The following is a 121,896-nucleotide window of genomic DNA, read 5'->3' on the forward strand; positions in this document are numbered from 1 at the left end:
CACAGATCTCGCAGATACTTCATGGATTAAGGCTCAGCTTTTGTCAGCAAATGTTAAACTTTCATTCTAAAAAAACAAAAGTTTTTATCACCTGATGGTGGAGGGAAGCTAGAAAACTCAGTTCATTGACAGGAGCCTACCTGAATTATTTTGCTCACATCTTACAGTTTTTAAGCTCATTTCTGTTCTTGTGTGTGTGGGAAGGGCGTAGGTCTTGAGGTTTTGAGTATTTGGAGCTGCCAGCATTACTTTCTATATACCACAGCAAGATTGTAGTCCCAGGTTTTAAAGCATATGATAGCTTTTAACTCTCATTGAAATCAAAGAGAGCACAAGCACCTAAATACCTTTTAAAGTTTGATCTTCAGCATCATACTAGCTTGTATCTTCACAGCCCAGGTTATTATTTCTTTGGAAGCAGTGTAGGGGTCAGATTCTTTTGGAAGGAAGAAAAGTTTCTAAAATCCCTGGAAGAACTTAGAATTATCTATGTTGTCAATTCTGCCGACTTCCCTGAAGTGGAAATAAGTTAGTGAGAAGGCATAAGCTGAAGCTTTTTATTTTTGAATTGCAGTCACAGTCACAGCAATTTACTGGATCCAGCTTGCTATTTTTGCCTGTGATGTTTGGAGAACTAAACTCTTTTTAAGATTTAATTTCCAGAGTACTCTTTGTAGTATCTGCAATCATTCTAGCTCTGGAAATGCTAGGAAATATTAGAAAGTCAAAGTTAGGCATTCTTTCTGGTACCAATCAAATAGAAACCTTGTGTCAGGGTTTGTCATGTGCCTGCCAACTTGGTATTTTTTATTCTTGTGATGGTAACTTGGAACAGTTAGTATTGCGGTTGAAATTTTTCAGTCCTCATTTCCTACTGATGCTGTCTTCTTAAAAACAAAAATATCCATAAGAACTTCAGAGTGACTTACGAGGTGAAATCAAAGGTCCAGTTAGCCCACTAACAGGCAAACAGGGATACTTCACTCAACCTCCTGAGCCAGAGGTGGTCTTTTTTTAATGTCTCTGTAATGGTCCTTAGCAATGTCTTTATTTAAAATTCAAGTAATCATTTGCCTACTTGGACTTGAAATAATTTTGGAGGCATATTTATATTGAAGGCCGGGGGCCCATTGGATAACCCAGAATATATTTCTTTGTGTGAATCACCACAGGCATCATATCTAGCTGTGCTCAGAAACATGAACCCATATCAGCTGCCTTCATTATAGTATTACACTTGAGGGGAGAAAGTGAGATGAAGAAATTAAACCCCACAGCCAATTAATGAAACAAAAGGAGTGGACTGTGGATTTACAGCTAGATTTTCCAAAGCGCTCAACACCCGAAGCTCTCACTGGAAGATCATAGTTGGATTTTCTAAGCACCTCAGTGCCCAATATGTGAAGCCCTTTTGAAAGTCTGCCTTAGACCCTTAGTGAGGGATTTCTGAATGGTTGGCCTTTAGGTTTGCAGCCTGAGGAGCCCTGGCAGACATTCTGGAGTCATTTCTAGTGCTCTTGGGCTCTTCAAATGAGCCCCAAGCTGTTGTGATGACACGGGTGGAGTGGTGGCTGGCAGAGTGGGAGCGAAGAAAGTTGAGGCGGTTTGAGGGCAGGTGAAGTAAGTCTGTGTGTGATTGACCCATGCAAGACACAGAGCTGCAAACTGGGTGAGCAGGTTATTGCTGCTGCTGTTTTCCCAGCCCACATGCTTTTCCCAACCAAGGACACACCATTTCTGCCTGAAGACTCATGCTTTTCCTCACAGTGGGGCTTTTCTGCTTCTTTGTGGCTAGAATCTTAGAAGAGCTGACTGATAAATTATAGTGTGCTATCCTTAAAGCACTCTCTTGCCCAACTATTTTTCTGCCTCCTATGCTTCTATGCACCATTAATGGCTTTGCTGAGGCATTTGTGTGCCAGCAGGACTATTTGGAAAGCAAGGGGGCATCTTGGAGCAGTTTGAGGTGATAGAACTGGGCCTGAGATAAAGTGAATGTAAACACTCAAACAACCCATAGGCCAGCACAAGGCCAGACCGCAAATGAAAGCGTGGTAAATGTAGAAGAAACCCTTGCTAAATCATCACTTGACCTACAAATCCCTGGAGCAGTGCTTCTATCCAGCCACCCAGGTGAGGTGCACCTCCTCCTGCCTCTTCCCATGGCCATGATCAGATGGATGGAGGAGTGGGAGAGGGTTTTGCTCGGTCACCCGAGGGTATCAGCGGGCGATGCTGAGTGGGGTTGGTGCATTGTAATTTACTGCTGCCGTAGATCAGCAGCAAATTACTATCCCTTGGAGCAAAGGGGAGGCAGAGATTTGATTCTCTTCCGATGCTGATGCTGAGGAGGCAGAGTTATCCACAGTGCTTGGGGCAAAGATACAATCTGGCTCTCCATTGTTAGCGTTGTAGTTTTTGCATGGGATCATTAACACATGCACAAATGTAAACAAATGCATCCACAATTTGTAGGGACTTAGATTCAAAGTTCAGATAAATAAAATTTGATCTCTAAGGAGAAAGAAGGCTCTTTGTCTATAAGCACAATTTTATTTTCAAATAGCTACAAATATGAAATTATTCAACTCATTAATTGACTGTGCAGCTTTATGAGAATGAGCATATGGCTACAAAAATCTTTTTCTCCCTTCTTCTGCTGCACTGCCCCCCAACCCCCTCCACCCCCCCAGTGATAATCAGTCTGTGTTTAGACCTGGAAATTCAATGCACCATAAAAACTATTAGAATTTCCTGGCGTTGTGAAGCATAAAATTCTTTGTAGTATCAAGCTCATTATTCCCTTATGTCAGTTTAATAAAGATTAGAAATACTTTTGGTCTGGTTCAAAAATTTGAAGGGAGAAATTTATAAATGAAAACCAGAAAAGTTTTTTGTTTGCTACAAATGCTTACAACAGGACCAACCGATTGAAGTGTTTGTGACAGAAAATTGGGACAACATTTCAGAGGTATTTTTGTGAAGTGTGCCTGTTTTTCAACCAGTTCTTTACACATTAACAGAAAGCAAAGTATAACTGTGTGCTCTGTAATGACATACACAACACATGGAATTCCAAACAAGTATACGCAAACACATGATTAGCAAAGCAGATTGTTACCAAAATTAATCCCAAAGCAGCTTTTTAACTAAATCACAGGAAACAAAAGCACATTTCCTGAAACTTTCTTTATCGACTATGTAATTGCACAGGTTGTAATGTTGTCTTAGGGCTGAGCTGCTTCTTGTTTGCAGGCAGATAGAGGGGACACCTTTTTACGCGCTAGCATCTCGGTTTGGGAAGCCTTGCCTGCGAGTGGCTGCTGTGAGCGCAGGGTTTCTTACTTCAAGCCAGAGGGGAGCAAGGAGCGAGGGATGTGCAGAGCCCCCTCGTGTGTGAGTTCCAGCAGCTGAGCCTGCGTGCGGGGAGAAATAATGTGCTGGCAGTATGCATAGTGCAGAAGGGAGCCTGTTCAAGGCAATGTTGGAAAAACTCAGCTGCATTTTTCTGCGGGCAGAAACTCACAGGGGACTAGGGGGTGGTAGAGGCCATCCTCAGGCATCCCCCTACAAAGCTGCCTTGGTCCCAAAGCACAGATGAGCTTCTGTAGCTTTTCAAGGGGAGAGAAGGGCTGAAGTCTTTGTGCTTGTCTGCTGATGCTCTGTACCAGCTTTCAGCTGGTGCTCTCTAGCCTCCCCCTCTCCTGCAAATACCTCCTCACTCACCCCCCAGGGAGGCACTTGAATACAGGTCTTTATACAAGCAAATACTCCTTTGAGGTGTGTGGGTATTAAAGCAGGTTTGGCCCTCAGTCCCCTCTCATCAAGACAGGGGATGAGAGAAAAGTTGAATGTTCAGCCTAGTTGCACCTTTTCTTTCTAATTTCTGACCTTCAAGCAAGAGCTAAGCTATCCATGGCAGATACAATGAGTTTTCCTATGTTGCAGTAACTGGTATGTGGAGAAGCGCCGTATTTCAGGGGAAGGGGTTTCAGTGTAAGGTCTGTCTTACCAGGGAGCTGAAGTGCATATTTTGGTTCACCCAAAATAGTGCTAAGAAAAAGCAAAAAATGTAGCATGTTCAATTAAAGGGAGCAATAACATTGCTGCTTGTTTTCTCCTCTAGAAGCAGGGTGAAAATGATCTGTCTTCAGTTGATGAACTCTTAAGTGGTCAAAAGGTCAGTAATGAATGTCACCAAAATGTTTCTGGTTAGACTCCCCCTACTTGTGTAATGACTTTTATGTAAGTAAGCCAGGGAGGTGAAAAGATTAGGAATTAACCCTGATTGCCCTGGACTGTCATTGTTATATCAGATTCTTCTAAATCCAAAAGTTCTGTGCCACTATATAGTCAGTGGATGCTCTTAGAAGGACAGAAGGGTAGGTGCTGTCACGGTTAGATTACTAAGTCTCTGAAGACTCACACAGCACCCTTACGCCTCTTCACTGATAGTGAGAACCCAGAAAAGCAGGGAAAAGGAACATGCCCTCAGTGTTCAAAATCCACGCTCTCTAAGAGAGACATATATATGACTTAAAGCTGCATGGACATTTTGCCTAATGAAGGAACCCCATATCTTCTGAAGACTCATAAAAAATGATAAATACCAATATTTCTGTCATTAAATGATATCGTAACTGAAGCTAAATCGCCACCTGCAATGAATAAATTAAATATTGACTATTTCATTGACTGTTAGATTTAATTTGAAGCAATCATGCAGGAGCTATAATGGCACAGAAGATGAGTGACTATTTAATCTTGGCTGTCATCCCTGTTAAGTGCTGAATAATGAGAAAAATATGCACTTGACACAGTAAGGAAGTTGACTTCATCTTGGGTTTCTGTGTCAGGACTTCCACTTCATAAATTTGTAACAAAGCTGTTAGGAACAGCTGTTGTTGCAGCACTTGCCTCCCTTCTAACATGGCAGGATTTGGTAACCTCAGCGCTCTGTCTACAAGAGATCCAACTTGACTCTGTTTCCAGCAGAAATGTTTGTGTGAGCTAGGGGAGGGGATGGGTGCTTTTTCTAGAGCCTGTGCTCTGCCACAGAGGACAGCTGTGCCGAGGGGCCAGATACAGCTCTCATTAACCACATTGCCTTCTGCTAGCTTATTTTAGAAGGTAATATGGCCTGCTATATTTTGCCTGGGATAGCGTTATGCAATTCAGACACACATATAGTGTCTTCTCCTCTTTTTCTTTTTCACTTACTACTTTGCCAACTCTATTAAATTCTACACCTCCTTAGCAGAAAGCTTTGTTGTCTCTTGGGGACTACGCTCTCATTTAAAAATAAAAAAGCCTGGTTCCCATGGTGTGCAGAGCACTCTCATCTCCCATTGAAATCAGCAGCATTTCAGGTGCAGAGCACTATTTAGCATCCAAAGAAGTCATGTACAGCACCAGTGCTAGTGGCATTTTCCAGTTTTTGCTCTCCTGGAATTGTTGGGTTTCTAAGGGACAGCAAAGGGTGTTCTTTACGAAGAATGGGAGGTTGATCTTATCCCATGCTTAAAGCCCAGAGATCAGGTAGAATTTAAATCTTTCTTTTCAATTGAATTTATTTTTTAAAATCTTCTCATCCTTCTAATTTGAATGGATATTTCTGGAGTGTAGAACAGACAAAGGTTCTTGTTTGCACACTGCTGACATTTTTCTCCCTTGCATGCACATTTCTTCATGAAATAGAGGGTCTCTCAGCAATGCATTCAAACTAGTAGCCCTCTGCAGGTGAATGCCACCATTACTATGTATAATGAAGAAGTCTGCTCTAAGATGATTAAATTTAAAAAGCAGCTGTCATGTACAGGCAAGCATAGAAAAAACTATTAAAATGTTTCTGTTTGCCTTTAATGCCTTCTGGGGTTTCAACTTCGCTACAGTATTGCTTATTTAATTGTTTTCTCCTGCAAGTTAGGTCTTCAGCTCTAGGTGGTCAACTCCTGACCTCTTTTTCTGTGCATCTGTAGCATCCCAGTCTTCAGCTACACAGAAAAGATTGGGATGAATTTAATACAGTAAATGAGGTCCCTTTGCTAAACAACCTATGATCTGAATTTGAATGTAATTACAGGCAGTCTGTGTTTCCATATACCATCTAGAGGCTTTTAAAGCTAAGCCACTAGGTCTGTAGTTTTTTTGCAGTGTGCTCACAATCTATGAGAAATTACAGTAAAAATAAAGGGCAGCTGGCTCTTGAGAGGACAGTGACACAGATATTCCTTGCAATTGGCATTGCATTAAACTTGGCAGCTGCTGCTAGACCTAGTTCCTAGGTTTAGTTCTGGTTTTTTATTTGAAGAGGAGTAGCAGCAGGCCCAGACTTTCCATCTCCTATTCCTAGATCCAAAAACGTGAGCTGATGTGAAAAATTACCTGCTTTGCTGTTTTGAGGGGAGGATCAGCTGTGGGATGAGAGAAGGGGAAACAAATCCTGTGTTGGGTTTTGTGGTATGACTGTGGCTGTTCTCACCTGCCATCCAGGGCTTTGCAGGAGGCACTGATGTTCCTTCAGCGTGGCAGACCTGATTTGCACAGTTTGTAGATGGCACCTGCGTGAAACACCTGGTATCCACCTCACATGTCTGGACTTGCTGGGACAACCAAAGGTGGCTGCTGCAATCAAAGCAGCTGCCTTGACCTTGTGCTTGGGTGGTCTCCTGCACATGGTATGTCCCACACAGGGAGTCCTGCTTTGCAGATGACCCGAAGCTGGTTCACACAAGGCCCTGTCCAGGAAGGTCTGGTAGCATGCAGGCACATTGATCCAGAGGCTGTGTCTGGGTCTGAGCTTCCAAATTTGCTGTCCCCAGTGGCAGTGAGTCTGGTCTTTGGGGTGGCTTCGTAAAGCTCTTTGTAAGACTGTTACCCCACTGTTCCAGGGACAGTCCATGTAACCACCCATCCCGGGCAATGACTTCAGCAGAACTATGCTTGGTTTAGACAGTGTAAACAAACTCAAATTCAGGCCCAGTATCTGCTGGGACAGCCCTCTGCATCTTCTTCTGATTGAAATTTATGCTTTAGGTGGCGGAAAATTTAAAGGCATGCTACTACTTAAAACTATGAACTACTTAACATTATCTCCTTGTGTCAGTTAAACGGCTGTGTTCACCACAGAGGTACCATGCTGGAAAGTTTTACATGTTTTATCAAGTGCACAGAAGAGTCCACAGTGTGAACCCCATCCTATTCTGCTGGCAAGGGTGCTAAATGAAGTTTGTACTTCTGCAAGATACTTGCTTTGCCTGGGTTCACTTGCACAGGTGGGTTATGAAATAAGGAATGTGGCTCTGAGATCTTTAAATAACTATCATCCATGTAGTGTTCTTTCTGTGAAGATGATCCTGGCAAATGTTTTATAAGCCTTGAGAGGAAAAAAAAGGATAAAAAAGCCACTAGATAATTTGCTAGTTAAATGAATTTTGTTTGCAAAGGTAAATATTAGAGATGATGGCTATAATTTAAATGGAACTTAGTGATGACTGCAGGAATAAAATAGAAAGACAGCAGTCTTGGAAATGTAGCAGATAAATAGTGATTTAATGTGTCCAGGGCAAGATGAATCAGACTTTTTTTTTCCCCTCCACCCAGTATTCAGCAGTTCTAAGTGAATCTTCTGCATGTTGGGCGTTTTTTGAGTTTGACCACAATGGCATATCTTAGATTTCTTTTTAAGATGATAATCAAGCTAATATAGAGAAAATGGTAACTTGAAAACTGAGTGGCTGCAAAGCTAGTATGCCAGCCATACCTGTGATAATCTAGAATATGCCTTCCTTTCCTAGAGCAGGTAATATCTAGTAAACAATTGAATGCAGTTTGAAAATCAGCCGTTCTGTGACTTAAAGATGCCTGGAAATTAACAGATTACATTAATGCAGTTATTGGCTGACAAGAAAAAAAGTGTGACCCTATCAACTGTTTGTTTCCAGTGTAAGTAAAAACTGTGCAGGCCTTGATTTGGGGCAGCAAATTGAACAACTGCAGACTTCTGCAAGTTGGTACTAGAAGTTTATTTATATTGGTCCATTCTTGATCTTGGATAAAAAATTCCCCCACTTTACTAATAGCAAGGTTGGACCTTCTGCTTGCTGCAGTTTATATGTATGCTGGTGGTTACAGGTTAGCTAAAATGTGCACTTTGGAGACCATTTCACCTGAAGTTCATTTAGTACCTAGTGACTTATGATAGGCAAGTAACAGACAGAAAAAATGTACGTAGTACATGACTAGTATATCTTTACTCTTTCCCTTCTTTCTCTTACATACTTCACAGTTTAATCCTGATTTTTATTATTATACAACTGAGATCCTAACCCTCTGTTTGTGGCATAATATCAGCACTGTAAGTAATTGTGTTATCACAGTGTTCTGCTGTACTGATGAGTCTCTCAACAGTCAGTGGCTTTGTCTGATAAACATACATAGGTTTTTTTAAAGTTTCATTTGATTGTGGTCCCTCAGTTGAGGCAACTTAATGATATTTGTGTCATATGTCTTTAATACAGGTCTCAAATCCACCACTCAGTTCCAATTTAAGACACGAGCTGAGGACTGAAAGTAGACTGATATAGTAGATTGGATTGGGTGCTGGCCTTCTGCACAGGGTGAATTTCACTTTCTTTATTTAGCTGAAATCGCTTTGAACTCCTTGAGAATTTGTTTGAGTGTAAATTGAGAAGGAGACTGTACGAAGGACTGTGGGGAATCAGTTCAGTTGAAAAATTTACTCAGTAACTGAGTAAAGATTTCAGAATTTTGTCTTTTGTCTTGCCCAGAAAAGAGCTTCTGTATGGGAAAAGTATCAACAAACAAAATTACTCATCAGTGAGACAGGTCGTCTCTGGATTACATTGCTCTAAATTGTTCAGCAATTCCCAGAGGGAAGACCTACTCCATTTGAGAAACATTCCCTCCAGAAAACATTCAGGGTTTTTAATTGCATTAAATGAAATACACTGTGGCTGGATTATATTTCAAGACAGCTGATTAATTAATAAATTAGATCGGCTAAAAAGAAATGGAAGTGAATATGAAAAAAAAGTAAAGCATTAAAAATATGAACTTACCATACAACTAGAACACAATGAAATACATTTACTGTCTTAATTTGCATAAAGTGAGAATGGTGAGTTTTGTCATTAGCCTGAAATATATGGATTGCTAAAAGTGATAACAAACAGTTCAGTAGTCAGGTGCAGCTAGTTTTAAATGACCACAGCTGAGAAATTGGAGAATGTCTGGCAGTATGTGAGAACCCCTATTCAGAATGTGCCAATGGCCAGTGTCCTGGTTTGGGCTGGAATAGAGTTAATGTTCCTTTTTGGTAACTAGACTAGTGGTGTGTTTTAGATTCAGCATTGGGTTTGGTATGGGAAGAATACTGATAGCACACTGATGTTTTCAGCTGCTACTGAGATTTCAAGGACACTCCAACTCCCCATGTCCTGCCTGTGCGCAAGGGCACAGGGAGCAGGGAGGGAGCACGGCCAGAGCACCAGACCCAAACTGGTCAATGAAATATTCCATACCATGGAACGTCATGCTCACTGTATAGAGGAGGGGTGGTCGGGAAGGGTCTCTCTCTCTCTCTCTCGCTTCCGAGATTGCGACTGGGGGATCTTGGTATTTCGGGATCGCTGGCCGGGAACGGGCTGGGTATGGGTCAGCGGGCGGTGAGCAATTGCATTGTGCATTGCCCGTTTATATTTTCTATTGCTGTCATTGTTTTCATTTTATTACCATAATTAAACTGTTTCTATCTCAACCTGTGAGTCTCCCTTTACCCCTCCAATTCCCAGGGTGGGTGAGTGGCTGCGGGGTGGTTGGCTGCTGACCAGGCTCAAACCACGACAGCCAGCTTGGATAAAACTCCAGATCGTGCTCTTCAGTGAGCAAAGACTTCTTTCTCTTTCAGCTATGATTATAGGATAAGTCATTTACATCTCTGAGCACTGTCTTTGAGACTTAATGTCTTTCAAAAAATCATGTTGCTTCTCAGTGTTCCCCATACCTTATTGAACCACCTAGTATGATGAGCCCTGATCATTTTGGGGCTTCAGCAGATACTGCTGTTTCAAGACTTCTAGTTGTTTTCAAGCTGAAAACTCATTTTGAGAGTATGGTTTCCAGAGCAGCTGTGGATTGCTGGCACAACCAGTGGACCATGAATTTGGGCCAATGGTTTGGGAATTAGAGCTAGAACCCAATCAAAAGTTATTGAGCAGGTATAGGAGTTCTTCAGTGGGACTTGATGCCTGTTCAGAAGATAGAAGCTAAGGCTAAACAATCCCTGCTATCCCTGAAATCTTTGAACCACAGGCCCTTTTATGTCTTGTGAATTCTTAGAACTGAGTTTGCAGGAGAGAAGAGATTTTATCTTTCAAATAGTACGATGGACAGCTGCATGTTTGGGGGGAGCTCTGGTATGGTACAAGTGGCAACCAAGAACAGACAGTGAAGGACCAAATACACAAACAATCTGTAAGAAGAGAAGCTAGAAACTATAGCCATTTTTTTTTGAAAACGCTGAGTACACATAGCCAACAAATGGAAGACTTCATATTGGTAGCTTTGCTTGAAACAGCTCTTTTAGAAATCCTCCTTTATTGCTGTTAGAGAATGAAGAAAAAACAATTTGTCTTCAGGGTAAAGGTAGAACCAGATCTCAGTCCTTTCCAAACATTTTAAAGCCAGTGTATAAGATGACACTCCTTAAGAACGATGCTTTGTGTAAAATGCTGAAAATACCAAGGATTATCAAATTCCACAGAAAGCATCCTATCGAGGAAAAACACTGATATATTCCCAGGAGACCTATTTAAAGAGATTAATATTCCAACTCCTTTCAGACGCTCCCAGCAGGAAGTAATAACTTTAGACTTAAGCAGGTTTTAAGATTTTAACTGTGGCAGTTGAAGCTGTTTTAAGGAAACATGCTTATCTGTAAATAGATAAAAGTAAGGACAGAGTGGCTTTGGAGTCTCAGAGCTCTGCAGTAAGACATTAAATAAACCAAGATCCTAATTTAAAATGGTGAACCACATCCTGAGCTGGTGTAAATTATGTAATTCCTTTTGAGTGAGTGGAATTATGCTGATTAACATCATCTGAAGTCTTGTCTTCCTGTTTCTCAGAGTGAATAGATTTTTTTAAAGTCTGTAACAGTTCTTTGCGTTTTGATAATTGGCCAGATATGAATCTTAGACAATAAATGTGTGTTTATTCAAAATCGTGAGTAAAGCTACTAGTGTCAAGAAAGAAAACATGAAACAGGTTCATCAGAGAAAGAAAGGAAAAATAGATAATTACAATATTTGATCTCAGTTGTTGTCAGTCTTATTTTCTTGATAGTAGATGGTTGGAAACATAGACTCTGAAATGGTTATTTTAGAATAATCCTCATTTTAATATCCTCACATGGGGTATTTTGTTTAGCATGGTTGAATGTTGCAATCTTTTTTTGTGCTGTGTTTGGTCTTGTTTTGTTTGTTTGTTTGTTTTTAATAGTTTCTGCACATTAAATTTTTTACTGCAACATTTTAATTTTATAAGATGGTCCAAACCCAGAAAATCTTAATAGGTAATAGAAATGTTGAAAACTTTCTGAACAGTTTCCAGGATAGAAAGAATACCTGTTCTGTTGGATGCCTGGGTTAGAAATAATATCAGTTTCACCAGAGTAACCCCTAAAGATGCTCCACATGAGATCTCAAATCCACAAGCTATAGAAAGGCAGTTGGTAGTAGGACAGGTTGCCATGATGTTACTGCTTTGGAGCGGGCTCTCACCACACCAGAGCTGGAAGTAGTGCCCTCTATGGAATGGTTAGGACTGTGTAAACTCACCTCAGCCTCCTGGATATAAAGTCCAAAAGTTTTACTCCAACTAATGATGAAAATTGGGTTTGATATAAACGTGAACTGTGCATTGAAGCAATCAGGGGGAACACTTGCATACCTTGTATTCAAAATCTCTGCTGAGGGAACGGTAATCCTGGGTGAGGACAGGTGAGGGCAATAAAATGTTTGACTGCTAAAGCTGGAATTGCTAGACTGGAAGAATTCCTGACCTCACGATTTAGATGAAGCCAACAAAAGATAGGGGAAAGAGGGTTGCATCATCCTCATTTTACACATGGGATGGTGATGCAGAGGGGGGTATACCTTAGGTTTCAGAAAAGTGGTAGCACGTAATCCAGATTTCCAGTTATAGCTCTGCCCACCAGACTTTTAATTACAATAGAGTTTTGGCCTAAATTTGAATCATTATTCTCTGATTGTATTAGCTAGGCAGCCATCAAGTTGCTATTCTATCTCTGTAATAGTGAGAATGAAATGACAGTCAGAGATCTCAAACCCGATGATTTTTGAAGCGTAGAAGGTGTTCCCATATGTGTGAGCTAGGAGTGAGCAGATAACACAACTGAATCTTAAGACTCAGATCAAAATCTCAAACACGGTTCCTATCATGAAATGCTGTTTTTCTCTGGTTTGGGAGGTAGTTACTGGAATGTTGAAATGTCAGGAGCATAAAACTCCAAATTCATGTGTACTGAACAGTACTCATGATAAATGATGCCTCGGGGTAGAAATGCAAATAAAGAGATACTTGAAGTACAGTTGCTTGTGGATTAGATATTCAGGACCTGCTTCTCAGCTCTGTTATGCTGGAGTAAGCTGATATGACACACAATTAAAATCAATAGAATTGCGCAGGCATAGAACTGGTGTGTATGGGGTGGAGAATCAGTGCCTTGCTCTCTTAGGAGGGCTGCCAGTTGCTAAGATAAGTCCATGTGCCATAAAATGCTGATGATTTAAAATCAGGTACCCACCGAAGAACCTGCACAGCCTCTTTTGTTCCCATTGACTTCAACAGGGAATGAGAGTGCTCAGGATACTACAAGAAGGTTGATCTGTGCCTATCTGCAGGCCTTACTTATGCCTGGTTTATGCTTGAGGGCCTGATCCTGCTGTCCCTATCTGCATTCCCAGAGGCATCAGCGCAATAACTATCGTGTGAAAGGGCTGCAGGATCAGCCCCCATCTCCTTCATTCTCTGGTTGCTAATTTTTAAAATATGCTGGAGGAAAAATAATGTTACTAATTAATTATGCTTTTTTTCCTTCCAGCTCTTTAAATGTAAGGTCAGATTTCTAATGATGAAAATTTCCATTGAGAATTACTCATGAAAAACCCAACCAAACATCTTTCCTCCACTACAAGAAATCCCTCTTAGAAGAAACATTAGAAACAATTAAAACATTTAAAAAGTTAATAAAGAGCACTCTGAAGTGCGAAAAGAAAAGCCATGCTCTTCTACTGAAGTGTTCAGAAAGAATTGTTCTTATAGTATCTTCCAGGGACTGTTTTAATATTAATGTAATTAGGAGCAGAATTTTGCACCAGTTCATTCTGGGAAGGTTGTTCACTCAGATTTGTGTCTTTTACTTCCCTTCATGCATTTTATCCTTCTTCCACGCAGAGGATGGATTTTCAAGCTGGGCAGCTCTAGAAGGAATGAAGCAAAGGGGAAAGGGAAGTGTAAGGGAAGAAAGCCAGACTGCAGGTTGCATTGCTGCTGCAGTGGACCCTCCAGTGGCAGGTGTAATTTGCTGCCTGGCCATTTCTTCACCAGAACAATGCCAGTCTGCATTGTCAAGGGGATGCCGTCTTGTGCCCCTCATCTTCCTCATGGCTGCAAATGCATATGTGTACGTGTATATGTATATAAGTGTGTATGGGGTTTTCTCCCTCATTCTACTCTCTCCTAAAAGGTAATTGGAGGAAGAATCAGAGAAAGGAACAGCTGGCAGGTTATACAAATGGTTTTAGGGAGGGGTCACCCGGGGGATGTATACAGCCTTACTCACAAAATGGCAGCCTGCGAAGAGATTTACCAAACACATTCTGGCAGATGGACTTCTGCTCCCAATTACCAAAGACAGATGCAACTCTAAACAACAAATCCACAAGTACTTGTTGTTAAGGAACTGCACTTCAGTCATAATCAAATAAAAAAGTCCTTTAAATACCTGCATGCTCCTTGCCCTCATGCAGATGGAACTCTGAATTTCATCTGTTGCATGGAACTTCTTAAAAGACAGGTGTATTTAATGGTGCAAAATGTCACCCCCTCCTCCAGCAGCAAGTTTTAACTGTTTGTTTTTTTTTTTTTTTTTAAATTCATTTGGAACATGGCTTTCCATCTGATTCAGAAGAAGTTATTCTGGAGTACTACAGACTGAAATTCTTGCCGAACTTTAATTGTGAAACATCTTAGAAGCAGTCAAGGACTGTCTGTAGTGTATTTCCACACCCCTGGGTCTAAGTGTGGTGTCAAGGGAGTGATTTATGGCTCAAATAGGTAAAGCTTTTGGCTCTAGGCAAGTTGAATGTTCATTGCATGTGCAGGCATACCAAACTTCTTTGTGTATCCATCAGCTCTTTCTTATAATTGAACTCAGCAAGAGCAGTCCTACCTGTTTGCAGCTAATCACATCTTAATGCTTACAGTTAAGCTCTGCAGCAGTCAGCACCTTATAATATGAAAACATATTTCTTTCACTTATTGCTAATGCTGGCACCTGTGTTTCAGTCTGCTGTATGGTTAGGATCCATTTGTTATTGTTTTCTTTTTTTTTTTTTTTTTAATCAGAGTTGACATTTTTCCACTCATTCAGTAGCTATCGGGAGATTTGTAATCACAGCCAAGAGAACCAGTGGCTGTGCCAGACTACCTGGGAAGCTCAAAGCTGAGTTGGTTTCAGGAATTTCTCATTTATTGCCTCAAGGAAAGTGTTCATTTTTCAAGGGACAATATCTCTTTAATCCTGTGTTTGGAAAGCCTTGGATTAAGGCTGAAATTTGGAGAAAGGATATTTTTGATTTGAAGCAAATGACATATTCTGTGTACTAAATGCTGTGAAAAGAAATGGAAACAGTGTAATTCCCAAATATGCCCAAGTCATCATGGCAATCAACTAGAAGTTTCTGTGACTTTGGTGTTTCAGGTGTGGATTGCAGACTGGTCTGCTAGGGAGCAAGAATGAAGCAGAATAAACCAACAACAGTATCTCTTTCTGATGAGGACACTGCATTTTTGGGTAGGATTCTTTTGAATACATTCAGCTGCCCATCCTGGGACAAAGTGTTCACAGAGAAGCGACAGTTGCTCTAAGCTCCCCTTAAAAGTTCTACCTTTGTCTTTCACATAATTTTGCTGCTTCTTTGTTCTTGGTGATACCATATTTGTATCTCTCTGACACATCCCCAAGTTTTTCAGATTGTTCCAGTTGCTTTGAAGGCTGACTGGACCAAGGCTCACTTTTGCATGCTGGTAGGGACCCTACGTGTCCTCCGTGACTAGCCCCTCAAGAGCTGGGAATTAATTCTTGTCCTCAGTCAAGTGAGAAAACAATAGTTGTGAAAATAGCAGTGATATTCAGTTGTTAAATACATGTCTCTGAATGTTCTGCCTATCTGGAAACAGTCTCGGCCACCACATGAGAATGTGATGACAGAAATTAAATGTGAGCCTCCTTGGTTTGACAACACACAGCGTGTGTGTCACGTGCTGCTGAATTCCACAGGCCAAATGCAATTTTTTGTTCATAGATCAAAATCTAGGTGGTCACCAATTTTTCTCTACTAGGACAAAGAGAGGGAAGCCAGAAGAGTAGTCATGGTACTTACCATTAATATTGCGTTTCCCTTCATCTTCAAAGTGTTTTGTAAACATTCAGTCATCAATCAGATTCTGAACAGATCCTTGAAAGGCAGTGAGACAGCCAAATACAGTAAGCATTTGAGACACATGGCAGCAACAAAGTCTGCAGCTACTAGGACTAGAGCTGGGAGGTGTGTGGGAGGGAGGGGAATGGCCCTGGGACCTATCTTGCACTGGATGGAATTTTGTGAAAGATACGGTGTGTGGGAGGGGGCTGGAGGGGGACTGGTGGAAAGGAGAGTGGGAATGTCATGTCTGATGTGAGCAGTTATCTCTAGGACCCTCCTGGACCTTGTCAAGAAATCCTTGCATTTCCTAAATGCAGTGATCAAAAAAAGTACTTTCAAGAGATGCAAGCATCCGGAGGAAGGAACAAGACCTGCTTGTATCTATGAACCTAAAAGGCGTAAGATATTGCATGTGCTACCATACAACGCACAGAGGTCTTGCCTGCCTCTCTCCGCAGGACACATAGCCATAGTCTAATCTCTCCATTAAAAGACCCATCTGTCCAGACCATTCAAGTGACATTTACACTTCAATGGCCTGTGATCATCACTGTTCAGTGGCTTCCTGTATATTACAGAGAAAGAGGTACAAAATTAGGTTTTTTGCACTCACTTCCAATCGCCTAGTGTGAAATGATTTTAAGGCCTGTGGAATGTGAGGCAGCATTTCACAGAAATGTATTCTTTCTCTTAGATGACATCATGATTACATCCCTGCTACCAAAAGATAATAGAAGGGATTTCTAATCTGGCCATTTTCTGATATCCTCCAGATCAAAAGGCATTTGACCTCTCTTCAAACTCAGGTCACTGTTACTACGGGGACTGCCCTAGTGTCAGGAAACTTAAGTTCCATGTTTTGCCTTGGAGTTAGCACTGGAAGCGTTTGAATATTGTTCAGTTTACTTACATCTTCAACTGCTACTCAGATGCCTTTAGCTGGTTGTAGACAGTTAGGATGGAAGAGGAATCATAACAATCTTTTATCACTACAGCATTAACTAATCTGTAGGTTTTATATTTAAAACAAAGGACTAATTTCTTAGCATGTTTGTTGAAATAAATAAGCATTAAATTCTTCAGGCATTAGTTTATCCAAAACCTAAACTTAAGGAAAAAAAAAAAAAAAGCTACAAATGGAAAGTGAAGATTTTTTTTTTCATCTGTGTTGCAATATAAGTAAAAATTAGCAACAGTCACAATAGCCCCAAGATGTTTAAATATATTTTCATTTTAACCTTTTCCCACTATGGCTGTAATGTAACAACATGTGACTTTTAATTACTAATGGCATATCAACTGCCTTGCAGAAAAGTATCGTGTAAATACAACATTGTTTGTTAGCTTTATTCTGGCGTGTGTGCTGTTGAGTAACAAATTCAGTTAAAACTTTATTCTGATTCCTTCTTTAGTTCCTGTGAGCAATAATACTGACAATTAATGTTACATTTTGCAGTTTGCACTTGTCTCTGTAGCCTGGCCTACACACAAATAGTACTGGTTGAAATAAATTGGTTTCTAAATCAATTTAATAAAATCGTTGCAACCCCCTTGTGCGGACATTCTTAAAACTGAATTAAGCTAACATGATATTAGCCATTCTTAAACCAATTTATGTGTCCTCGCTTGGGAGCTGCTCCAATTTAACTAAATTGATTTAGAAACCGATTTAGTTAAATCGGTGTAATTTCTGTGTGTGTAGACCAGACCTTAGATTCATCATAAATTACTGAAAGTATCAGTTTATCTAATCAGAATGAATTATAAAATGTTCATGGTTGTGAGAATAAACCAGAATCAGAGGCAAGAATTGTAGGTGAGAAATTTCTATGACATGCTTGGTCAAAAGACAGTTAACAGGGCACTGGCAGTTGTAAATTGATGTATCAGTGGAGTTGCACTGATTTATTCAAGTTGAGGACCTAGCAAGGTGCCTTGGGAAGCACCCAGTATCCTTAGATAGTGATGATGTGATTCTGTTCTCTGATACTATGTCTGACTTTGTATGAATTACATCTTGTATCCTTACTTTGTCATGGCTACAGATGTGTCTGTCCTGTCTGAGAATGCAAAGAACAAGTACAAAAGACCTGTGTTTCTTGTGCTTGATTTTTGAGGTGCTCATGCCAAAATATCCTGAAGGGGAAGTGAGTCCTTAGGTCTTCAGAAATTCAGTGTTCAAATCAAATGTCATTATACGAGCAGTCTGGCAGCAATGTTTTACATCAGCAACCAAGGAAGAGCAGGGTCAGACATCTATTGTTGGGTAGCCATCACTCAAAAGTAGAAATTATACAATGAAAGCCTCCTTTCCAAACCTTAATATGATAGAAAGATGAGTACCTTGCCAGACACTTCATGTCATTCTCTCTGTTGTTTCTAGATTAAGAGGTGTATTGATCCATGTTTTCTTTGATCAGAAAAAATGTGAATCTGTGTGCCAGTAGTCTGAAATAGAATCCAGTAATCCTTTCCTCATGAAAATGATACAATTAATGCAATAGAAGTAGTCACTTATTTCTGTCACTTAGGAAAACAATTTACAAATAACTCTGATGTTTACTGATTTCATCAGGGAGCATGTATTTAGTTTTATCACAAATGGTCCTGGCTGCAGTAGCATGATCAACATCTATGAGTGTGGTCATCCAGACCAAGGGAATTTCTCAATGGCAGTCAGGAATTTTTCATTTGAAAACAAGCAGAGTGATTTGAAATAGTGTTTTTGTTAGATCCGTATTTGCTAAAGCCCTTGTCCTTTGAGAACGTGTACAAAATCCTACCTGTCACTGATACTATAGCTGAGCTCTACCCCACTTTCATTATGTCAGTCCCTTGGTTTGTTGTGATACTTGAACAAGGCTTACCATGCACAAAACCCCACAGTTTTTGCCATGCAGCCTTGAGGCTGGTGCAATATGGTCCTGATGGGCTTGCCTAGAGGTGAGAATCTTTACTAATTGAGCTATGTCTTGCTCTCCTATTGCCACTCATTGGAGACCACAAGAGTCAAGTCAAATCAAGGGCATGACTCCTAATCTCCTACAGCCTTCTTGACAATGCAGCCAACAGTGAAGTACAGCTCCTTTTTACATCAGAAACAAAGAACAAAAGAGGTATGGAGACTTTCCTGCAACATTATGCTCTTTGGCAGGAGAACCTACAGATACGTAGATCCTGTTATGAGTTTGTCCTCAAAAGCAGCTTGTCATCACAATTTTGTTTCCCATGAAGGTAAAGTATTTCTTTAATGAAAAGGGTGGACAATTAATAAGTTTATTATCTTTCAGATCTTGTAGAGGTTTACTTTTGTCTCTTAATTGGAACAGGGTTATTTTTTTCTTTTTTCTCTAGCAGGAAGAAAGTCTTTCTTTAGCATAAAATGTATTTAGTGTCAAGGCTTAATAGAATGAGTAAATCATCATCTAATACAATAATATCTTAGGCTAGTTAGAAAAATTGTCAGAACATGAAGTAAGCACTGGTATAGCAAAATCCCAGCAGAGCACATCTAACATGAAAAGCTGACTAATAAAATTCCTAGTTTGGCTAATAATTTTTCAAAGCATTAATACTGCAGCTAGTGCGTGGAGTCTTCCACCTTTAGCGCCATGAATTATTGGAACTCTGAAAACACATTGTAAATAAGTTATAAATGTGAGTGTGCTCACAAGGATCTTTATGCTTCCTTTCATTACAATGAAAAATTTCACATAATTAAGAACCTGACTTCTACTTCCAAGGAGGAATAATGGCTAAAGGTGGATATGAAAAACGATGCTGAGTGTGTAAACATGGAAACATACTTTGAGATAAATCTTACTTCCAAATCTACCCGTCAGCTACCATCTGAATTCATATTGCAGAAAGGGTATATAGAATGCTGCGTCCGTCTCCCTGAAAAGCAGGGAATATAATGTACAAGCAAACCCAAACCTCATTAGCTATTATAATTTCTTCTGAAGGTATGTAGTTCACAGTGTCTTAGTAAAGTGCATTAGCTGTCAGGCTTTTTAAATGCCTCATAATAAAAGTGCCAGCTGCTGACAAGCTAGCCTTCTCTCCTCCCCCTCCCACTGCACGCTGGTTTTTATGGTTGCTAACGCAGTTTTTATTAGATATCCTGATTTAACTAGCAGAAATTAAAGTGTGTGTTTTGAAAATCTGACTATGAGAGACAAAGAAGGCTGTGTGCACTGCTATATCTTTCATTAGGAATGTGAAGAAGTGAGTGTAGCCATGGAGGCTCTTAAAGGCGTTCAAGGCAGTGTAGCTACACTTTTTACACAGCAGGAGCAAGTAGGAAAAACATTTTTAAAATTATGTAAGATGTTTTACTTTTTTAAAATGGCTGTGTGAGTATTATTCCAGCTGTAATTCTGAACATCTAAAGTAAAAGATCCTCCACTGGAATTGCTTTGCTTATAGCTATTAAAGGCAATAGATTTACATGACCTTATATCAGCTAGAAGAAAACACTCTCCTTTTACAAGCTCGTTTGTGTTTCCAGTGATGTTAATAGGAGCTGGGTTGTTATGCATGTGAATGAGAACGGGACTGTTGTAATTCACACAGTTGTATCTCCAGCTAGAGTCCAAAGTCAGCACTGATTTAACATAACAGTAGAAAAATATTAGTCTTCACATTTTAACGCAGAGACAGTGCATATACTTAAAGATCCTTTCTGGACAATGTGTAAATAACTGTAAAATGGCTAGAAAAGGCATTTGAGTGAATTTAAGTCAATTTCTTCTGATCCTTTGCTTTAGTTAAGATGCACTGGTACATAGACAGAATTTACCCTACCTAAGATTTAAGGAGTTTTGTAATTCCCAAATCAGAGTGAACAAGTGAAACAGTGTCCTGAGTTCAGTAATGTTTTTTGCTGGATATGGGTTTTCCAGATCCATTTTCTGTAGTGTATTTCTTATAAATTAACTTCTTAGCAGAGTCTTGGCTCAGCTCCTGCCCCTGTCACCAGCTCTTTCTACTAGATTGGAAGAAACACATATGGCTACACAGTGCCAAGTGTCCTTAGTTCTGCTCGATCTCGGTAGCTCTTCAGTACATATTTAGGAGTGACTAGGAGATACACCTCACCCTATAGATTGTCTCTGTTGATAATCCTAAACCTAGTTCTCTGTCTCCTCTACAGAAGTAATAATCATAGTAATATCTGGGTATTTTGTAAAGGATGAGGTGTGATGCAATTCATCGGTGTTTGAGAAATTCTTTGGGATCCCAGGAAGGAATTGGCTTCATTAAGACTCAGTCTATTACTCGTGCTTTAATGTGACCGGTGCTTCCGCCTACCCCTGGAAAAGGTTGTAACTAGATCAGTGGTTTTCAGCATGACCTCAGGGGTCTGGGAGAGGCAACAAAAGGCTCAGAAGGTCTGAGGAAGCCAATCATATTATTGCTATGCTTAAATTTATTGTGCTGATATTAACACACGCATGGGAAAATTTTAGGAGTCCACAAATAAAAAAAGCTCTGTTGCTTTGCATTAAGGTTTTAAGACCACGTAGTGGTATTATAGCAATTGTTAGTTAGACCAGACACTTGGTAAAGATGCTTCTTTTATACAAAGAGCTCCTTAACTCCCCTCTGTCCATGCTCAGAGGTCTTAAAACCCTTAAAAAGGAGTGTTACTTTGCACTTCAAGCGTCTTAACAGAGTAAAGTCCATGAGAATTCAGTCCAAAGCTGAATTTTTTCACACGCATGAGTTTTGGGAGCTGCCTGGGAGCCAGGTGGCTCAGTCTTTGGGGCGATTTCTTTAGGATGAGAGAGAGGAATTCTCTGAGCCAATCGAAGAGGCACCTGGGTAAGCAATAGACTTTGCAACAGACTTTACTACACAGAGCCCTGCTGCTTTACTGCCATCCTTACTGCCTCCAGTCATGTCCCACTGGGTTTCTGTGTGCCTGGGCCCTTAGCACAAGCAGAACAAAGAGTGAGATGAAGTGGGAAAGGAAGGGAGGAAGAAGGATATATCAGGGGAAGACAGTGCAGTGTAAATGTTGAACATGCGACTCCAAAATAACAATTGATGGGCAACAAACAAAAATCCACCTAGCATAATAGGCAATCAAAGTGCTGGTGAAAATCAAGCTCATTTGGAAGATGATTTGTTAGTGTTATTTGTGAAGAATGATTCAAAACTGCTGTGTACTTTTTTCTTTGTCCTGCTTTTGTTTACATGAGCTGGAATATGTTATACGTCTGTGATAATGTTAGATCTCACAGGCAGAGGAAAGAAATGAGATATGGGACAGGAGGGACACCAGTAGATTTTATTATTATTATTGGTTAGAAAATAAGAAAGATGGAATTTGAACATATTCACTATTTTATATCAAGATTTTTGAAGTGTAAATTTTCTCCCTCTGTTATTCCCTTACAGATGGGAATAGTAAAGTGGTTTAAACCTTGAAAGCATGTGTAAGTAATCTTAAAGTAAAAATGACTACAGGATGTTGCTCTTAGAAAATAAAACCAGTAAAATTGGGAAATCCAAGGTCAACTCAAAGAATACCTGAAGCTTTGTTTAGTTAGAGATGCACAATTAAAGCAAGGCAAAACAACCTTACCTTATCCCTCCCATGCTATTATTCAGTAATTATATATTACAGGATGTGTAAGAACAAAATAAATTACACTGACATTTTCCCCAGTTTTTCCTCCTCTTCTGTTATCACCAGAGTTTTACAGGCTTCTGGACTGAGCTTTCTATCTTGAGTTGTCAATTACAAGATGAGTGGTTCATAAAACCAGCCACTTGCTACCATCCATGGTTAGTCTAAGGATGAGGCCCCAGGCTGGATGTATGTAAAGCTGCTCCAGTGATTGAATGTGCAGTTCCAGCATTAGCAATCGTTTCAGCAGGGACTGAGGTGGGGTCAGGAAAGTGGAATAGATATGTTTTGATCCAGTGTTTCCTGTCCCCAGAGGTGACTGGTTCACCTTGAGTGCTACAGGTGGCGGGTGGAAGTGGCAGCATTGTTCCCACCAGCTGACTGCAATGCAGTCACCACATGAACTGATCATTCCCTCCCTGTTGAAGGAGGCCTGTTATCAAAGGCATCAGGCATTTCTCTCTTGTTGATGATAGAGGATTGGGCCAGTTCCTTTCCACAAAATCTCTTCTTTTCCTCTTTGAAGGACGATCTTATTGTTACATGTCCTCTCAAAGCTGACTTTGATCAGTGCTGTGTACAGTCAGGTTCATGGATGTACGCTGAGAAGCTGTTATGCCTGCCACTCAGTGCAGCGTTCTGACCTTAATAATTTTGGCACTCCAAATCCACAACCCAGCATCGACAAATTAAACTTTTTTTCTCTTGGCAGGCTGTACTTTACTCATGTGAACTATAATTTTCTGCTGCTCCTCTTCCCCACTGTAGAGGTTTTTAGCTTTATAGATTTTAAAACTAGTCATGGTGTGGCTTATTTCAAAGGGATATTGAGATGTAATGAAAGGAGCTTGCCAAGGTAAAAAGGAGCAAAATGACCTGGCCCGTTTGGTTTAGGAGGAACATTAACAATTCACTCAGATAAATTCAGCTGTAGATTAACTTTGTAATAACATTAATATTCCCCCTGCAGTTATACTCTATTGATTTGTACCAGAATTATATTGCCTTTCCCTTACTGCATTTTCGGAGTTAGATTTCTACCATAAGGCTTTATTGTCACAAATTCCAAAATTACTTTATTCTTTCTGTTCCACGTCACTTCACTGTCTGTTGGGTTTTGGAGTACCTAAAAGGTGGTATGTGTGTCTCCTGCATGGTACACAGACCGCTTCGATGGCTGGCAAAGAGCTCAAGGACAGGGAGTTTGAAGCCCTGAGTCAAGGGCCATAGCTGTCCATACTGCTGCTTGTCTGAGGCCCTCTGGCCCTGGTCCATGCGATACCACTTACTGCCAGAGATGTTATTTGCTGCAGGAGGATCTGGCTGGTTATGCCTACATCAGTTATCTTTGCTCCTTGACTTCTTTCTTCCTGGCATACATTGTATTATTTTTGTTGCACTCTAGTGCCTATGTTTATTCCAAATTTGTCAGTGATCTCCACCTTTATTTCCTCCTCCGCTTGCTTCAGCTCAGGTTCTTTGTGGTGTGATCAAGAAATCTCAGTATTTCCTGATGTCTGCCTGTGTTAAGCCAACATTCGCTTTCAGTTGTCCCCCATTACTAGAAAGACCCAAATTTAAAATTAAAATGTACTATCATCCTACTCAGACCTACTGTTATCCTCCTTTTCATTATTCTAGTTTATTAACATTTGAAGGCCTGAGAAGAATGCAGCGAGACAATAGAGGACCTTGTAATGTGATGACTCGGATGCAGACACAGCAGGCAGAGCTTCAGAAGATTAGAAATGGTAATACTTGTAATTAGAAATTCTGCAGTCAAGTAATGTTAGTTAGGAACTTGCAAGCAGAATTTAAGTACTCAGATTAATCTATATGGTGTGAAAATAATTATGTCAAGCCAAGTGTTTCACCATCAGGCTATGTCTGGGATCAGTCCCTTGGATCGATCTTCATTTTGAATTCTAGCAGTGAGGACACAGAGTGCAAGGCATTAGTGAGTAGGGTGCAGGGTGTGCCACTAAATATAGTGTGTAACTGCCCTTCCGCAATTGTAAGGGAAAGGGAACCCCTGTTGTAAAAGCTCCAGCACTGAAAAGCACTGGGCTGAGCAGAGGACAGTTTTCAGTAGGTACGGATGAATAACCATTTTTTTTCCATCTGATTGGTAAATGCCATTGTCATTAGACAAGTATGTCTTAACTTTCTTCAGTGCTGAACGCATATATTTCCTATCCATGTCTCCAGGAGAGCTGTGAGCATTAAACACCTTTTTACGATTTTCCTCTTTGGGAATTTGTCATTGTATAAAACAGTAAACATCAATTTTGTAAGGATCACAAAAGCATTCACCTTTTAACTAGCACTGGAAATGTACAGGTTTTGGCAAAATAATGAATGCGTACAATTTTTTTCCCCTGGTTCAGTTCTCTCTTTGCTCTTGGATGCTACTTAACATGTCAGGGATCCCCATGCCTGGGTACAACTTGTTTTCTGATAGTTTTTTTTTCTTCATCTGTACCTGCAGTTTCTCTGGTTTTGTCAGCATGACTTTGCTCCTCAATATGTTCATGCTACATGTGTTTCTCAGGCTAGTTTTCTGAGCTCCAGCTTTTACACCAGCTTTCTTTTTTTTCTGGGAAGACCTTAGACAACCCCCAAACCAATCCCTTCAGTCAATCCCCTGCAGATTCTGTACAGCCAAGATGATTTTCTCAGTCCTTGGCCACTCCATCACCTTAAGTGAAACCACTTGAGGTGGAGCCATCAAGATGTATCAGCCATTTCTTGTCTGTAGGCTGGAAGATGCATGAAAAAGTGCTGTCAGCACAGGGCAGACTCTGTTTACACGGAGGTGCTCCGTGACACAGTAATCTCGTGACATACACCAGAGTAATACATAGGCAGTCTCCTGCATCGTCATGTACAGCAAATGCTTCTGTATATTTTAGCATTTAGAAATCAAGGGCTTCTTAAGTTACAAAAATTACAAAAAGGCTGCTGCACGAGATCATTTTTAAAACCTGTCTTTTCTAGAACATGGGAAATTAGGAATATCAGCTCAGAATCTGAGCTGAAAAAGGCGGTGGACTTATTTTAATGAGCATTAAAAAGCATCAGTCATTTAAATGTGACTGTAGAATCAATCTTTCAGTGGCTAGGTTAAACAAATATCTGTGAGGGAATGTCTAGATATACTTGAGTGCATTTGAGCCTGCCCCAGAGCTGGAGTGCAGAGATGACTGCCTAAGGTCCCTGGGACCCAACTTTTTCTGTTTCTATTTCTTTATTTGCATAAAAAATGTATCTTGATCTGAAAACTGTACTGGAATATATCCAGAATTCTTTACTAGGTTATATCCTTATTTTCCTTCCACTGTAGATCATTATTTTTTTAATAGTGTAATTGACATAATTAGAAATATTGATTCCATTTCAAATGGAGCAATTTAACTGTAAATGTGCCAAGAGGCCAAAAAATAATCAATCTACTGTTGCTTTACTTGCATGAATGAATTTTGATCCAGAGTCAGCAGGGTTTTTTATTCATTCTTTGGTTTGGATCAGTTGCCACTGATATAGTATTGTCCCCAGCTCACGTATTTGTTGAATTGCTTGCTGTCAAAGAGATGCTAAAAGGTATAAAATGAACGTGTTAAAATAAACTCAGGTAGTATCATTAGAGGGACACTGCACACTTAAAATGTGAAACAATTTTCAGTTTTAGTGCATGCTTCTCCAGCGGGAGGTCATATGGTAAAATTTAAAATAGTGTGAGTATAATCTGGGTCCTGGAGAGTAGCGCAGAATGACATTCTGCATGAGAAGAGAAAATTAGAAGTTACATTACCTTTTGTCTAAATAAGGCGGAAAAGTGAAGTATTTATATTGCATTATTTGCAAAAAAACACTGTGTTTGACTAGATGCCCATGTTTCTGAAACAAGGACTTTGAATAAATGAGAATAATGCACAAAGAAAACCTTGTTGGTGTCCAGAGTGGAAGGAACAGATTTGAGTTGACAGTTTAAAAAAATAAAAATTATCTACAAGAAACCTTTTAATCAACATATCGATTACTGAATTCTCTTTTTGTACCTCTAGCACAGCAGTGTGATTTTTTTTCTCATAAAGCTTTCGGAAAGTTCCTGGATGGCATTTCTATGTAGTACTTGAAAAAAATGGAAGAAACAGCCAGTGCTACTCTAGGTCTCCCTGGAGAAAATGCCCAATCAATTCATTCTGGTGGGGGGAAAACAGTGGAGGTTCTTTCAGTAGAACTAAAACTGTAAAAGTAATCTTTAACTATATTTAGTGTAGTAAGATTTTTTTTTTTCTTGGTACATTTCAACTAAAAGTCTGAAGCTGATTTTCAACTTACTACACATTACCAGCAAAATGTGTTGTTCTTTCTGAAAAAACAGACTTGGAGGAGAACAGAATGTTTAGTACCACTTCGCCAGGAGTTGGCTGTATGCATAATTCCTGTTACAAATGTCTTTCTGTGAATGCTGTTTCAAACTTGTTATACAGTTGGATTTGTGGCTCAAGAAAGGTTCGGTATGCGCTACAAAGCTTGTGCTTTTTCATGGGGTTAGGCTTAAAATAATGGATGAATACTGAAGGAGAAAGGCAAAGAGTGGAGGAGCACCCGAAGGCTTGATTTGTGTGTCACTGCCGTTGTGGCACCAGGTCTTCTTTTGTAATGCTGTCATATATGAGCTTGGCATTTTTCTTGGCATGACATTTGGAGGCTGCTTACCCCCCTCCCCTCCCTCGCTAAATTTATATGGATGTATGGCCAAGGAGAGATTTAAAAGGCCAGAGATAGACTCTGTCATTCTTTAAAATCGATCACTTATGTTACGTTACACTGACAGTAGTATCCAAAGGAAGATTGAGAAGTATAATGACATATTGCATTGCCTATTTTTATGTCTGTTGTTTTCTTGGATTGGAATGTTCTTAAAATACAAATACACAGTCCATTTTCAAAACTCTGTGTAAAATCTGAGTCAGAAATAACACATATGTTGGGCCCTTTAGAAAAGTGGTAGTTTTACAAAGAGAGAAAACAAGAGTTTTTCCATCCTCAATGTTTTTTTGTGATGCTCTGAAGGAAAGATACTATGGAAATATGAAACGTTTCTTTAAGGAGCCTCACTGGTTTGCTCCACTGATCCAAACTTTTTACTTGTAGAAGATTAAACTAGGAAAAAAAAATAATCTTTGTATATGAAGACAGGGTTTTTGGTTTCTTTCATTATCCTTTCATATTAATAATACTTAAGATGCTTGAGTAAGAGCTTACTATCAGAAAATGAGCCAAAGACAAAGTGGGGAGACATTTCTCAAGGATCTGGTGCTGTTATTACCTAATTACTGAAATGACACTTAACATGTCAGGCTCCATTGTACAATTTGCTTGTAATATGAAAGAATATAAAATACTCAAAATTGTAAAAAAGCAATCCTTATCCTAGTACACATCAGTCAAGTGGTTCATTTTAGCATACACATGCATATATATACATACAGACACATAAATATATATACCTACATATGTGTGTTCTTATATATATATATATATATATATGAGTGTGTATGGATTTATCTCCTTGATTTCATTATCTGTTGTCTCTTAGAGCATTTCAGCTTTTTTACACTTTCTCAAGTTAGGATTTACATTTAAATTGCCATAGCTAACTGGAATAGTTATGTGTGTAGACAAGTCTCTTGTTTTCAACAGAGATGTTATGAAAAACGTAATGCAGACTTTTTCACACTTTTCCTTGAATTTCTATTCCTTCACTTTCTGAAAGTCATTTTACCTCACACGTGTGTACTGTTGTTTCTTTTAGAAATGTGTCAAGAGAAAATCAATGTGTTGCATGTAGCTATATAAGATGAGCACAGCAGATGCTGCTAACTTGTCATTTCTTAGCATGCCTGTTAATAATCACATTACCTAAAAACACAGGACATTGAGAGTATTTAACTACTAACCAGCACTGTAGGGATAATACACATCTGCTGTTTCATGTGTAACTCCCTATACATTTTAGTAGTAGTCCAAATCTTATACAAACATTTATTAACTTTTTAATGGAGTAAAGCCTGACATTGAAGTGTTATCATTTTAACCACTCCGGTGCAGAATAGCAGAGCCCTGTCTAATGGCCTTTGAACGATCACATGTATCAGTCTATGGGAAAAAAAAAAGCAGATGTAGCTGGTGAAGGTTCCCATCTGATTGCAGTTATTGATGAAATTCTGACTTCAGCAGAAGCAGAGCAGGGTCCTACAATAGGATGTAAGACATAGCCAGTGCTTTAATTGATTATAGCCTCCCAATTCAGCACAAGTCAAACATTTCAGTCTTCCCTGAGCTTGATTTAATTTGTTTAAATGTCGTGTGCAGAAGTGGTAGGGGCTGTTGGCTTCTTGACAATCTCGTTGGCATTTGATTAAAGTTGAATGTTGCTTGCACTCACCAGGAAAAAAAAATAATAAAAACTGGAGTATTCAAATGTTACCATTTACTGTGTAGTTACAAAAGTGTCGTGTCCCCCCCCTCCACTGTGTCACTTAACCCCAATTTAGATGAGGAAGAGATTTGATACCTGCAAGCTGCATAGTACTGAAAGGACATTCAGTTTATTTCTGCCCAAAGACTGTGTAGACAGCCCACTATGTTTTTGACTTCAGTTTCTATCAGAAACAGAAGAAATACCAATCTAGTAGGAGAGAAAACAGTGACCCCAGACAGCCTGCAGGAGATGCAAAAATGGCTTCAAAACTTTTGCCAGCTTACAGTTACTTTAACACTCTCAATTCAGATAGCACATGCTAGGAGGATGGTTCACTCGCTCGCCAGACTCTTCCTGTTTTGTTTGGGTTTTTTTCTCAGTTCTGCTCACTGAGGTTAGGCTGAAAGCAACACAGTAACCAATAAGAGAAAACATGGATAACTCAGCATTTGAGTGAAAGGGGAGGATTTTTTCAAAAGGAATTAAATTAATTAGAAAACAAATGCCTTCTTTAAAAATGATTCCTTGATTTTTTTTTTTCCCTGATTAACTGTAATCAAAAATAAGCCTTTCTGAAAATTGCAGCTGTTGTTCAACTGACTCCTAGATATTTTTTATTTTTCTTGCTCATCATCAGCAAGGACTGAACTCTTCCTCCTCCTCACATATTTTTTAAATACCCACATTTTAATCATTAGAAAATGATTCAGAGTAATTGGCACCATGAAGTCCCATACTTATGAGCTCTCACTGATTCAAAATCAGGTTTGCATTTGAAAAAAATGGTGTTCTTAAACATTGTAACTTCAGAACTATCCTGCTTTCTGCAAATCAAGTCGAATTGTTCTCAATTACATATTATCCACAAAATCAAATTAAAAACCAAAGGTCTGATTACTATTACAAGAATATAATAATGGTTGCACTGAGTCAGACTGGACATCCATCCAGGTCAGCATCCTGTCTGCATTAGTGGCCAGAAGTGAACATGTAGGGACAAATAGAAGAGCAAGACAGGTATATGGGATATTTTCTCAAAGGCTCCGCAGCCATCACGTTTCCTGAGCCAAACACAGTGTCCATGTATTTAGACACCCTCAGTGGCATTGTTTACCATGAACTCGTCTAGCTTTCCCCTGGCCCTATGTGAGGTTTCAGCACCCATCGTGTCCTTTCAAAAGGCTCTTCCATTTTGAACCTGGCTTCCACAGGTTTCATTTGATGGCCCATTGTTCCTACTGGATGAGACATAAACAATGAATCTCCACCTGCTTTCTCCAGGCTGCTCAAGATTTAGCAAACCTCTGTCATACTGACCTGTGTCAGCTCCAGGTAAAACTGAAGAATTCTAGTCATTCCTTGTATAAAAGGTATTCTTTGCGTTTGGTCAGGATATGAGGCTATTTCAGTACCTTACTGACCTGTGAAGCTTTTCTGGTTCTAACAGTAACCTTTTGCAATGGTAGGATCAGAACAGTTCTCAGGGTCCAGAATGTCAGGACGTGCTTCTCTAATCTAAAATCTCTTAATTTGTGTTTGTCTATCATACAGAGAATGAAACTGATTACAGCAGAACCTTCCCTTTAATTAACTTTCTAATTCAGAAATATAAACCCCACCAGTTACAAAATATGGAGAAACTTAGAATTAAAATTGCGGGACTTGGAGGAAGGAAGAAGGATTCAAGGTTCCCTAGGGAGAAGAGGGAGGAGAGGGGCATGGTAGAAAACCTGAAAAACTGAAAACCAGAGACTTCTAGATGGCTTACTGTTGCACACTACAAATATATTGTTCCTCTTTCCTCCTTGCAAAACTTACATTTGGAATAGAAACAGTCTGCAAGTTTTTCTTGAGCTGCTGCTTTCAAATTTGTCTTTCACCTTAACCTTTTTTTTTTTTTTTTTTCAACATGAGAGAATCTTTTTAGGTATTCACAAACTGGGATCTGTAGTTTTTCTCTTAGTATGCAACTTTAAGGACCAGATAAAGTCCCTATTACATAATACAAAATTTAGAAAGTTAGAATCTGAATGGTTTGTTAAAAGAAGAAAAAAGCTGAAAAAAATCTCATTATGCCCAAATTGTTAACACATGTCAAGATGGCCTCAGTGAAAGGAGGAGGCAATCAAATTAAAAAGGCTCTTCAGATGTGCACAGGCATGAAACATGGGCATATCATAATTCTCCAGAATATCTGTTAAAACATATCTCCCTCAAGCAAAGCCATGGCTCTGTGCTTGGAAAGATAACCATACAGCCAAATCTCCTATTAAATGGATAAGCCCTCAAAGATAAAGACACACCTCTAAGTTGGTCTTGCTGAGCTTATTATTTTTCAATTCCAGTCTGTGTCCTCATTTGACATATTTAGTCATATGAGATGCTCCTCCTGATTTCTGGCCTTCCCTGACAAGTTTTCAGAATTAGGACCACAGTTGGAAGCCATACAAATAATCTCATTTTATGAGCAGCAGATCCAGAGATCCAATCCACAGCAGAGACTAGACTATCTAAAACATCTACTCTGCTTTAGTACATTTTACGTATACTTATCCAGCTTTTTCTAAAAAGTGTTGAGAACCTGTCACCCAAACCAAAATCACTGTGTGCTATTTATTAACTGATTCAGCATTTCTGATGAAGCCTGGGTCTTGTGCACTGAGACTGACTATTCAGTGCTAAAGATGTTCCCTTTATAACATTGCTTGGAGGGTTCCCAACAGAAGAAGTGCAGGCACTTTCCCAGATTTTATAGTTCAGGAGCTGATACTATTTTTGATGCATACAAAGATGAGAAGGAAAATACAGAACCTAAAGTATTGTTAAACCAGATATAGTAAGGCATTCACTCCTCTACCCTGATTCCAGCATCCAGATACCTTTTCAAATATGATATTGTGAGAGCTGTAATCTGATTTACTGAATTCCAGATCCTCAAATCTTATGTGATGTTCAGACATGGAAGCATTTCAGTCCCAGCTGAAAGTAATGACACCCAGAAAAAGACTCCTGCAGGTCTGGTCCTCTGAAAGGGCAACACTGAGTGACAAAGTCACCAGTATACTCACATAATTTAAGCATATTGATGAATTTAGTCTAGAGACTTTGAAATGAATGTAGTGAGGAGAAAAGGGAGAGCTTGAAGATTCTTACAAGTGCACTGTAAGCAGTCATAATTAACCACCAAAAAACCACCAAAAAAACAGGAGACTGTGCAGTGACTTGCAGCTCTCTGAAAGACAATGCTTGTATTTCTTTTGTGATTTGCATTTATGTGTGAAGTATGTTGTGAGACAGCTCAGTGACTTAAAATACTTCATTAAAGACCAATCATTAAGACAAAAAGACCTACATGGATGCAGTCAAAGACACTTATTAAACGTACATTTGTATATGCTTTTGCTAGCAATGGGCTGTAGGAGTTAGTTCTGACAGTTGAAAAATAAAACAACAGTAACAAACCTAACACTTTCCTACCTGTCAGTTCCTACTTCCCTGTCATGGATGTTAGCTAGGGGGTTTTTGCTGTTTTATGGAGAGCAGTTTTTAAAACTGTTTTGTATTCTCTCTGAGCTTTGCTGCAGTTAACAAAACCCTGTAAAGCATAAAATCAGGCAATATTATATCTCTGTAAACAAAAGGTCATTACTGCCCATATTTTCTTCTATTGTTGATGTTTTGTTCAAACAAACAAACAAACACCCCACAAGTAAACATACCTCTATGTTACTCTGAGTTGCTGGTAAGACAAACATTGCAATGCTGTGTGGGTGTCTTATAGCAAAGAAGTGATTCAAACTGAGAGTTGTTGTGTTTTTTTGATCACATAATATTAGCATTTCATAACAGCACTAACAGGTAATTCTATGTATTAAGCACTGTAAGAAAACTTGGGCCCAGAGTCACAGAAACACTTAGGACTTTGGAATTCAAGATCCCTCTATGTGAATCCAGGACACTGCGTCCTTGCTGAGATGCCGTAAGCTGACAAACATTGCCAGGCATAGTCTCTAAAACCATGAGGAGTATTGATCCTTAGGAGGTTCAAAATTGGCTTTGTTTTACTTAATTCACCTGAATATTCACATTTTAAACAATACCTAATCCTTAACTCTCATGCATAATCCTTCAAATGTGCATGTGGTTACTGATGATTCAGAGAAATATTTGTGCCCTGTCACTGCTTATCATAATTGAAGTCCTGGTCCATTTTGATATGCAAATGTTAGAAGGGTGAAATCTGAAATCTTGAAAAGCTTAATGACTCACCAGGAATGAGTAAGGACTGACATACAAGTTTTGAACAGCAACATAAGGTAAAAAACTGCTATAAAATTTAGCTTCAGTGTCCAGTTTGAGTATACAGCATATAAATGAAGCACTGCCAACTGTATCAGGGAAATTGTGTGTCACACAATAGTTGACATTATTTTTAAAGCTCTATTTGTTGGAATCATGTGATTGTACAAATTATCCACTTTAATTTATATAAATAATTGCATTTCTAGTGATTATTCCTAAAAGTCTGACAACACCACTCCTATAGAATAAATTATTAGAGGGCAATAAAAAGACCTTATAATTTTTTGCTATTTAAAAGTCTCATATTTTTAAATTTTTTATGTGATTAGTTGGAGTTACAATATTTGAATATGTGAGTTTTGCCAATATTCTGAATTTAAATGGAATTATATCAAGTTGGTTTTTTTTCTGTTGTTTGGTTGTTTTGTTTTGTTTGTTGTTTTTTTTTTTTTTAGTATTGTTCATTTACACTCACTACTAGTGACCCGGTTCAGAAATTTCTGAACAGTGTTGTTACTGGTGGTGTCATATGTAGTCTTTACACTGCAGTGTGTAAAGGTATCTTAAGATTAGAGACATGACCAATGTAAACATATTTTAAGATTAAAGATGTGGTATCTGCTAAACAGGAAGGAAGGCTGAGTTTCTTTCTCATTTCTCTCTGTTAAAGAAGGATGCTGTTGTAGACCCTACACTCCAGTTTCTACTACAGCTACAGAGTTACAGTAGCATAGCAGTGGGAAGGCATGTCATAACAACAGCTGATCTTCAAACTGTTCCAGAAATAACTGAAATAACTCCATTTATTCATTGAAATAGTCTCATCGGATAATCTAATTATGGAATTTGGTCTCCTCTGCCTTTAGGTTCTCCAAAGCAATCCTCTGCGTATCAAGTTTAGTGCAGGATTTTGACTATTTGTTGAATACCTTCCCTGGCATCTACACACTTGCAAAATTTGGGGGCAAGAATGTGCAGTATAGCTCATTTTATTCACAGAGGACCAGTTTGGTAATAATCCAGGATGTTGATCTCTCAGATTGAAAAATCTAGTGGTTCAGAGTGAGGATTGGACACTGGGTATGTTTTTGAAATCCTGTTATTTTTGAAAAATAATTTGATTGGGGCATCATAGCTGACACCAGAACTGATTTAAAACTGTAAAAAGGGGGGGGGGGAGGGGGAAGGGAGGAGAAGGGAGGGGGGCACAGAGAGAGAGATTCTCTGGACCTTGAAAAAACAAGTAAGTTTTTGGTTCCCATCCCCCTGGAGTGCCCCAGCTTATTTAAAAGCTGAAGTGAGCTGTGGGACTGCTTAGCTTGTTTTTGACTTCACAGAGCTAGAAGTAGCATTGAAGGAGTAGGATTTCTCTGTGTAGTGATGAGCCATATGGGGAGTTTGTGTAATATCTCCTTGTGAGGAAAGGAATGAAACAAGATCGTGATTCTCTGTTCCTTCTTTAGAAAGTCCCTCATTATAAGACTTCGCTCTTGGAAAAGGCTCCACCCTCTGACATGCAGAACCAACCACCTTCTTAATAGCAGATACTCCGTTATAACACACACACAATATTTGGCTCCATTCCAGGCTGTAATTTGTTTTTGACATCTATCTACTGACTAATGTGACAACCCACACAAGTATTTATTTCCAGAAGGAGGAATGCATAATGAGAGCAGTAGCTCTCCCAAGTTCTGAAGAGCCATTTAATGAAAAGGAGGGGGAAAGAGCAGCCTCCCACCCTTCCTCCCAAATGACAGGTTTTTCAAAGCCCAAGCACCAAATTCAACAACTTTGAAGTTGGCCTTTTGCATTTTTTTAGATACCATTTTCTCTCTGCTGTAGCTTCACAGAAGCTGGTATTTGTTCTTTGTTGGGCTGGGGGTATTTGGGAACTTAAAAGAGAGATGTTGCCAGAATGCGAATGGCTGAGAGCTAGGCGAAAGGCTGGATTGCATGCTGCACTGCACATGAATACCACATGCACACTCAGCCTGCTTTGGCTCCCTAAGTCTGATTAAAATACAGAAATCCTAGAGCAATAAGGCAACCGTCAGAAATTCTGGCCATACTAGAGGCCCAGTAGCCCTAGCAAACACTGCAGGTAAAACTGAGCAATTAAAGCCAGAAACCAGGCTGAAGGCTTTAAGGGGGAGGGGGGGAGCTTTAGCTGTTTGAAGGGATGACCAAAGGAAATAGAGGATTTACTATTTCATGAGAGCCTCATATCAAAGCAGGATGCCTTCTCTGGAAGGTTAAGCTTTACCTGAAAATAAGTTATTAGTCTCTAATTGGTTGAATGCTATGGTGGTGTTATATGAGATGTCAGACTGGGTGAACTGGATCATGCTTTGTAGCCTGAAAATCTATGAATGGCAATGTCCTGGGTTTTCTTCCCTTCAGCTATACTACTACTACTGGGTCTTTGCTTGGATGGGAATTCATTTAGTTCAGCACAGGTCTGCAAGTGTACTGCTAAATCTTTAAAGTCTGCAGATTGTGCATGTTACAGGTACCTGGCTGACATGCTTATATTCTTTTAATTTACTCCTAGTTATTATTATTATTACATTAGTAGGTTTAAAAGCAAAACCAGTGATAAAAGAGTTTGCAAAGCTATTTTACCAAAGAGCAATGCATCCTACTGAAAGTTTAACACATTGCCACAGGCGAGCTTCTCTCTGACTCAGCTCTTTATTATGAATAACTGTTCATTGAATATAGATATAATGTAACTGAAATGGGTTTTATTTACAAACCATTAGTTAAAATAATGGGTTAATTTTATGTGAGGCAACTGTCTCCTGGGAAAATCTCCTGGCCTGAATCAAGAGACTTTGGTTTCAGTGTGCAAAATTCTAAAGGTAAAATATAACTTGCTGCTGGGCCCTTTGGCTCTGTTCATTTTTGTCCTAGTATTGAGCTGGCTTCAGGGATCAGTAGAGAAAGCATTGCATTTCCCAGGAATATGACAAGCTGATTTGGCTCCAGACATAAGTTGAAGCAGTCAAAAGTGTTCCCTTATCTTCTACACCAACTGCAGTGCCCTCTGTGGGTACAGGTGTCCTCATGGAGAAAAACAGAATCATCATCCCAGTCTACAGGGAAAGGAATGTCTGGGTTAGCAGGCAGCTATTCTCTGTATCTGGGGAAAAGGCGTAAGTGGCTAGAAGCTAAAGCTGGAAATAAAATCAGGATTTTTAAGAGTGAAAGTCATTAACCTAGTAAAGCAGTAGATGCTATTACTTGAAATCCTTCAATTGAGGTTTAACTTTGATTTCAGAGTGGCTTCTGGGAAGAAATGGTAAGCTTCATGCAAGAATTCCTGGGTTAGGTTTTCCGATTGGTACTATGTGATCAGTTACTTACGTAATCCTAACGTTGCCTTAAAACATTTAGCTGTGCATATAGTCATGTCCAGACCCCTCTGTGATAACCAGCAGGATGTGATAGCCTGTGAGATGGAAACCAATGGTGGTCCAAAGGAATTCTGATGTGTACCTGCACCACTGACTTTTGTACCTTTAACAGATTTTCTGATACACATGCATTACTGTGCAGGCTTACTTAAGCAGTTTTGGGCTGGAACCTGACTCACACCCTGTGGCTTGAGGCACTGGTGGACAATTAGCAAATAAGAAGTGCCCTGTAGATCTGACAGTCTTTCTCTAGCAGTCATTGCAAATGTTCTTTCATTGGAACTTATCCCAAGAAAAATGGAACTAGTTTTGGAGTGCTTGGGCCAATCTCCAAAGTAAATGTGACTGCTTTGGGGGGATAACAGTTCTGCAAGTTGCTAATGAAGGCGTGCAGCCCTCATTCATTCTTGTCCATGTGCTAGGAAACATAGCGAGAGGCCAAGGAAAAAAAAACAAATGCTCTTGTAGCTTCCAGTTGTCTCCTGTGTTGCAAATCAGGCGTGGTGGCAGACAGTGGTTAAATGCAGTCCCGTTCCTGCAGATGGCTGTGAAAGGTTTGTTATTACCTTCGGAGGGCTTGTCTTTTCCATAAACAACGTATTTTCTGTGTTTTCTTGTGGTCTAGAAGACACGTGCCTCTTGATATTTTAATACAGCGCAATGCAAAGTAATTGTCCTAATACTCACTTACCTTTTCTTACTGTACCAGGTCCAAAGCTTACAGCACCTGTCCTAGTAGTTATCAGTCAGTTGAAAGAAACTAGGTATTGTGAGAATTTTTTTCTTTACTTCACCATGAAACAGGTTTAAAAAGTCACTTTAACAATATTTCTGTGTAAAATTTTAAGAAATTCACTCTCATATTGCGAGCACTTAAAAAGAATCACAAGTGATTAAAAAAAAATGGAGGTGTCTAATTATAGTTTAGTCATGATGATGCAAGGGTGGATTTTTGTTGCTGTGAGCCAACTTTTGCTTGTTCTTGTGCTCTTTGCCAGGACACTGAGTTTGTCCAGATAATTTTGCTCTGTCTCCTGCATAGCTGTAAAAATCCTTGTTGATAAGGTCACACCCAAGCTTCATTGCTCAGCATGAGCAACTTTAACAATTGGAGGTAGGTAGTGTCAGCCTACCTCCTAACCAAAATCGTTTTCATGTTACATTGCAGCCCCTCAAGGCAAGCCAGAACTTTCCACGGTAGGAGGACTTCTACACAAGGCTGTGCCAAGAAGACACATGGATGTTGCCTGTGTACCAAAGGGAACATATCTCAGGAGCCATTTTGCATTTTTCCTTTAATTTAAAAGCAGGAGCAACTAACTGGCAGTCTCAGAAGGGGGAAGGTGAGGCTACCAGGCTTCACAGGCAATGTTGTGCCCCCCTTGGGGAATGATGGCTAGTCAGCAGCCTGTCCATGTGTGTGGGAGATTATTGTTGTAGGTGTATGGTGGCAGCATGGTGACAGTTCAGAGATGGCAGGATATTTTGTCAGGTGGCAAGTTATCCACTTATCCACTTGTGGCAAGTTATCATGACTGCATCAGTCTGGGTCCTGAACACCTAGATGGGAGACGTCTATCTGAGTTGCCAGTCCCTGAGGTCAATACACAGATCCTCCTGCTTTTGTAATTTAGACTAATTCTTAACATGTTTGAAGCCAAATTAAATGCTAACATCAGTTATTCAAGAGTTTTATCTGAACATCAGGAGATGTTTGAGGTCTAAGGTATAAAGGCCTGCACTAAGGCAAAGTGAATATGATTCATGGTTTGGGAACAGAATTTCTGCAGCTTCGTCACCTAATAGGGATGATTAAATTAGAAGCCCACACGCCCAGCGTCAGGGAGAGAGACAGATCTCCTCAGAGGAGAGTTAACCTATCAGGTGGGGTGATTTCCCCTCTGAGGTGCTTGTCTCTTTCCATGTAAAGGCACTAGTAGGATGTTCCCAGAGAGACTGTGGATCTACCAATTCACAGTGGGGTCTGTAGGGTCCCCAGGGGGTGACTGAGGAGCCTCATGCTTTGCTCCATGTTTGAGCTAGTTCTCACAATTGACAGTGGAGAGACTGAGCCTCATCAAGCTAGCCTGCCTTGTTTGTAATCGTCCCTTATGAAAATAGTGACCAGAGAGAAAGTAGAAGGATCATTTAAATACATTCAGTTGGATTTCTTTCTGCTGTTATGCCAGTTTGAACCAAGACTAATTCTACAGAAGTTGGTAAGTGTCAGTCTGCTGTAGGGGGGAAGAAAAAAGCTCAGTGAGCACATAAACTAAAGTAGAAGTTTCTTCTGACTCTGTAGTCCAGCAGTGCTCTGAGCTGGAGGTGTGCCGGTTTTTAATCAGCAGTTACTAAGGTCAGTGAGGAGAGAACTGCAGAGGTATAAATCTTGAAAGATGAATATCACAAAATCTGAGGCCCTGTTTTCATCTCCTTGGTCCAATAGCTGTCTTGCTCTGAGTGGGCACCTCATCTTCCTTTTACACCAGCAGAGGGGCTATACATACGTCAGTCCAAAACAGTTGGGTTGTTTTTTTGCTTTCCTCAGACCTAGATTTGCTCTTGAAACAGCATAAAGACAGAACTGGCTTCCATGTCTTGTGGACATGTGAAGCCATGTTTATCAGGATCAAAAGCCTGGTTTTATTTCCCTCTGTACTCCTCTCATTGTGGACTGGACTTGCTCTGTTTTTCTGCAGCTTATGCATGGGTGGCACTGCAAGTTCTTTTACATTCAGACTGTACGTTAACTGGCAAACTCTCTTAGGAAATTGCTCACATGTCTTAGAGCGCATTTAAAAAAAAAAAAAATAACAAACCCAAACCACAAATCTCTCAGCTGAGAACATATGTGCCTTGTTTCAACATATGTACCATCTTTCGCTCATCCACACCCTCCTCAGATAACCAACCACTAATAAACTTCTATCATGTTGTGTTTTAGAATGGAAATGCTGATAAGCCTTTAAGTGCAGCGATGTTAATGGATGATACTTATACAATAAATAGCAGGAGATTCAGTCATGCTCACCACTAAAATACTTCGGAGCTTCACTTTCTTTCCATCTTGCAAAAGTTTCCATTTACAGATTGCTTTTCCCATTTATAGATTTAGCTGCTGCTGAATTCGGCAGTCTTTGTCTCTTGCCACTTTGTCCACCTTCACATTAAGAAGACATTTCTGATGCTGTACTTCTTCCTGAAACTTTTAGTTAAAAAATTGAATGCATTTGCCTTTAGCGTAGCACAGCACTGCATTCCAGCACACCTTGCTTTTAGATCTTGGAAAGAATGCTGTCAAAAAAATCTTAAGTTTTGAATGCCTTTGCTTGATGCCATGTTTCTTGCCTGCTCTCTCTCTTTACATTTGAGTGATTTGGTTTTTTTAAATAATTTTTGTTGAGTTGTTTTTTTAATGGCTCCCATTCTTGTGGTTTATTTTTTATTTTTCATGTCAGCATAAGACTCAGAGTAGTGTCTTGTAGGTGGACATGTCTACATGGGGATGATAGTGTATATTAAGCTGAGGTGTGAACTTGCAGTGCATAAGCTTTTTTGGTAAAGGTTGTTTGTAGGTAGAAACTGTTATTAGAATTATTAAATGTAAAAATATAATAATTTTTATAATAAATAGATTTATTTTCCTTGAAAAGGCTGTTGAGAATACAGAATGTATTCTCTGGCAAGCTACAAATGTTTTAAGACAGGTCAAATCTTAGATCTGAATGACTTGAGAGACCTATAATCCTCTGAGGGTCGAGAAGGTAATTTACTCACTGTGTCCATGCAGTCTTTAGCCTCTCCACTAAGTCTGCATATTATCATTGGTTATGTTGTAGGCAGTGGTCTGCTGGAAATGGGGCTGTTTCCACACAGGCTGCTGAACACCCAAATGAAGAAAGTGAGTGTTGATTACTACTGGAAGTACTATTACCACAACTTGTTGGCCTAGTGGTGAAAGGCACAATGACTTTTTACACAGTTCCTTTGGCCAAGTTGCATTGTCCTAACAGGCTCTTGCATGTGTTGTTTCTTTCTTTTGTTCTTTGATCCTTTCTTTTATATTTCCCAGTTTCCTCACAATTCATTATGAAGTTGCCAAGCCTATGACCATAGCTGCCAAACACCATGGCAGCACTTTTCTGGAAGGGTGCTTTTCCCTCCTGCTTCACTCTTCCTCCCCACTGTCTCCTCACACTGTGTTGGCCCACTTTTTTTCTGCAGCTAGGGCGTGAACTGATGTGGGTAACCGATCTGCATTCAAACCTAGAATTTTTTTTCTTTGCCATGTTATCTTTAATTAGTATTGCTACTGGTTTATTGCACAGCTGTCTGAATGCTGGTGCAGTCACATAGGTCGGTGTTGTGGTTTGAACTCAGAGGGCAACTGAGCACCACACAGCTGCTTACTCCCCCCTTCCCCCCCTAGTGCTGGGAAGGAGGAAATAAAGCAAAAGGCTCAGGAATCAAGATAAGGACAGGGAGGCTTGACTCACCAATTACAGTCATGGGCAAAAGACAGACTTGTTAGGGGAAGAAAGAAATTAATTTAATACAGACACTAAAGCCAACAACACTTAACAAACAGAGTAGGACAGTGAGAAGCATTACCACACCTTGAAAACACTTTCCCCCACCCCTCCCTTCTTCCTGGGCTCACCTTTGCTCCCGATATCTCTACCTCCTCCCCCTGCAGTGGCGCAGGGGCAGGGAATGGGCCGTGTGGTCAGTCCTGCCACTTCTTTCCCCTCGGGGCAGGCGGAACTCCTCCCATTCTTCCCCTGTTCCAGTGCGATCCCCCTCTCACAGGAGACAGTCCTCCACAAACTTTCTCTGACATGAGTCTCTCTCACAGGTAGCATCATTTCCTGAGCTGCTCCGGCATGGATCACCCCCACATGTTGCAGTCTTCCCAGTGCTGAACTACAACAGTGGGGACTGCTTCTTCCCACAGAGTCCCAGCCTCCTTTGGGCGCAGACGCCTGTTCCGGGGTGGGCTCCTCCACAGGCCACAGGTTGGCATCTGTTTCACCAAGGACCTCGATAGGTGGCAGGGGGGGCAGCCCCTGCTGTCTTGCCATGGGCTGCAGGGGGGCTCCGCTCCGGTGCACCTGCCCCCCGCTTCTCCTCCTTTCTTCCACTGACCTCAGTGTTCACACAGATGTCTTCCTTGAAACTCCTCTTCACAAGTCCCCCTCTTCCTCCCAGATTCCCCTTCTCAAATACATTCTTGCAGAGGCACAGCCACCATCACTTATTGGCTCGGCCTTGGTGCAGAGGTGGGTCCGACTTGGAGCCAGGGGAACTTTGAGAAGCTTCCCACAGGGGCCACCACTGTAGCCCCCTGCCCCACTGCCAAAACTCCGCCACTCACACAAACCCAGCACAGTTGGGATGGCGCAGAAAGGAGATCAAGAGACCGGGAGACAGCTTCCTTTGGAATCAGTGCAAATTCATATTCGCATACAATGTTTGGTAAAACAAGGCCTGTTCTGCTCACCTCCCAGAGAAGGCCATCATTATTAGGCTTTATTTTCTTTTTCCACAGTTCCTTTGAAAGGCTTTAATTCTTCAGAAAAAAAAAGGAGCGAAAGCAGGGATGAAAGCAGGAACAAAATGATACAGGCCAGATGCAGTCACAATATCAATAGAGAAGCTGTGCAGAGGGCTACTTCTTCCACATGGAGTGTTGTTAAATCCTTACCTCCTGCTCATCTGGAAATCACTGGAATGAGCAAACCACCATTTCGCCCCTTATTTGCCCCATTCTTTTTCTACATCATGCCTTTGCCATTCACACAACTGCAGCCCAATCTTATCCTGGGGTGGGGTTACATCCCACATGATTTTGGAACATGGGAACTGGAACAAGGGCTTGCTTTTTCCTTCCTACTTATGGCTTGACCTGTATTTGAACTTGAATCTCTAAGGGGCTACTGCACAAACCTGCCACAGAACTCCATGTCTGTGTCCTAATCCTTGCCTTCTGCTCCAAAGAGTGTTCCACTCTTGAAGAAGGCTAGCCCAAATGGAAATGTAAAAAAAATTGGGTGCGCTGCAGAACTGGAGAGCTAGAGCATCAGTTTTTACTGGCCACTCTGTCATTTTTTTTGTTCAGCTTCTTTGCAAAATGGCTTTTATCAGAATAAAAGCTACTGGCTGTGTTAACTGTTCCAGGCAAAGGATCTGAGTGACTGATTGAGGTAGAGTTTGTATTAAGTGGCTATGATGTTTTGCACTCCATTGCACACAATGGGAAATAAGGCCAAGAGGATGTTGTTTATTCTGATCCTTAGCTGTAACAAAGTTGTAAAAAAGTTTGCTAAAGCTTCTCTCATTCTCTTCTCGCCTTTCTTTTGTGCCCTTGAATTGTTTCTAAGTATACACACAGATCTGTGTCACTCTGTGCAGCTCCCTATATAGCTCTCATGGCTGAAGTATCTAAGTGCTTTCCACTACCATAGCAAGAAAATCAACATAAAAAATGTCTTTTTCTCCTGTCACTGTTCATGGGAGTGGTTTAGAAACTAGTTCAGACACTCACAACTGCAGACCAGCATCTAAATTTTGCAGATAATCTCCATTTTATCTGTGCATTACATAATCATCTCCACCTTTATGTGTGAAGGCAACGGCAGAGTTACTGTATAGTGTGTCCTTGCTTTCTCCTTAGCCATTGCGTTCCTCTCCTATTGTTATTTTGAAGTAGACTCAGTCTGTTCTTTCTCATTCTATCTTCTATGTTCCATTTTATTTACTGCCATTGGCACGATCTGCATTATTTATTGCTCGTTACTCTCTCTTTGGCCTCTGGAATAATGGTCGTGTAGTGTCTTAGTTTCATCATAGGATCTACACAGTACTTCATTAGTAGCTCCTTTGTATCTTTTTCATATTATTTCTCAACACTGCTGCTGTATACCTTTCTTTCCCTTTAAGCATTATCTTATCATTTGCATTTCCATTAAGTTAGAGTGAAAGCATATCATTCCCTTGTTTCTTAAATTTACTCAATATTTTCAACATCTGCTAAGATATTTGTACAGTTCAGTCATTCTAAATAGTTTTTTCATGCTCTCTATGAAGTCTTATTAAAAGAAAAATATTACATGCTGTATCCCCGTCTTATTATGACTGATGAATTATCTGTATCTAGTCAAGTAGTATTACTTGTGATTCTCAAACTGTAAAAGTTTGCTTTTGATTTTTCACATGTATGTACTCACATAGCATTCTTTGTCAGACTGGGGGGGATTAGGGAGAGGAGGTTATTTTTCTTTTTTTTTTTTTATCTGTCTAAACCACCCGCGTCCCTAGAGAAACCAGGCCATTATATGTCTCCCATTAAAAAAAAGTAGATCACTGCATGGTGGTCTGGGCACACGACAGAGGGCTTGGAGTTTCTAATTTCCAGTAACCCCTGTAAGGGGTGATATTTGATCAGGTGGCATTCATTCATCCAGGTTTTGAAAATTACCTTGTGTTTTTGATAATCCATTATTTGCTAATCTACCTTTTTGAACACCCACTACTTGGAAGACAGAAAAAACCCACTCACTGCTGTTGCTATCTCAAGTGCTGCAGCAGCCACCCTGTCTTCACATTCAACCATAAGGTTGGATAAACAGGGCGGTTTGGCTATTCAGATTTATGTTTTGGATAGGGCACATGGCAAATGAAGTGGTGTGACTGGAGGAAAAATGAAGCGGGGAGTGAGAATGCTCTCCTGATGACTAAAGTTTTGGGTTTGCGATATCAAGGTTCAATTTCCAGCTTTGACTTGATATATCATATGAGTACGTCTCTATGGCCTCAGTTTTATTTCCTTCAGCTTCCTTCCACAGGTGTATTCATGACTGCTACTTCTGGAGGGGTTTCATTGGATCAGAGGGGTTTCTATGAATGATGTGAGGATGCTTGGAGATCCTGGGAAGGGACAGAGAAAGGCATTGAGACTATCCTCTGTATATTAAGGTGTATTAGAAAGTAGGAAGTCTTGAGATGGAAGTCTGTTGTCAACTCATCCTTCTGATTTACTTCTGCAAAGCACCTGCACAACTGTTCATCATTCTCGTTCCATAAATTGTTTTATCTTATGATGCAGGAGGAAAATCTCTCAGGCGCTTGCAACTTCAACCCTTTTCTGTCCATTCACAAGCAGAGCTCCAAGAGGGCTACTGTGAGAAATTTGGCCCCCAGTGTGTCCCCTCTCCCCTTCCTTCCAGCTTCTTTGAACACCTTTCTTCTTCAGACTTGTAGCACTGTTTTTTTTAGAGGTGTAATCAAATGTGTGTTTGTGGTCTCTGGCTCTGGGCTTTGCTACATTTCTGGATCTGTAGATTGCTTTTTATGCAACTTGTGGAAAGGAAAAGACATGTAATTAACTTCGTGCCCTCCACTTAGTTCAGTGTGTGGCCAGGCCTGCACACACAGACCCAGAAAAATACTTGGAGCTGTGAAGTCTTGTCTTCATCTCTGCAAGGGTTCCCTTGGAGGACATTAGAAAATAGTGGCTGGCAAGATTAGATAAACAGTGCGATAGTACACTACCTTTCATTTGACAGCCATGATCCTGTTGGATTAAATCATATGACTTAACGTGCCTTTAATAACTAACAAACAGCATTTAATAGATGCTAGCCAGTTAATTTTCACAATACCTTTGTAGGGAAGACATGTTATCAAGTTGGGAAACTGAGGCAAAAGGATTTATCTAAATGCTAGAAGACACCTCCGGTTACGCTTCAGTTCTGATGTGTTTAATCAGAAGTAGACACAGGTCCAGCCAGAGGCTGGGGTGAAAGGACACAACTCACTGTGCTGCCAAGCCACGCGGGTTTTTCATTAGTAAGGTGTGCTAATAGCTGATGGGTTTTGCAAAAATACTTTTTCATAATGTTGTCCTCTGAACAAAGCACGCTCTTCAGGTTTTGTGACAAAATCTAGACCTCAGTTTCATTTATGTACCAACAATCACTTGCAAAAATGAGCAGGGTCACCTGGGTTCAGGGTGCATGAGCGCAGGGTGACTTTGCCTCTGGCTGCGGCTGCCCCTGTGCCAGTTGGCAGTTGTCCACGTGGACACAGGAGCCTGGATTTGCACTGAGGTGCCTAGACATAGGCACTCAATTTGGGCTCTTTATTTCCGCTTCCGCTTTGTTTGTTTTTACCAAAACTATACTTTGGAACGTCAGAAAATTGAAAGGTTACTCAGAGCAGTTTCATGACTACCATGCAAATATGCTTGCAGTTGGAAAACAGTAATTACTCCAGAGGAACACAGTAATACTAAAAGCCTGTGCTGTTGGATTGAAATGTGTTTATGTAGAATTGCTGGGGAAATATCTATACAAGGTCTGGAGAGGAGGCAGGGCTTTTTTTTTTCTTTGCAACTTATCCACAATTTCTGATGGGAATACTTCACAACGGAAGCTCTGCCTTCCCTTGGGGGAAATGCAACCATTTAACTTCTTTCTTCTTTATATGTATACCAAGGAACTGATGGTTTGATCCCACGGGAAGTCTGTATCTGCTCACAGTTACATTTGTTCATTTCAGGAGGATTCTGTGTTATCTGGGAAAAAAAAGAAAAAAGAAAAAAAAAAAAAGGATTTGGCTCAGTTTATTGTATTAGTTTATTGTATTGCCAGTTCTTTCTGCCACACCAAGGAAGATGTGCATTTCCAAATTTGATTTTAAGATGAAGGAGGGAGAAATCAAAGAAGTGATTATCAGGTCTGGGGTGGAGGGGGCTGGTGGGAGAAGTATGGGGGGGAGGGAATGTGAATCAGGAGGCAGCAGCTTTAAAACTAGATACAATAAATTACTCTAATTTATTGTTTATTTTTCTGATTGCATGCAGTTGCATCTCTTTTTGCCTTGCTTGATCATAGGAAGCAGCACATTTTAAAGCAAAAATGAGAAGCCCCTGAGTTCACAGCTTCATCGGGAGACATACCAGGATGCAAACTTTAATGACATTCATGCAGAGGAAAAGAAAAAAGTGAGGCAGAGTTCTGAAACAAAGGGAGAGAGGATATCAAGAAATGCAAGCTTCAATGCCATTTAGAGAGGGTCTGGATCCCATGATTTATCTAAAAATGACAAGATGCCCCTCTAAAAATGCAAATGTCTGCATTGCATCTTGTAGCTATAATGAATGAGTCTTTCACACAATGGAAACATTCAACTTGTTCTATGGCACTTACTGGGGCTCCATATGCTGAGCTGCATGCTCCTGGCCTTTAATCACTCTGCCTTTGTTTTTTCAAAACTTAAATTAGAAGCACATTAGTGTTTATATGGTGTACACTTGGGTCTTGTTTTTTTGTGTGTTTGTTTTCAGAGAGTTGTTTTTGTTTTTTAACATTAAATAAGCCAGATGAATGCAGTCCTCTTGAATGCACAGGACATGGCAAATCATGGGAAACTGGAGCTGGCAACAGCAAAAGGATGTAAATTTTGAGCTGCTAATGGCAAGTGGGACTCCAGCTTTGGGGCTAGGGGAGAACCCATGTTACACAGTGGGGAGCCATTTAAACCCTCCTCTGACCTGCCAAGAGGATGCCTGTATACTTTCTGGTTTATTCAAAGTGAGATCAAGCCAAAGTTTTCCTTTGTTGTGAGTTTGGGTTTAAAAGAAACATTTCATAGATGTGCAGACTGAGCTGCAGTCTTGCTGCCGTGGATCTGATCCAGAGCACGATGCACCCCATCCAAAGGCTGTCATTAATAGGAGCTTTAGCGCGGTCTGCATCTTACTATTAGCAGCTTACTGTGTATTTTTTCTGGGGATTAAGAGAAAGAATAGAGATCCGTCCATCAAATAAAATATGAAACCAAGCTTCACTTTGAAGATTTTTTTGGGAGGGGTTTGTTCAACATGCATAACGTTTAATTTTCTGGATGCATGTATACAGCGTATGTGCGAGTGGGCACACATGTAACTCCGCTGCAAGTTTTAAAAGCTCTGTTTCTGACAGAAAAGCAGGCTAATTAATAGGAGTAGGAGACAAAATGCCAGCTTGTAGATTTGTTTCCCCTGCAGAAATCAGCCCCCCTGTTAGACTGCTCCTTCTTGATCTGATGTAACAAGAACAGAGTCAGCTGTGAATCAAGCGCCTTGTTCTCATTTCCTTGATCATTGACATGGTTTGAGAGAGAGAAAGGAGGAGGGATTATTTGTGAGGTTATTAAAAAAAAAAAAAAAAACAAACCTCTAGCTCCCCCTCCTCCTCTCCTTCAAGATGCACAGGCACTTCCAGAATGTTCCATAATAAGAATCTGACTTTTCTCATTAACTATTATCCTCTTTCCCCCCTACTCCTTGTTAGTTAAAAAAGTGATGTTTACAAGTCACTAAGCAGATAATTTCGAGCTTTGATGAGCGGATTGCCAGTTAGCAGTACAGTTGAAAATGCATTGGTTTTTTCAGTCAGCAAGCTGTTTAATGGTTTCAGAAATTAAAGGCTAATTGCACATGAGTGAATATGTGCTTTTCTAAGCCCACTGTTACCATTATTAGGGTATTTACCAGTTTGGAAAATTCTCTCTTTACATAAATCTGCTAATTCTTCATTGCTGCCCTGTCCTGGAAAGCAGCCACGCTGAGAGTTTTGGCCACACCAGACGGACAAGCTGGGGTGGGTTTTTTTGGTGCAACTAATTGTTGCCTGTCATTGTATTTCTGCGTGATGATTTTGTTTGCAGGGTTGTACAAGTTTGTTCATGTAACGTTCACATTGTAAATGATCCCTTGTGAAAGAAAATTGCATGTTGATATTCTCATTATGATATCAAGGAGATAAGGAACTTGATTGTCTTCAGAGAATAAGAAAGAAATACAAGGGTAGATTTGGTAGCAGAAAAAGTTTAGCTTTTGTACGTTGCAGCATGATTCTGCAATATATAAAATTGCTGATGTGTAAAAGAGCTTGGGAATGCTTCTAAAACAGATTTTTAATGCCAACAATTTTAATGGAAGCCTTTCCTGGGGAACGTGGCTGGTCAGAAAATCCAAAGCCATTGCACCTTAATAGAAAGACTGATTCATTATTTCCTGGCATTTGCTTTCTTTCTAATTAATGTCTTACACAGAAGGGGTAATCATTCAGCCATCTTTCTAGCTTAAAAAAGAGTCAAAGATTAAAAAACAATTACCCAATGTAATTAATTCAAGTGGGGATTTTGGGGGCTATGTTCAGAGGGAGGGGTTGTTCCCCTCTTCTGTTCCAGTCAGTGTTTGTCATTCTTTGGCAGGAACGACTAATTTATTGTCTGACTCTCCAATCTGGATTCATACGGGGTGGCTTTCATTCCCTCCCCCGCCGCCAAAACTCTTCTGATGTGCTGTGTATTTGTTTGGGAGGGGAAGGAGGGGGGGGGGAAGGGAGAAGGTTATATGTTTCTGACCTGCTTTACTGCTTTTCAACTGAAAGTAAATTAATGCACACACTAGATTCCCCTCTGCTGTGCTGATTGGATCCTTGTGCCGATTAAATATTTCACACTGATAGAGGGATGCTGAAAGCACTCAGCTGGTAATGTGGTATGTACGTCAGTGGTACAATAACTGACTTTCAGGTTAAAGTCAAACAAAACCCCCAGTTTGCTGCAGTTTTGATTAGAATGAGTTTCACTTTGAATTTAAATCCTTGAGCCTGCTGCAGCGATGGCTAATTAACTGAGATCTGATAGAGAGAAAGGAATACATTCTTACTTCTAATGACAGGCAGGCAGGAAGTTGTCAGGAGGAAAAAAAAAAAAAAAAGAAAAAGAAGAAACCAACAGACAAAAGAAGCCTTAAAAAAAATAACAATGCTGAGATTGTACTTCAGCACACGTAAACCTCCCTGCCTGTGTTTCACACTCAGGCTCCTTTGGCTGAAAGTCCGCCCCTGGAAAGGCGGTTTCGATCGAGTCTCAGATTTTCTTCAGATTTTTTTTTTAATCCTTCTGACAAAAACTAACACCCGAGTTCCACCCAGTCGGGCAGTCACTACCTCCTCGCTTATTAATGGCGCTTTGGGGGGGCTTCCCTTAGGAGCGGGGGGGGGGGAGCGGCAGGGTTTTGCTGCACGGAGCAGCCGAGGGGGTGTCCCCTCGGCGTGGAGGAGGAGGAGGGAGGAGGAGGAGGGAGGAGAGGGAGGAGGAGGAGGAGGAGGAGGAGGAGGAGGAGGAGGAGGAGGAGGAGGAGGAGGAGGAGGAGGGGGGAGGAGGGAGGAGGAGGAAGGCTTCCTGCCCCTGGGTACCGCACATCATCCCGCGCCGCGGTGACCCCTCCCTGGGGGTCATTAAAAATACTTCTGTCGAGCAATTTCTCCTCCCTCCCCTCCTCTCTCCCCATCCCTTCCCCCCGCCCCAGCTCGGGCGTCGCAGGGAGAGCGCTTGCATCAAACTGACAGGTCATTTACCGAGAGATTGGCAGGAGGAACTGCTCCAGCCTTCCTTAAAAACGCTCCTCCTCCTCCTCGGTTGCTCGTCTTGAACACCGTTACAGCGAAATACAGCGTTTCAGGAACAGTGCGTAAAACTTTTCCATGTGAGGGTCTTCATTCCTGGTTGTATGAACACATGTTCTAACATCTTCTCTCTGGGCACAGGCAACTTCATGCCCAAGGGTCGTATGCAAAGGGAAGCGTTTTAATGGGAATCCAGGGATAAAATACAGACGATGGAGCCTTTCACCTCCGTAAACGTCCACCACGCTTCGGTGTGTGCCCGTGTATGTGTGTGTATGTATGCTCAGCCAAAGCCCTGCTCATTTCTGTTCCGGTGTGTAAAGTTATGCAGGTGGTTGGTTTGTGACTTAAGGCACAGATGAGGCAGGATCAGCAGTGTATACCAGCAGCAACTTGGAAATATGTGAGAAATACGAGGAAATTTCATGGAGTGGTACCAAAATCCTAAAACACCACACTAAAGTGCCATAGTTAGTGGCCTGTTTGCAATGCTTTTGTGTGTTGTCACTCTTTGAATATTAAATATTCTGTTGTTCCAGAGAATTTTATTGTGACAATCGACTAGATGAACAGAGGTCATGGCCCTCATTGCTGAAGAAGTCTGTTCAGCTGTTTTGCATGCAGGGCCTTAGATTAGTGCCGAACGTTAAACTATTAATTAACAAGACATCATTTTGGCTTGAAAGTGGTTTGCCAGTCTTTTGCAAACTAAATAACTCTCGGGGTTATGCCAAATGTTTTCTTTTAGCCATGGGGCCACTAAGGAAAAGAACTGATACTGCTCTGAAAACAACTGCAGTTTTTCACGGCGAAACTGCTTTGTCAGGAGAGCATCGTTCTAGAAAGATTAATGGACTGAAGTCTCAATCTACAGCATGTAGGTGTTAAAATATAAATGTGATGGACAGTGAATTTTAGGTCCTTTTAAAACAGGTCTCATATTTTACTAGGAAAATGTGAAGGTTTTTTGAGAGGCATGCATCTGTTTTAATTCACTGCCGCGGCAAAGAGCAGCCAGTAGCTGAGTACTCCTGACCATATTCCTATTTGAGATGTGTGTGCGAAATAAAGTTGACATCAGATTGGTATGGATTTGAAGACGTGATGTAAGCTGCAGCAGAGTAAAAGTGAAGGAGGCGAAACCTTACACTAGAAGTGATGCTGTCCGTGTGGAGTCTGGCTGGAGCCTGCGTGCACGTGTGTGCGTGTCCGTGTACCGATTGCTCAGTGTGCGTATCGCAACAGCGCAGCCGCCTTCAAATCCTGCCTGCCTTTGCTCTTCCCATTTCTTTATTCACTAAACAGAACGATTCACAGTGCGGGATGGGAGGAGTAGCGTTTGAGTAAGCGCTAGTAGGGAGACTGGAACTGTTGCCCAGTTGCCTTCTCACCTGCAAACCTTCACAGCACAGACCTGGATAGGAAGGAGGGGGCGGGGAGAGAGCTCACATGTACAAATAAATAGAAAGGGCCAGAGTTATTTTGATACATATGGAAAAAATATTAGCTCTGCTTTGAATAGTTGAGACCGTGCCACGTACAAGATGGGAAATCATAAACAAGCGGCAGCTTTCCAGCACATTGTAGTGTGTTTGCATGTGACTGGCATACATATTTCAAACTCTGGTTTGCCTGTGGCATCCTGCAGTGAAAATGAAAGTTGTGTTGCTATTGAAAAGGCGCTGCTTCAAAATTGGTGTATTGTGAGGACTGTTATGCTGTGGATGAGAAGCAGCGACCTGCTTTCCAGCATTTAAAGCCAGTATTTTTTTCCTTTTTTTTTTTTTTTTTTCCTCTTTTGGCTCTTCCATTATATCAGCACATGTTTTCAGCTGCAGTGTCCAAAGCTTGGTTAGTTACTTATTATTCATCATTCCAAAAGTGTCAGAGAATACGTTATGCTGACTGATTCTCAAAATGCAGATTTTCTTTTTCTTTAAAACCCAAGACTATTCTTTTAATTAATCTGGCAGAAATATAATACAGCAGATGTAGGTTTTGTTGAGGATTTTTTAAATCTCTCATATCATAATCTTTGTTTCTGCCAACACTCCTTTTATCAGTGTCTTCATGGGGGTATAAAGTAAAAATGGTTGTTACAAAGAAAAACCGCACAATAGCTCATCTCCTAATTAAACTAATCTGATTAAGGGGAGTATTTTTAAAGTTTTGGTAGGTATATTATCAGAAAATTAATAAGTGAAGCACGGAAGAGATACTATTGCTGCTTTTCCCAACACAGAGAATTTTTCTGTAACTCTCTTTTGGAAGCTAATCTTGAGGACTTGATCTTTTGAATATGCTTTCATATTTAGCCTCTAAAATTTGCAGTTATTTAAATAAATTTAGCATAGCACTGTTCCCTGGGGAGGTGACTGACATGGCCCAATTGGTGCTTGCAAGTGTATCACAGGGACATAGTTTTTTCCCATATTTACTTAGAAAAGCCTCAAAACCTAAATTAAAGTTTTCCTTTAGGAGATGAATGTTCAATTTTACAAACATTTAGTATTTATCTCAACTTAGACCGAAACAATCAGTAACCCTTATTTCCTCAGCTTTTTTTGTTACATACACTTGAATAGACAGGTTTGTGAGTTTATTAGGAAAATACTAACACACATCACATGCAGAGACACACAAAATGAACTCACTGTTAATTCATACAGGGAGAATGGTGAAAACTGGATGGATGGTAGTTTGAGTAGTGAACCTTTTTGTTTGTTTACAGTATTTCTGCTTTTGTACTTCTTGGTACAATTTTCTCATTTGGATCAAGACAAAAAGCAATTACTTACTATTGAATTTTGTCAGGAAAGTCATAATCTACTCCTACTTGTTTTTTTCCACTGAGCTACCAAGGGTTGTAGGACTGTATACTTTTTGGGATCACGGAGTTTTGTTTACTTAGGTATTTTCCATTGCTGAACTGTGTGAGAGAAAAGTAAAGCTGTACTAATACCACTAGAACATTGCACACTAGTAATTTTATTTAAGTGAAAATATGAAATCAGTACAGTAACACCAAGTATTTCTGTGAGAAGTTTTTCATTCAGTAATCCAAATGTTCACACATCTGAGGACGAACATTAAAAGACACTTGATCAATACTGTGATCTGTCAGAGATAGTAAATGCTCTGAGTTTCACAAAAAAAGAAACCCTGGCACTACTGACATCAGCAGCAAGCCTCTGGTTGTCTGCAGCAGAGCTAGGATTTCACTCCTGGACCAACTCCAGTTACGTGATGGATTTATAGCACTGTAACCAAGTACAGCATTTTCTGACAGTCTGTGAGCTCTTGGCGTTTTTCATGTGACATAAATCAAAACAAAAATACAACCACAAAGCTGAACTCAATCTGAAAGCTTTGTATTACTGTACAGGTTAATAAGGCACCGTGCAAGGAGGGTTTCAGTAGAGTAGGAGAGGTGGTGTTCAGCTCTCCTACATGCAGTTGTTTCACACCTGTAGCACTGTACCACTGGGGCATTGAATCAGTACAAGGGACACCAGTGGAAAACTGCACTACAAAAACCACACAGAAATAGTAGTTTTATAGCATTTTGTCATAAGCAACTTTCTCCACCTACATAAAATGCACCTGAGCTTCTTGGCTTTCACTTGAATACTTTTAAACTAACAGACAGGTGTATTTCTGTACTGAAAAGGGTTAAGTTCTTTCCTCTTCAAAACATTGATGACATGCAACAGCATAGTCTAAGGAAACTACTGCCTATGATTCCTCAGGATGACTATTAGGATAAAGGAGAATGAAAAGTAAAGGCAAGAACGAACACAGCTTAAACCAATTTATGTGAATTCATGATTACTAGCATAATGCTGACATTAAAAAAGTACTTTTTTTGTATTAAAATATGAAGCAGGTATCTCTGATAAAAGTGCCTGCTTGCTATTTCATATAAACATCAAAACTATAGTTTCTGGAGCATACATATTTGACAATTAAGGCTTTGCAGCCTTCAAGTGTATAATGGGTTTAAAGGTAAGGAGAAAGGTATTTTCTTAGTCAGTTAATTTTGGACTCCAAGGCTTCTATTTTATGCCCAGATTTTCAGACTTGATTCTGGGAAGAACTAAGCACGTCTGTGACTTTGTATACACATGCATATATATACACTGCATTTTAAACAAGCAAAGTTGACAACAAAATTCTTAATGACTTTAGTAGTAGAGCAGCAGACCTAGACAGGTGTGAAGTTTCCTGAAGGGCGACACATTAGATGTAATCGCAGGGAAGCCAACAGGACCGGTCAGTGGATAAAGTTAAACACGGGCAGAAGACTTTGCAGGACTTTGAAGTATCTTTCTTTGCTCTTAACTCTTGTAAAAATCAGATGTATAATACTTAAGAGTATCAAAAGAGGCTTGAGCCAGCATATTTTTTTTTTTCCCACATATACCTAATCTGCCTAAACGGCATTAATAAGAAGAGCTTCTGAGATTATTTAAAGTGCAACAACTTTATACAAGTTTTTTGGTTTTCAAAAGTGAGCATTTTACACGGACACTAGGATTTACCGTACGGGAACTTCACACTGATAGAAATCTCAAATACAAGTTTTGTAAGAGATACTATAGCAAGATCATAGCAGTGTATTCCTATTAAAGATGACGGAATAGTCACGCAGTAGCAATTTAAAAGTACATCTGTTAACGGAGAACTGAGAGTTAAAATGGGTGCCATGGAGAAAAGGTGGCTGGGGGGGGGGGGGAAGCACCATCAAACCACCGGAAAAATAGCTTGTGAGGAGAGAAAAAAAAAAAGAAAAAAGAGGGGAAAACAAAAAAAAAAAACGACTCCAAAGTAAGTCAGGGTGGAAGAAGTAAGCGCTGGGGTGAGGCGAGCATGTGTAAGGGGGTTTCAGACTAACGGAAGAGAAAGTTGAAAATAACATTCTTTACGTCTCAAAGCCTCTTATTATTAAAGCTGCGGTATTACCGAGCCTATACCAGGATCTTTAGTTCCGGGCACAGACAGACAGCAAAGGGAAAAAAAAAAAAAAAAAAGACTTTGCAAACCCCGAGTGAAACCGCGAGTTCCCGAGCGAGTAGAGGGAAGCCCAGACTTTCCCCTGCCCTCCCGCCTGTCCTCCCGAGAAGAAAACCGTAAAATAAAAAAAAAAAAAAAAAAACAAACCAAACAAAAACCCAAACAAACGAAAAACCAAACCGAAATATCGCCAAGTCCGTGTTGGCAGGCCCGGGCCGGCCCGGCCGGGAGCTCCAGCGGCGGGAGCTCGGCCGGCCGGGGGCGGAGCGGCGGCGGGGGCCGGGGGGCCGGGGGGCCGGGGCCCGGCCGGAGCCCGGCGGGTGACGGTGCCGCTTCTCTCTCCCCTTCTCTCCCCCGGCAGAAGCTGGCGGTGCGGAGCTGCCCCGCGGCCGTGCTGGTGGGCAGCGGCGCCAGCGGCGGCGCCAAGCCCGGCGGCGTCCCGGCGCTCCTCAAGGCACCCGGCGGCGGCGGCGGGGGGGGCGGCCCCAGCGGCGGCCCCGGGCAGAGCCTGGCCATCTCCGTCCTGCCGGCCAAGGCTCCCATCGCGATGGTGACGGCGCACCTCAACGGCGGGCTGGGCTGCAGCGCGGCCGCGGGCGTGGAGCCCCCCCAGAGCGCCCCCATCAACCTGCAGACCACGGCCAAGCTGGTGGGCGCCCGGCGGCCGCCCGAGCTCGGCTCCAACGCCCAGGTAACGCGGGGGGGGGGGCGGGGGGGCGGCGCGCTGCGGGCTCCGCCGCCGCGGGGGGCGGGCGGGGCGGGGCGGCTGCTGGCGGTGGGGGGGCTCCGGGTGGTGTCGGGGATAAGGGAGGTGCTGGGGGGCAGAGGGGGGAGGAGGGGCTGGCCCGCCTGCCAGGTGCCCTCGGGGTGCGGGCGCTCGCCCCGCTGCCCTGGGAGGGGGGTGGGCTTGTCCCTCTGGTGCTGCGGGGGATCTGCCGCCCCGCAGCGTGGGGACCTGCTCCCGCGGGGGTACGGGGGCTCCGCGGCCCCGCTCGGGGCGGAGCGGTTGCGAGAGCCGGCAGGGGAGCGGGGAGTTGGGCTTACGCGGGGGGGGTTGCAGGTGTCCGGAGGGTTTGGGGGACAGGCAGGTGCCCTGGCCTCTGGCGGCACCGACAGGGCACGGGCCCTGCTCGAGGAGAGCGGTTCTGAGCCGAGGGGAGTTGGCTACTCGCCCCCAGTTCCCACCTTCTCTGGCAGCTTTTCTGATTAAGAAGCAGCAAGGTATCTGTAAAGAAGTGTTGGGAGTCACGCTGCGAGCTTGGATACCGCTTGCACGGCTGGAGGGTCTCCTGGCTGGGCTGTCATTCCAAGTCTCTGGTGGTGCCGGTACCTTCCCTCCCTTAGAGAGAGCAAAAGCACGAACTGTGTGGGAACTGGCAGGTTGTTGCTACCAGGTCCAGGTGTATGTACGTATAAGTTTTATACTTATGTTCACAGTAATCTAAATATGAAATAAATGGATTGAGTTAGTGAAAGGAGGGCGAAAGCTGCTGTTCGCTGGACACATGGTTTTGTGCAGACTGTTAACAGCCACAAAAGAGAAAATGTTTATCATGTTGTGGGTCAAGAGAAGGGAATGCTGCTAATGAAAGTGTGAAGAAAGTGACAAAGCCTTCCTGCAACTTTGGAGAAGAGGATGTAAACTATTATTGCTAACGTTGGAAATGTGGATTTCTTTTCTACTTTCTGCACATAGAGGCTGTGGTAGTCTGTTTTATTGTACTTTAATTCCCCATCACAAGCTCAGGATATTAATAATCAGGAAAGAAGAACACAGTATGGATAAGGGCAACAGGGAAACTGTACCTGAAGGCGTTTGTAAATCAAGGCTATGTTGGAATGCATGAGGCTTTTGAATACCCAGAAAGCCGCTTTCTAAACACTGAACAAGGAATGACCATCACCTGCTGCATCCGCAAACAAATGGAAAGCACATCCAACCACTTTGGGAATCAAATTGTCCTGTCACTTTTTCTGGAGAAGTGGCATTGTCTTTAGCTGTTACACTAAAGTAGCTGTGTGGGGAATTTGATTTTGAATCTCCGTTCTGTATTCATGCTGGGCAATTTCCTTTATCGAAGGTGTTGTTTATGCTTTATTGAAAAGATACTTGAAGCTATCCTAGTGGATATTTCTTAGAATCCTGAAAAATAACTATATACATGATAATCATAGATAAAAGTTTCAATGCTTCAATGGTCTATTATTTTGTGAAAGACTATCTTTTACTGTCACTGTCAGGAGCCACAGGAAGAATCAAAACAGTGAAGGGAGAAACTTGAAATGACATTTAATGTATTTGGCCTGAATAGTGAAACAACAGTCCCAGGTGCTGGAAAACAGTGCAGATTAGAACAGTTGACTTCAAACTTGTAACTTCTGCAAGTGTTGTTAGAGGAAAAGACTTTCTAACCCGGTAAACTGGTGTGCTGCTGAATTATCCATAGTGTCTCCCATTTACATTTTCTAAAGGGCAAACTGGTTCCACTTCGATCTTTCACATCCCCAGATGTGCGGTGGTCAGCGGTGTATTGCAACCTGCTGGAGCAAAGCACTGATGTTCATGCACATGTTTCTATTCTCTTCTCTCAAACCTGAAACAGTATTTGCCTCTGCATTACAACTTTTCTTGCAAAGAGCAGCTTCATTTTGAGCAGAAGCTTGCTGTTACTAGAATAGCATAGGGATGTCTAGCATTTGGGCTTGCCTTGGTTTTGCTACAGGAAAAGGTCCAGTGTTTTTCTTTAAAAATGTCTTCACATTGCAAGTTTTCAACCCCTGTAGTTTTGTGATTTAGTATCTCTGATTACGTTAGTAATTTGCTGAAGAAGCAGCTAAGCAATGGCAAGTTTCTGAAGCCGAGAACTATAGTGGTTTCATCTTTTGAGAATAGTCAGCAGGCATGGATAAAAACAATTAGAAATATTGAATTGTAAATGTAAAAAAATGCAAGTTGACCTTTGGTCCTAAGATGTCAGGAAGCTTAGTGCTGGACTGCATGTTAATTATCACTCCTCTACCCAAATTAAATTTGTTTTGCAAGGTTTCTTTTCCTCATCCAATGAAAAAAAAAAAAAAATCTATTCTTGCTTCATGCTCAGTATTCTTGATTGTTCCCGATGTGGTGATGACAAATCAATAGCAGTAACACCTTAGCTGCTAGCACTGTAGTGTTGGAGGGAAATTTCATTGTTGACATTTATTAATAAGCATTTACTGTCTCTTTTTTTGTGGTTTGTTACTGCTCAGAAAAGTATTTTTTTCTGCTGAAATGTATGAATTTTGTGAGATAGAGGATAATGACAGCCTTCTGCAAACTGGGTTAAGGTGGCAAGCTGATAGTAGTAAATGAGATTACTGGTGTAGTGTAGCCTATTCCTCTGCATCTGCAAAGTGAGGGAAAGGGCAAGGGCATGAAATGTAATGTTATGAGTTTCTGAACAGTGGTTTCTGCTTGAAAGCATTTAAGGGGATCAGGATGTGTATACGGTCATCTCAAGTGGTATCTAGCAGGAAGAATGAAATGCTAAATGAAACTCAGCAGAAAAAATAGGGCATCAAACACTATAAATACAGAACTTTCAAATATAGATAGGATTAAATGTAAGTTTGTTACAGATTTTTTATTTGGGCAGCTGCATGTCAGCACTTTCATTTTAGGCTGTTGTTTACCCAGCAGATTTTTAAAGTGATTTTGAAACGTTGTTGACTATAATGGAAGCCATATCTACATTGAAAAAAGTATCTAAAGAAATACATTCATAACAGATACTGGAGAATTGTTTAGATATTTATCACATCTTTTATTAGAAGCAAGAAACATTGCGAATTTAACAGAAATTGAAACCTGTAAGCATTGGAAATTGTGAGCTCCAGAAACTAGAACTAGGTCTGCACTATTCCTTAGCAGCTTTTTGGTGTCAGTCCAGTATATGAAGACATGACTGATGGAGCTACATTGATGAAAGTGTACGTGCAGGGATGTCATGGGTATGGCTCTTTCTCCTGCTTAGAGAAATGAAGCTTAGAGCTTCATTTGGATGTTCTGGAGCAAGTTATGTTGGCAAAAGCAGAATTTTGCTGGCATAAGCTGAATTTTGCTGGCATATGCTGTATACATGCTAGGAGTGCTTTGCCTTCAGAGAATAGCTATTGCTATTCTGTTTAGAGAATGCCCTAGAGCTACTGGATAGTTGTAGGATATCATCATGCCTGCACCTATGAAGTACTCTTGGTATAAATAGATTTTAATATTAACCTCTCAAATTATATTTTTATTGTAACTGTATTTGTATCGTATTTGCTATTTCCTATCCTAGCCGTCGTTTCCTGACAGAAAGCAGGATCTGAGGTTGCTTTGCTGAAGGACAAAGTCCCATCTGCTGTGCTGGAACAATGTACCGAGTAAAGAAAATGCCCCTCTGCTACCTCCTCATTCTCTTCTAAATAGCAAAACTGAGGACCAGCAGGCATCCCAGAACCTAGTTTTGGGAAAGCAAAAAGCCTTTTGGCCGTTTGAAAGACAGTTGGATCAGCCAGCTGTTGGGAGGACAAGCAAAGAGGGGGGAATACAGCTGTCAGACCACTCAGCTGCTTTTCAGGAGCTGTAGTGAAAGAAAAAAGCACTGGAGGGGCATATCTGCTCTGGGCCATGAAGCACCGTGATACAGACAGAAAGTTGCTGCACAGAAACGTGGCACGGGCCGGCTCTGCGGGGGTAGGCGCTGTCCTGGGAGCAGTATGCTGGGTCCTGCTCAAGGTAACCTTTGCCTCTCAGGCGGCTCCACTTCTCTAGTTCCAGAGAGATGTTGTTTGCAGATAGCTTAGCTATCTCTGCACAGCCCAGCATTGCTGGCTTTAAACTTACCCATGGCGCTGGAGTGCGAGTGCTGCCAGAACTGGCTCTCACTTTGTCAACGTAAACAATATTCTCTGTAGATACCTGTCACGTGCTGTATGCGCACTGGTCACCTACTGTAAGTCCCAGAGGCTTCTGAAGTGTGAAGCAGATATTAGGTGCAGGAACATTTGGGTACTGCTGTAATAAATGAGCCGTCGCTTGTCTGTGATCCTGGTGTGATGCTCTGTCCCCTATTACTCTGCGCGGCTCGCAGAAAACACCTTAGCAAGGCACTGACTCCCTGTCCATCAGGACTCCGCAAGCAACATCATAAAATCTGCCTCCTGTACCTCTCCGTGCTTTCCTTCCCACACATGTATGCCCTGGGTCAGCTGGAGAAAAGTTTGGCAAGCTTCCCCATGCACATGTGCTGTTGTGTCTTGGGCCTTGTCTATACAGGGAGGTTATTTCAAAGTAAAATACTGTATGAGGATTTATAGTGCTATAAATTCTTGGCAAGATAGTAAACTGTTCTCCACAAATGCTTCATTAACTCCACGGCTGGAAGAACTACTTGTATCCATGTTTAGATTGAGCAGGCTACATGGGTATCCATTTTTTTTCAGAAAAAAGTAGCTTTTATATGTGTAGGAGGATGCTCATATATACTTCTTAGCTATCTGTATATTCAATTTACTAGGAAAAACCGCATTCCAGAAGTTTAAGACCATACCTCTGCCTATGATGACCATTTTTCAGAATAATTTATTTGTAGTATGATTTATTGCCTTTCTCTTCACCATCCCACTTAATGTGCTCCACTCTGCTCTCTGTAAAAGTGCTTCCTCCATAACTGGAAATCCACCTGCATGTATGACTAAGTCTTTTTGGCTTTTATTTATTATTTGTATTGCAGCAGTACTTAGAGGTTTTATTTATAGATATATTTATCTGTATTGGTTATGTGGCTATATATAGCCTTTTTATCTATGATCTCTGTTACCATAGTGTCTGAGTACATGACAAGAGTTAATTTATCCGCACAGTATGGAGTTATTATGACTAAGGTGCTATTATTTCACATTTTGCTTCTTCACAGGGAGCTCCCAAGGGTTGCCTTAGGCAGGATCCCTGCATTGCCAGCCACACTACTGGTCTTTTTGGTCATTTTGAGAATTCCTCAGATGTGTCCATGCTGCACACGGCATCCTTGGGACAAGAACTGTCACGCAAGTCCTTGGATCATGCTATGACCTGTTTTAGCTCTTGCCACAGCTCTTTACCCATCTGCCTCATACTTACTTCTTGATCTCTTGCTCAATCTTCAGCATTCAGATGGATCTCAGTGTGCCAAGATGCCGGCGGAAATGATAGCTAGTGAGCACAAGGAAGGAGATCCAGAGAGATCCAGAGGCCCTGCATAGGTCTAGGGAAGGAGTAAAATTAAGACATTGCATTATGGACTATGACTACCGTGGTTATTTTGGCAGTCTACAGGAGGATTGGCAGGTTTGTCAGCATCATAAGTGTATCAGGCCGTCTGTTACATACCAAAAAAAATCATGGCACTTCTGGAGTCCATGGCTTCTGGTCTTATGTCACACCAGTTATATCTTTCTCCAGGTATGGGTTGATCAGTATTGGCTCATGAATTTCAAGAGGTTGAAGAGTTTTGTTGAGGGCTTACTTGAGCTTCATTTTATCTGGCACTGTGGTTTCTGGATGTCTCTCCTGGAGAAACAGAGCAATGATTGCTCTGTGTGGGTGAGAGTTCCTACTGACTTTCCCCGAATTGTGCTGTTTTTTACAGTCTCCTCAAACGTGAAATGGGGGCTGGGTCTCCCACCAGGGCCAAAGTAGCACTTTGAGCTATCAGCTTCTGCCATTTTATGGGGGCAACTTGGTGTGGTAACCGTGTTCTATTAGAAATAACAATACAGGAGAGAACTACACAGAAAGCCTGTGGCAGGAAGGTTTTGAACAGGCAGGCCAAAGGATGAGATGGTTGTGGTACTGCCTATGCTGTCATGCCCATGGGTTTATAAACCAGAGTTATTGTAGACAGAGGAATTCTGAAGTATGGTCCTACTAGACAGTGTAGAGGAACCTGCAGAGAGCTCCTAAGGACCAGAATCCTTCTCTGGGATCCCTCTTGAGCTGCTGTAAAGAACATTAGCGTAGATAGGGAATTTCACGTCAAGAACTTTGCAGAGATTACAACAGGCAGAGGTAAAGACTGAGCTTCTCTAAGTATTCCCTGTCCTAAATCCCATTGGAAATTCTGCTTGCGGTACCTGGGCCCAAGTGTCTTGCCTGGGGACACACAGATGCCCTTATGAAGCAGAGTTGAAGCAAAGTCTTATTAGCATATTAACTACTTGATTAGCCTTCCTGTTTGGTCTCCAAGGCAGACACTGAAGGCATACCTGTTGGAGGGGGTGTCTGCTAAAGAGCATATAACGTAAGCAGGCAAGACAATTTGAGGGGGAATCAGAGTGCAGAGAGATGAGGTGACTTCTGGGGCCACACAGCAGGAGAGAGCCCAGGTTGATCCATCACAGTCCTAAAATTTGTCCAGTGGACCACACCTCTCGGGCTTTCAGAAGGATGTCAGCCACACTGTGAGTGTGAGTAGGATGCAGACACTGAATTATTTTAATTTTGGACCTCAAAGGATTCAATATCACATATTGGGTCTCCTGGATCATCCTTTGGTAACTTTAAGGTTTCAGGAGATATTTATAAATGTAGAAGAGGAGAGGTGTCTCAACCAAACTAAATAAAAAATAATAATAAAGGAGAAGGGGAACTCCAAGGATTCACAGCCCCACACACCATCCCGTGATCTGTTCTGTCATTGAGGTTTTACTAACTTTTAACTTTACCATTAGAATATTGTAAAGAGCATGGTAATTTTAGGAAATGGATTATAGAGTATGTGTGACAGATTCTGCTTGTATTTACATCATCTTAGTTGCAGGGTTATTAAGGGAGGCACATGAATTTACTCCATATTTAAATATGGGTAGCTAAGATCAGGATTTGGCCTTACTACTCTGATATATACCACGTAAAAGCACTTTAAAATTTGTATTTCTCACTAAATAGCATAAAATTACATCCTTTCAGGTTAATTAAACCGTTTTGCAATGCTGGTTGCTGTTGATGGGATATTTAAATGTCAGATTCAGAATAAGCACTTATGCTTCCTGATTATAAATGGCTTCCTTTTAAACATCCCAGACGTACATATATGGTCAATACATCTAAAGTGCATGGATTTCTGCTTTTCTCAATCTGCATTTTCTTTTGGTCTACAATAGTGTCAAACACCCACTGGTATCAAACACTGAATAAAGACTCTCAGCAACTGAATAAAACCTGATTAGGCCCAACATGGTATTCCTTACATAGCCAAAAATTTCCAGTGAAGGCCATGGAGTGTTCAACAGGAAAGGATAAGCCAAAGTGGACTCACAGTGACTGTCTGACGCTTCATTGTAAGAATCTAGGTGCAGCCTTTCCAAATCTGTTTCTGTGAGGACTGGCAAACAGACGCCACACTGCAAGAAATTAAACAATCAGGAAACAATAGCAAGTCCCACTTTTGGAGACTGTACTGTCGTTCTGCCCTCTGCAGTCTTTATGCCTCTGAACGCCCCTTCTGCAGGTTCATGTGAAGTGGGATGTAGGTACGGGTGTGCAACTTCAGTGCTTACGGAATGGATTCCCCTCCTGCAAGTGTCTGGGAAGAGCCTCTACCAAGGAACATGAGCGGAAGATTAACCAAAACTAGTTTCATTTTGTCAGTGTTTCCTGATACTGCAGAAGAATGATGGATCTCTCAGCCTATTTGTATATCTAGGTCCTTATATCCAGCAGTGGTTAATTGGCCTATTTATAGAGAACCAAACAAAAGAGACCAGGTTAAAGGAGGGAGATGTATTTGCTTGAATTTCATGCCTTTTCCTGGAAGCTATTTTAACTTCCTAATAAGTAAAGTCTTGAAATGTAGGAATATATAGTCAGTTCCCTTACGGAAGTTTCTGTGATATTTTCATACATGCTTATATATCATCCATGTAAACAAAGTTCCAAGTCCCTTGTTCTAATGCTGAGTTTATAGCACATTATTGTTTTGACGCTCATCAGAGTAGCTCCCATGGAGAGATTTGATTCACTTCAGAAAACCAAAGAATGCTCTAAAAATGGTAATACACTGTAGCTATTTCATTGTAATTGGAGGCTGTCTGTGCCTCACGGAAATTACCAGGCAAGCATTCTTGAAAATGTCAGAATTTTCAAGTTAGTTCTATTTAAAATGGGGGAGTAAGAATGCAAGGGGATGCATAGAAAATTTGAGGGCTGTGTGATTCAAACTTGAAGTGCAGTTTGTAATAATGAAAGATGATCAACTTTGGGGGTGGGGAAATCATCTCTTAGGTTTTCTAAATTACAGGATGCATAAAAACATCCACTTACTCTACATGTACTGTTACTTTAATAAAAGGCACCACTTTAGGAAATGAAAGGCTTTGGAATATCGCCAAATGTCTTAGTTCTATTTATCATCAAAAGGTGGGGTTTTTTCATTATCCATGGAGTTTGTGGGGTAGTTGAATAATTTGCAGGAATTTGAGTGTTTGATACCAGACTGCAAACTCTGTATTTATCTTCTTTCAATATTCATATTGCAAATACAAGCATGATAAGATTTCCTGTTGATGTTATAACCGTATCAGGATTTAGCAATTGGTCTGCTACTAATCTCATAATGTGCATTTGTGTCTATATTTAAATTAATTGGAAAACTGTATCAGAAAATACTGCTCTTAAATTATTTTATGTATAAATGGGGGGGAGGAGGGAGAGGGGGGGAGAGGGAGAGAGAGAGAGAGAGAGAGAGACTAGATGCTGTAAATACAGAGTGCTGATGAATACTTAAGTAGTAAATAGAAATATCTTAGAAGTCATTCCTGACAGTAATAAAGGTAGCAATTTGATTTCATCTGTGGATAATAAACTGGTTTCACATTGCAATAAAAGTGGTGCTTATGTTATATTAATATTTATTAGCACTTATTGATGTTAGGATTTAGTTGTTATCTTTTCTTCACATCACAACCATTTTATGAAACTTCAAGTTAAATTGCTACACAATAAGCAATTAAAAGTGTTCGTGTGTGTGAGAGAGAGAGAGAGAAAATATCTCTCTGGAGATACTCCTGTACGGAATGGCAGACCCTCACTGCTTAGGAATCTAGAGAGTTGTGCTCAAAATGATTGAGTTATGTGAGTTTCCACTAGTTAAAGATTTGGCTCTCTGAATGCATATTTCAATACATAAGCAGATTCTGCTGTTTATATCAGAATAGTTTTTATGCGTTTCCTGTTGTTTAGCGGTATGTTTTTGTATTCCTTGCTTTGACTGCGTGCAGTGCCTCATAAAGGTAAGAGATTATGTATTACATTCAGTGGCCTTTTTTGTGTGACGTGTGAAGGATTGCTAACTTGTGGGATAATGTGAGTCAGAAAGTGATCTGATCCAATTTTAACCAAATTTGTGCATCTCTAAATTTAGAGAATAGCTGAATGGCAAGACAGATATATTTCAGTTTCCATCAGTGACAAGGACAGAGTGTTGGCGGATGCCTGTTAACAGCTATATCGTGTGTTTTTGATACTCATATATGTGTGTATGGGTGGGAAAAGAGTAGTTACTAACTTTTATTTATCATGAGGCTGTTTCTTCTTTGACTGATTTAAAAAAATCACTCTCAGGCTTGATGTTCCTTCAGTGCAGATAATTCTTGTGCAGAAGGTGTGCTGTAGTCTTGAGTCATGTTTTTGCCCTCTGAGTAGAAAGATTTGCATTGGACTTGGATTTTTATCATTATGAAACGTGAAACATAGACCCTTTTAAAATAAGCCAGGTACCAGGCAAGGTAAGACAAACCAAAATTATTTTTGTTGATGTTACAATCAGGCTTCAATATCAGTAATTTCAGAAAACAGGTTCAAGTTTATCCTTCACTTGAGCATAACCCTGAGTGTAACATGTATATAATTCACATGTATTCGGTAGAATTAATCATGTGCTTGTAACTGAGTTTTTATTTACCTGCTTTTCTGTGCTGGGGTCTTAATCTTTTTGATTATTCTAATTCTTTGGCCAAATGTTGTCCTTGGAGATTTGATCAGTGAAAGCAAGAACATGTCCCCACTGCTTTTATACAAGACATTTAGTTAATGGGTACAACTGCTGGGGTTTTTTTCTCAGTGAGATTCTTATTATAGACCTCTGTTTAGCCTGTTTCTCGTGTTTGATTTTATTAAGACCCCAGTTCAGTGACTGTGTCATCAAATTTGCACGTATAGTGATGGATTGTGATATTACAAACAATTTGATTGTTGTATCCCTCACTGAATCAAACAATGAGACTGGCTGGATTGGAGATAAGTTCATTTTTACATACAAGATCACTGAACTAGCAATGATTGAATAGATAACACCAGAAAGTGAATGACAGGTTTGATAAGATTTAAGTAATGTTGTGTTTCCTGTAGGTTGCTGAAGTAGTAATGACGATTTAAGGGTTTTACCTTAAATGTTTACTATTCTTACAGATGTAAAATAAAAACTCAGCCTTTTATAATTTAATGTAATATTAATTTCTCTTTAAAGAATCAGTATACTAAAATATTTTTAACAGACAGCTATTTTAGCATAATAGCAATGAGAATATTGTAGAAATTTTGAAAGGATATTAGGGGGTATGATTTTAGAAGATTGCATGTGGTAATTAATTAGCATTTGCTCTAATAAACCCCCACCACCCTATTTGCTGATTTCACAGTGTTTTCTTCATAGTGAAACATTACTATATTAATTTTCCCCTGCACTTGTCTTTTGAAAATATAAGACAATAATCTGTATTCTGTTGATTTGTATCACTTTTTAACATTTCTTGTTGTATGGGAAATTAGACACTGCATTTTGGAAAAGAAAAGCCCAGCCTCCCTAATAAGTATGAGAAGATAAAAAGCCTCAGATTTCTGCTATAACTGTGTTCTTAATATGGGCTTTAAAACTAGAGTAAGTGGCTTTGAACCACCAGCTCAAACTCTGGTTCCTCTAGCCTGAGTCCAGTTTCTGAATTTAGAAGTTATTACATAGAACCAGAATCAACTGATATCTTGATATACGTAATGTCCTTCAATAAGTTTAAGTTTATAAGCCTTTAATAACGAATAATAATAACAATTTTATAATCAAATTTTATGGTAATCTACAAATTTTAGGAGCATTTTCAAATGTGTGAATGTGGAAAATCTTCACCAAAATATAGCGAAGCTAGATTTGTAGCATCAGAGTTAATCTACAAAATTACATCACTAGCATGTCTCTAACCATTTTCCTAATAACAATACAATAGACTTAGTATGCCATCAATTATTACTATTATTACATTTTCTTTGAAAAGGAACTTTTAATTAAAAAAAAAATTTTGTGACCTGTTCATGTTAATTTTTATGATTTTTCAATTTATAGTGTCAGTCTGTACATTATACAGAACTTTCATGTCTGCAAGTATGTCCTGGGTTGGCACCAAAAGGGACTGTTGTGGTTTAACTGCATCCAGCAACTAAGCACCACACAGCCGCTCACTCACTCCCCTGCCGTGGGATGGGGGAGAGAATTGGAAGAGTAAAAGTGAGAAAACTTGTGGATTGAGATAAAGACAGTTTAATAATTGAAATAAAATAAAATAAAAATTAAATTAAATTAAATTACATTTTCACCTTTTAACTCTGGGAATGACTGGGTTGAAGTCCTGATCTCTGCAATGATCTCCATACAGATAATGTGCACAGACCTTTTTTGGACTGAGTTAAGTCTCATAGACGTTCATGGTTCTACCTTTATGAAGACATTATTGTTGTGCTATCTAATTTGCAAAGTATGCAAGCGGAAAACATACGACATGTTTTCTCCCTATGTCTTTTACTTCTAGCAGAAGACATTTTGTCTAGATCTTTGGAAGTGCTTCAGTGTTGAAGTGCGCCTAGCTGAGTTCAAAACTTAGATCCTCAAACTCTGCTCAGTAGCTATCAAGTCTGGACTCCAGTGAAATCCGTAAAGGCCTATATTTCTACTAATCATATTCCCTATGTGCCAAAACATTTGCACTGGGGCATTGTAAGAACTGCTATCATGTTAACAGAGTTGAACAACAAGGTGGCCAAAGCACTGATCGGAATTGTTGGTTGTCTTTTCCCCTAAGTGTTCTCAACTGGGCCACAAACCCACATTCTTTCTTCGTTGACTAATTTAACAGAAAAGCTTGGAAGAGACATCTTCCAGGTAGTTCTGATAGTTAAATGGTTTACAGAGCCACGTGTGAGTGTAGGAGCTGAAATCTTCCATCTCTGGTGTAGGTGATTGAACTTCTGAGAAACTGGTTAAAGGGAACGATAGGAGGGAGGAGGAAAGGAAAGCATAATTTTCTTGGAGCGTGTTTTGAATTAAAGTGGTTGGACAGATTAGTCTCCAGGAGGGGACTCAGGGAGGTGAATCCCAGTGGGAATGAAGCAGATCTCTTTCAGAGCAAAGTACCAAGGACTGGAGTCAGTAATGCAGTAGAACACTCATATTGAACACATTTTCTGCCCTAGGGTGCTGGTTTGCAATTTTTTCCCCAAGGTGCTCCCTCATACTCTTTGGATACCCTACACAGGGAAACTTGGATGCCTAATTAAGAGCTACAGTAAAGGCACCTAAGAGCTGGACATTGTACTGTGCAATTCCTTCATGTGTTTGTGGATTCAGTTCTAGGTACTGAGTTGTTGACACCTCAAAGGTGATGTTTCCAGGCTCTCCGAGAAGCAAATCTTCAGGTGTCCAGATAATATTAATGGTTAGATCTGAATCACATGAGGATTTTACTGTCTTTATGGCTTGAACAGCAGCTAAGGGGGGGGTTGGGGAGTGAGAAGGTGATTTTGAACTCTTTAGCTGGAGCTAGGTTGGACACAAGCACAATGGGCCTTTTTCTGAAACTTAGCCTACTCGGGCCTTGGAAGATGTCCCAGTATCCAGGTTTATCTGGGTCTAGCAGGATAAGGCATCCTAAGCAGGAGCCAGAAAAGGTCTCATGGGCTAAATAGTAGATCAGAGTTGTGGTTTGATTTTTTTTCAGGTTTTCTTCTTAGAATTTCTGCACTCCAGAAACAGACACAATTTCTAGGCTTGGAAACAAAGAACTTTTGCTGACTTCAGTGTTTATAAGGCTAGTTCTGATAGCACTAATATTAATGCAGCATATCAGGAAGAAAAGGAGATTTTATATTTACTAACTCTTAAAATTTCCTGGCTCTGTCATTATAGGGAAACACTGGTGCTCACTTTGGTATATTTACAACTCTGGAAAAATATTATGTGTAATATATTACTGTATGTTCTGAAGTGTGTGTTACTGTATTCACATGCACATAGTATATATGTATGTATCTTATGTATATATAGTTGTGAATTTATTTATATAAGCATAAATTTGCCAAATACTTTTACTGTCTAAACAAATCAACATAAAAGATCAGCCTTTTTATTTGAATCTTCAAAGAAGCAATTACATTTGTAAGTGAATACTGTAGTGTTTATCACCCTCCAAAACTAAATAAGGTGCTGCTGCATTTCAGTATTTTCTTTTAATTAGAAGAAGGCACCTCTGTAGCAATATCTGCAGTGGTTTTTCACAGCTGCAATCCTAGAACTGTGGAATACCAAAGTTAAGAATTCAATAGCAATGGTAATTCCACCACGCTGTACTAAAGCAGTATTTTCCACTGGGTTTTGTTGATGGGCAAGTGGCTCAGTATTGCTGAGTAGTCTGCCTAAAAAAAAATATATATAAAGGAAGCTTATGGGATGTTCTGCACATTCAAATTAACATTTCCTGGGAAAGTTATTGCTTCCTTTTTCTAACTAATTATATTAACAGTAGAATTTTAAGATCAGTCATATTTATTCACACTTTATATTGAATTCAGGCAAAGTCTTCGTGTTCCTTCCCCAAGTTCTGTGCTCATGGAAGTTACTTTTGGTAACAACATCCAGTTATTATGGCTGAACTCATCTAATAGCTTCCTTTCTCCAAAAAGGTTGGAACCATCTTTTCATTTCTTGCCTTTCCACTGCCTTTGTGTTTTTTGTCTTCCCCTCCCTACACCCACCCCCCCCCACCCCCAGCTAAGAAACATTGCTTTCTCCCTTGCCTTTATTCTGTTGCTTGTTGGATACTTGCTAAACTAATTCAGCTATCAGAAAACTTTCTTTACCCTGGTTAGCAAGCTGAATTAGCTCAGCTCAGGGCCTGACAAAGAGGACTGTGTGGCAGTGAGCAATTAGATCTCTCAGGCTGTCACTTCCCTTGTGTTTTCCAGTTCTTCAGAGTGACTGAAGAATGCATAATAAATACTCAGAGCAAGAACTGCAAAAGCAGCTCCGAGCCCTATGGGTGCTAAGATGGAATGATTTGGAAGACAATCTTAATTTTTCAGTAGCTGCTAATAGGCTGCACGGGCCATTCTGATAGGTGAGGATTCCTGAATCCCTAAGGAATGATGGTCGTTTCCTCCTTTATTTCTTCTCCCTCTGCCTTCTCTTTCCATACCCTAATCGTCATGTCCTGCAACCGGGGTAGAGCAGTAGTACTTTAGCAGCTGCTGGGGCTCTGTTCAAGATTTTCACTCATGCTTGAACTCACTTAAGGGAGAGGCTAGAAACTGCTTTGTGTGACACTGTGCGTGCATTTTTCCCTTTACTCAGAAATTTTTCTGCAGACTGTGAACAGAGAATAAGTAATTTCAAGACATTAGTCATTAAAAATAACATCAACCTGGAACAGTTTGGTAGTTAAACAGCAAATCTTTTATGATCTCTCTAGCTGAGCAAGAGACTATAGGTGTGATCACAGCTGCTGAGTGTTGCTGCAACTCAGTGACACTATACTCATTTGTGCAGGAGGTGGAGACTTAATTAACTGAATATGATTTCTGAATAAAGGTTCAAAATACAGAGTAGGTATTTGCATGCTAATTCAGTTCACATAGCCAAACTTCCTTCTTTTTTTTTTTTCCTTTTCAGAAATTTAGAGTCTGATCTAATGACTCTGGAAAAATCCTGATTGCTTCCTTTGGTAAAAATAATGGTGCCTTAAAAAAATTACTAACCAATAAATAATGTGATGGAAGCTGTGTTTAAGAACAGGTATTTGGTACAGCTATCTATCCTCTTAGATAAGTAACCAGTGGGATTTCTGAACCAGGGAAACTCACGAACTTTATTCATCATGTTTTTCCTTTGCCAGAATACAGACCCACAGTGTGTTCAAACACAGTTTATATTTTTGAGTTTACCCAGATGGGAATGTGCAAGTGGCAAGGAATAGAGATAGTGGTCTGAATAGTCTGAGAGCTGTAGTAAAAGTAGAGATAAATTAGATGGTGCCCTGAAAAGCCTAGGAGCCATGGTAAAAGCAGAAAATTGTTTGCTTTATCTCAGCATATACTCCTCTCATAATCTCATGAGCTTTGATACCACTGTGGGTTTCTGTGCAGAGGAGTGGTGTTGAAAGGGAGGAGTACAAATACCTCAGCAACGATTAAGAATTTGGTCACACCTTGGTTTTCAAAGCAGGTTTGAAATTGAAGGTGGTACCTTGCCTCCTGTTGCTACCCCAGTACTGGGCCTTGTAATGGGCAGTGAGAGCAGTTGTAGGCTGTTTCACTGCAAAAGCATCTGGTGTAGTTTGAGTTATCATTAGTTGGCTATAATAACGGTTGGTTTAAATGGTATTTTTAGTGCCCAAAGAAAGGATGGTTTTAAAAATGCTGATATTTTTAAAAAGCAACAGGACTTGATGTGTTTCTGATTGTCTACTTCATAACAATAATAAATGTGCATACAAGCACACAGTTAATGAATTCTGAGTGAAGACGAAGTAGAGAAGACAAACACTTAAAAGCTGGAAGAGAAGTCTTTAAATTTCTATAAAATTACTGTTTACACAAAATATGTGTCTGAAGTGCAGTCTGATTAGGGTACAATCTGAGTGTGATACCGAAAGATGCCATTATTTGATCAGATTATTAGAAATACCATGCACAGTGATTTCGCCATATTTTGAAAATTGAAGAATTATTTGCACAGATTTTTATAGCAGCTAAGTTCAGAAGGAAAGAAAAAATATGTATGCATACACATCTTGCAGGAGTTTCAAAGTTATATCCAAGCACACTGCTTTTACTGGTGGACTACATGGAAAAAGAATAGCATTCAGATGTTTAGGTTAGCTAGAGGACAGCAACTATCCTGGATTATTGAGGTAAAGTGCAGCAAGTTTTAAGTCAAATGAACTTGGAGGCTGCATATAGTGCTTGGCATTTATATAAAGCAAGCTCAAGGTTGAATGCAGCATTCAAGTTGTAAAATGGATGTAGAATGGGTAAAAAATCCCTGCAATTACTTCAGTGACGATCCATTCAGGTTAAGAATTTTCATCTTTGCTGTTGCCATAGCAATCTGTTCCCCTGTCACTACCACATTAAAAATCCATTCTGTAAAACTGTTGTTGCCAATATTGAGCACATAACAGACAAAAACATTTTTTTAATAGCTTAGGTGTCTTATTTGCAACACGAAGAAGACCTAGATCTTAGAGAGATGCATATGTACTTTAAAAAGAAAAAGATTAGTGTTTCTATAATACATTGTAGGAACACAATATTTGTGCTGTGGTATTGATGTCAGTATAAAATAGTTTGCAAATAATCCAGCAATGCACTGTCGGTTGAACTCAAATAATTGAACTGTTCTGCTAAGATACAACAAACCCATATGTGCCTGAGTTAAGTATTTTGGTAACATGCTGTAGTGAAAGGCATTTGAAACTATGTGGCTTTTTAATCTTCTGTTACTCATTGAGTCTGATTCTCTTCAGTGACTGGCTTCAGTGATTTTTACCTGTACTGGTGTAATTTGGGAATGGGAGAAGAATTGTGTCCCCTAACAGTTTTACATCTGTGATCTAATCCTAAATTTCTCATGTACTCAAGCTCAACAGTGAGTTTGTACAGATAAGGAATAGTAGAAAGAGGTCCCTGAGCGTTTGTTAGTACATCCAAATGAGAGGGGAAAGGAATTTGTAATTCAAAGCAAACATAGCAATGGTCTGACAAATATATTTACCCAAACTGAGTAAAGTATAAATATCTTTCAATAAAGTAGAGATACATATCTGTAGAGATACATAGACATACATATACATATTCATTCAGAGCTCAAATGCAGAAGTTTACTAAAATCACAAATACGCGTAAGTCATGGATTTAAAAACTCAGGCAATGATGAAAGGAGTCATGACATAATAGCAGGAAACTGAACATATGGCCCTTAGTCTGATCATCAACAATGTAAATCTTATCCTTGTTTCTGCCTCAGCATCCTTTTATCCTCTAACCATCTCTAGCCTTCATCCTTTGAATTCTTACTCTCTGTCCATACCATACTTCTTCGTTTCACTTTTTATGCCTTCCTCTTGCCACTGTCCCCACACTTCTATTCCTCAGTTGTCTTCGAGAGCTCTCATTTAGGGGTAGTGTTGATTTAATGCAGGAGAAACGTAGAAGGAGAAAATATAGCAAATAGTTGCAATGGTATTGGGCACTAATAGAATAATTGAGGGTGAGAAGTGATTTTCTTTTTTTAACTGTACTTGTCAATATCTTCTAAAATTTTTATTTTCTTTTAGTTACATGCAAGGAACTGCTTTTCTTGTCTTTTAATGCAACTGTGTCCTCCTGTTTTGAGGCTTTTGAGTTGGTTGTCTTTTTTTAAATTCTTACCATTATTATTTCCTTAGTGAGTAAACTGACCACTAAAAAAGATTATTTCATTTGCATGGCTTCACCTGGTTTTGCAATTTGAAATGTGACCCTTCGGAGCATGCTACTGGATGACATTTACCCAACAACCGAGGTTGCAGGTCACCTACACAGTGGGCCTGCTGCGGTTCCCGTCCGAGGGCATCTGTGGATTGCTCAGGCAAAAAAAGGTGACCCTGACATGCCAGATGCCTGCTGCTCTGTGTAGGTCACTGAAGACAGCGGGTTCGAAGTGCTCTGTGTTGCAGCCATGTGCGTTCATTAACTCCTGCAGTGGGTGATGCAGTGGTGGAGGTTCCTGGTCCTGTTCCCGGCCGGGGCTGGGGCTGATGCTTAAGGTGGGCGTTCGCAAGGGGTCATGAGCTCCCAGATGCTTGCCTGGGATAAGAGGTGCAGCTGGATGTAGACTTTAGTGAGTTAGACAGTAGGTAATACACCTGATGAATTTGGTTTTATGTGAAAAAAATTCTCAGTATAAAGATAGTAAATCTGGCTTAAATGCATACAGTGAAATCAAAACAATTCTGAGGCTAACTGAAACTTGGCTCTTTCCCCCCATCACAGCACATTTCAGTGCTCCCTCCATATTGTAGGTGTTTCAGGGGTTCACCAGAAAAGCCCAAGTAGACTTAGATAGAGGAGAGATTTGGAGTTATCTTTGACTTTTATGGACCTTTTTTATTAAAATGCTTAGTGCTGTAAATGTAGAAATAAGAAACTCATTTATCTTGACAAAAGTGCTGCCATAAACTATTCAGCACTCATAAAATAACCTTTTAAATTATTGTTTCTGCTGGTATCGATAAATTCATACAAAGTGCTTAAAGGTCAGGCATTGCCAGAAAAATGTCTTTTCAGATTGTTAATTAAAGGTTTATAAGAATGTGCACCAGCTTGCTCTTTGGACAGAGAGAAAAAAAAAAGAAGCCCCCATGGATGAAAATGATAGTGTGGAACTAGTGAGTAACGAGTCTTGGATCCACCAGGCTCACTGTGGCAAGACTGGACAGTTTGTGACTGAAAATAGGTGCCACTGTTAACAGGAGGAAAAAAAGTTTATTTCCCTTTTTGAGAGGGAGCCATCTTCATTAGTCACCTCTTGCAGCCCATGGGCTCAAGCTGAGAACCGAGCTAGAACTGAAGTATTAAGGTGAGTATGAGCGATATTCGTCCTGTTATAGCTTGAGCCATGGGGAGTTTGTCCAGTTCTCATTGCCTGGCCAAGAACATCAGATAACAACGTTTAGTTTTTTGTTTGACGGGCAAGTGGTTTTATCTGCTTATTTATTTACCACAAAAACTGGAACAAAGCAGTGCTCTGAAATGCACTGAAAAATGTACCCAGAGCCAAACTGCCCAACCATCCATTCTATCACCTGCACCTCCATTGCAGAGAGACCACAACTGCAGTTCCCTCTGTTTTATGCTTCACCTCTTTCTCCCATCATCACGGAGACATCCTGGTGTGATCATTGAAATCTGACCTAAAAATTAGGCAACTCAGATGTGACTCTACCTCAACAGATGAGATGAGGTTAATCAATCACATGGATGAGACACTGGAAGTAAGACATCTGGCCTGCACTTCCACCTGCACCACAGTCTAGCCCTGACAACATTATTTAACCTCTAAATCTTGATTTTTTTCATCACTAAAACAGAGACAATAGTACTGACCTAGGTGAAGTAGCCCGAGATAACAGATGAAATGTGTTACAGGAAAAGTACAGAGGTTTCTGTCATTGAATTCTGCTGATACAGCAGCTTGAACTATTTATTGCCCAAGCTGGGAAACAATAACAAAACGATGTAAATAGTGAAAAGTAAAACAGATTCTTAGATGTCTCTGTCTGAACCTACTGTAGTGCTATTATTAATGTGAGATTAAAGTTTTGCATTTTCTCTTGGCCATATGATTTGTATAGTGAGATTATTTCCTTGAATATTAAGTAACAGATCCTTACTATAAAACCATTTGTAAACATGAGGCTGCATCTTTGTCACTGAAGATTTCATAACCTAAGAATGCCATAATTTGTTTTTGTTCTCTTGAGATCACGACAGAACTTCTACTTCAGGAAAATAAATCTGATGAATTTTTTTGAGTGCAGATGACAGAACTAATGATAGTTCATTTCTCTGATACCCGCAGACAGTACATCCTGGCTTTGTCTTTAAGTCAAGCTAAGAGAACAGTGCAGAGTAGTTTTATAGTGTTTCTTGTTTCTTCTCTCATTCCCATTCCTTTTGGCTCAGTCATTCAGTGATTTGAAACATAAACCAGCATTGGCCCAGAGATGCATCTGGGGTCTGAGATGAACTCCTTCCTCACAGGACAGAGGCATTCTGTTCTAGACAGGGTTGGTTTGTTGTTTTTTTTTCCTTGTGATTGATATTTCAAGTTGTACAAGAAAAGAGATTTGTTGCTCAGACATGGAGTTTATGTGCATTCTACCAATTGATAACTGTATCTTATCTAACTTCTGAGTAATTTGATTCTTATCTTTATAGTCAATTCCCAGTTTCACTCACTGTCAGCATTTCGTATTTTAATACATGGTATTCTGTTGGCCAGTTGGAAAATCCTTGCAAATACATGTGTACCTGTAGGAATAGGAATATCAGAATGTGTATTTTCAAGGTCAGAGGTAGCATATATAAAAATGACAAGGGATGCAGCCACACTGTAAGCACGACCTTTCAGAAGGAATAGCTTCTTGTTTTAACTTTCTATAGAGGGTGTATGTGCAGCCCAGGAAAAGTTGTGGTGCTCCGGGTGTTTCCAGAAAAACTCAGGCTTTATTGCATTGTGAAAGAAATCTCATTTGATCTATAAACAGTGTTGGGATGGAGGGAAAATATGGACCATACTTGTGATAAACTTTGTGTTCCTCTAGTGTGGGTTGGAAAGTTCATTTTTGTATTTACCTTGGCAAGGAAAATAACTGTCCTGAATTAATTTTAGTTCGCGCTAATATAAAGCAGGAAGTTGTGATAAGTCTAGTAAGTGCCAGTAGCAGCAGGTGGCAGCTGAAGTTCTCTCCACACTGCAGGAATTCATCACATTGTCCTTCCCAGTGTGTGAGGCTGTGATACAGTCGACAGGGCAAAGTAGTCATTCATTCAGAGAGCTTATAATATCTTTTCTATTGTTTTTATTCCATGTATTACCCTATAAGGATAACTGCTGTATAAATACCCACTTCTGTTCCTCACTCTGCTGCCAATACCTTTACTCCTGCAGGAAGGTATAACTTCGTTGTTCTGGCATCCACATGTTGAAATACTGCTTTCTTTGCCCACCCCTCCCCCACCCTTGGCTCCAGACAGAATTTTAATGGAATATATTTTTTCGTGGATAATGCAGGGTACTGATAATCCACCAGTACTCAGGAAAAATTGTCTTGCATGTTTATAATTCTACAGCTCTCCTTGTTGTTTAACTCAGGCAAATCTTATGCAAATTTCAATCTTTGCTGCATATATAACATCACACCCCCAAATGTCTCCAAGAGGAGTAGCAAAGTTAAAAATATAAACTCTGTAGGACAAGTTTATTAAAAATATTCTGCATGAAAATGCATGGTATTCTTACCAAACACTGTAGTTAGAATTAAGTAGACTGTTTTACCACTCTGTTGTTGAGGTCTGGAGAGTACATATTGGCATGGACCTGACACAGTTCTACTTTCCATGAGCTGATTACATGATAGTTTCCTTTTTATTGACAGATTTCATTACCAGGTTGGTGTCATATTAGCATACTTTATCATACTGGCTGCAATCCGATACTTTTGTTTTGAGGGGAGTTAAATTTAGAGAAATTCAGTTGAATCTGGTTTTCTTTCCTTATTATCCATTTCTAGCAGCCTGACAAGTTTTTGTGATCAGTGACTAAGTGTCTATTGCTGTTATAATGACAGTCATCTGCTTGCTTATATTGCCATGTAGTCCTAACAGCAATTAAGTTTAGATAGAAGTTATTAAACCTCTTTTTAAGAATATTGGCTAGTTAACTAAAATATGAACTGTATTCAGGAGTGAAAGAATGAAAGAGGACGAAGGGGAAAATTTAGCAATGTTCTTTAGACCTATGGCCCAATCTTAAATTTATTAATATATCTGTCCTTTTTAATGGAGAAAATAAAGTACAGGTTATTTACAACATCTCAGATCCAGTATTTTAGGAGCCTCTGTGGGTAAGGCTTGAAAAAGAGGTCCCATTCAAATAATCTATAACAGAACTCATAAATATACATCTATAGATATCTGTATCACCACAGATAGATGAAAGTCAGAAAAGGACACAGATTTTTTTGGGGGGGGTGAAGCTTGTATGTACTTGACTGTATTACAAAAACATATTTTGCTTACTCTTGGTATCTAACTATTCATAAGAGTTAAAGATAATACTGGGTTAACACATATAGTTTCTCTATCTACAAAGTCAACTTTATGTAGAATACATCTATATATTTGCTCACAGAAGGAGCTACCTCAAATACTCTAAATAAGCTTTGAATAAAATTGTTATACAACTAAGAGAAGGGTGAGTAGAGAAAATAAATGTCAATAGTAATAGCTGCTGTGTTGGCCCAAATGGATGTTATCTTAGCTGAATGTTGTGTTACAGTGTGCTGTAGTAGATTTATAGGTAGCTTTCAGTTTTAATAATTCAGTATTTACTATTTACTAAGACACAGTGAACTTTCTTGCGACCCTGGCTACCATGAAATGCATCATCTTACCAATGCACATTTTGAAGTTTCACTGTGGTGCGTTTCACCTTTCTTCAGATCTCTTGAAAACAAGCTAGTGCCTAGACAGCCTTCAGCCATGGCAGTGCACTTGTATTTTTTTTGTGTACCAAAAAAATTTCACAACAATGAGATGTATCTTTTGCACTCGGAATTACCAAATGCTCTAAGGAGACAACAGGCTTTAGTTAACAGTGCTTTGTAGAGAAGGTTAAAGAGAAGAAAGAGTCTCTGACTCTTTAGGCAGGAGAGAGTGCTTCACATGGACTGTTGTATTATACCTTTCCATCACGAGTCGGGAAGAGACAAACAAAGAGCTGTAAGGGGAGCCACTGGGTCAGGCAGATTGTATCTGGGGAAGCTGTGCAAGTGTTTTAAGCTGTGTTCAACTGTTTTTCTTCCAACAGACTTTGGGAACTATCACTGCAGTGCCCATTAAGGTTCCTCAGGTCAGCTCCTTGCAGAGGTTGGCAGGACAAGGACCAGCAGTGCTACCTCAGGTACAAAATACACTTCCAAAGAGGGTTTTGTATCATTTTATATGTTTTCTACTCTGTTCCTCTCTGGTGCCCAGGTCTGGGTAGGTCAGCACACTAATTTTGCTGAATAAAGACTCACCTTCAGTGAGTTGAACAGCAGAGTTGTGATTTTCTCCAATTTGTGGGAAAAAAAAAAAAAGATAAATCAGTTTTCTTCTGGGACCATACTGTTAGCACAATGAAAAGCTATAAAAAATCTTATAGATTCACTGTGGAAGAACAAAGTACATACGGTGAAATGTAAATTTGTGCTTTAAAAGATGAATCACAAATCACAGAAGTGAAAATCTGCAATTCTGTAATTAAAAAAAGTGGTGGAAGTATTAACCTTTCTGTTCAAGGTTTAGCCTCACACATTCTTTTACTAACTTAATTGCCTTATCCCTGTCTATCCCAGTATAAAGTTTTGGCTCAACTAACCCAGGTGCCAGACTGAGGCAAGGTTGGCTGGAATGAAAGGAGAGTTACATTCACAGATTTTTAAAAATTTTTTCAAACTGTGTTTTCTCTTCTGAATAGCCATCACTGTTTCCCTAACCATACACTTTATTCCCCATTTCAACCTTCTTTCTCAAAATTTTTGGATGTAATTTTCAACAAGTGTTTTGCTGCAGTTCTATGGTTTGCTTTTTGGATTCATGATTATTAAGTAAAAATATATTTCTCCCGTGTGGCCCTTAGAGATCTATTTCTCATATGTGAACACTTATCTAGCATTGAAGTCAATGTTGGGTCTTCCTATTGTTCCTTTATTTTTATTTCCTAATATTTTCTTAGTGGCAGAATCTAGAAGAAGATCTGTGAGCTAAATCTGCCTGGAGGAAGGAGTATTTCCAAGATAAAGTTCTTAAATTCTCTCTTTAAATTACATTTTGTGGAAGGCAAAGTTGTGAACATAAAGGAAGGTTATAGTTTTCTTATCAAGTTCAAGACTTTGCTTTTCAGTTGTTCTTACAGCGTAATAACACATTGATTTCTGCCATTTTGGGGTGTCAAAAATGAGCAGATTGCTCCTGAAAATAGCTGAGGTTCAAGAGCAGCTGAAAGACCTGTAACAGGAGCTTAAATTATCATTAAGGTTATGTTTCAGCAATGATGATGGCATTGCAAATGCTGCACTTAAGGAAGCATCAATGTTCTATACTTTTGTTAAGTAGAAAAAATGTCATTCAGTGCTAGATTCAATTTTGAAGATTTGGAAAAAGTGGAGGAAGCTTATTTTCTCAACTTTTTGAAAAGAAAATATCCTTTCTGTCTTGCTGTTTAGCTTATGGCAATATTTTTGTTTGCGTTTTGCTTTGTTTCACTTTTCCTAGCACAGCCTTCAATTTCAGACCTGTTTATGCAATCATACTTAATAATAATGAAACACCAACCCTTCCTCAGCAGCCCTAAGCCGTAATTCACTAATGTTTCTATTTCATATAGATAGCATGGGAAATAACCACATAGCAATCTCATTTCTGTCAAAACTAAAAATTAAGTTGGCAGCTGTGTGTATTATCAGAGGTACATCTTATGTTTTGGGTTTTTTCCTGCTTTTTCACAGGCCAATACCTCCTTCTTCAGCAACAGCATGTCCCATTTACAAGCTGTGTCCTCCTTTGCAGTTCATCATGGTCTATATGTTCCTCTCCCACTCAAAGCTTACAGAGAAGCTTAAGATTTCCTTATTATTTCCTAGTGGGGAATTCCCTCCACCCATCAAAGCTTTCTGCTTGATGTCTTAAGAGAGATCAGGTTTTCACCTACAAGTGGAAAGTTTGGTTTCTAATTAAATAGCCAAATACCTTCAAAATATATTTAATATAGCCATAAATCAGAGTGATGTAAAGCTGTCATTCCCCAGATACACTTGGATGCCAGTGATCTGGGTGGCCACCGTAAGTGAGCTGCAGCACTGTATCACTGTGAAAGCTCTCCTTTGTAATAACAGTACGTAAGTGCATAGTCATCTCTGGCAAATTTTGAGGGTTGATAGGAGCCTGTGGTCCAGGAGAACAGGAGACTTCAGATGGAAATATAAAACTGCCAGGACGCAAGGCCATGTAGTACCATGGAGATACAATAGTAAAGAACATCTCTTCCCTCTTCTCCCACATAGGTCTGAGAAAACAAGGGCCAAATTAAAAATTATTTTGGAAATTAAGGGGCAGATAGTATATTCCAGTAGGACCTGAAAAATGTGCATAATTAAATTCTATCGCAGTCCATGTCCTCTCAGCTATTATGCATCAGACTTGGTTACAGAGCAGACTGGGTACTAACCTGCTTTTGGCCGTGACAGGCATGGCTCCTGTACCTTGCGCTGAGTTAGTGGCACAGTCCCACCACTCTGACACTGAATTCCTGAGTGGCAACTTTGCCACTGTCTCCCAGGCATACGGACAGGCAGGGTCCAACTGAGTCTGGCATCTGCTAAAACCTTTACTTGGGGTGCCTGTGTAGCAGCAAATTAAAGGGACAGCTTTTACAAAACAGAACAGTATTCATCACTCCTCTACCAAGAAGTCTGTAATATTTCACACAAAGTATTAAAGCAGTACGGCGTCTGTACTCGTGCATGTGAGCTTTAGCTGAATCTTGTTCTGCAGGGTGTTCCACCTTCCCTGACGTCTGTCTCTGCAAAGTCTAGCTTTAACAGTGAATTGTGTATAGCAATGAAACTATTGCAGCAAGGGCTTCAATAAGCCCACCTGCACGCCTGCCCAGTTACTCAGTCAGCTAAGTCTAGATGTAGTTTGGGCAAGTGCAGTGGCAGGCACAGTAGCAATCACCTAAACTGGCTGAATCTTGCCTCTGTGCTGCTGTCTTTCTTCTTGTTTATGGAGAGGTGGAAGGCCTGGATGGATCCCTTTCGGGGTCCCTGCCATGTTAGGAGCCTACTTCTCTCTGAGTTGCCCTCAGGAAGAGTCTTTCCTCTTAGTCAGACAGATTGCACTTCTGTTTCAGGTACGTGTAGGTAAGTGGGATTAATCCAGGTCAGTGTCTGCATTCTTGACAGCACACCAATTGCTACCTGACATTTCTCCTTTTGGCCAGTCTCATAATTTCTTTGGGATTTCAGATTCCCCTTAGATTTAGATGTAGGCAGGAGAGGCATAAACATTGCCAGGCTGACTGGAAAGAAACAGGGGACTCCTCCATTTAAGAGCCTCTCATCACTTCTAAAGGAGTTTTATATTTCTGATGCTTTCATTTGCCTCATCTAGGCAGCCTCTTTTGATTTACCTCTATGCAATCAAGCAGAAAAATACCACACAAGTAAACTGAGGCACTTAACAATGCTTACATAAAATAATACATACAGTTTTCTCATTTTCCACATTGTAGAGATACTTGTCATTTGTTTTGTTCATTTGAATGGGTTTATGATATGACCCCCTGGGAGCTCTTCCATATGGGGAATGAAGTTTCAAAATCTGCACATTCACAAATGGCAGCAAAATCTCATCACTTAGTGCAGAACTGCTATTAAATGGTGAGCAAACAAACATTAATTACAAGTTCATTGCACAATACAAACAATATTTCTTTAGGCATTCATTATTTGCCAAAACAAGCACCCTTGGCAGATTTTTTTTCTTTTTTTTTTTTTTTTTTACAAAATATGACGTTATTTTTGCTTTCATCAAAGACGTAAAATTTCTGTTATGAGCTGTGATGTTTGGCAAGTTAACTCCAGGTAGTCTTTCTCTTCTTACTTTGGTCTTTGAGGTTTCCAGCTGGGTGAAATGCTTTGAAACTGCTGACTTTCCACTGTACTCCGAGAAGCACATCCTGAAGGTCTTCTACTCAAACACATGGGTGATGCACTCTCTTACCCTTGAGCTGTTCCTCTGCTTTATGGCACCCATCAACTGTAAGGAGGGAGCAGCCTTATGTCAGGTTGGGGCTCTAATTTCCAGCTGCAGTGCAGACAGTCTATTTTGAACTTGTTTACATAAAAATGTAAGTCTCACTGTAGCTACCCAAAGGTATGTGGGAGATCTTATTTTCTGTTCTGCGAATGGAAGATTTTAAATGAAATGGTGAAGATATTAAAATAAACCTCCCATTTTGTTGTCAGTAATTTGGGCCCAGTCCAGTTCTCATTCAAATTAATGGCAAGACCGGTGATTTGAATAGCAGTTAAATGAGATTATAATGCTATTTCTCTGACCTATTTTTTCAGTCATGGGTGAAGGCAAGGCTTGGGATGGCTTTGCTCATGATGATGCTGATTAGAGCAGAGACATGTTGCTATCACTCAGGTTAGTAGTGAAAAGAAACAGGTACACACAGTCACTGTAGATGAAATGTGCATGTTTTTCAGTTAACTCTAGCCAGTTCTGCTGTCAAGTGCTGCTTATTTTTTGTCTTCTATGGTGATTTTAATATGGATAATTCAGTGGGGTCCGAATTCAGTCTCTGGGCTGCAGGCTGCTTTGGGACAGGGGCTGTTTTGTTCCTGTGTTTGTTCATCACCGTGTAAGCCCAGCCAGAGACTCCGGTCTCTAGATGTTCCCAAAACTTAAATGCATATTCTCATTTTTGAAATCTCTTGTCATAGTTCTCACGAGTGCAGTTCCACTGATAGCTAGTGTTTGTCTTCATGGGTATACCAAAACCAGCCACTGCTCCTGGGTTCCCTGGTGGTAAGGGCTTCTGGAGGATTTCTTGAAAGGAAAATCACTCCTAGAGTCAGAACCCAAGTTATGTGATGCCATTGTGTACTGTAGAAGAAATGTGTTAACAGATTGGTCTGTGGCAAAGCCTCTATGTCTGCATCATAAGTCTAAAAAAAAAAAATCATTATTTTTGAGTGTAATGTGTTAAGACTGCATAGCCATTAGAAGTGGACAAGTATTACTAAATGCAAGTCAGCCTCTTGTGAAACTAGGAAAGCAGATAGAATGTTTGTATAAAAAGTTACACAGAATTGTACAATGGAGAGACAAGAGTGCTTTATTGTTTGTTTGAGTAAGGAATAATTGAATTGTGTAAAGTTGTTATTACAGTATCAGAGGAGAAAAGGACTATAATCACCTAAGAGATGTCATGCACCTTTCTGGTATATAACCCTCAGCACTTCCAGTGGTATGTGTTGAAATGCTAGTGGAGGAGAAGAGGGATAATCTCATTCAAGGTAACTTGATCAGTGGTGGTATATAACCAAACTAAAGGTTTTTCAAAAGTGTTTAATATTCATTGACTGTATGCATGCAGAAAACAGAAACAAAATTGCTTTTTTAAAAGAAAGGTTTGCAGAGGCCTGGCTGAAAATGTAGCCCTTAATAAATATAGTTGTTAATCTGTTTTGTTCTGTATAAGCTTTTATACTGTGCTTGTCACTGTATTTGAAGCACCTTCCGGTAATGTGTTAAGCACAAAGATTAACATCTGCTGTAAGCTGTTTCTTCTCTCATCTTTTCCCTTTGGGAAGAAGTGTGTGCAGCTGAGAGTTCTGGTTAGGGTTCCTTTTTATCAGTTTGCTTATTTTTGATAGGCATGCTACTATTAATTAACAAGCTACGTATTTTTGTCAGAGGAGTATAACATAGAAAATGTTCATTGTAGAAAGTGATGAGGTTTGTGCCCATAATTCGTAGAGAAGGAGGTTGAGACACCTGTCTATATGAGCATCAGTCCTGCAGTAGAGACACCCTGCATCAGAAACACGTGGCCCCCTTGGCCTTTCATACTAAGTCTTTACAGGGAAAGCTTTGAAGATGCGGATGAAAACACAGTACTTTATTGAAGTTTGTGGGCATCTCAGTTACGCACTAGTGGATAGGTTTGATAGGTAGCCTGTGTTGCCAAGAGAGGCATGGGCTTGTTGGAGCATCTGGAGTGCTCTATGGTATGTATTCTACACTGCTGTAGCGCAGCCACAACAGATGGAGGTATGACTAAGGTGGTGTGACAAGAACCATTCCTTGTGGATGGTGGTTTGCCAGAGGTGGGCAGTGATGAGAAATCCAGTCTTCTGCAGTATGGACAAAGATGAACGCCTATGGTATACCAGGGGGGAGTACACCCAGATACAAATTCTCCAAAGGACCTTCCTCTGTTACCCCTGCCTTTCTGAGTTTTAGTGTCAGTTGTCTAATGAGATCAGTAATCCAGCAGTGGGGAAGGGGAAGCAGAACTGGATGTTACTGATGCTTAAGACCTTCAGATCCAATCAGTGTCATGAACATTTTGTAAAGGACCTTCATGGAAGTCAGATCTCCATGATAGTCTGCGCATAGGAGCCTAAAGTATCCATACAACCCCCGGGAGAGATTTAAGCCATTTTCAGCTCTGGCATGGTACCTTTTTCCCAGGTGAAAACACTCATGTTTCTCCACATCAAATGCTCATTTGTAGAGTATCAGGAAGATGCGAAGAAATGTCCCCTCTCTCGACTGATACCATTTGCATCCAGGCAAATGATGTGGCATCAGATCCATGTCTGGCTTGGATCTTGGACTGTGCTGTGTCTCTGAGTCTCTGTGCCAGTTGCACAAGCTTGTGGTAGGACTCTGGTCGAATGACGGGTGGATAGGAAGGTTTTCTCTGTCCGCAGTGCCTCAGCAGCGGCTTGGAGGAATTCACTGCACTGCTTCTTGTCCCTTAAACCTTGACTTTCAACTCCCGATGTCAGCTTTTTGTGTGCTTCCATCTTGCTCAGGCTCTCAACAGACAAACTATTTTTGTCATTATTTTTATTATTATTTTGTTTTCCACGTTTTTTGGTTTTGTCTAGTAAATGAGTTGAGGGTGGTCAGATCATTATAATGTTCCATTATTGTTGTCTAAAAGCAGGAAAAACTCCTACAGTGATGGACTGTACAAAGCAGTGACATCCATGGTTTTTAAACTGACACCAGAGTTGGTGTCCAGTGAATGCCCAGCTGTGTGGATTAGTCCAGAGCTCGCCTATGAAAGTGTGCAGATAGGAGGAAAGCAGACAGATGTTCATTCACTCCATTGCGCCTAAAGGCTTCATGGACACTTTATATTTAAATTGAAGTAAGTTAATCATAGATGAGTATCTGTGAGAGAAGCAAGCTGACTTGTAATGCTGAAAAGAGTAGAAATGGAAGTTATTGACTGGTGTGTATAATCACAATCTAGCTTTTATATTTCTATTGCAATCCTAAACAATAAGGATTAAATTCTTTCCTCAGAGGCACATAGATAACTGCATATTCAAGGACAGAATTATTGTACAGAATGAAAAAAAGCAGAAAACCTTGTCAACTTCAACCCCTACTTGTTATTTTTTGGAATAATATTGATTTTAATTTGCTGGTTTAATGGTAGTTTCCCCCTTTGCAAATAGAAAAGAGCCACTTAATGAATCATCAACTCAACAGCAGCAGTGCCAAACCAGAAAATACAGGCAGTATAGCTGAGGAGAAAATGTACATTTCATTAGCAAAAGTCAGTCAAGTTCCTGTGAAAATACGGTTTTGTGTTCAAAACACTGATAACATTTTTAATAAAGAACTCCCACCTGACTTCCTTATGCCAACATCCACAAAAAGCAGAGCTGGCGGATTCGCACACAAACATCACTCTCAGCAAAACTTCCATTTCTGTAGTATCAAGCAAAGCTGAAGGAGAAGAAAAACGAAATGAAATAGCTTTGTCTTCTTAAAAATTGTACAGGGGTTATGTTATCTGTGTGTCACCTTTACACTGAAGTTGGCTATCCATGACTAACAAATTGAAATACCAAAGCACAGTAGGTATACAGTTCAGTGGAAAATGTCTGATATAGTGCACATAATTTGAATATGTGTGAAAATACCACAGTGATTCTTGGTTTGTATGACACGTAGGATGAGAGACCAGGGTTTGTTTCAAGGGGCTAGCTGGAGTTCTGGCCTTACTGAGGTCTATTCAGATTTGCTGTTTGTTTCAGTCAGATTAAGATTTTTTCCCTGGTCCTCACTGTCCAGAAGCAGCAGCATTGCAAATGTGGACTGGGGAAGTTGCTTGGGTTTTGCCCTGCATTTTGTATCATTCTTCTGTGGCTTCCCAGGCTAATATTCCAAGTAGATGCTAAGGAGAGGCTTACATTGTGTATGAACACAAGATTAACTGAACTGGGTCATCTTGCCTGGGTTTCCTCATGATACACACTGAAGAGTAATTTCCTTTTTGTGTAGCCCCATCAAGGGGAAGGAAGAAAAGTCACTTGTGGTTTTAAATCTTCCCCAACCCTCCCCCCCACCCCCCCCCACCCCACCCCGTGGCAAGAAAATAAACTGTGTTTATTTTGACTGTGGTCTCAGACCATTCTGAAGATAATAGGGGCTTATCAGGAAAGGAACCAAAAATCAGCCAAACTGGAAACACTTGTATTCAGATCAGTTGGGCAACCTGGATTTTAGGGTGTGTCATTGCTGTAAAGTTATGCAGAACCTTTCCTTTTGCATAATTTTTATTGATTAAAAAAAGAAGAGGGAGAGAGTTGGTCCTCAGCTGGCATAAATAGACACAGCTTTACTGAAGTCAGTGTGCATCTGTTCATTCTGGTGAAGGATATAATTACCCCATATTGCACTCATTTTATCAGCCATTGCTAATGTTTTCTGTGTGATCCTCTAAAGCTTTTCAAGAATGAAAGCTCTGTCTGCTGCTCCCAGCACTTTGCCTCTGTGACATATGAATTGTGCCAAATCCATTTTGAGTTTTTGTTTTTAAGCTCTGAGTACAAGGGTGAAGTGAAAATAAAGTGTGAATAATGGTCTTTCTCTCAAAGGCAATGTGATATTGCGTTGAGCTGAAAAATTTACTCTCATACAGATCGGCCCTGCCAGTATGAAGGACTGATTGATGCTGAGCACGATCCAGCTGATATCTGATATTGGGGAGGGGGAGGGCTCTTCAGTGTTGCTGACAAAGCTATAACAAGATCCAGGGACTGGAAACTGAAGTTAGGCAAATTCAGTCTTGCAATAAAATGCCAGTCATGAGCATAATAAAATATTATAACAGTTTATTAGGACTCGTGATGAATGCATCGTTAAAAAGTCTTTAGTATTTTCTTTCAAAATCAGTCTTCGGTTTCTAGGAGAAATTCTATGGGCAGTCTGTGAGACGGCAGATCATGGTGTCTCTTTTGGTTTTGTAATTGAAGTGCACTTGTTAACTTCCCTTCTTCACTAGGCTGTAAGGAGAACACATTTACCAGAATTGCCCTTAACAATTCTCATAGCACCTGCAGATCTTCACAGAGATAACTGTTCTAATTAAATCCTGTCCTTTAGGACTACATGGGATTGCCCACAGAGATGGGAGGAATTGTGTGCTTTCCTTCCCTTTTCCTCCTTTTTCCCCATACTTGTTTGTGTTGGATCTTGAGGGCTTATTTTGTAAGAGTTTTTCTTTTTTTACCTTCTTTTTCTTTACTACAGCATGGGAGTGACTCACATGATGGGATGTAGCTCAGGGAATAGCTTGCCCATGATCACAGTTGCCTTTGTCAATTGTGACACACATCAGGCTCTCCCACCTCTGCCACTCAGCAGTTCATTCACCTCTGTGGTATTCAACAATTTGCGATCTTGAGAGCTGGAATGATGTTTTGGTGTAATGGAAGCCTTTGGGCTTCATATAGGGACATCTGGATGAAGCTTAATGATATGGGATATACAAGAAGTCATAATAGTCACAGGAGCTGATTCTCTTCTGATCTGAAACTTTAAAATATATTAAATTAGAGGTTGTTGAACAAAAGAGCACTCTGCACATCTCACAGGATTGGGCTCCCTGTTATTTCTCTGTCTGAAAACCAGACAGCCCCCACCTAGTGAATTCTCAGGTGGGGGAATATCTTCTTGAACAGTGTGCTTACCTGCAGTCTATTTGAGAAGTACCAGGGGTGTCTGAATATTGCTGCCTAAAATAAAATTTTTCTGTTATTGTGGGTATTGAGGAAACTCAAGAACAACAGACATTTGTGAAATTATTATATTCAAGAAGAAGCTCTCTCTCCTCCTGCATTTAGAGCCCTGGTAGTATCACATTCTGTTTTGACAGCTGTCAGAAGTTAAATGAAAGATATTTGGGGAGAGGAGGGTTGAACTACAGGAGAATTGTTATTTGCAGCGCTCGCCAACAGTTACAGTTTTCACTTGGTAACATACACGCTGTCTGTTATTCTTTTTCTTTTCTTCTCCTTTGCTAAACTTTTGTGCCTTTTATTTCTGTGGCTCTCGTAACGGGGACCGGTGCCATCCAACCTGTGCTACTTCCAGTAAAAAAGGTCTATTTGATACCTTGCTCGCGAAACGCAGTCCGTGCCCTGCCCTAGTTTTCATCCAGATCTTCTTCCGTGACTGTCAACTTCCAAACTTCCGCAAGTGCCACTGTCTTCCTTTCATCTCCTAAATTTAAGCTACAGTTTTGCTGTGAGGAAAAGGAATTTATGCTAGCTCTTTCCTTATTTTTTTTTTTCTTTCCAGCTGACACCATTTATTCTCACAGATTACTGTAGCAGTTCGGTTTTTAATGTGGAACTCTGCTAAAGGTCTTTCAGTTAGCTGTTTATTAAGTGCTTATGCTTAGTGTTTATATTCAAGGGGGGAAGGTTCATAGGTGTTAGAGCTTAAGGGGCTTCTATGCTTGCTTTCTGTTTTGGATACGTCCCTGGGAGCTGTAGAAATAAACATTTTAACGTGGACTTATTTTATCTTTAACTCAGGAGCACCTGAAACTTTTTGTGTAGTCAACCCTTTTTATTGTTCTATAATTGCAAGTAAATATGCTCTCACAATATCAGCTGAATTTGCCAGGGAATTTGCAGAGGCTTAGAGTATGAAGACCGCTATACCTCCTTTGTATCACACGGTGGCAGAAAACGCCCGGCATATGTTCTTGTGCTGTACAAGTTTGGTAAATCCTATCAGCTATTTCAGTATGCAGCGCTTCATAGACAGTGTTTTACTTTGGAAAATTAAGTCTGTTTAATTGTCTGTGCAGGAAGATCTTATTTTATAGCAGAGTAATATACATTCATCCACAACTTGCAGAATGTGGATTAAGGGCATGTGTAGGATTACTGAGGTATTACATCTGACAGTCAATATATGCATGTAATAGTGTAGAAAATATAATTATATAACTGGAATATATAAAGGCATTTAGTTTTAATTAGGCTTTTGATTAAATATAAAAGTGCAGTTAAGAGTGATAGATACAGTAGAACCTGGTAGACTACATGACAGTTTTTGGCTAGAAAAACTCCTGAGCTGACTTTTTGTCAGACTTGATTTTTTCTAAAGATTTGAGTGACTGTTCTGTTGAACCTTTGATGTGAAATGCTCCTTGTTTTCTTTCTCGCTCTCTTTCACTGTATATATGTGCTTATCTGTGTGCTTACGGTATTTCTGTTGGTAACAGATGTTATATTAGTTTAAAAGAAAATTATTTTGTTTTAAGGAGAGTTGGTAAAATTTAGATGTTAGCCAAACAGCTAAGAATTAAATTTGGATTTTTTAGCCATGGTAGTACATTTTAACTGTATTTTGCCAAGCTTCTCAGACTTTCTTTTCTGAATAATGATACTATATCTGTGAACGTGTCTGAGCACATGAGCATGAGCAATTTGTTAAAGGCTTACATATGAGAGACTTATATAAGATATAACATAGGAGGTAAGGAACATTATTATGAAAATTAAAAAGTAGATATTACAAGATCTGCTCATGTAACTGGCTCTGACACAGATAAAAACAAGTTGCTTTAAGTATTATGTCTCTTATTGCACTGAGCTGTTGTTTATGTTAGAAGCCTTAGTTTTGCAGAATGACTGGGCCAAGGTGGGTTTAAACCAATCCACTGTGCACTATTTTTGAAAATAAGACCATTAACTAATTATGTATATGAAGCTAATTATAGACTCCTCTCTTAAACAGCCTGGCCAGGGTATTTGTCTAGTATCTTAACTAAATAAATCAAATAATCATTACATAAAGTGACTGGATAAAGGAAAAAGAACAAAACCCCCTCCAGTTACTGTCGGTGTATCTTGAATATGGTTAGTTGTAGTTTAGCATAGTTTTGCATCATTCCACGGTGGCTGTATGAGGCCTTTCAGTATTGCCCCGAAGTTGGGAGCTGAACACAGCAGCTTCCTGCCTTTGTCACAAGTCTGCTGCAGGACCTCAGGCAAACCCTCCTCTTTGCCCTTCTTTGGCTCTGTTTCCTCTTTCACTTTCCGTACACCCTGGCTGCTGACAGTTCAGGCACTCCCAGGCAGGGCTGTGCCTCTAATACAGGTTTGCACTGCTCGTAGGTGGTAGGATCCTATTGGCACTTGAGGGCTGAGTTATCCAAACACGAAGAGCTTGCAATACATGTGTTGCTGTGCTTAATGTTCACTGTGGACAAACAGCTCCTCCTTTATGCGATAGAGGATGGTGGCCAACTTTGAGGTGTGAGGCCACGTTAGACCGGGCTTTGAGCAGCCCGGTCTAGTGGAAGGTGTCCCTGCCTGTGGCAGGGAGGTGGGAACTAGATGATCTTTCAAGTCCCTTCCAACCCAAACCATTCTGTGATTCTGTGATTTTTCTGCACATCAATAAATCCCCACTTTTTCATTAAATTGCTTACTTAGGCTCAAGATTGAAGTCGGCATCATTGGAAGACCTCCTGTAGACTACAGTGCAGTGACACAGGCAGCTGTTTCCCATGTCTGTCTGTTACAACTTGTCATTTTGTTTCACAGTATGGAAGGTGTGAGAAGTGACAGGACTAAATAAGCACAGAGGGAACCGACTCTTTTATCTGGCCGTGTTAACGAATAAGCTGGCAGTGAAGTTAACTTCATGTGAAGCAGTTTAAATTATTTATTTTCAATCCTGAAACTGTACTTAATATGTTGTTAAGGCAGATCCATGTTGACAGGGTGACATTAATTACCCCACTGGAAACACATCACATTAGCTGAGAACAATTGTTTGCAGCTATCATTCATGGCTCTGGGTAAAGCCGCAGCCTTTGCAAATCTTGGCAAACAGTTTCTCCCTCCATGCGTGGAAGTTCCTTCTGCATCCACCTGCAGCTGCAAACCAGCTCTTTACTTAAAGCAATGAAAGATGAAGTGTGATGGTTGTGGGTTTCTTTTCTTCCCCTCTCTTTTATTTTTTTTTTTTTTTTTTTTTTTGTGAGCTGAGTGATGGTGTGATTGATCTCCTCCCTATTAGATATGGTACATCTTAAAAATGTGAGGACCTTCATTGACTGATCCAGCAGCATAAATGCATACACTTACTGTTCCTGTAAAAGCTTTCCCACAACTCCCTTAATGATTCAGTTCTCACTCCTTAATTCATAGCAAGAGTGTTGTATCCTTCAGAACAGGAAATTACTGCGTCTGGGGTTTCCATTCTTTGCAAAGGCTTCTGCTTAAACATCCCTACTGAGAACTGGATGCGACTTGAGTAGCATTTGTATGGATGTGTGCTAATAAAAGTGAGGAATTGACTTTTTCCTTCCTTCTTGTTCAGCATTGCAATGAGTTAAGGACTCCAGAATGACCCAGCTGAGGAGTGCTGGGAATATATCTACAAGTAAATGAATGGCTGGCTACTTCGAGTTGTTACACTATGTTTTTCCAGATGCTCCTGTTCCATGGCTAATGCAATTAGAGATTCTACTGGGAGAGTGCATGTATGCAGTGTTTGTTCATTACGGTGTGAAGGCTCTGCCTAATATTGTCTAACTCTCCATTTGTAGGTTAGGCCAAAGACCCTGATTCCAGACAGCCTCCCTATCTCCCCGTGCAGAGACCAACCTTCCAAGCAGCCTCCTACCTTCCAGAAGGCAACCGTAGTCAGCATCAAAAACCCCAGCCCTGCCCTCCCGACTGCCAATAACACCGTCAGCCATGTACAGACGCCTAACAGCCAGTCACAAAGTGTCACCGAGTCCACAGCTATTTCATCACCTCTGAGCAGTGCAGGTGTGGCGTACGCCATCATTTCCACCTCCCCCAACAATGCAACTCCTATCAGCACCAGCGCGACTGTCTCTGTGGTCAACGACAGCATTAAAGTGCAACCACTCCTCATTAGTGCCGACAGCAAGGTAGGTTCTCCTTTTCACGGCGTTTTTTTTTTTTTTTTTTGTTATCAAACATAGGAATTACATTGCAGATGTAAGCAGAATATTCCCCTGGGAGTGCTCAGCCCTGTGCAGAGTGGTGTCAGTGGTTCCTTTTGAAGAAAATAATCAGAAAGCAATGGGCAGATTCTTAAGGAGACACATGGACACTAGTAGACATTTATTTGTGTACAAGCATATTTTTCGTGGGAACAAAATGCATCATTATGTAGCCTGACACTAATGGAACCATATGTTCTTCCATTTCCTTAAACCACTCTTCACTAATAATATCCCTGAATTCTGTGCAGGCTCAAATTTCCTATGGACTTCCTCTTCAATTATACAGTGATACTAGTTATATCGACTGACCCCAGGGGAGTATATCAAATAATCAGGCATTCCCTTCTACACTTTCAGGGGAAGACCAAATGAAATGAGAGCTCAGGGTTTCAAAACTGATCCGCAGATGAATCAGTAGGAAAAAATCAAGTTGTGAATTTCTTGTTTCCTCTTTGTACTACTTTTCAGCTTTGAAATAGCAAGAACTTCACCACTCTTACACCAGAAGCAGATTCAGTAAAGGCTGCCAATGTACCCAGCAGACATTTGCTGTAATTTGCTACTCGGATCCTGCTACTTTGGGTCTTGTTGGCAGCACAGGTTTTCATACAGTGCTAAAAAAAAATACAGGATGTAGGATGGCTTTTGAGGTAAATAAAAGCAGGCACCTCTTCCCTACTTCTATAAGATAATTTATTTTTCTCTTAAACTGACTGCTGATTAAGAGAAACTTCTCTTTTTATGCTCTCAAATCTTCTAGAGTGACTAGCAATTAAATAACATTGATTGAAAGTTAGCAACAAAATAGATGGAAAAGGCCCCACATTCAAATCCAATAACCTTCATCAAGAAGGTGAGCTTGGGAAGGTCTTCCATAGTCTTTCATGAAGCTTTGATTATGGGTATAATACATGTGTAGTTCTGTGGTCAGAAATTGTCTTTCACTCCTTTTAATTTAATAGCTTCTGAGATAATGTTATCTGCACAGTATAAATCTTCATGTGGTAATTCAAATACGAGCAGCTGCATATGCTAACATACATGCATGTATAAGGGATCTGTGTAGTAATTCCTATAGGTTCTAAGCCAGAATTAGTTTTCATTTAAAACACATATGGTTTATTTTGTTTATGCAAAACTGGACATTCACTGCTCATAACACATCAGTGCTGAGGACTGAACTCTGATCTCAGTTACATGAGATACTGAGGAGTATCTTCCTTCCCATCCACACACACTTACTCTGAAATAACACTGGTATGTTTGACATTAGATTGTACTTTTGAATGTGTAGTAAACCCACCTCTTCTGCTTGTATGCAAAATAAAATCAAAGACCTTAAAATCACTGACAACGTGAGTGCTAAAGCTCGGCTGCTGAGTCAGCTTCAGAAGTCCTCTAAATAGAAAGTGTCCTAATTTTCAGAGGCACTGATGAAATTGCTTCCTTAGGCTGCAGTAGGTTTATAATACACCAATAAAAAGTAATTTTTAGAAACTTAAGTATGGATTTAGGAGCTTAACCCAGGTGTGTATATATATATATATATATTTTATATTTTTGGCTTGTGATTTGCATTTGCTGTCTGTAAGAGTATCAAGTAACCTTTCAAAGAAGAATCAAAGCTTCCAGGCAGAAAAATCAAATTTCATGTAGTGAATTATCTTCTTGTATTTGTACATTGGCTTTTAGGTTATCATTATTCAGCCTCAAGTCCAAACCCAGACAGAAAGTAAAGTGGAGACAAAGAAACCTCCTGAAGAGTCAGCTCAGGGACCCCCTGCTACCAAAAAGAAAAAGGAGGAAAATCCAGAGGTGATCTTTTTTTCTTTTTTTAATAAGTGAGCTACAGTATGGTTATGTTACGGGGGGCCAATTCTAAACATTTTCTGTGTGCATACGTAATTACTGCATTTGTGCTTATGGTTCTGCCAGTTGATTCTCTCTCAATCACTGCAGTCGGGGTGATATCCCTGCCAGTGAGGTGCTCTGATAAATTTGGTTTGCATCATTCAAACCTTCCAATGTCACAAAATGTAAGAACTGTGTCTCAGAACAGTCTAGGTGCCCTGTGTGGGTATAGCTGTATTTCTTGTGAGAGATGTTTACAAGCCTAAAGATATTTTCTTTTATGTTATCAAATATATAACATTGGGTTTACAGGCTGCGTATGAGATTGATTTAACATTTCTTTTGTAAGCTGAGCTTCTACATCTTCTTTGTAATGAATCATTCAATTTTTAGATTGTATTTAACAATAGTTTCTTGCCTTTGCTGTGTACATTTCTTCCCACGTGTACACAAATTTTTTCTAGTCTGAAATACATTAAAATTCTTCAAATTGAGTAAGAGAGTAGAAAGCAGGTTATAAGATTAAATCTCTTTCATGAACTATATTTGTGATGTAAACTAAGAATATAAATCAGAAGTCCTTGTAGAAATAGGGTCTCTAACAAGCATTTTGGTTTTTGACTAGATATATTCACATTAGATTGTGTGTACTTTTGAGGCAATTTGAGAAGTTATACAAACTGAATCTACCTCTATTATGGAAATGCTCATCTCGTGTGAAATCTTAACCTTACTAGTCTAATAGTATAGCACAAAAGCATCCTTGGAGCTGTAGGTTTAAGAGGATTATAACAATATAAATTTATAATGTTACTTGAGGCATGTGGGTGGTCATTTGTTTTACCATTTTAAGAGGTTCGTATAGTTAAAGCAGTGTTAAGGATAAATAGTGGCTTTTAGTGTAGAATGTCACAGCTTTATGCAGAAGCTCTGCAGAACTACACTTAGGAAGCTGCCCAAGTTTAAAATCTGACCCTCATATGAATCTTCATTGCAGCTGAATAATGGGACTATAGGGTCCTGTTTTGTTTAGGGAGGTATTTCCAAAATATTATTTATTGAGTAGCACCTTATGGGCAGAAAGGCTAGTAGATCCTGCTTAAAAGCAGAACGCTAGAAAAAACATCCATTTTTCTTTGCCTGTAACTTAGCCCCACAGAAACAATATTGATCAAATTTCTTCCAGAGACATGCGGGAAGATACCATGGGACAAGGCACGCTTTTTTAGTATAGCATTCATAAATTTAATGACCTTTTCATTAAATTGCTAACTAGAATATGCTGACTACCTTTCTTGTAACCAGGCACATTGCTCCTACTGGAGGACTCAGCAAGCAGTTTCCTGGGTAGGACGCTGAAATCTATGCCCTTAAGTATGATGGCTCTTCTTTTCATAGATTTGCTTCATGGCCATAAATATGTTGGTCTAGAGTTAATTTCTTTTGTTCTTTGAAAGTAAACTTTAGTTGATTATCATGTATTTATGCAATTAGTGTAATTAGAACTAACAGCATAATTAGTATAAATACATGTAATGACATAAATAGAACATGTAATTACAAACTGAAATGGTTTTGTAAAAATCTTGTTTTGCTTCATGAAAAGACATACAGCGCATTCCTAAAAGCACTCATGGCTTTTAAACAGATGATTAAATTTAAGGCAAAGAGTAACAAAGATACCATGATATTTTTAAAAAGAAAATAAGCACTCTAGGAGCTGGTCTCCACACTCTTATTTATCTTCAAAGCACAAAACTGGGGCAGGAACTCCAGTATGGCTCTACAGGAGTGTTAGTCATGACAGACTGGGATTTAACAAATTAATTTGAAAATTTAAAACAAATAATCCCATATGCAGTTGCTGAGCATACCTGAATGAACAGAAAAGACAGGATAATTATTGTCTTTTTTTCCTGGCTCTGTCATTCTGCTGGGAAGCCGTGAAGCTGATCCTGGACAACCCCCCCCCTGCAATACGAATGCCTTTTGCATAAGCCGAAGATTTCTCCTTTCCTGAGAACATCATCATTAGACTAAAGCAAACCTTGTCGCATCTGCTGCGTTGCAGCCTGGCCGTGGAGTGGCTTTCCCAGAAGCAGGATGGGGGGTCCCGGCCGCCCAGGGTGTCCCAGAGCCCTCTCCTGGGACACGAGCCATGAGGGTTCAGTACCCCTGGGGGGTGCGGAGGGTCTGGGGGAGGGGGCCGCTGCCATCAGCAGGGCTCTGCTGGGGGTGGAGGCCAGGAACTGCCTGTCTGGTGGTGGGTCTTCACCCACCAGAATGATTTCTGCATAGAAATGCAGGAATTACACGAGGGAGCTGCTCCTCTGGGGAGCAAGTGCCTGAGGGTTTGGGGTTGGTTTTGTTTTTTTTTGTTTTTTTGTTTTTTTTTCTTCAAAGGACCTGAGTTCAGCACAGAAAGAAATGGGATTCTGCCCAAAACTTTCTACTTTTAAAAAACTTCGTATTAGTAAAGTTATGTATTTCTGGCAACATTTTCCATGACATTCTACCAGTTTTTTATTTAAAAGAAAAATCGCTGCCAAGAATGCTGGGTATTTAGCTAACAGTGTATTTAATCCCATCTAAGAAGGACAAGAGTGGCACCTTGCGATTCTGAACTAAATGCTAGTGTTAAGCCTGGATTGAAGATCTGGAGAAATGGAAGCCTCAGTTTTGTGGATTCCTGCACAGAGAAGAAACAATAGACTGTGTGATATTTGAAAGAAAAGCATTGCAGTGGAAGCGGTATTTTGAGTTGCATTCAGCAATCTACATGAGTGTGAAATAGCAAAACCCATAAAAACAAGTATGCTGTTAATATAATATGCTTGTTAAAAAGAATGCAGTTTCTACTGGGATTTTTTTAAAAGGAACCATCTTTCAAATATCTATAAAAGCTAACCCTTCCTGTGTTTAATAGTGAGATAATTATCAAGTCCATTTATGAAGGCTCTTCATATGTTAAGCAAGTATGCTGTCATTACATTTAATTAGAGACGTATTCAAATAATTTTAGCATGAAGAGAGGAAATTGTTTAGCAAGCATTCCAGTACTCAAATAGTTTTAGTTTAGATGTCAGAAAATGTATGCTCCTCCTACAGTTTAATCTTTGGGTACTACAGGCGTTCTGTGCTCCATTGGGAAAATACAATTGCGTGTTAACCATTCCAACTTTCTGATTCTATACCTGTTATTTGCTCAGAGCACTGAGATATATCCTGCCACAAAGTTACTTTTTGGTGGGAGTGTGGTGAAGCTTGCAATTCTACTCCGTTGACTATTTTTCTTCTCAGATCTGCACAGTGGTTCTCGAATCAAATATTCATCTTTCCCTTCAGATGTGGAGCCCCCCACTGTGTCTAGCTGGTGTTTTAGACATGTAGGGAGTGAACATTATTGAAATCAAGGTCTGACATGCAAATGAACACACGTGTTTGTTATTACCACACTTGTGCAAGGCAGAAATACAGCATGAATATATCTCAACTGCCAGTGATGAGATTCTACATCACCATTTTTTAATCTACAGGGAGAGTTACATACTAGGAGATTGTGGGAAGAAAATATTCCTGTCTTATGAGGTTGTTAGTTCACCTGTTTGACAAAGATATTTTCACAGATACAAGAGGGGTATAAGTGTCCAATCCTGACCCTCAGATTTTGAAGAACCCACCCCATATCTAGATCTTTTAATCTACAAAATGAGGATGTGCTTGCTTTCACAATTCCTCTGTGTGAAAGTCAGAATTGCAAAGGAAGTGGTAGTTCTGGTGACTTATTAGTTGATTTTATCCTGAACTGAAATGAAAAGTTGAATCATCAGGCTTTTCACAAAACAAGAAGGTCAAACTAATTTTGACTTGGAAGCGTTGAAATGTGTTCTCCTGACGCTTCTTTGATTGAAACAGAATGTTTTGACCTTCTACTGCTTAAACACTGTATTTTAGTTTGACCTAAATCTACACATTTTATTTTGGGTGAGTATGATAACTGCATCTTCCTATGGTCTTTGGATGCTTTATTAGAGTTGGATTGTGGGCTTTGCTTGCTTGGATTTCCTGATAACTTGGATTTCATAGTCAGATTGTCTCTCCTGTGCAATCGCATTTCGTGAAAATCCCACTTGGGTAACATGATCCAGCAAGAGTGTTCAGCACCTCAGAAAGAGGACAAGATCCCTGAGGCCCCACAGTACCACAGATGTGACTCAAAACCAAGGAGTTCAGTTCAGTTTGGGCTTGGAACAACACAGCAGAATTTCAGTTTTCCATCAAAGAGATGAAATAAAAGCTTCAGCAAAACTTTTTCCATAAGGAAAAATTTCCCAATGAAAAATCACTGACAGAAAATTTAGGATCTATTCTAGTACTTGCCCTATTACTGTTTTGGCATGTTTTGAAGATTTGTTAGAGCAAAGATGTGTTTTGTGCATATATAGTGTACAAGAGTTCTGAATAACATTTTAGATCAGATTCCTCACTGCAAAATGAGTTCACCAGTGTCAGGAGATGTTTGTTCAGTCCCCACTGAGGGAAAATACTGGATCAGTGTACCTCTTCATAATTCATGCACATGATACTATTTCTGTAACTTGGGAAGAGAAATTTATGAAAGTTTTTTTGGGGGGATAGGACTTTTGATATTCTTCAGATGTCCTGTTTGGTGTTGTAAAGTTCAGTGGAAGTGTATCATATCTTGTTTTACTTCATACAGCTTGCTCACATCCAGTAAAAGCAGTGCCATGTCCAGATAGTAAAAATAATACACAATTGCTTCTGTAAAGAGTGGAGTAATAAAGCAGCTAGCAATATGAAATTGAATTGATTGAATTAACTGACTTTTGATCATGCGCTGTATAAAATCAGTAGTCGTGCAGCATTGGCTTTGTAAATCTTTGAACTGCTAAAGTTCATACAGTCATACAACTAGGACGTGAGTGTCCAGGCATATCTGAGGCAGATCTTCAAGTTCTTCATAGTACTCTGCATTCCAATAATATACATTTCTAAAAGACCCCTACTGGATTTGTTCTCTTAATGCTAGACTGATTTATTTACTTACTTCTACCATGATTGTTGTAGTAGAAAATCTAACCCCTGTTTATCTTTTCCTTAGAAAATTGCCTTCATGGTAGCATTAGGACTGGTTACAACAGAACATTTGGAAGGTAAGATGGCATATGTTGTTTTACAGTTCAGTTTTCGAGTGAAATCTTTTCTCTTGACTGCTCTGCAGCTAAGAGGAGTTGGTGATTCTCTCCTCTGAAGAGCAATGAAAAATCAGATGAAATGTTATCTATGCACAATTGTGCTTTTCAGCCTCAAAATAATGCATGACCTTCCTTTGCTCTGCCACCCATCCCATTGCACAACTTAAGGGGCATGAGAACTGGCTCTGCAGCCAGCACCAGAGGCTTGGCATGAGCTGGGGTTTGGGCTCACTCAGTCATCATGGTCCTTTAAAGTGCGTTAACAACTGGAGGACAGCAGTGAAGCAAAAAGCCTGGAAAGGCTCTGACCAGCACTGCTTTGGTTGAAGAATTAGCAAGGTTTAAAGATGTTTACCCAGACCTTCTGCAGCAAGCGTGCCCTCTCCTCAGCTTTGTCTTTCTGAAAACATAGATGAGAGGGGAAAAAATAATTTGTTCAACAAATTTACCAGCAATGTAAGATGAGCTGGGGGGTTCTTGGCAGAATAGGTTAGTTCTCATGGACAGAGAAGGTACAGCAATTTTCAAGAAAAAGCCTACAGCTTGATGTGTTTTAGTTACATGCTCAGCTAATACAAGTTTGTGTGGTTCCACCAGTATAAAGAGAAAAATCTGGTATCTGTGTCAGCTGACAATGATTCTTGATCACAAAAAATATTAATAATTGACATTTACCACCCATCCCATGGACCATTGTCAGCAAAATACTTAGGAATTTCCAGTGCACTGAGTTTGAGTTTTATGTGCTTTAGAGTTAGGCACATGCTTAGATACCTTGCTGACTCCAGAAGTATCTACCATTTTACAGTTTGATTTCTTTTTAGTAAGTTTCCACATGCTTCTGTTCCTTGGTTTTAAGAGAGGTTGTGAATTAGGGACAAAATAGCATCTTAATTGTAAGGTCTCCTCAGTATATGCAGAAAGTTTTCTGTGGGTCTTGGTGCCTTTTTTTCAGTGTCTTTCCTCTTTAAATCTGCATTTTAGAAAATCATTTAATGTCCTAGTGACTGAGAATTTGAAAGCAGTTTAAAGAAACTTTAAGCCATCAGCCTTTTTAATCCCTTAATGGTAATGGATTGAAATGAAAATTAAAAAAGCTACAGCGATTTTGGGAGATTTATAATCCAAAAAGTGCAAATGATCACTGGTTCTTGTTTTCTTTGTCTAAGGAAAATTGGACAACATTTGAAATTATGCTGAAGTGCAAATTATGCTTAAAACGGAGAGAACTTTATTTTGAATATTTCTTTACCCTTTGATTTTATTGGAACTAATAAATTGTTTCTGTGGATTTAATGTCTGTTCAAAACACCAAGTACCGCTCTCTTCTGTTTGTTGTACAGTGAGTGTGGAGCCGCACATTTTGAACCTAACTGCTACAATACTAATCCTGCAGAATCAATTCTTTTCAGACAAATTCACTTTTTATATTCCTACTAGCTTCAAATAAATGGCTCCTACCAAGATCTATTTACTGTGGAAAGGGTATTTCTTCATGAGTATTGGTGATTACAACTGTCAAAAATACCCTTATAGCTTTCACATGCTAAAGGTTATTATTTTAGTGCTATGTCATATTCATGGTTATCTGCCATTGCTATTTATCAGGAAGCAGTGGTCATTACACAGTTCAGTTTATTTTAGTACTTCTAATGTATTTCTCAATTTCACATTTTTGGAATTAAACTATATCAAAATTGGGTCATTAAAAGCTTATTCACTCACTATCATTAATTCACAGTGTTACTGCTTTTCTTCATTTTATTCATTAATTTTGTGGTGAAGGGCTATGATCCACTTCTATATGGATTTCTCTATCAGCCTAACAGCCTTTCCACCTAACATCCAGAGAAGCATCTTTCCCCTTACTGGGAAAAAAGCTCCGTTCTGCAGAGCCTGAGTGTGAGGCATCTTTTGAGGCCTTTACCAGCAAATGAACACATCTGCTTTCACTGACTGACATTCTGCAAGATACAGCTTTCCCTGAAGATGAATTGTCATTACGGGCCTCGTAGAATGACTAGGCAGGGTGTTTATTGATGAAGGCAGCAGCTCATTGAAGCTTTGCCTCCAACATAAAGCTATCTTCAAATTTATTCATCTCTGTCAAATGTATTACAGTTTAGAGGGGTTTTTTTCCTGTTTGTGTTACATTTTTTAGATTAATAAACTAAGGCATATGATAGCCCAATTCCGTGATGCAGTGCATTGTTGTAACTTACTAAATCTCTTTTTCTAGGCTATTAGAACACCTTTTAGCATTACCATTGTGTTAAAACAAACAAACAAGTAGATAGAAAGCAAAACTTTAAAGTAACTCTTTAGTTCAGATCTTTCTAAAAATGCACATCTTGATTTACCATAGCAAAATAAAACCCCAGAAATATTTCCATCGAGGTTGCTGGAAGGTTGTAATCAGTTAAACCAGATTTATTTTTACTTTACTAAGCCCTGTTTTGAAATATACACAATACTTTTTAGCAGAAGTAACAAATAACAAAAGATAGTATACCACCATACACTTTTGTTCTATCGTGGTATGATTATTGACAGAGACAACATACTCCTTATATCACAAGCATGGATATTTTTTGTGCACAGTTTCCATAAATAAAGTGCTGAGATTGTGCTCTCCCTCCCTGGTGGCTGCATAGGGTGGAGTACATCTAGAGCTGTTTCAGTTCATTACTCTCTTTCTCTCTCTCTCTCTCTTCCTCTGTCTCTATTTCCATCTATTCTCACTACTATTACTTTTACTCCCAGCCAGCTTTTATCTCTGTACCATAGCGATGCCTCTTCCAAAGAGGCTTTCAAGGTATCTACAACATGTGTGATTCAGACTCCATCAAATATTTCTGTTGCCTTGGTGAGAGCATGTACTGAAGAAATTCTCTCTTAAACCTGGGACCCAAAAGGGCAGAGAGCTACAGATTCATCACAGTCCTCTTGTGAAGACACTCAGCCCAGTTATGGTCACAGAAAGCTCTGCTGTGTTGAATTTTTTGTTTCTTTTCCTGGGCCAGTGAAAAGTCACGATCTTGTATCCCTGTGACCACTTCTGAAAGGCGAAGCCTGGGCTGCCCTAACTCCAGCTTTTTCCCTCCAAGCCCTAGATCCACTGACCATGGCGCCTGCGTTGCTGAGCCTGGCTGCAAGAACCATGGCTCCAGCTCACACTGTCGAGACCAAAGTAAAGAGTCAGCAGAGGGCCACTTCCTCCATTTCTTTGACAGCATCAAGGCACGTGATTCCTCTGTTGTGACATCTCTGTCACCTTTTGGCCTTGAGGGCATTCCCCATACAAGAACTGACTGACATCAAGAACAACCATCTCTCTTCTGGTGGCTCTGTGGCAGGCTACTGGATCCGTGTCTAGCTGCTGAAGCCTGATTCCCTTTAGAGAATGCCAAAGCATCTGGACACGTCAGGATGAAGATTTCAGCATAGCCAGACAATTGTTTTATAGGAAATTCTTTCACAATGGGACAGAACCGTTACCCATACAAGATCCTCCGGTTTGGGGTCTGCACGGCACCTAGAATGTTAACAAAATGCTGGCAGTGGTTGCAGCCATGACGTGTATCGCACATCTCAGTGCAGCCTCAGATCACGTGTTTCTTGGTGGTGCGATTCTGTGTAGCTCCCTGAGTCACATGGCAACACACGTGTAGCTCATGTCAGACTGTGCATGCAGGCCTGCCATACTCTTTGAATTGCCCGCGCAGGAGACACCTTCTGAGTGTGAGAGGTGACATGGTGACATGTTCCTCTGCCAGTGGGAATACCCAGCCAGAATATGCAAGTAGTTGCTCTTCTGTTTTTCTTGTCTATCCAGTTTCCTTCTGACACATCCATCACTCCAAGAGTGATGACTCCAAGAGTCTTTTGTGAGTGAAAAGTTTCAAATCAGTATCTTGGAACTCAGGCCAGTACAAAATCCATGCAAAGTGTTGGCCTCTTCCCTGGGGACACTGTGTCCAAGACATGACTGACAATGCTAATACCATTTACTGTAGCAATGCTTAACGTGGTACATGGCCTCTTTGTGGGGAAGTGATCAGCATTTGGAAAGGGTGGCTGGAAACCAGAACTATGTGTTGGGAATCCAATTCCCATGTATCGTAAACTTCCTGAAAGCTGGACTGTATCTTACTGTTGGATTGCAGATGGGGGATAGTGCTCAATATCCTGAAGGCCTTTTTCTGGGGCTGAGGATGTTCTGAGATAGAGGTCTTTAGCTCAGACACTGATGAAATGCCAGACCTTCTGCAGAACCAGATGGTGTCCTGAGTTTCTGTTGGGCGTGTTCCTGGTCCTCTGGGCTGAAGAACTAGTGCTTCTGGCCAGTTCCTCTCATTCTGAGAGATTTACTCAGAGCAAGACAGAATGGAGGTATCACCATTGCAGGGTCAGTTAGGATAACATTTAGGATAACCTCAGTGCAGTCTAAACTTTGCCTTACATTATTCATGTAGGAAACACTTTGGAATAGATCATGAGCCCAACTGTGCACACTTCATGTCATGGGATGGATGCTGGGTGGCTCTCCTTGCTAAAATATGTCAGCTTGTGCTTTATTATCAAAATAAAAAGTAGGCTGTAAAATACATGGTTGTAATAATTTCACCATTCTGAACTGATGTCAAGAGCTGGAAAAAGAAATTCCATATGAGGGAAATAAAATCCTAGCTCAGATAAAAGTACCATTATATCTGCAGATTTCAGTGGTCAGTGAATCCACTCACTCTTTCTGTGTGTTTACTGAAATATGCACATGGCTAATTGTTGCTAAATGCAGTCCTCATCAAGTACTGTCTTGAATAGGTGTTACCATTTAGCAGAAGGGAGTTTTCTTGTGTTTCACCATTTTCCAAATAGGACTGCAATTTGATGAGCTTATCTTTGCGCTGCTTTTTCCAGTGACACAAATACATGTACAGCTCATAACAACATTTTGCATGCTCAGGATCATGAAGTTGTATATTTTTTGATGGATAAATCATCACGACCTAGTTAGAACTGAATCTAGCCATGCCATTCTGACAGTGCTTTTTCTAACCTCTGCAGAGGAAAAATAATGTAAATTAAAATTTAAAGGATTTCTGTGCTTTCATCTGATATGAATTACAAGGCTTAACTGCTTCAAATGCTTCATTTTTGTTAATAACAGACATTGATAGTATTTTGAAAGCTCTCTGTTGATGCTTGCTGGATATATGTTTGAAGGGATCATAATAAAAATCTGTAGGGCAGCAGAAGTCCAACTTAGAGGAAGGAAAAAATAAAAAATGCTTGTATTCTGAATCTTAGAAAGGCTTATTAATGACAAACCTTGAACTGCAAGAAATATAAATGCTGATGCAACCCAATTATACTTTAGAAACTGAAACTGAACACAAAGCCCAAGGGGTGAGGGTAAGAGCATCTTGCTTAACAAGTTAGATCTACATTTTTCCCTGATGAATGAGAAACGCACAATTCATGTTTCTTTCCATGGTTACAGAAATCCAGAGCAAGCGTCAGGAAAGAAAGAGAAGAAGCACAGCAAACCCAGCCTATAGTGGGCTCTTGGAAACAGAGGTACTTCATCATTCACTTTTTTACCACTGTTCTATTTCATGTCAATAAAAGGTTTAAATGCTTCTTATTACAAAAGTATATATAAATGCAGAACCACACATTTACTTGTAAAGAGACATTAATGTGGAAAGATAGAAAAGATCTCATCTCAGTAGCTAAGCAACAGGTTTTCACCCCACAACATCACTTGTTTCAAACTAGAATTCATCTTAGTTTCAATAGGCCAAAAGGACTAAATTAATGTGGGACCTAATTACTCTTTCACCCACGCAGACAGTCCCTTTAGGTCAGAACTGAAGAACAGAAGTGCTGCATTATGTTCAAACTTGCATTGCTATTTCTCTTTCCCTATGTGCCAAATAATAAATGGAGAAATTTGCTTTTTTATTAGTGACATTCATAAAAGGGATGTGTTGGTTTAAGAATCAATGTGCTCCACAGGGGGTATGGAAGCCTGCATAATATAATAATGCATAATTAAAAAATAAAATGCTCTGGATAATCTCTGTTGTGTGTTACACTTACGCTGTTACATTTATAGTACTGGCAAAATTTGGTTCTACATAATACTGGCTTGCAAACCTGGTGTAAAAGCAGGATATAAATAGACTTTAACTTTTTCTGAAATAGTTTTTTTCTTTGTTTCTGAACTGAATCTATGCATTATTCAGCTTATTAAAATTCCACCTTTAAAATTTCACCACAGTTTGGGGTTACTGTTTGAACTTCCTACGGGAATGAAACTAATTTGCAGCTAGCTCTCCATTTAAGCAAGATTCTCTGAGTTCTCTAAGCCTAAAGAAAGTAATTTTCCTTTATTTAGGTACAATTGATGCAGAACTTTTGGTATGCCACCATTTCAGATTTCTGTTTGTTGGCAGACATCAGACAGATGAGGCTAAGAAAAACCCACCACTGTAGTCAAGCTGCTTAGTGGCTTGATGGTTCTTTTTTGAAAGCATTGGAGATTTCTATACTCTCAGGGCAGCTCTGAGCACTTGAACTCTTCAGAACTCCTCAACTTTTCTCTAGTGACTTCTTCAGAACAAATACTGATGTCTATACATTCAGTATTTAACACAGTAGGAACCTTAGCCTTGCTAGCATTAAATCTGTAGTGTCTTCTCTTAGACCTCCTTCTTCTGAGTTTGTTACAATACTTGTATCAGAGTTTGGTGGCTGTAGCCTGGTTGATGTTTGTGAGAAACTCAATTATCTTGGAGCAGGGACAGAGGAGGTGATGGAGGAGATCTGATGCACCCCTAGTTCATACTTCTCATTATGTCTATTCTCAAAAGCATATCCTGAAGTGAAAGATGGAATGGAGAAAGAAATGTCTGTGAAAGAGTCCTGTGGCTGATCAGCTGTGTCCTCATTAGGAGTTGTCATTAAGTACTGACCATGGGGAATGCTGTTCAAGTAAAATGGAGGCAGATGGTTTTTCTCTGATCAATTAGCTGCTCAGATTGATTTGCTAATCAGTGAGTTGAGGTATTTTGTGGCATTTCAGGCATTTCGGTGCTGTTTAATTTACGGTTAGTCTACTGAATAATCTTTAATTCATGATTGTTTAAATTGAAATTGCATATAAATTAGACTTTTTATTTGCCAACGCCCCTCAAAACGGCAGGAGCTCAGCATCTGTAGTGGTGATGCTGACTTCCTTGATTACAAAAATGTGATCACAGTCTTCACTTGAATGTTGTGCTTTCTCTTTTCAAAGCTTTTTTTTTTTTTTTTTTTTTTAATTGAGATACCATTCTGTTTTCCCACCCTCTGTAGCTTTTTTTGTATTTTGTTTTTCTTTTCTTTTCTTTTTTTTTTTTTTTTTTTTTTTTTTTGTGTAGGAAAGGGTTAAGTTTCAGTCTGGGTATTTTTTGAAGGAAGAAGCTTCCATTCAAAATTCATTAACAGACTGGCAGGCACCCCTGTATAAGAGGACAGTTTACTCACCATAGAATAAATCATTTATTACAAAAACTCTCTAATTTTCCTCCAAGCAGAGTCTAACAACATCTAATGGAGGAAAATGGTACTGTTTCTGTCCTGCTGTACAAGTATTGGATGGCTCAGAGAAACAATTAGGAGTTATATAGACTGTTAATGAAGCCTGCCTTGGTATTGACCAACAGCTTTTAACATCTGATAAGTTGGCGATGGGTTGCATTGAATTAAACATCTCAGTCAGGTTTCCAGTGGTCTGTGTTAAAAATCTTTGGTGACCTCAGCAGGCTGAAATCACTGCCAGCTCCTAGAGATTTTACACATTAACTTCTGAAAGAGAAATATTTTGCTTAGGCCCTAATACATTGCTTGCAAACAAAATACGTTTCTGTGAACTGTAGGCAAGTGACAGAGGGGGTAGTGATGTTTTTCTGCAGGTGGGAAGTCCATCACCATTTCTATATACACAAATAAAGATGTCATCTCACAACAACAATTTATTACACAGTTTTCCCCTTATGGACATTGTTTATCTGTTCCGCTTGGAGTTACTGTTGCTGTTGCCTTGCTTCTACTGACCTCTGCAACTTATTCTGCAATCCAATCAATAACATTTTCAATTTGCATTTTTCTCTTGTTAAGAAAATTTAATGCACATCTAACTACGAAAAACTTGTTAGAAAAATAAACAATACAACTGTTTGTATGACTGTCTCAGGGATTAGCAATGAATATTCTAAGTCACAGAACTGGCTTCTATGTAGCTGATCTTGTATGAGGGAAGCTCATGGAGATTGTTAAAATGAAATGTTAAGAGACAGCCAGAGCACTGTTCAGTGACATTGTGGTTGGTTTCTTTTCCCTTGTAGCGGAAACGCCTTGCATCAAATTATTTGAATAACCCCTTGTTCCTTTCAACAAGAGGTAAGCCTATTTTTAAATTAATATACTACTATTGTAATGACATGCTAAATATTTATTAGTAGGATTTCGTATGAATTATTGCTATGGTACTGTAGGGCATTACTTTGTGTAAGGTCCCTGCACTTTTTAGTGTGCAGTGAAAATAGATGGTTTTCCTGCAAAAACAATTGAACAATAAGGCTAAAGGTCAAAACTGTGTAGAAATGGACCCAAACTCTCTGCAATCAGTGGAAAATCCGATCTCTAGCATTGTAAGCACCATGCAGTGAGAGGACTGATTGAAGAGGGCACTGCTTCCAACTCCAAGTGTTTAAAAATATATATTGAAGAATTGGGATTTAAAAAATAATTACTATTCTGGGCTTTTCATTTGCCTCAGCTTTAAGAAACTGCTGTCCACCCTCAAGGGCTAGAAATTGACCATACCTTTTGCTTTAAGAATAATGGCTGAAAACCACAGAATTTTTCTGACTCCCAAGAGCCGGAGCCATAAATCTAGATTTGATGGCCTTGAAGATGCCTTCCAATCTTGTATTTATAAGAACTTCGGATGCTGAAAATTTCATGGTAAAAACCTTGAGAATGAACAACTCAGAGGAGCCATTTGGGGATGATGATGATGATTAGCTCATGTGAAGAAGCCCATTCCAGGAAATACGTGCGACATACAGGGAAGGCAAAGATTTGGGAGGTGGGAGACAAAACACAGAGATCACTGAGTACAGTTTAATTCTTCAGATGAGGCCCATGTAGGATTTTAAGAGAGAAAGTGAGAAGCTTGAGTTACATTTCAGAAGAAGAGAAAAAGCCGGTAAAGAAATGTAATTGTGTCCTTGCCCTCATGTTGCCTTTATAACTTAGGCTTCACTGTGGTGCATTAAAGGTAAGGGAAGATAGGCCTTTTTCTAAGCCAAATATTATTTCAGTATGAGGAGCATTTACAGGCGTAATTTCAATTAAGACAGGAACTTTTGACAGTTTTTCAGTGTTTGCTTGATATCCATGTGAAGTGTCATGTTTAGTGCTTGAGATTCAGCTTTCTGGCCCTGCCTTGAATTCCTGTGTCTCAGGATCACCAACCGAAATGCAGCGGTGCTTCTCTCTGCCTTCAAAGCTTCGTGTGCTAGATGCAGACAATTGGCCTACTTACCATATGCCTCTAATGCATAGGGTCTCAGAGGACAGAAGAGGTTATTACACGGTAAACAGCTATGATGACATCCCTCTTAGCAGGAACCCATGCTCATGTAAGCCCCAGTGGAAAGAACATTATTCCTGGCTTAGTTTTATCTTCAAAATTAAAATTATAATTTATTATTTGTCTTATCACAGCACTTGTTTTTCCCATGTAAACACATGGGAAAAACCAGGAGAGAATGGCAATGTTAGCAAGCCATGCTGTTAGCCCCTCAGTGGATTTCATTCAAGTTAGAGTTTGATATCTCTGACCTTCTTTCTGCCATGTGTTACCCATTTTATTTGCAAGGAAGTAGGCAAGTGACAGAGCTGTCTCAGAGCCACTTGGAAATAAGCAATCCCTCTCCTTAATTGTTCATTCCTCTTCCAGTCCTGTATCTTTGTTTTTTCCAGCATCCCCAGTCTGTGCTGGGTCTCTACATATTCTGACAGTTTTAAGCTGGATTCTCTATGGCAGAACTCCCCACCTCTGTAGGGGTGTGTTAGCCCCCGTGCCCCAGGCACCATTGTGCTGGATGCTGTGCAAGCTCTAAACTGAAGACAGAGCTGTCCCCGGCAGCTCGGCACTGCACTGGTGTAGTTGTGTCCACCTTCGGTGCAGAGCTGACTGCCCCTTCTCTTATAAAATGCTCCTTTAAAAAAATTGTATTCAGTCTAATTTTTCAGCAACTAGAAGGCAGAGGAGGACATATTTTTAAACGTTTACAACTTTATAGTAAAAGTGAGCTGAAAAGAGAAATAAACTGAAAAAATCGCTATGAAGTACAGGAAACAACTGTCATTTCCAGAAATGCAGAAGAGAACAGTTCCTGTAAATTTTGAGCAAAATGTCAATTATTCAGAATTCATTTATCTGAAAATGTCTTACCTGAAATGAGGTCACATCCCCTGACATATATCATTTGTAGGAAGGGCTCTTCAATTATCAAGCCTCTGTTTATCTGAATAACATTTATATCCCCTGAGTAATCATGGTGTCATATTGCGGTGGATCTCTGTGTGTGTTTTTGTGTATATGAAGTGACATCTACAGATTTTATAAATCTGTGATTATATACGGAACTCATTGCCAAAGGATGCTACAATTGGGAAAAGCAGACAAATTTATGGAAGAACAAAAATCTATCTAAGGCAGTTAAATACAAAAATAAAGATGCAAACTCCAGGTTAGGGAAGCCCATAAACTGCAAGTGTCTGGAAGGATACTTCTGCAGTAGAAAAATTTACTCTGTGCTTGCCCTGGTCTTGCACTGTGTGCACAGGTGGCAGCACTGGATGCTGTCAGCAAAGGACTCAGGGCTTTATAGCCTTCAATCTAATTTAGGTGAAGCTGTTCTTTCATTCTTATGTTCTTCTTTCTCCTTGTGTGTGAGGTCTGAATGGGTCTGCATCTTCACGTGTGTGCATACATCAGAGCATAAAATGAATGTGTAACAGCAGGAAGCAACACCCAGGTTGGTCTGTATATGAGGGATCACACTGGGGCAGCTATATTCCTGTTGTGATCAGAGAGGGCGCTGAAGAAGGATGGAAGGACAGAAATGCCAGTTTGGTTGTCTCCACTTTAATCCAAAGAAAGGCCTCTCCATCAGCTGTTTGTCACTGGGATAGTGTGCACCAGCCTTTTACAAATCAGCAGCAAAAATTACAACCCACTGTGCAGTTTCCATAAAGCTGTTAAAATTTTCTCGCTTTTTATTTTTGGACTGATGTGTGATGAATTTCACAAATATTTTTATGAAAGGCTTGGCCTGCTTTCCAGTGAGCTCTGATGGTTCTTGATCTTAGCAGTCTGTGAATGCAATCACTACAGACTCAGTTCATCAAAAGGTCAGAAAATCTTGGCGTTTTGGGTGGGAGTAGTTTGATGATAAAGAGTTGATGGTAACATAAAGCTCAATCTCACAAGTAGCTGACCATTTTGGCCATGAATCCGCTGAACATTTAAACATCCATTTAATGGTAAGTCAGTGGCACCAATTTCATACCCCAAGTTAAGCACCTGCTTAAGTGCCTTGCTGGTTCGGGGCCAGACTGTTCATCACCCAGTAGGCTGAAGTCCTTAAGAAAGACTTTTTGACTACTGGCATGTGGAGAAGAGCTTTGCATGAAAATTTCTGAAAATTTGAAATAGAATATACTTCCCGTACTATGACATTTTAGCATCAGACCTTTGGACATGGGATTCCTGCAATGTGAATTTTAAAATCTCAAATGCTAATTCTGCTGCTTGCTGTTGCGTTCTTTCCTGCCCATGTTAATTTTGGCAATGTGTCACAGCTCGACTAAAGTTACTGCCATAGCTGAGAACTAGCATTCACACCAGCAATGTATTTCCCACTAATCTCTTCTCTGCCCTTCTTTCATATGCTAGCAAATGAGGACCCATTCTGGAAGGTATGTGTAGCAAAATTTGGTTATTACCAGTGTCTTTCTCATAATCATATAACTCAGTGCTTGCTTCTGATTATTGTAGTCTACATCAAGGTACAAAATTGGAGTATTCTCTTTGCCTTTCATACTGCTTGTGTGAAACATTTCTCACTTAACTACATCTCTGAACCCCTGAGTTAGTATTTCAAACTCTTGGGCTGTCATATGCAAGGCTTGAGTTTAATTCCTTTGTAGAACCCACTGACTGAGAAATTGCTAGTCCAGATTTGTGGTTTTAATGGAAATTTTAAGAAAAATGAGTGACCATTGTAGTTTGTATAGATTAAATCTCTTTACATTGAGGTTAAAATTAAGACTTTTTAAGCAGGTAATTTCTAAAGAGTAATCTTTTGGAGAATGATTTTTTGACAGGACTGAGTTAGAATTCAAGATATAAGCCTGACTAAAACTATCATGAAACTTTATAATTAATATCCCTAAAAATGAAAATATGCTTTTGGATTTAACAAAGGGGCAAAATTATTATTCTCTGTCCTGGAAAAGCACTAGTTTATTTTATAATGATTCACAAGCCACGAGAGTTTCAAAATCAGTATCTCCTTTATTAAAATGCACTTAATTATACAAAGAGTAATTAACGTTGCCACCAGATTAGCATAGCAATTTACTACATGACATTGTAACTTTGTTGATGAGTCTTAGTTCATTTTATATATTGCTTCAGACAAAGTACTAATCAGTCTTGTTGGAGAAAGGTTGTCAGAGCAAGTCTGAACAGAGAGCAATTAGCACCAGGGAGAATAGAGGGACAGAGGAGCCCTCTAGAGGAGTTCACAAAAGAGGGTACGTAGCAAAAGGTTGTGCTCAAGCGTACTGTTTTCCTAGCTGCTCCTTCAAGCAATGGGCATAAAACACGGAATTGTGCTTTTCCCAAGAAACTTTTTCTTGCTTGCTTCCTTCTGCTTTGGACTTGAAGGACGAGTGATCCACATACTGACTTTGACCCCATGCTTCAGAAAAGAGCTGTGCATGGTGGTGCATGTGTTGGAGTGACATGTTATCAAAACCAAATTAAGTAATTCCTGCGTCACAAGATGGCTATATTAGCTGACTCCCTCCTGTGCTTGATTAGTTGGTTTATATTTTTCTGTCTGTTTCAATTTATGGAACTTGCTTCTGGCTCTTTTGTTTGTTTGTTTGTATTTGTTGCTATCATATACCACTATTTCTGACATCTCCTACAGCTGCCAGGGTCCTTTCTGACAATTAGATTTTGTGTTTGAGTGAGCCTGTCTGCTGCAATAGAGGCCTTAAATGCTGTACAGAGAGTTCTCAATGGATTGACTTTGCCCAAGCCATCCTTCTTCTCTTGCAGAATGAGATCCACCATGATGAACACTGCACTGCTTGCAAGCGTGGTGTTAACTTGCAGCCCTGTGGCACATGTCCCAGAGCGTATCACCTCAACTGCTTGGACCCACCTCTCAAAACTTCCCCCAAGGGGGTTTGGGTCTGTCCAAAGTGCCAACAGAAGGTAAGCTACATGGAACATAGCACATCAAAAAAAGGAAATGGAGGAAACCTCGAATTTGTGTACCACTAAACTAATCTAACCTATGGTCACAGTTTAGCAGACCGCATTAACTAAAGTAATACTGAGAGGCTTTTAGTAGAGTTTGCAGCATTTGTTTCTGGTATTTTCATCATCCTAGAGTTAGAACATACACTGAGTGCCTTAACTTCCCTGTAATCATATCTTCTGAGACTTGTCCTTTAGAAATGTCTCTTCATTTCCTTGGTTTCCCTTCTTTACAATAGAGCCATCAGTTTATAGGGTTGCCACACAAGTATTGTAAATCTTATAGATGAGGGATACAGTGTCAGAAGGCGACACTGTTATTCAGTGGATCTGAAAGCTGTGAGGAGATCACTTCCTTTTCTTTAAATCATGTTTATTACACAGAACTATTAATCATAGTCATGTCAGAAATGCTAATTTGTCTCATTGGTGTGAATAATGCTGATTGCATGAACAGGAAAACAGTAACTGAAACAGTACAGTATCACTGAATTGTAAAACGGAGGCTTAGAATTTGTGCTTTAGAGTTCTTTGTGTTCAGCACTGAGATCACTCCTATGTTCCTTTGAAAATGCCAAGGGGAAATTCTGGTATGCAGTTGCAGAGAGCAGTGCAGCCCAGGATTGAATCCGTGCAGTCATGTTTTCATATGCACTGGCAACTTCTTCCACGCTGAGTAGACAACACTCCTGACAGTCTGGAGATCTGCTTATCAGGGACTGAAAAATGTCTTCTGGCCATGGCAACAAGGAACAGAGTATTTGTAACCCCCTTTTCGTACTGTTTGATAGAGCTGTTTATATTGATGTGCAAAGGAGAAAGCCCCAATGGAGGCAACTACTAAAATTATTCTCTCGTTAATTTTCAGCTTGCAGATTCTGAGACAAGGACCCTAGATCTGGTCCTGCAGAGCTGTGAGGCTGGAGGAAGAAAAACATTAATGTGTGTCGTTGTAGAGTCCTAACTTTTTATTGTTTCCTGGGCTAACAGGTGTTAAAGAAAGATGACAACGTGCCATGGACTGGAACTCTGGCTATTGTTCACTCCTATGTTACTCATAAAACAGGTAGGGATAAACACAACTACTGACAAGGGATTCCCTGCTTGTGACGAGTGATGCCATTTGAGTCCTTCACAGCACTAATGCAGAGTAGTGGTGTAATGCTACCAGCTATGATGGCATTATTAAGCAAAGAGCCATAAAAGGCTGTGGCTGGCAACAGCAGGTCACTTCCCCCCCCCCCCCTTCCCCTCTATCTGCTCCTTCACTGGCTTCTCTCTTTAAGGAGACTGAGATTGATCTCTCAGGAACTTCACTCTGTGGAAGAAGCTATCATCAGTGTGGTGCCTTCCCAAGAACAGGGCTGCAAACAGGATTTTGAGGCAGAATCTTACCAGGCTGGGAGGCAGAGAAACACAGTCAGGCTAGGCAGAGCCATGTAATTGTGTAGGTAGCACAATGCCAGCCTAGATAGAGCAATATTAGCTCCTAATTGTTTTGGTATTATTTGGTATCGCAGTCATTAGTATCAGATGTCGTATGGTATCTGTGCATTGAGCGCTACTCTTATTTAGATCCCTGTTGCACTCTTACAATGTGCAGTTTGGGGAATTAGATCATATTTGTAAGGAGCTTTGCAGAGGTCTGGTACTGTTATGATTGTGCTTTTCAGGCAGGGTTGCTAACTGTTGCCATTCCAGGTGACCGACCTGTTCTTAAATACCATTCACCTCTTTCTTGGAGACCTGTGGACCACATGTGGTCCAATGATTAATTTTGGTTCATCTCAAAGGTGCACAATAGATTTTGGGTTGTCCTGTGTGCTAGCTGTTGACGTAGACACATGCAAGCAGAAACTCCAGATTTATTTGGCTGTACCTGCTGACAAAACGCTAATGAGACCTGAAACTCACAATTCAAAATACATGCTTCTGCCTTCTGTTGTCAAGCACACAGCTTTGCTGTATGTCCTCTTCTTAACTTCTACATCCTTAATCTTATTGTTCTGCAGTGAAAGAAGAAGAGAAGCGAAAGTTATTAAAGAGAAGCAGTGAGCTGAAGAGTGAGCATAGGCAGTTGGAAGAAAAAGATCGACTTCTCAACAATGCAGTGAAGGTAGGACACCTGGCTGGGGACACAGTCTCCTGCAGAGATGTTTATAAAGAATTTATGCCTGGAAAACTGATATTTTGCAGCTAGAAAATGATTTATACTCCCAAGCTACAGATGTTCAAGTGTTTCTCTGAGAAAAACCACGTGAATTTCCTTTATGCACAAAAGCAAGCTGCTTTGGCAGGCTGAGGAGGAGAAATTACCTGAATTCCTGTTGCACACACAAAAAAACCCCCAAAATAGCCATAGCTGCCTTTCTTGTAGTGCTGTACACATCTCTGATCTACCCAGTGACTTTAAGACACTTCCATTCTCCAGGTGAAAAGTTTAGTCGCAAGCGTGTCCTCCAGTGGTAGCTGCCTGTACGTTAGCTCAAAACTCTTGAAATTAGGTAGAAATACCCATCTTTATTCGTCTCAGGGATGAATGTTGTAACAACCTCTCCATGACTGGAAATGGATTCACAATATTTTTTTCCGTGAACTCGTTTTGAAGCTAAATGTTGGCTGGAGATGTCTCCCACACATACCATGCTATGAGGACCAGTCTCTGGCAGTAATGAGTGGGCTGAGTTCAAAGCCATAATTGAATTCCTCCATGGATGAAGGAACTTATTTGGGACTACCTCACTGCAGGACACTCTTAAGGGATAGCTGTTAGCTTGTGTGGCAGTCTCAATAAATACTTGAAACTTCCTTACTCTGGAAAAATCAAAGTGGCAGCTTCAGGAGTAACTGGTCACTGCTTGTTTTACCACTGCAGTTATCCAGAAGAGGCATGTTAAAATATTTATTACATTTAAAGTAGAGTGGAAGGAAAAGCAATAACTTATTAAAAGACATCACGGTGGGGAATATTCCCTGTAAGTGTGTATAACCACCATCAGCATTAATGGAAACACACATATGTATGAAGCAGTGACTCTGGGGTACAGAATATCTTTAGTAGGTAGGAAAGTGTAGTGGGATGAGGTGTTTGGAAAAAGAAAAGCATTTGGGGATGCAGTCAGCTATCAGGGCGTATGTCAGGGGATGTCAAAATCAGTAAGATTTCTACCTAAGCAGAATCAGGTTCTGTGGGCAACACTGTCTTATTTAAATGGTAATATAAACTGATGATTATATGTACTGGAGATATATCCACTTGAAAGGAGAAAAGCAATTAAAGGTGTTCTGGCACAGAGCAATTTCATTTCTGACATTTGCCTTAACAGAGATTTACATTAACAAGAACACTCTCATACACACCACAGGTGGAATGGTATTATTTGGTAAAAACAGAACACGATTTATCCTTCACCTGAGATTTCATCTGTCTAAAGCAACATCTGAGCAGCTCCACACAGTTGCTTTTCAAACAACCTTGACTTTCAAGTGAGCACTTCCCACCTCCCCAGGACTGGAGAATCCGCCCCGCTACCCCAGGCAGTCTAGACCGCAGCCAAAGAGGAGCAACAAGTAACCAGTTTTGCCAGACCCCTGGGCCCACTGGGAGAAAGAAAACAGGAGGTTTCAGATACCAGAGGCCACTGTCCCATTCCATCTAGCAGACGTGCTCAGGGCTTTGCTCTGTCACATAATTCCTCGCAGGCCAGTTAATAGTGTAAAGGACGGGGTGTGAGCTGCAGCAGTACGTGGTTAGGGAGGGAAAGGAGAATTACTGGTTCTTCCTAATCTCTTCTTGGAGAAGAGCAGGATTCGGAATACCTTGGTTTGGCTCCTGCTCAATTTCATGCTCAATTTCATGTTTGTATGAAATGTTTCAAGTGGTTGTGGGGTGCCCTTTGGCCACCCCATAGGAAAAAGCCTTTCTTGTGACCGCAGTGGTGTAACAGTAGTGTCTTAGATCAAGTTTTCTTCCAGGAAGATACTGACATCATGTTTAGAGAGATCAACTTATCTTCTTAGTACTGGCTCCCTAAAATGTGTGGCACGTACAGTATGCATCATGGTGAGGTTTATCCCTCAAGCGTTTATCAGTGCCTTTTGGTAAGATTTAGCGACCTCACTGGTGCCTTCAGTACTTTCCAGTAATACAGCTGTTACAGTCCCGTGCCAGTAATCTCTTTGGAGTGCAGAAGGCATTTCTGCCAGGCTGTCTACAGGATGAGGTCGGAAACATCCTCTGAATGCATCTGGACTGGGATGAATATTGTTACCTTAGACAGCTGCTGCAGTGTATGCAGCACTGGTGATTACTCCATTCGTTAAGCTGTGGTTTTGCTATCCCCAAAGGAGAATATACTTCATTTGAGCAGGACGTGCACTCAAGACACAAAAGGATGTTTGGAGAGGTGTTTGACACCAATTTGAATGTATTCTCAGTCTTTCCTTCTCTCTCCCCTTCTCTTTATTTGACAGAAATGCTTAGAGCTAAAAACCAGCCTGTTGGCCCAGCAGAAAGGGACTCAGTCATCACTGGAACGTCTCAAAACCCTCATTAGACTGATACAAAACGAGCAGATGATTCAGGTTACCATGACGACCACCACCACCTCCTCCCTGCTAACTGTCCCCTGGATCAAACCCTCCCCTGCCTCTGCTGCCATGCACAAAGCCTTGCAGCAATCACAGGGTAACAACTGACAGAGACGGCTGCGAGAGGGCGAAGGAAGGGGGGTAAAAAAACTTTGTACACATGCGCAGAGGAGAGATTAAACTGAAACAAAGGAGAGAAGGAACAATCTCAGTTTTGATACGCGTAGAAACTTGCAAACCAATCAGTCCAGTTTGTAGGTCACTGTGGCAGCAGGTTCCCACAGAGCGGGTTGTGCTGCGGTTTTGTATTTGCCGAGACCTTCAGTGCTTATGAGATTTTTTTTGTTATGTTGGCCTTAATGTATTTATGACTGAGGATGAACAGGAAAAGTATGGCCGATAGGAAGAGGGATATCCTTTTGTGGGGGGCAGACAGGTTTCCAGTTCTGCTTTAAGGGGAAAATTTTCAATGCAAGGATTTAGTGAGCTAGTAGAGAAGTAGTTGGGCTGAAAGCTATGTGTGGGAGGGAAATCGGTGAGGTAACCAGAAACTGAACTACTTAGGACTTGACATGGATTCTTATCAGAGGAACAAAGTTGGCCCCGTTGATTCAGGGGACCTGGAGATGGGGCCGTTTTGACCAGAATGGCGTCACGGACACTCACAGAGCCTTCGAAACAAAAGATCTTTTTTTTTCAGTATTATTAGAGTTGAGAATTGCAGATATTTAAATAAAGAAACTGTATGAAGTTAGCATTTCTAGTAAAATATTGAAGTATTTTCATGCTGATGCTTCTGTATATGCGTTCCGAAGTATTTAAAAAAGTATGACTGTAAAACTCCTTACTTTTTTGCAGGTCCTTTTTACTTATTTTGCTATCGGTGTATTTTTCTCATGGAGTTTTTGTGCAAGATTTAGCATAAACCATGATAGTGGATATCTTTGGCAGGTTGGGTTTCATTTTTTAAAAAGATTATTTTGGGGGTTTTCTTTTTTGTTAGTTTGGATTTATTTTTTTTTTTTTAAGAACAAGAGCAAATAAATGTTCTGTTTTTTGTTTCTTGCCAGTACAGATAATATGCCAAAAAGAGAACTTTACATTTTTGTACTGCATTTTTATTGTTAAAAATATGTAACGTGATTTTTTTTTATTACTGTTATTTTTATTTTTTGCTTGCAGAAATATCTGCTGAAATGGTACAGGAAAAAAAGAAAATAAAAACTGCCTCAAGGGGTTGTTTCTCATACTGGATAATATCAGGAGTTCTGGGGGAGGGACAGGCTGTGGAAAATTTAAAGGGTTTGTTGTTTTTTTTTTTTTTTGGAAACTTGATTCCTTTGTAATATTTTGTTGGATTTTAGCACATTTGGGAAGAGCTTAGCATTAACCTGAGAAAATCCCAGTGCACCTGCTTGTTTCGCTAGCTAGTCTTCCTGATACTGCAAGGGTCCGCCTGGCCCCCCCGTAGGCCATAGGCCCCCCATCTCCCTGCGGCCTGCCCGGGAAGGTAGTGATGGGCACCCCGGTTTTTCTCAACGTCACACACACACCAGATGCCATCGTCTCTGTTGTTTATGAGTTCTCTGTCAGTTAGCACAACAGGTACTTAAGGAAAGCAAGAAGCCACCAGAGCACGACACAAGGCTAGTCTCTCACATCAGCATATCACATGGTGCCGAATATCTTTTTTTTTTTTTTAAACTAAAAAAAACCACGTGAGGGACTGGCTTTTTCCGTCGCCCATCACTAGGCAGCACATGGTCCCTTCAACCATTTTCACAACTCCGGGAGAAACTGTGCAGTACTATACAAATCTATTTTAATACACAACACTCGGTTGAACAAGATTTTTATATTCTTTTATTGATGAACAAAGTGAACTAAGTAAAACACAATTGTTATACATTGGTTATTGTATGCCAATTATGCATTCTAACATGGCTTGCAATGTAAATGTTTTCAGGTTTAATGATTTTTTTTCTTCTCAGACAAATAAAAAAAAAAGGAAAAGCGTGGAGGGTTGAATATGTGAAGAATTTCTGAAGAAGTGTCTTGGACTGTTAAAAGTAGTTATTTTGAAAAGGGGACTGTCCAGTGGATAGTGTGCATAGAAAAAAAAAAAAAAAAAGTGTTTGTCTTAAATATGCCAATGTAGTTTTACTTCTTTCTGATGCATTAAACTTGACTGACAGTTTAATTGGCATTGTTGTCGTGGTGATATCGGCTGCTGAGGGGCAGCGGCGTGGCCTGCCCAGGGCCCGCTGCTGTGACCCCTTCCCCGGCCAGACTCTGGCCGAGAGCGGGGAGTGACCGGTGCTGATTTCTCCACCGCTGCCTTCAATTTTCACATTTAAATGATGCCGGAACGACGACAGTTCTTCCTGCTTTCCATCTTCCAGGAGGATGCCCTCTTCCTTGAGGCCTTCGTGTCTCCCAGGCAGGGGCACTCTCTTGGCTTCCCACCTCTTGGAATGATTTCCCGTCCCACTCTTCTCTGGATCTGTACACAGAGATGTTGGCGGTACCTCAGATCACTCCCTTCCCCTCTTGCATATCTCATGGGTGGCGTTTTTTGAAGCTGTCACCAGGATTTAGACACTGCAGCGGGCTTGGCCCAAATTGCGATGGACTGAGCCAGCTCGGGAGCAAGCCCAGGGCTCCGGGACGGAGAAGGGTGGCCACGGGGTAGGTGACACGTTGCCGAAGTTGAGCCAAGCTGCCGGCGCGCGGCCCTCGCACCCTGGGTGCCGGGTGCGGGCGGCGCGGCCCCTGCGTGCGGCGGGTCCCCGGGCAGAGGCCTGGGGGGGCCAGGACACGCAGCAGCTCTGCTGGCAGGCCCGGGGGGGCGCTGGGTTTGGACCCGCACTTCCAGGTGCTCTTCAAGTGTGCGGTGGGCCCATTTTGTAAAGTTGCTTATGAATCACTTTGTAAATGGAGGAAGGAATGAGAGACAGGTCCCTCACAGGAGCTGTGTGGTTTCTGGCCGGTGGAAGGGACAGAACTTCCCAATAAAATGAGCCAAATGGAAGCAAGGCAATGTTACAGCTGCGTAAAACTTAGCACAGTAGCTAATGCTTATGCAGAGCAGAAGCACCGTTGTTTTGTTTTCTTTTTTTTTTTTTTTTTTTGCCAGTGTAGGGGGAAGGGATATTTTTTGTTTGGTTGGGGACGGGGGTCTGTGTTGCATTCCCTTCCTGGCAGTGTCACCGTTTCATTTCGGGCAGCGGTTAGCAGGGGGAGCGCAGCACTGTGCCCTTGCTTGCCCTGCAGCTAGGCTGTCCCCTCCTCCCTCCTGGCCTCAGCCACCGGAAGGGCACGCTGAT

The 121,896-nt window shown here is 40.3% G+C and overlaps 1 protein-coding gene across 3 annotated transcripts; it reads left to right on the forward strand.

Moving 5' to 3' along the window:
- Positions 1–52,917: 52,917 nt before the first annotated feature.
- Positions 52,918–120,770, forward strand: PHF21B (PHD finger protein 21B). 3 transcript variants are annotated; one of them, XM_042795538.1, is made up of 12 exons: positions 52,918–55,761; positions 79,019–79,111; positions 92,867–93,217; positions 94,988–95,110; positions 100,269–100,320; positions 105,866–105,942; positions 108,756–108,810; positions 112,382–112,404; positions 113,777–113,935; positions 114,971–115,046; positions 115,993–116,096; positions 118,454–120,770. In XM_042795538.1, exons 1-12 carry the CDS (start codon positions 55,618–55,620, stop codon positions 118,676–118,678), a joined length of 1,482 nt encoding a protein of 493 aa, XP_042651472.1. In that variant the 5' UTR covers positions 52,918–55,617; the 3' UTR covers positions 118,679–120,770. The 3 variants fall into 3 exon arrangements, with proteins under 3 accessions (XP_042651472.1, XP_042651473.1, XP_042651474.1); XM_042795540.1 differs by lacking the exon at positions 52,918–55,761 and adding an exon at positions 74,165–74,192; XM_042795539.1 differs by lacking the exon at positions 112,382–112,404 and having other exon boundaries at positions 113,757–113,935.
- The last annotated feature ends 1,126 nt before the right edge of the window (positions 120,771–121,896 follow it).

Source organism: Tyto alba, unplaced genomic scaffold (assembly GCF_018691265.1).
Source record: "Tyto alba isolate M040663 unplaced genomic scaffold, T.alba_DEE_v4.0 Super-Scaffold_21, whole genome shotgun sequence".
Classification (NCBI taxonomy): Eukaryota; Metazoa; Chordata; class Aves; order Strigiformes; family Tytonidae; genus Tyto; species Tyto alba.

What these genes read in the sequence shown, in the direction of transcription:
- PHF21B (XM_042795538.1), top strand. Translation starts at nt 55,618, where the DNA reads ATGGTGACGGCGCACCTCAACGGCGGGCTGGGCTGCAGCGCGGCCGCG. An exon ending in GACCAGCAGTGCTACCTCAG is followed by an intron (nt 79,112 to 92,866) that starts GTACAAAATACA and finishes CTCCATTTGTAG; the next exon opens with GTTAGGCCAAAGACCCTGAT. An exon ending in TCATTAGTGCCGACAGCAAG is followed by an intron (nt 93,218 to 94,987) that starts GTAGGTTCTCCT and finishes ATTGGCTTTTAG; the next exon opens with GTTATCATTATTCAGCCTCA.